Source organism: Calidris pugnax, unplaced genomic scaffold (assembly GCF_001431845.1).
Source record: "Calidris pugnax isolate Ruff unplaced genomic scaffold, ASM143184v1 scaffold103, whole genome shotgun sequence".
NCBI lineage: Eukaryota > Metazoa > Chordata > Aves > Charadriiformes > Scolopacidae > Calidris > Calidris pugnax.
The window spans coordinates 8,092,894-8,195,971 of record NW_015090990.1 but is presented as its reverse complement, the minus strand read 5'-3'; the positions used below and the strand labels follow the sequence as shown (position 1 = coordinate 8,195,971).

At 38.7% G+C, this 103,078-nt stretch overlaps 2 protein-coding genes and 2 long non-coding RNA genes across 5 annotated transcripts in view; 3 read left to right on the top strand and 1 right to left on the bottom strand.

The window, feature by feature from the left end:
• Nucleotides 1–9,229: 9,229 nt before the first annotated feature.
• On the top strand, nt 9,230–70,007 carry TLK1 (tousled like kinase 1). Its single transcript, XM_014954342.1, has 21 exons — nt 9,230–9,245; nt 25,806–25,924; nt 29,902–29,973; nt 35,667–35,742; nt 38,188–38,234; nt 38,600–38,686; nt 39,782–39,871; nt 40,715–40,807; nt 41,702–41,812; nt 43,541–43,677; nt 44,978–45,166; nt 52,131–52,197; nt 55,790–55,887; nt 59,209–59,290; nt 59,577–59,668; nt 59,755–59,844; nt 60,818–60,987; nt 62,139–62,274; nt 64,746–64,857; nt 65,156–65,263; nt 68,250–70,007. The coding sequence occupies exons 2-21, from the start codon at nt 25,811–25,813 to the stop codon at nt 68,424–68,426; spliced, it is 2,148 nt and encodes a 715-aa protein (XP_014809828.1). The 5' UTR covers nt 9,230–9,245; nt 25,806–25,810; the 3' UTR covers nt 68,427–70,007.
• A 2,529-nt stretch (nt 70,008–72,536) lies between these two features.
• LOC106895171 lies at nt 72,537–83,357 on the top strand. Its single transcript, XR_001413376.1, has 3 exons — nt 72,537–72,744; nt 76,162–76,257; nt 83,020–83,357. It is a non-coding gene; the product is annotated as an uncharacterized LOC106895171 (long non-coding RNA).
• A 582-nt stretch (nt 83,358–83,939) lies between these two features.
• LOC106895170 lies at nt 83,940–88,829 on the top strand. The gene is made up of 5 exons (XR_001413375.1): nt 83,940–84,739; nt 85,890–85,939; nt 86,771–86,846; nt 87,642–87,744; nt 88,472–88,829. It is a non-coding gene; the product is annotated as an uncharacterized LOC106895170 (long non-coding RNA).
• An 817-nt stretch (nt 88,830–89,646) lies between these two features.
• GORASP2 (golgi reassembly stacking protein 2) overlaps nt 89,647–103,078 on the bottom strand; it is a 16,903-nt gene continuing 3,471 nt past the window's right edge. The window contains exons 2-10 of one of the 2 annotated variants that reach the window (XM_014954344.1): nt 96,765–96,845; nt 95,618–95,714; nt 95,288–95,374; nt 94,695–94,825; nt 93,952–94,084; nt 93,702–93,825; nt 93,250–93,336; nt 91,682–91,777; nt 89,647–90,700 (exon numbers count right to left, since the gene is read on the bottom strand). In XM_014954344.1, the coding sequence (XP_014809830.1) occupies nt 90,381–90,700; nt 91,682–91,777; nt 93,250–93,336; nt 93,702–93,825; nt 93,952–94,084; nt 94,695–94,825; nt 95,288–95,374; nt 95,618–95,714; nt 96,765–96,845 (1,156 nt within the window). In that variant the 3' untranslated portion in view covers nt 89,647–90,380. Of the gene's footprint in view, nt 90,701–91,681; nt 91,778–93,249; nt 93,337–93,701; nt 93,826–93,951; nt 94,085–94,694; nt 94,826–95,287; nt 95,375–95,617; nt 95,715–95,785; nt 95,990–96,764; nt 96,846–103,078 lie in introns of those variants that run through there. The other variant, XM_014954343.1, reaches the window with a different exon arrangement.

Sequence of the window (103,078 nt, the reverse complement as noted above, 5' to 3'; positions counted from 1 at the left end):
CCTCCTCGTTGTTCCTCCCCCCCCCTCCTCCTCTCCCGCTGCTGCCCGCCGGGCCGCGGGGGGGGATCGGCCGCGCTCCCTCCGATGCCGGGCCGGCCGCTCGCTTCGCCTCCCGCGGCGGCTCTCCTCGGGCGGCCGCTGGCCGCCTCCTTCCCCCGAAAGCGGTTCCCTTTCCGCCAGCGGCAAAGTAAAAGTGCCGCGCCGGAGGATGCGGCCGTTGTCGCTGGATGGAGGGAGTCGGGCACTTTTGGCATCATGGAGGTGGGGAGGGGAGAGGGGCCCGCGGCGGAGGGCTCGGCCCCGGCCCCGGCCCCGGGGGGAAGGCGCCCGCGGGGGCGGCCGGTTTTCCGGGCCAGAAGTGACAGGGCGCCTCACGGCCACCGCGGAATGACTGCAACTTTCTCCTGTCCTCCATCACGCCTCGGATGATAATATTTTCCTCCTCCCTCCCCTGCTCCTCCCCTCTTGTGTTACACCGACAGCGACAGCAGGGTGTTGTGGGTGTTTGCAGGGAATATCTGTATGAAGGTTATGAGCAAACAAGTCCCTTCGCTGTTCCCTTTCGGGTATTGTCTGCTTTTCCTCCCTGCGTTGAAGTGTGTTGCCACAAGATGTAGCAGTTATACAGCCAGTGGATGGCTCGGCGCTTCTAGCCAAAATAACTACTTGCTGAACGCCGGTTAGTGGTGGAGGAGAACTTTTATACGCGGAGACTTGCATTCCGAGCAGTTGTATAATTTTACTTGATTTGCCCCAGTTTAATGAATGCCGTGTAGCGTTTCTTGTAGCGTCTGCAAAAAAAAAAACGTCATCGCCCAAGCAGGAAACTTGCTAACTTAAAATAGACATTACAGTGAAAATGGGGAGTCTTTGTTTTTCAAGTCTTCCTGTAGCTGCTTGCTTGATTGCATCTTTCTTTTTTTTTTTCTGTTTTTTTTGTTTGTTTGTTTTTTTAATGTGTGGTGGTGGTGTTGGTAAGTGACGTGAGGACTTGGTAACAGGGATTCGACATCCTGAAAACATATAACGCAGTCCGTGCTTCTCCATTTTCCATGCCGGTAGTTGTCAGACTTGTATCACTCTGTGTCACTTTTGCACACGCTCCTGCAGGTAGATTGACATGAAATGCTCTAGAAAATATCTGGGAAGGAATTATGGTATGTGGTAAAGATGCTGAGTAAAGTGGCAGGCATTTTGTGCTCGTCTTCTCTGGGAAACTGAAGCTCTTAGAAAAACAACCACCAGCAGCCGAAATCTATAGTTTAAGTTTATGAAGAGTAGGTTTATTCAGTATTGCAACACTTATTGTGTATATGCACGCATATAATATTAACGTAGAGTGTGTATTTGAGGTATTTTTGGATGTAGCCAGCATACAAGTCTGAAACGATTATTGCAGCACAACTTATACATCTATCTGTTTTAAAGAAAAATTCTGTTCCTTGAGTACCTCTATTTAGGCAAGGAAAAACATTTTTGTGAAATGGATTTTTAACGCAACGATGATGATGCTTTTTCTTGCGTGTTTTGGTTTTTTTTCTTGGAACTCACGCAGTTGGATTCTTCTGGGTATTGTAATTTACATCCTCTAATACAGATTCAGGGGTTACAGAGTAATCAAAAAGCTGGCATGTACTTGGTACTATAATGTACTGTATTTGTACGGTGTTCCTGGGTCATGGTAATTGTGCGTCCTCACTAGGTAGTTCTGTTTGAAAATCAGCAGAGGCTGCCAGCCATGCTCGGCTTTATATTTTGCGTTCACACTTGTGGGATGTTATCAGTGCGGCATCCTTTATGTACCTACGTCTTTACAGCAGAGTATCTGGCCTGAAAGCAATAGGCCCTGAGATATCAACATGTCAGTATGTTTATAGAGATTGGCTTATGACTCCAGTCCCTTTGGTTGGCTTCTATGACAGCTCTGCCCATGTTGCCTTCGGATGCGCAGGCCTTTACCGAGTGCACCACGTGTGCTGTGGTTTATCTGACCTTACCTGTGATTCACTGCGAAAGCTTGGCGTGAGCCCACATCTCTTATATTGGCTTTTAAAGGTTCTGATTTAATAAGAACAGAAACCCCCAGCACCCTTAGTTAGGAAGTCCTAAAAATATTTTCTGAAGCTCTAATACAGAAAAGCAAAAAAATAAAGCTCTCACATATATAACTATTGTACAAAGTTATTTTTTTAAAAAACAATGCAATGCCTTCTTAGTATCAGAACAGGACTACTTGGGAAATACAGGTGAAACTGAAGAAAATAATTAGTCTTTTTCGAAATGCACTTCAACATTTCAGCAATATTTTTTATTGGGTGTTAAGTTCTCCTGTATCTTGACTTTCAGGGGCATCATGGCTTACCTGTATGTATTTGAATTCATGTTTTATGGCTTTACAATGAAAGAACTGTGGTAGGCTTGAATGCAAGGGTATCTGTACACTTTTATTGTACCACTAATGTTTCTTGTTTGCATTTCACTGTAGCTTGTAAATGTCTGTAGTTCTGTCAATTGTTTTATGTGCCAATAACTTATGTGTGGGTTATGTGGTCACTTATACAAGAGCCCTGCAGTAGATGCTATCAGGAATTTTAAGAGGACTGTTATGGAGTATTATTTTACATACAGCATGTGATTGTGTAGCTAAGTCTCGTGCCACAGTTCACACAATTGCAATTGCTCATCTTCATATTTGAAGTTCCCTGACTTTTGACTGCTTGATGCATGTAACTTAGAAGACCAAAGCACGTAGATGGAAGGTGCTGTTTTGTAAATGGGGGATGTTCAGGCTGTTGCAGATGAGGCAGAGGGACAGAAGAGGTTTTGGGAGACACATACGAGTGTCGTGGAAGAGTTTCTCTTCTGAGGTTAGGGACAGTGCCACAGTGTCTGGTAGTCAAGCGTGATGCTTTGCAAGTTATTTTTTGTGTGTGCTGTTGGTTTTGAACACTTCACTAAAAGCAGAACAGAATGCCAAAGACAACTTTGAATTATCACGGCAAGAATGGGAATTTCAGTTTTCAAATTTGAGCCCAAAATTACATGTGATGACAAAATGGTAAATAAACTCATGACATGTATTTGACACTCTTTGAAGAACTAGTATAGGTGTAGCAAACTTTGTTGGTGACTTTTTTTTAAAAAAAAAAATTGAAAAATGTATATTGTTTGTATTTATTGTTATCTAAAATGGGATGGTAGCTGTTTGAGCATAAAGGTACAGTTTATTTCCTCCTTAAGTTTCCAGTCTAGAAAATATTTCTAGATGCCGGGTTGTGTCATGTATACTACAGACAGTATATGAGTCCATGAACGTGGAAATTACCTGATATTATTAAAACTTTCAGGGTTGTTTTTTTTTCTGTTGTTTGCTTATAGTATAAAAACTCAGCTGCTTTGTTTGCTTAACCAGTAAGTTCTCAGGAAGTTTGTTGTTTTTTATCATTCAACTGTAGATTGAGATTTTAATGGATTTGGCCAGTTTGCGTGGGAGCAGAGAAGAATGCTAACACTTTGTGTTTAAAGATGATGGTATATTTTTACTTAGGGTGAGCACAGCAGTCATAAAAGATTATTTAGACTGGCTGTAGCATGAGCAGGTGTTGTATAAGATTCTAGCTTGTGATATTATTGCTGGTTTTGTTGCAGATGTGTGTCTCGTCATGAGCTGATGCTTATGCCACATTCCTACAAGATTTTATAGTATACCCAAATGAGATTTTGGAAAAGATGACCTTTTATTTTTTTTTAATGTGGGCCCTTGTTTGAATCTGGTTTTCTAAAAGGTAAGTGCTGCAGAGAATAGAGCAAATTAGTACATGGGTGATTGTTTTGTTTTAATTCTGTTTGATTTGCCTGGAATGGAATTTCCTGTTAACCGAGTCCATTTTAAATGGGGAGAGGATCAATATCTTTAGGGACAGGCTGTATTTACTTATTATTATCTCCATTCAAATAGGAGGCTTGTCATTTCTCTCATTGTTTTTTTCATTATACTTTTTTTTTTCTTGTTTGCCTTTTCTTTCAGAAAGTTAAGTTCTTCAGCAAGCTGAAGTAAACTTGCTCATTGGTAATAATTCTGATCTGCAATTAGTCTTAACTAAATCTTTGGATTTTCTTAGAGCCTGGTAATCCTAAATGATTGAAAGATACTGTTGGAACTCCTGGAAAAAACTAGTTGTATATATGTGCATCCCAGTCAAAGTTAGGTCTATAGCATTTTGCTACCTGAAGAATGGAGGTTACAGAAATATGACAGGCTTAAATTTGCCTTTATGCTTTCCATATTCTTGATATAAGGTTGTGTTTTGAGGTAGTGCTTGCTCCCAATACAGATTACTCCCATACAAAATTTCTTGCCCCCATGCTGAGTTTTTTTACACAAGAAAATTTTGGAGTTGAATTTAGTAAATTGTGTTTATGCAGTACAGTATTTCCTAAACTGTACCTCCCCAAAAACTTAAAAGCACACAAGGGGAGGAAGAAAAAATTTGTCTTTATGAAGTTTGTGAACTTTCTGTTTGGCTTGGTGTGTTTCAGTTGTAGAAGAGGAAAAGGGAATTTGTTTTGCCAGACTGGGCTGAGTGGAGGTGAAGGTGGGCAAAGGAAGAAGAGTTGTCAAGGTGTCGGTTGGAATCGCCGGTGCTTCAGTTGAGATCGCTGGAGAGCGGTTAAACAGATGCTGGCCACCACACTGTAACCCATTTCTTGGGTGGACTTGCAAGAGGAAAACTTCTAATGGTTGCTGAAGATAACAAGGGATGAGTACTACGCTTTATGTTTAGTACTTAAGGATCGAGTTCAGTAGCAGTAGAGAAGGTTTTGTGAGCGTCAGAGCATCAGAAGGTATTTTGGGTCCTGCATTTCCCTTCATCTTGACCCTGTCCTTATTGAGATGGCCTGTTTGGGATAGAAACTAAGGGTCTGCTTCCTCCCCAGGCACGTTCTCTTCGGAGGTCTTACTCCTTTCTTTCATTCCTGAGCAGAGTGCTGGGATATGCCAGCAAAAGAACCCTGGCAACCAGCCTTTCTCTGTGGAGGATCCGGTAGGTGGCAGGAACACGAATGCTTGTAAGCTTTAATCGACCTCAGTCAAACTTAGTCCCAGAAGAGTGGATGAGAAGGGCTCAAGTGAGGTTGGACATGCTGAAGATTGACCGGGGAAGGCTGGGGCTGTGTGAGCCTTTGGGGGTGGGTCCGTGGAGGAGGGATTGACTGAAATCAGAGTGATTATATTACTAATTTTAATCATGACTTAAATCAGCAAGCAGGAAATCCTGATTAAATAATTGTTTTTAATTTTATTTTGCATTTGTGCTTAATTATTTTTCCTAAAGAAAAGTTGATTCTAATTGGTCTAATTTGATCATGCCTCGTGCTAGGCAGGAGAGTATGCATCTATATGCATTTATTTAAGTAGTTATGCAGTTTAGATTCTTAAGGTTTAAGAAACATAATTCCCCATGCTTTAGACAATTTTTAGCTAACTTTATTAGTGAAATAAAACAAATCCTAATTGTACTAGATACATAAGTAGAAACAAATATATCCAGATGTGTTTTATGGTTAAACCCGATTAAGTAGAATTGTCTGTAGTTTGTGAAGTGAGTTATTTCTGGTCACCGCACCTTGCAAGATTCGGAGTTAATAGATCAAATCCAGTGGCCGTTCCTTCTTGTTCATCATTTGGAGAAGAAAGCCAGGCTTTCCTGCTTTCCCAGTTGTCCGTTGCTTTTTAGCAGTTCTGAGCGATCCAACTGTTGAAGTGGTTGGACAAACAAAAATGGGAGAGGCGGTTGCTGGTGAAAGGGGTTGAATGCCTCAGAGCTCCCATTCGGGCAGCTCGACGGTGCCTTCCAGCCATGTGAGGCTTTGGCTGCCAGCAGAGCATTAAAGTTTATATGGTTTGAATGTATTTTTCCCTTGTGCGAATTTAATAGATCATAAACTTTAAACCTCACCATAGATTCTTATCACTCCAAGTTTTGCTCAAACGTTTAACACTGGAGTGTATTTTTAAAATACACAAATAAGAAAAATTATCCACCCTGTGCTTTAAAGGCCTTTATAGCTCTAGCTGGAGAGGCTCTGAGGCCAACAAGTGTATTCCAAGGATTTAGAGGGGAAGCTAAGGGTGGTTGGATGATTACACAACTGTGATGGGGATCTGGTCATTTTGAAGTGGGAAGCTTAAAGGAGTTTTTATGTGAAACCAAACCTCCCAGAGAAGGTTGGTATTCCCTGGGAGTGACTCCGTGTGCTGAGAGATGGCAGCAGGAGCATTAAGCAATGTATCTTGCCTCATCTTATCTGCACAGTTTTAAGTGGGTGGAAACTTAAAGAAAGCACCATGGCCTTTATAACATCCTTAAGAACAAAGCACTCTGCACTTCAGATTTTAAGAGATGAGGATGGTGGTAAGAAACTCCAGAGTGCCTTTTATAGGAAATGAAGCCTGATGGTAATTACTTGGAGATATCTTGGCAAGTAGTGGATTCCATTTCTTTGGGCTTCTAATATAGTTATACCTATAAGAGAAAAGGAAGAAAAATATACTTTTTTTTTGAGGAAAATGAGGAAATCTCAATGCTTTTAGAAAAATCCATTGTGTGATATCACATACACCCAACCTTTTAGATACTTAATTTTATGACTGTACCTTGAGCTCAAAGCATATAGATGCTTTAAGCACTGTATCCTGCAGCTGCAGCTTCTGGTGGATTGCAAATCTTTATTATTTTTTTTTTGTAAGTGATAGCAAATTATATGCATAAGGACATCAAATAGGAAAGTAATGTTAAATATACAAATAAATATGTAAGTTGTTATTTGTAGCTCCTTTAAGCCTGAAAGAATGTAATTTACGTTGCTGGTCTTCACTTGGTGGGTCTCTAATGGCCTTGGGATCATGCAACTTTTAACAGCGGAGGTGTTTCCAATTTCTCTTCACCACCACTGAGCTCTTGGAGCTCTTGATTCTATGGAGACGACTCAGATGATACTACAAGTAGGATTTCTAATACTACTTTCTTTCATTCCTGTGCCTTAAGCTAATCAGGCCTTTACACTGCGTAGCTGTTATTTGTTAAGTATTGTTTTTTCTAGCTAATGCTGCATTCTCATAGGTTCCAGAGTTTTGTCCTAAATTTTGCAGCTGTACTGCAGCCAATGCTTTTTATTTTTTTTTTGGTGCCCTAATAACCTCTTTCTGGCTCTTTTGGTCCCTGGGGAGATTGAGGTCTTTGCTACTCCTTAGCTTATTCCTAGTAAAAGTGATGAGAGAAGTAGTGTCCTTTAATAAGTTGGTATTTTCATTATAAAGCAATTGAAAATAAAATCCACACATTATTATTAGTATTCTATCTAACAGCAGTAGAAACATGTATTTTTAAATTAATATATATAGAATTATAATTAAAAATATGTTTATATGTTTAGACAGGACAAATATATTTTTGGTGACACTGATGACTTACAGCAAACTTTATATTTTTATAAGTGATATCAATGTGAAGACCTACCTTATTTGCACGTACAAGATCGTTATGAAACCATTTCTCTTAATAAATATGCTTGTGCGGTGAAAAAAAGAGTAACTTTGAAATAGCTTTGGTTTTTTATCTTTTACAAAGATCACGTTAGTTTATGTAGGGAAGCATCTTGCAGGTATTATGCTGGAGACCTTAATTTTTGGGCAAATTCTTTTAGTCTTGATGGATAATGATCTGTTTATAACAGATCACTTAACATTTCTGTTAAAAGTTGTATTAAAAGATGTATCAGAAGTTTTGAAACTTTTCAAAGGAAAAGTCCTTTGTTATTGCTAAAGTACATCCAGGAAATTGTTCTGCTTCCCTTTCCCAGCTCTTTCCCCCTCCAGGTGTGTTCCCTTCACCAGCCAGGTGAGAACTTACACTGTGGTGAGCAGAGTGGTGGTGCTCTAGGTGGTGTGATTATCTTCATAAAGTACTACTTGTGGTAGTGTCAATTGTAGATTATTAAGAGTAGGTTTATTGGTATTAGTCACTAGGTTTTTTGGTTGGTTTTCATTTCTTTTGCAAGTCAGTTAGTCCTTGAACTGACTGTTACTTGTGGTTGCTCTATCTTTGGTACATGTTTTAGAAACTTTTCGATTATTAATAGTGCATTTTATTTTCAGTAGCTTTATTGGCAGTACTGAACTATGGTAAAAGTCTATCCTGCAAGTTTTCTACAAAGTTTAACTTTGAATAAAGTGGAGTAATTCTTGTTATAGTACCTTTGTACTTTAGGATTATGAAGGGCCATTAGGAGGAGTGGGATTTTCATATTTTAAAGTTACTATAGGATACAAATAGAATTAATTCCTAAAGATGCAGGTTTAGAATTTTTAAATGAGATACAAAAAGCACTTTTTGCTGTGCATGTTATTGCTTCAGTATGTGATTGCTTTTTGTGAAGTTCATTGCCTATTTAATTTACCTCTACTTATATAATCAGACTGCATATTACCTCTTTCTAATTAAATTGTATTATTAAATGATTGTGATACTAATAATGCCTAAGAGGGGTGACACCAGTATTCAAACTATGGAAGACAAATATCATGGTCTTTGCTTCCTTGTTAGATGGTAATTTGTATTCTGCATCCATAGATTATTATTTTTTTCCGGTCCCTTGCATGATACATGTTGTCATGTCCAAAACATCCAAGTGGTTAGTATTAAGGAAGAGGCTATTTTACATATCGTGCATGTGCACACTTTTTATATATACACAAAATGTGTGCTTGAAGTCTTGATGAGCTGTCTGTTTAGTCATTAGGAATACTAATGTTGTCGTTAGGACCCCCCTTCCCCCATAGCAGTCTCATAAACAAGCTAAGCTTACACAAAAACTTCCGCTGCTTTTTAGTAAAAGTGTTCTAAATTCCTGTTGTCCCTTATTACATACTTCTAAAAGACTTGTTTCATTTTTTCAGGTATGTAATTTTGTTAAACCTGCTGATGAGTATTGCAGATGATATAAAATTTGAATGCTTGTTTTGCCCTATCTTGTGTTTTGAGTTCTAGCTTTTTATATTGCCATTCACTTTGAAACAAAAGATTAGAGACACATAGAGTTCACAAAAAAAGAGAGTCTGGTTGTGTATTAGATTATGTATTAATAATATATTTCTTGTCTTTTTCTCCCTATTTGTTATACTTTCCACATATATCATAATTTGGGAATGAAATGTTGAAGTTATGACAACAAAATAATTTCCAGTAAGTGAACTTAATAGTGATTTATTTATTCCCCCCCCCCCTCCATGTCGTGTGATTGAAAGTTGACCTGATTTGTTCTCCTGGCTAAATCGCAGCGTGCTGTTCTCTCCGAGCCTTTCACTTGTTTTTCTCTTCTAGAGAAGTGCAAACAACGGGCACCAGTCTCTGCCAGCGTCTGACACCACCTTCCTGCTGTTTTCCTTAAATCTCTCTCTTTACTTCAAGTTTGTTCATACACAAAAAAGAGAGGGAGAGAGAACCTGCTATTTTTACCTTTTTTTGTTGTTCTTGCGGCTTTGAAATCCCATCTTTCTAAAGGGAACGAGCGATGAGGCAGCAGTACCAGTGACTGTCAGGAGCTGCAGAATGTGGCTGTGCATTCCACCGTCCCTATGACTCTCCAGGTGGGATGAGTGCTCCCTTCTAGACCAGGTCCCTTGGCCTGCTGCCTTCCACCGCCGGTTTCCCTTCCTGATCAGTGCTGGCCCACAAAGGTGACCTGCAGTCCTCTCCTGCTCCTCTGCTTCCCCAGGGCTTCTCTAAACTGCCATTTTCCTCCTCAAATTGCAGTCTCCCTGCTTGGCTTTCATTTGTGCATGGTCTCAATTTTGCTGGAGGGGAGGGTAAGTCTTTGATTATGGGAGGGGGTCGATGTGGTAGAAGCAGGAACCTTCTGGACGTTCAAGTGTCAGCTGCCCGCGCTCAGCTGGAGGTGCGCTGTGTGACACAGTTGTGCAGGGGTGTAGCTGAGAGTCTCTTGTGTCCCACTGCATGTCACTGGGCAGGAGCTCTCCCACTGTAAAGCCAGCAATAATGGTGAGGGCACCATACACTTAGGAGTTCACAGCCACAGGTGCCAGCATCTAGAGATTCTGGAGAGGAATGTTGCTTTAGCTTGAGTGTCAAAATTCTGCTTGACCACCCATTGCCAACTTGAGGAAAGGTGAAATCCAGTTTTAAAATTGTTGTGGATAAAGGCCCAGATGAGGAATTTTTGGGAAATAGCAGATTTTGTTAGTACTTTTTCAGTCTTTAATAATGGAAATTTGTCATGTTTTTGTAGGTCAAAGTCAAGACAGGTCATTACAGTTGTGTCTTGTTACATCCATTGAGTCACTGAATATGTTTGTGTTTTGTGTTCAGAAGTTTCTCTGTGTGTAGACTCATTATCGGGCCTGTGTATTGACCTGCAGCTGCGGCCTCTGTGGGGCACTGGTGGCCTTCAGCTTGGGAACGGCTGTTGGCAAAACTTTCACTTTCCTGATGTGTTTTTATTCAGTTGCTTTTACTAGTTCTGATATTTCAGTTGTCTTTTTGTGGCTGAGATAGATATCCCACTAAAGCAGCAGGCCTGGATCCTGGGGCAGGGAGTGTTGTGTGTGCGTGTCTACAGACTCATCAGGGTTTTAACCTTGTCTGCCTGTACAGGCACTGGTCTCATTTGGACTGTCTGCCTTTTCTAACTGGTGGAAGTAAGCCTGACTTGGTTCTGGGTTCTCTAGGTCACTTCTGACACTGTTTCCCACAGCATTCTCCTGGAGAAACTGGCTGTTTGTAGCTTGGATGGGCGTACGCTTTGCTGGGTAAAAAACTGGTTGGCTGACCGGGCCCAGAGAGCGGTGGTGAATGGAGTTAAGCCAGTCGGTGGCTGGTGATGAGCGGCACATCCCAGGGCCCAGTATTGAGACCAGTTCTGTTTAATGTTTTTATCAACTATCTGGATGAGGGGATCTGGACGGTGCACCCTCACTAAGTTTGCAGATGACACCAAGTAGGGAGGGTGTGTTGATCTGCTTGAAAGTAGGAAGGCTCTACAGAGGGATCTGGACAGGCTGGATCGATGGGCCAAGGCCAGGGTATGAGGTTCAACAAGGCCAAGTGCCGGGTCCTGCGCTTGGGTCACAACAACCCCATGCAGTGCTACAGGTTTGGGGAATAGTGGCCAGAAAGCTGCCCAGTGGAAAAGGCCCTGGGGGGTATTGGTTGACAGCCAGCTGGGTATGAGCCAGCAGTGTGCCCAGATGGCCAAGAAGGCCAGTAGTATCCTGGCTTGTACCAGGAATACTGTGGCCATCGAGACTAGGGAAGTGATTGTTCCCCTGTACTTGGCACTGGTGAGGCTGCACCTCAAATCCTGTGTTCAGTTTTGGGCCCCTTACTACAAGAAAAGACACTGAGGTGCTGGAGTGTGTCCAGAGGAGGTCAGTGAAGTTGGTGAAGGGTCTAGAGCACAAGTCTTATGAGGAGCCGCTGAGGGAACTGGGGTTGTTTAGTCTGGAGAAAAAGAGGCTGCTCTCTCCAACTAGCTGAAAGGAGGTTGTAGAGAGGCAGGGGTCGGTCTCTTCTTCCAAGTAACAAGCATTAGGACAAGAGGAAATGACCTCAAGTTGCACCAGAGGAGGTTTAGGAAGGATACTAGGAAAAATTTCTTCAAAGAAAGGGTTGTCAAGCTTTGAAACAGGCTGCACAGGGAAGTGTTTGAGTCAACATGCCTAGAGGTATTTAAAATAGGGGTAGATGTGGTGCTTAGGGACGTGGTTTACCAGTGCTTTTGGCAGTGTGAGGTTAATGGTTGGACTCAATGATCTTAAAGGTCTCTTCCAACCTTGACGATTCTGTGATTCTATGTCCATTATAGATTTGTTTATAGATTTATTCAGTTTTTAAAAAATCTCCTGTGTGGTTAGCTTGGTGTTCCCATTACCCCCAAACTCAGAGGTATGGAAGCAGTCATGTTAAATGTATCCTGAGTGAAACACATCCCAATATGTCTGCCGTTCATAAGATGTGCTGTTCTGACTCTGTCAAGTTGGCTGTACAGGGTCTGCTCCAGGAGGCCAGCTTCAGCCATCCAAGGGATATCATGGTCCTACCATGCCTTTGGTGTGAGTTTTTTTTAAGGAGAAGTGCTGCTTTATCTCCTGTCAGTTGGGGAAAGAGAATTTGGATCACACTTTTTTTTGTTTAAATTATGGCTGTAGTGGTCCACAGAAGCCAGTGTAGCATCCTTATCCTTTAATTCAGAAGAAATGTGGTTCATTTTGTAGGGCAGCAAGTACTACGCTTCTCAGTGTTCAGGTGCTTCTATGTGGTGGGTGATGTTAATTGCACGTAAGTGTTTTTACTGGTGTCTTGAAATATGTTTTGAATATATACCTGAAAATGTATTTATTTTTTTACTTATTTGCAGTACCAAAGATTTATAACTCTGCCGTTTCCTAATTTCTCAATGCCCTTGGGGCTTTAACTGTATTTATGTTACAAAATTTTATTCACGTGATCACAGACTTTGTTCCATGAAGTCTGTTCTTCACTCGGCCTGCAAGATGGGCAGTTCTCAGGAAAGGACTGTGTTAAAAGGAATGATAATCCCTTCTTTCTTTCTTCTAAAACTTGAATGAAAGTGATAGTGTAGCAAAAAAGAAAGCTGGTTTAAAATTAGGCAATGAGCGCTGGATAGGAGAAACGGCTGTAATGCAGATTTCTTTAATGATAATGCTGAGCAACACTAAACCCAAATTTTTGACAGATGGTTACATAGGATGTTTCTTTGTGAACTGGGTGGGTGTTGAATTTTAAAAATGTTCAGTACGCAAAGTTGCAACTGAATTTAATGTATACTGTTGGCATCAACAGGCTTCGTAGCAGTGCTGTAAGAAGGGATGAGTACGAAGTTTAAAATATTATTTTCCCCTTGGCCTTAAACTTGATCTTTCACTGATTCATGTGTGATTTCATACAAGTCTCATGTAGAATGGGAACAATGCTTCAGGGTCCTAAGAAAATGTAGGTGTAGTCATTAATATGTCAGCTTTGTGTGCATGTAATTTATCTATTCAAGAGTTGTCTTCCGAGAGGCTCCTCCCTACAAGGGACTGTAAGGAAATGAGTTTCTTCCCCTATTCAGTGAAGCTTGGATTGTCTTGTCAGTTCAGAGGCTGCTGGTTGAGTTGTAAATCTAAAACAAACCAACCAAACAAAACAGACAAAAAAAAAAAAAAGCAAACCCACAAAAACCTAACAAACAGTGTCTAGTTGCCTGATTCTTTGAGCACCACCTACCCTCTAGCCAGGGCGCCTACAAGAGGAAGTGGGGAGCCATCTCGCAGGTAGCATGGCCCTGCTCAGCATGGAGGCAGGGTCCCAGTTGCATGAGCAGCTTGCTGGTGTGGTGCTTTATCACATAAGCTTGTGATTCTGCAGTCTAAAACTCTTAATGCAAATTTCTTTTTTTCAATTTTTAGTATTTTCTATGCTGTGTGTGCCATACAAGTGTTTTGAAAGGAGGAAACTGATAGTGTCATTTGAGGTTAATACCTTTTTTCCTTAAAATGGCGTAGTTCAAAAGCCAAAATAGTTCATGAGTCTTGTGGTTGCAGTTAGAGGTGAACTTACTGTCCCAGTTTAATATTAGGTGTAATAAGCTATTCTTTGATGTTAAACTGTGGCCTCATATAAATGTATGGGGGTTGAAGTTTTAATCGATCCAAATATATTAATCTATATTTCACTCATAACATTGTGAAAGACTTAGGATTTTTTTTGTCTGATTTCTTATTTGTAGCATGTTCCTCACCATGTAATGGTGAAAACAATATAGGTTGAGAGTTATGTGTGCTGGTCAGCAGTTTATGTTCTGTGTGCTCTGGGGAGCAGAGCACTTGCCTTGAGGGTCAGTGGGCTGTCTGTGCTGGGGGGATTTTGAAGATCATGAGGGCAGAAATGGCAGTAGGGGCTACAGAGGTAAGGAGATTAGGAAGTGCAGGGAATTAACAACTGAAACACACTCCTATTGACACAAATACAGCTTTTAAGTACCAAATGACTGGTATTATAACTCAGAAAAATAAGATAACCTTATTCTATGAAATTGTTGGGGGGTTTTGGACTGCATTTCTACCCTATAGGTAACTTCCAGATGAATTTACTTGGGGAAAAAAGGTGCACAATTTACATTTGTTCCTTCATGGTTTACTTTTTCTAAGAGATGGTGAGAACCAAAAACCCTGTGGGAAGGGACATTGCTCGCTCTCTTCCTGCTCCGTAGGTGACCTCTGCTTTTAACTTCCTTTTCACTCCTTCCTTAGATAGCAGAAACTACTGTTTATTTTTGACATGTACAAAAGGCCTGTGCCATTTTAAATTCTTGCAGAACAGCCATTTCGTGGACTCGAGCATTTTAGAGCTCCCGGTTTGTTTCCTTATAACTGAATGCAGCAAATGAAATTTACTGTACTTTCTGGTGTTACTCTAGGTAGATGTTTCTTCTTCAGAACTGCTCCAGGCTTTTAGTGCTTTTCAGCAGAGAGAGATGGAAAGCAGTGAGGTTTTGTTCAGAGCGTGATGCGCTTTTTGAGAGTATCACAAAACTGGTGTTGTGACCTGTTAGTCTGCATCACCAACAAGTGACCCATGAACTTGCAGTGGGCTTCTCCCTGCTCATTGCTGCTTTCCCAGAGGGGATGGGGAGCATCTGGTTTTGCAGCAAATGAAGTCAAAATGGGCAAATTCTGCTTCTCTTTTACTGTTTGGTTACCTTTTACAGAGCTGTCTGGAAGCAACAGTAATTGCTGCAGATTCCTCTGCATAGAGCTGAAAAGGGAGCTGGTAGAGATAGGCAGGCGGCGCATCTCCAGCACGTGTGCAGCTCAGGCTGTATTAGTTTTTATCTCTCTTGACGTAATGTTGTGTTCAAGGCAGATGTTTGCTACCTTGGAAGACAGTCTTTTAGTGTTCCTGCCACAGATGTCTTGCGTAACTGTGGCCAAGACATTAGGTGCTATCTGTAAAACAAATAGGCTTTTCTTACCTTATAGGGGGATCGTAAGCATAAACTTCTTCTCTGTATATTGTATATTTATTTATCGATTATAGTAGTAGTACAGTGCAATACAGCAACACTGATACTACATTAACAAGGACTTCTTTACTTTTGATTGACCGAGGATTTCCTGTAGACTAAAGCAACCCAAAGGGGTGCCATCGTATTTTCTTCTATCTTTCTTCTAACTCGGTAGCATGTGATCATAAAGCAGTGTATTTAGTGTAGTTTTTCCTTAATCAGAATGTTGTTCTTAACTCTGAAGAACGAAAAGTTACTGCTTTTGACCTTACAACTGTGTGATGAAGTGATTGCTTAATGCGTTATGGGAGATTTTAGAGAGGCACAGACTACAGTGGTCAGAATTGACAAGAAACATCAGAAGGATGTATTAGCTGACTACCCAACTGCTGCCAAAACTGACAGTTGTCTTGAACAAAACTTTATTAAAAGCACTTTAAATGAGTACTTTGTATCTCTGATTGTTCAATCACTGCAGTAGATGTTCAAATCAGATGCTGTCAGAGTTTTACTGAAGATGCGTTTGTTTTTCAGTATCTATACATTTGTTCTAAATGGACTAAGTGTTTAGAGCAGTACTTTAGATAGTGAGAGTCAACCAGTCGATAAACCTATTCTCTGGTATCACTGTCTTTAGCTGTGAAGAGTGCAAAACGGTCAGTGAAGACTATGTCAACAAACCTGTTTGTTTCTTTGAAACACCCTGGCTCTGCCAGTTCACTATTAAATGGTACAAGTTGGTGGGGTTGAAAAGCCACCAAAATATTTCTGCCAAATCAGAACCTGCTCTTTGATCACTCTTGGCAGTTCAGAATAATAGAACAAGTGCAAGTGAATAATCCTTGGGTTTTTTTTTTTTAAAAAGCAGGAAAATATGACACTTGGGATTACATAGCGACAAGTTTCAAAAGAATGGATATCATTCTTTGTAACAAATGTGTTCAGGATATCACCCATCTAGAATGTTGACTCTTGGGCTCATTCTGCCTATGGTATTGTAGCCAACAACTCAGGACATTTTTTAGCATTTTTTTTACTATTTAAGCTCTAGTTGTACGAGTTCAGAATAAGTCTTTTTAGGCAGGACATTTCCAGAAGGGGTATTATTCACTGATACTATTTTTGTGTGGAGTGTTTTTTGTAGTGGCTTTTCTGTTTGATTGATATAGGAGTGCTCTCATGATGGGGAAAGATCTTGCAGTTTGGGATTTCAACATAGGAAGTACACTCTGATCTTACCTAACTCAACATTGTTTTTGAGAGCCTAGAAGGAGATTGACTACTGGACAGGGAGAGGGCTTTTTGATGTGGGAAGTTCTTCTTCCAGGTGGACTGTTCTGTGGTTGGGCACAGCAGATGTTCCTGTTACTATGCCCATGAACTGATATATTGAATTAAGTTTTTGTGTACTTAAGGTGTGTGGAGGAGAGAAGAAAATACAGTGATACTAATCTTTAATATGTGACCTCATTACTGCTTTTGAGGGGTGGCAATTCCAAGATAAACAGCTTTCAGGATACTGGTAATATACTGCATATCCTTTCAGTTGTCCTTTTCCCCTTCGTTCATCACACTAAACATTATTCAACAGACTCAGGAAGGACCTTGTCGTGGTTCTGTTGCTCATAGCAGTATTTGCTATGCTAACGCTTCCTGTACGTAGTGCACATGGAGTTATGTTAGAAGTTTGGGAAATGGATAGGTAGATGCCATGTTGAATGTTCTATGCTATACCTTTTCTTCTCTTCATTAATTATTCTACACTTGCCAACTCCTATCACTAATATGGAAAACAACACTGCAAAAATGCCATAATAATTTCTGGGGCAAGATGGGAAAACTTTGATCTGTGAAGAATTTCTTCAGGAGGAGCTAGCATAAAGAAAAGTCTGGCTAAAAACTGACCTGTTACAATAATTCACATGCCAAATAAAACTAAATGTTGACTTGTTTTCTGAATAATGAACAGGATTGGAATGAGACACAGCATGCTGTTGTTTCAGTGAATATTGCAAAAAAAAAAAGCTTCAGTAGCTTTCAGACCCACCAGCACCATTAATTGTTAGATAGACTTCAGTCTTGAAGGCTGTCATACACGTTTGTTACGGTTTTTCAGGTTCGGGATATAATTTTTAAAGATGCTCAGTCAGTTGCTTTTTTTTCTTTCAAGTCTTTCTATTACCTGCATTGGTGCTTATCTTTCTTAGGTACTGTGTTGTACCTCAAACAGGTTGTGTTTATACCTGTGCAATAGGTTTGTTGCCTGCGGTGTTGAAGGAAAGTGCAATTACTTATATGCAGTATGTAGGGAAAATGCTGTCACTCAGAAATGAGAGCTCCGTTGCTTCAGGAGGCCCATGCATTGTTCTAGAGCCTGTGGGGCTTTCAGGCAATTCAGTTGTACTTCCAAGGGGTAAGACTGGTAGAGGGACTCCTCAGAAACGAGGCATTACCGTCTTGTCTTGGACATAGTTGCACGCCTGGTTGAGTCCCAATTACAATAGAATAGACCCTTGGGGAGCTATTGTCCTCTCTGTTGCATGAATCACTCCCTGAGCTCTGAATGAGCCATTCTGAGTTGCCATCTTTGTGGCATATACCCACATGCATGAGTATATGTTGGTTTGTGGCCAAATAAAGGCATTGGTAGGCAACTTGTAAATTCATTTCTGCCTCTGCTGCCTGCAGCCATCTGAGACACATAATGGGCAAGGGATCCTTAGAACAGGGTGCCTAGCTGAAAGGCAGGGAGAATTAAACATTCTTAAATTGTTACCCACAGATGTCTCCTGGCTGATCTGGAGTTGGACCAAGTCATTTATTTGTAAGTCTTTCTTCAAGGTGTTAGCAGAGGTTCCCTCAGGAACATGTTTCTCTGTAATTCACTTTTCCTTCCCAAGTTGTTGGCCAGACAATTGAAATCCGAAAACTGGCAGCATAGACATGAAGCCTAAAGATCATTACATTTTTTTTAGTGTTAAAGAATTGATTTCTGTTGTGGAATGATTTGCAGAAAACTACTTATCTATCCAGCAACCAATATTTTCTTTGTTTTAGGTCAGATTTCTAGACTGTGAACTGTTGGGAAGAGTGAAATAAACAACCTTCAAACAGCATTTTTAAAAAGTGAGCTTTGGTCATTAGAAAGAAAACTTCGAAAAAGACTTTCAAAAAGAAATAGGCTGCATCTCAGGGAGAGGAGGGATACGGGGAATGCTGTTTTTCAGCACCAGAAGAGTTAATATTGAATGGTAGAGTCCAGGTAACCCAACAATCCAACCAACATGCTCTTCCTCATCAACTCTTCAGTTCATAGGAAATCAGTCAGAAGTTGTGTTCAGGAGTTTATTCTTCTCAATCAAAAAAACCTTTTTTTCTCTACTTTGTATTTTAACAAGTTTGCGTCTAACAATCGTACAACCGTAATGAGTAGACACAAATTTTATAAAAGCACTTTGGAAGTGGATTTTCAAATCATATTTATCAAAAAATGCTGTCTTCTGATGTTTATAGGGAAGATATTTTTTTTTGGTTAAATTTACCATAGTTGTGCTTTTTTAGGCCAAAATTTGCCAGTTACATTGTTTCCCTCCCAAAGGTTTTATTTAAAGCCTGTTCTGTTTGCCTGCTAATTATCCAGCTTTTTCCCTTCTTTCTTTCACCCCCCAGCCTCCCATAGACAGTGGTCGCCTTTCACTTGCCTGTATCCATCCCTTTGCCCTTTCTTTCAGGTACAGTCTTCTCATTTTAAAAGGATCAGTTTATTGAATAAAAGTTCTCTTTAGATTATTAAGAAAAGCATTTTAATTTCACCTCGGCACCTTAGCAGTGATAGGGGGTGTGTTTGTTAGGAGACTAAAGTGCCTAAATAGAGAAGGTAACTTCAGTGAGAAATACTACTTCTACACTTCTTTTTCTATGTTGCATGTTTCAGTGTTACCAGCTCCAGGATTGAGAAGTGTTGCATCTTCACTCTGTGTTTAAAAATACTCTTGATCAGTTACATGGATTTGGTTCTTTACTGACCCCGGGCTTAGATATGTGTCTCGGTCATCTGGAATTTCTTATCATTTAAGATCTTTTCAAACAGGTACTTTCACTTGAACACCAGGATGTATTTTTCCCTTTTTATAGTCCACCTACTGCTGCTGTTTGACTTCAGCTACAGTGAAGATTTTAAACTCTAATGTAGTACCCTGTACTTTTTCATGTCATCTGTTATTTGGAGGTTATAGCAGCTATGGAGTCCTCTGTAAAAGAAGTTGGTCCTCTTGACTGGAAAGCCAGTGATGGTAAACATTTCTATATTTCTAGGTTAAACTCTGTCATGAATAATCTGTAGCTGTTTGTTGTTACTCTGTTAAATATTTTGGAAGAGCTGGAGCCTTGGGGTCTTGGTAAACTGTGTCCTCTAGGCTTTGGCTATGTAGCTATTGTTAGGAGGTAAATAAATAATAAATTCTGGGAGTTTGTTTGTTTGTTTTATTTTACGTCTCAGAGATTGCATCTTGCTGTCTGCCCTACTGACTGTTGAGTGGGTTGAGTGGGACCTTCTTGACTTGTGAGGCTGCAGCACTGAGTGACTGTGGCCTCGGGACTGTGATTCACGTGGGATGGTGATGCACTTCAGAGACTTCTGAAGGGCGGGCTGTATTTTTGCTGTTATCTTGGAATTGAACTCTTCTCAAATTACTGCTGCTTGGCTTTATGCTATCATACTAGCATCTCAACTTGTTTTCTTAGCACATTAGTAGTTTTCGAGGCTGTTTCCAGTTCTGTTTTCTGTGATTCCCCAAAACATGCTGTGGAAGAAAGACTATTCAAGACATGATTTAGCAATACAGGTCAACTTTGTGGTTTTTTTTTTTTTATTCATTTCTCAATCTCACAGCCAAACGTTCTATTTTAAATGGAACAGGTGTCTTTTTTTTTTTTCCTTCAATTTAAAAATCAAGACATTTGCATTCACTCCATACATTTTGATGTCTTACTGTATTTTGATTTGCCATGCTTTTTTACTTGATTAAACTTATATTTTAGAGGTCTGTATGTTCCTTTCACTGAACACTTGTTCAGGGTTGCTTTATTCCCCATTGGCTTTATAAGGTACTGAAACATATATAAAGTATAAGCTGCAATAAATAGAAAGTTTTACTATTAATAGGAAGAGACCTTGACCAATGTGATGATGACTTGCTAGCGTTTACCGAACTACAAAATAGTTTGTTACCAAATAGTTTGTGTTCTTGGAGGCAGAATTGTTAGCTTCATTACCTTATTTTTCTGGAGAATGAAAAAGTTCTTTCTGGTTGGTTCTGCAATAAGGAAAGTCCAGAGTTTCAGAGAGAGAAGAGAGACGAATGATGTTGAGTGCACAGTTTGGTTTGGTTTGGTGTTTCTGTTTGGTTTTGGTTCTTTTCCAAATGAGACAAGAGAGCGGCTCACTTAAAAAGAAATACACATGGATGCAGAGACGAGATGCATCTTCATGTTGGTGAAAGAAGAAAAGTAGTTCTGTGAGCTTTTTTTTAGGATACTGCTTAAGGATTTTAAAATCTGGATTTTTAGTAATTTTATGTAGTCTGTTTTGCATTTGATATTTTAAAGCTTTTGTTTTATCCGCTGGTACATATGTATTCTAGAATGACAAAAGCTGTCATACTCAATTGTTAGGAAATTAAATTATTAGAGCGTCAACATAATGGGATAAATGCATATTTAGGATATTTCAGATTGAAATAAACAGTTACTTAAGGGCTTTAGGGATTACACTGTAATGCTGTTGAACAGTGGTTTCTATACTTGGAATGGATACCATGCTTAAAGTCGTGTTTGTAGCTTTAAAGATTGTTTGATACCTTTAAAGGAATTCTGATATTTTTTGTTTGTTTTTTTTTTTTTTTTTAAAAAAAAAAAAAGGGCAGGGAGGGAAGCTGCTTTCCAGGTTCTTGTTTTGGGGTTTATTTTTCAGTTGTTTGGGTTTTTTTGGAGGTCTTTTTTTTTTTTTTTTTCTTTAAAAAAAAAAAAAGGGCAGGGAGGGAAGCTGCTTTCCAGGTTGCTTTTCTTGCCATTTGAGGTGTGTACGTTGTACCTCCTCCCCTTTCTTTTCCCACATCTCGACCTTTTAGCTGATTATTATTTAGATTTACTGATCTAAAGGATGCTACTGTCAGTGAAGAGACTACATGATGGTAATATTATCAATGTTAATGTGAAGTGTTCCTAAAAATATATTGGACATAGTTTTCATATCATGTGTGTCTACTGAGTGCCTACTAGGTGCACATCAGGAAATTGTATTTACATTTGGGCTATTGTTCAACTGTCGTCTTCTCTTCAATAGATAGGTCTCTGTGTTGAAGTATTTTGCTTTGACATTAAAAGCTATATGCATATAAGTCTGTTAAAGAAACCAGACCAAACCAGTATGCCTTTCACTTAAGTGAAAGGTGGTTTGTGCTGGCCTTGAACTCAGGAGAAGGGGGCCTCAATCTAATCTGGAGGGTTGTTCTAAGAAGAATATGGCTTCTGCATAATGAACTTTATCTTCATTGTAGAAAGCTGACAATGTGTGAAGCTGTTGATCTTTCTTCATCTTGAAGCTGTAATTGATTGCCAGATAACAAGAGTCCATTCAGAGTAATAACAGAGTCGAAGATAAAGATTGAGTCTTGGAGCTTGATTCCATATTTAGTGGAAAAGAGAAAAACATGTCTGATCTGTCAAGCCTTTGTGTTTGGGTCTGCAACGCTGATCTGTAATCTAGCAGTGTTTGAGACCAAGATTGCAGTACGTGTGTGTCCCAAAAGATCCAGTTTCAGAAGGTGAAGACTTGCAGTTGCAATTCTCTGCTGAACTTTTTATCCTAAAATTCCAGTTTTACTGAGATATGAGCAAGTTATTTCATTAAATAACTGGATCTTTTGCTAGTATGTGTTATTTGGAGGTGTGGGGCCTTGAGATACAGATGTAGTTGTACTTTATTACTTTCTGGTCACCAGTTCTGAAAAATTTAAACTATGATGGAGGATCCTCTGATTCCTTACAGCTCTTCTGCTAAGGTAGAATACGGTATATTTTATTATACTGAATGCCATGAAAAATCTTATAAAATGTTTCTCTGAATTTATAACTTTGACTTTAGACATAACCCATTGCTTAGCAAATTCTCAGAGGAGTTCTGACTTCTTTTCTAAAGAGTTCTTGCAAAAAGTGTCCTTTTCAGGACAAGAAATCTCTGTATTTTATATTAGCTTTTAGAGGAAAGGCCGTATTTGATTTTGATCATGATTTTGAAAGGTGAATTAATACGGAAGATACTACCACTCCCCAAAAATCCAAGAGCTAGATAGTGTTGGTAACTTTTTAAAAGAATTACTAGAAGCAGCATTCCAAAACCTGTAGCAGTTAGAGGAAATAAGGAGAAGTGGTTTTTTTAGGGCTCTTCTGTAAGTTTTGGGTAATTTTCCAGTTCTTCTCTTTGGAAGACAGTAGAATGGCAGTGGGTGGTAGCAATGCCAGTCTTGTATTTAGTGTCATTGTAAATATGTTGTATGTACATATGTAATGTGATTGAATGTCCTTTGAGTTAGTAAATTGGCTTTCAAGGGTAGGAATGAAGTTGGTTCATTCTTGAGTATATTTTCAAGTCTTGAGTGTATTTTCAAATCTGTAAGTTATGTCAGTCTTGTTGACAGCAAGGTGTTCTGTGAGCCAGAGAATTTATAAAGTCTGGTGTTTAAAACAAATTACATTTTTTGTCCCTCACACGAAGTGCCTTAAAGCTTACGGTACCTTTAAAAGTAGGTAACTTGTGCTGGGAATTGATGGATTCTGCAGAATTGCATGTTCTTGAAAAAACAGCTGCGTGTCTGGGAGTGAATGGTGTATTTTAAATTACAGCATGAATGAGGAAGGCAGTTTAATAGATCTTCCTAGGATTTGCGCTGTATTGAAAGAAGGTTTGAATCCAGCTTTTCTGTCTTGTCCTTCAGATCACAAAGATGATAGAGTTTGTGTTGCTTCTTGGTTCTGGATTTTTAACAACAATAAAAAAAACCAAAAAACCCCAAACATAACGACAAAAAAACACTCCAGCAGAAATAATGAAGAGAATGGAGTGCATTCATTAGTGTCTGTAGGCTCTAAAATCTGAGCAGAAACAAAAATGAAGGATTGTATTTCATCTGTGCTGTGGACTACTCGTCTACCTGCTAAATTACTGTCCTGATTGATAAGGTAACCTGGGGTGCTGATCTGTTCAGTGCATTAGTATCCCCATACAGTATGTGAGACCTGCAGTAACAATTTTACTCAGCAGCACTTCAAATGACCCTTAGCTATCCATAGTGATTATTGCTTTCCCATATTTCATAAAATAAACAATATCGAGCATGGTAGTCTCTGTTTCTGTAATATGCATGGTTTGTAATTGCCAGAGATATGTCAGTAATTTTAAGTAAGCTCTGAACTTTTGTGGGCAGTGACTATCAAGTAGGTTAGTAAATCAAAATATTTCTAGTCCTGCTTCATTGAATGGGGTACTGTGGTAAACTAAAATTGGTTATTTCAGAGTTACATACAGTCAAACACGTTTACTATTTTGAAGCAAAATGATAGTCATTTAAGCTTGCCTGACAAACGTGGTGTGATTAGTTTCTTTTGCTTTTTTCCCATTAAGATATACATTACATATGTGCTGGGAAAGGTATGCTGTACACATCTGCTTTTTTTTTTTTTAAAAAAAAACACCTTCTTGCACAATGTGTAAATGTAAGAAATATTTTTTGTGCATATGAGAAATGTGCAATTTGGTTTTGAAACTCTTGGAAGCAGTACACAAACACAATTTAGGAAGCAAGAGTTTAGAGGATTCCTGATTGTTCTGCACTGCGCATACATGTAGTAAAACAGTCTTTACCCTGGAGAGCTTAGAATCTAAAATATGTAGAAATGAGAGGAATTTTTACTAGGCAAGTTTAGAAGCAACGTTACAGTGGCTGATAATAAGTCAGCTGCAGTTTCAAACTGGGTAGTTCCTCTGCATTGCTGGAAAAAAAAGACCTCCAGCTCTGTATGTGGCTGTGTTTGGGTAAACTCCCCCACCTCCAGAAACAAAATGCGCTATACCTCAACCTGCCACTTGTGGTTTGATTTTTCAAAAGAAGGCTTTGCCAACAACACGTTTCCCGAATGTTTCTTTCCTGGATGTTTTTCTCTTGGTGTGGTTTTCTTTCATCAGAGGAGCTCTGGGTACCAAGCTCTGTGGTAAAGGAGCACTGACACCACACTGGCTGTCATCTGCCTTCCTGCGGGAACAAGGACAACTTGAAATAGCCAAACAGCAGAGGCAGTGCTTTCCCTACCAGGAAGGTTAGGGTTAGCTGTGTGGCCATGGCCAGGAGTTGCCAAAGTGTGTGGTACAGAAAGGTCTGTCTAGTTCTTGAATGTTAAAGATTTGTGAAATACCCGAGAGTCATATAAAAAAGTGTCTCGTGTCTTACTAATGATGAGGAAGACTACGCTAATGCCTCAGTTGTCAGGATGCTTATCTGATGGGTAGAAGTTCATAAGAGCAATTAAACTTTGCAAACTAGTTTTCATGCAAAGGGAATTCCAGAAGCTTTATTTCATAGCACTACTTGAATATACATGGTTATTACTTGCAGAACTTTCTGAACTGCCATGTTGTCCTGTGGGACTGAAAAGCACAAACTTGTTAAGTTGTGTCTTAGTTGAAAAAAATGAGGCTATATCACTTTATATGGTACTTGGGGGGTATGCTATTAAAATAGTTTATGAAGACATTGGCAATAAATAGCTTATTTAAAATAAAGCAAGTGAAATATTTCCAATCGAGGATAAACTGAATGTTGAAGTAGTTGAAAAGATAAAAGCAACACAGTTTGTGTAAATATGGAAGACTGTTTGTCTCAATCGTCTTTCAGACTCATTAAACAGCCGTAAGTGATTTAAATACAAATTAGAAAGCTGCACATCATGTTGCAGCCTACTTGTGTAGGCTGAGCTCATCAGAAACTCCTTTTGTTGTTCCTCCGTTTCCTTCCACCTTGCTTTCCCTGCCGGTGCCAGCAGCGCGGCTTTACCCCACTGAGCAGGGCTCTCTTGGAGGCACCACCTCTGCACAGGTCTCTGTTACTCTTGGCTCCTTTTGTATTGCTGACCCTGCTCTGTGCTCCTCTGTCCTTCAAACCTCCATATAACCCTACCTTTCCTTCCATGGGTTGGGAGACTGTGGCCTACCTTCTCATTTTCCTTTTTTTCTTTTGATTCTTACTTACTTGTCTTGGACATTGGTATGTTGATAGCTTAAACAATGTAAATAATAGGGAAAACGAGGGGCTTGCAGAATTAGGAGGTTTTATGCTGGAAAGTACTTTGCTCCTGCCGTCTAGTTTTTAATCTATAAATTATTGCCTGGTTGGTGTATTGCATGCTGCAGACTCCATGCGTCTTACACACCTCTAACAGGTTTTAGCTTTCACCAAAATTGACAAGGCTATTCTGATACATAGATCTTTCCCAAAAATTTCTGGAATTCATTGAGTACATTTGTTATTGAATAACAGCTGGTGAATCATTGTCAAGTTGAGGGTATAAATCCTTTCTTTGCATTGGCCGGTGATATGTTTGGCTTGTTTGTAAAATATTCCACTGCAAATATAAGGGAATATAATTAATTTATTTATCTCTTTTAGGAGCAATGGATGAGCTTCATAGCCTGGACCCAAGAAGACAAGAATTGTTAGAGGCAAGATTTACAGGAGTAGTAAGCGGCAGCACTGGGAGTACTGGAAGTTGCAGTGTTGGAGCTAAAGTAAGTTCTAAGAGCAGTCATCCAGATCTGCCATCTTTGAAATTCTAATTTAACTCGCGTTGTCTCTCTTGTATATTGCACGTGTGATTTAATTGGAAAAGTACTGGGCTGGAAGAGGCTCAGGAAAATCCTTGTTAGTCTGTTATTTTGCTTTGAGATAGGATTGTTTATCCTATCCTATGACATGGACATTGAATTGTTCTTAATAACACCAAAGAATGGGCTTATACAGGCTCTTTTGTGGTTTTGCTCTAGTGCACATGTGATCAGAGATGGAAGTTTTCCCCAGTATTTAAGTGGAGTTGTCCCTTCTGCAGATGGCCAGCTACTTACAGTTTGGCTTGAATCAGACACAGGGAGTCTGGTGTGACCTCTGTTTTTAAGATTAAACTTGTTTGAAGACTAATATATCTAGGTTAACAAAGCCAAATTCTTTCAACTTTTCCAGACCTACCGATTTTACCTGCTTTTGTTGTAGACTCTCTGCAGTCTGTCTGTTAGTATATAAACCACGATGCAACACTTGAGGAAAAACCTTATGAACACTGAGTAGTGGGGCTTGATTACCTTCCATATGTCATATATTACTCTTCAGTTGATAACATCTGCAAAATAAATTTGCCTTTATTACTAATTCCGTTCAAGTTACTAGCTTCAGCTTCCAAGACAGATTTCTGCAATACTGTTGCCTAGCCAGAGGTACTTCATTTTGTATTTGTGCATTTGAATGTTCTTCACCAAGTGTAGTACTTAATAAACTGATGCGGAAAAGATATAATACCAATTTTTTTAGGCACTTTATCCCCATGACCAAAGTACTTTTGAATTCCGTTTCCAAAGTTGCTACACAAACTTGGTTAGTATTTTTTGCTTCCTATCCTACATTTTAATTACCAGTCTAGATTAAAGAACAAAATACTATCTGATAGCAGACGTTGATGAAATTTCAGGAGACATGTGATGTAGTGATGACTATTAACAAACTATAAAGAATTTAAATGAGTGCATAGTGATCACGCATCATATCTGCTTAATTTGTTTTTGAGAGTAACATAAAGGTAACTATCACAAAGCTGTAAAAAGGTAATATATCACTTCTTAACCAAGAAGTGAGTTAGATGGTTAGGGGAAGGAATCAGGTTGGATTGACATAATGTGGTTGATGCACTGTTCTTTTCTCTTTTTATTTAATTGCCTTCTAATTATGTCTGCAAAAATGTATACTTGCCGTATCTTACAATTAAAATTAGTTAGAGACAAGCCCGGTGATTGTGGCCCACCTTTGTTTCTTTCTTCCTTTGGTTCTCTAGTACTACTTACTCCCCTAATTTATTAGCTTATTATAATTGCAGAGGTAATTGCTTATAATTCACATTACTCTCTGTCCTTTTTCATTACTAGATCTGTACCTTGTTGTAGCTTCATTTTAGCTTCAACTTTTAGTGTATTTATAAATCCTTCAATTAGTTTTTGATACAGCTGTGTTGGTCCCTTGCCTTATTGCCAATCTTTACTCCTCAGAATCTGTCTACTGCTTTCTGTGTCTTTAAAAGTAATTACCAAGTTTCTTGGGGTTCTTTTCCTTTAAACTTTGATCCCCTGTGAGTCGCCCCTGTGAGTTACCATTTCCATAAATATGTTCAAGTCTTTTTTGTCATCTGTTGTTCAGCCAATTTCACTTTTAGCCAAATTACATACTACTTTCAGGTTCTCAGTTTGTTCATCCAAATTAACCAGAAAAAAAAAAAAGACATTTAAAAGAGCTAATTTCCTTTTTCACTCTATCATGTAAAACGTAAATTTTTTGTCCCTGACGCATTCCAAGATCTGTTTGAACAGATAATTGTGTCTCATCCACTTTGTTTCCAAATGGATAGCTGGATAAAGTTGTTTTGTTTTTTTTTTTAAATACTACTAAATGCTCTGATAATTCTTTGCAGAAGATATGACCACTGCTGTCTTCTGATTGATGCAGATCTACACTTAAGACACTGTTCTTTTTACCTTTGACCAGAAATATTCCACAAATTATCTTCAGTATACAGTGCAATATCTCTTCTTTTTCCTGCTTACTTTTTATTTAGGTGAGGGAGGTAGAGGAGGAATATCAATATCCTGTATTTATCCCACCATCTTTAAGGTGGCAATTATATCAGTTTTGTTTGTATTTCTTTTATTTCTGACCATTCAGCATATCCAAACAGATAACATGAAGTGTAGTAACTCATCTGGGCTCTGCTTGTAATATGCTTTTTTTTTTTTTTTTAATAGTCTTTAGCCTTGGTGGAGGATGTTAAGAGAGGCTTATCTGATTTTTATTAAAAAACCTGATAAAACCTTTTTGATCCGATGTGCAGACGTAACTGGGGAACTGTGATGTATAAGTATGATCTCCATTGGTCTGCTTTCACTTTGAAGGCAAACATGAAAAAACTTCCTCTCCAAATCCACACACACCAAATTCTCATTTTCCTGACCTAGCAAGACAATACAGGGGCTGCAGCTGCACTTGCTAGTTATTTTTGGAAACATTCTAGGTCATTATTCTTCTAGTAATTAAATTGAGATGAACTCGTGCTTGTAATATGTTTTTTTTTTTTTTTTTAATAGTCTTTAGCCTTGGTGGAGGATGTTAAGAGAGGCTTATCTGATTTTTATTAAAAAACCTGATAAAACCTTTTTGATCCGATGTGCAGACGTAACTGGGGAACTGTGATGTATAAGTATGATCTCCATTGGTCTGCTTTCACTTTGAAGGCAAACATGAAAAAACTTCCTCTCCAAATCCACACACACCAAATTCTCATTTTCCTGACCTAGCAAGACAATACAGGGGCTGCAGCTGCACTTGCTAGTTATTTTTGGAAACATTCTAGGTCATTATTCTTCTAGTAATTAAATTGAGATGAACTCTTATTTATTTGGCCTACTATTTTGAAAGCCTACCCTTACGTACTGTTTTGCTAAAGAGTTTTTGGAATTGTTGGGGGAGAAAAAAGACCATCGTCTTCAAGCTTTTTCAGTAAGCAAGGATGGAAATATGAATGGAGGTTACTGAGATTATTCTCTTAGCTGAGTCTGATGACCAGACACTGAGACATTGCAAGGAAGAACTACATACTGACATTTCTATAGTAGAGACTGGGGGAGAAGACACATGGAAATTTTGTGGTTTTAGTAAACATTTCTCCAGAAATTTTAATTCAGAGATGATCTAGTTGTTCAGAAGATGTCACAGATCAGTATTGTCCCGCCAACTGATGCAGTGCTGGAATTCAGTGCTTTGAAGCAAGCTGAGTGTTTGCCTTGGAACTAGTTGTTGTTCCAAGGCATTGTTGTCCTACCCTTGTTGCCATTCTGTGTTCAAAAGATCTCTGAATAAATCAGCCTTAGAAAATTTCTAAATAAATATTGTAATTTGAGACTATTTCAGTTTTCATCTTTTTTTTTTTCCTCATTGGAGGAAAATTTCCTTTGGGGAAAATGGTTTATTTTAGGAATATAGAATAATATTATCAATAGGTTGTAATTTTCTGTCACTGAATGTGTTTAAAAAAATAGTCTCTGCAATAGCCTAGTGTCTTTCTTGGGGACAATTAAACCCTCTTTTTCTGTGAAAAATGAAAATTTTTAGTAGTCTCCAGCACTTTCAGTAACATTGGCTCTTTAAGCCCATTCTTTAGAATCAATTGGTAGGGTTTTTCATTGGATGTTGTGCTCTTCCCTAACACGACTCAAACATTTTTGAATGTTCTGGCGTTTTACTTGGCTTAAAAGCAATCAAAATACAGAATTTACTGTGCCCTGTCAAAACATCCACCTGTCACAAGTGGTCACAAGTGCTCTATAGTTAATGAATTTTTCCCTGCAAGCACGAAATTTTGTTACTGTTGCTTGTTATAACTGTGAGCGATAATAGTGGATTAGCTGTTTTCTAAATCTGTATATAATGTTTGTTATTTTATTTGTCTTGGTAGGCCTCAACAAATAACGAAAGTTCAAATCACAGTTTTGGAAGCTTGGGATCTTTAAGCGATAAAGAATCAGAGGTAAGTGTATTAGGCAGATTCATTATTACTGCAAAATTTTAACACTAACAACTGATAATTTTATATTCCACTTTGCCTTATTTTATATAGAAGCTTTTGAATTTCAATCCAAAATGCACAGCTAGGTAGGAAAAAGCACGCATTACTAAAAGATACCATCTCTTGGAGGAGGAGACATGACTTCATAAAAGTTCCTTTGGATTTTTGGTCATAAAACTAGCTGCCTCTGCTACAACTTTTGGAGCTGAAAATGCTTAAACAGTTTGCTGTCTTTTGCTTAATAAATTATAAGGTTTTTATCAGCACAGATAAACTTTGACTAGTCATTGGCTACATCTTTGAAAATACTCTAAAAACTAGTTTGCTTTGTTTTCTCTAAATGCACAGATTTATTCCGAGGTTAAGACAGTAGCTGTCATCTGCATTTGTAAAAGCTGCAGTTGTCACTGTGTGTTGTCTTACCTAGTACCACTTCATAATCCAAAAAAGGGCTCATACTCTTATTAGGTTTTAATGTGCAGAGTGCAGACTTCCTTAGAGTAGAGTATTTTCCTCTCGGTGACCAGCATTGATATAGCTGCACTAATGCAGCTCTTACAATTTCCCTATTTTGGGGTCAATGGGTCCCTCTGACAGTTCTGCCTGTGTACATCACAGATTGCATTGATAGGATTATACCCATTGTAAGCAAGAGTGTATTTCTAGGCCAGGCGAGACCCATGTCATGCCAAAGGGAGAGTTGTTTGCAATGTGCTTTTGATGTTATTTTCACATGTTAAAGCTTTATTTTGGGGCCTAATTGTTTGTTCAGTCAGTCACTGTGAGACACTGTCTGATGTTTGCTTTTATACTGGGCTGACCAGCAAGTGAATTTAGTTGATTGCCGAGACCTTATAGTTGATCGACCTTATAGTTGATTCCCAAGACCAAGACCTTATAAATAAATGTGCTCTATGTGTGATTTCATGTTTTCCTCTTTGAAAAAGGCTCTGCTATGTTGTATATGTTTTTCCCTTGCCTTTCCCTACTGGATTTTCTTTTCAATTGTATGTAGACTATTTTCTTTACCAGAAGAGACTGCCTGTTGTTTTTCTTGATGACTTCTAGAAATACTTTGAGCAGTGTTGCAGTGATGCAGTCCTGATGTAGGTTGGGAGTGGAAATGTCCTGCAATAGGCTGAAGGTTACGATGCATTATTGCAATTCCTTGGCAGAAAAACACGTCTGTGAATAGTTGAGTGATCTCAGAACACTGACTTTACGTGAAATAACTTTTTAGTATAGAAAAATGTTATTTTATAGTGGTATACATGAGATACAGAGGCAAGGTTTTTCCAAGGCATGTAAGTTTGAAAGTTCAACCCATATCTTCAGTCTCTGTGCAGTGTTTTTGCTTCAAGCTGTGCCTCTGGGTAGGGATAATTTATTATTTTTTTTAAGAAGTGTTCTAAAACTTGGATACTGAAATAGAAATAGACTTCTTTTTTCTTAAAAGTCCCTGCACAGATCTCCAGTGCACAGTGCTCCAGGTTTCTTCTGTGTTTTCTGAAAGATGAGTCTTAATGACATTGAATAATGAAATACGATTTTTTTTGACCCATTTTCGGAAGTTGTCAGTTGTATTCACTTAAATTAAAATACAATTGTAATACCAAATATGTTAGTAAGTTTTTAGAGTTCTCTTCTTAAAATAACATCTGGTTGCTTATATGCTGTAATCCTATAAAAAGTACACTTTAGTTCTAAATATTGCAAACAGCTTGTGAGATTTTTTGTTTTGTTTTGTTTTTTTTTAATGGTGTGACAAGGTTTCATAATAATAGGGAAATCCTCTTGTAAATGGTAGTGTAGAAATACAAAGACTTACTCATATGGAAAGCAGTGCCATCATTTGGTGTTGAGAGAGAACTGTTGTATTACAATAGATTTGGGGAAGAAAAAAAAGTAGAAATGCAAATCTCAGAATCATTTAAATTAATTTCTAGCAAGAACGTCGGTTTCTGATCCTGTTGTGATGGTACATTCATGTCATCATTATGTGCTTTCGTCACTAAGTGGTACATTAAAAGGCAGTCTTTCACACTTAGCTTTCAAAACAAAGCAGACTTCTCACACACCTTTTTGGTTTTCTGGTGTGATTATGTTTTTTTTTCTTTTTTACTTTTGCACATGGGATTGCAGAAAATAGACCGATTAGAACTACAGTCTTTTCTATTTCTTTCTATCTGTTGGATGTATGAAGAGGGGCAACTTCTCTGAATAATTGTTTTATTTGATATACTTCACAAAGGTAAACTTTGATCTTCCAAATAACTTGAAACCAGGCTTTATTCTGGATTCAGTTCAGTACTGTGAGTGATAAACAATAGCTGGATGTTTGATCTTAATATCCAGATCTGTATTCCAGTTTCCTTTTAAGTGTATACATTATTTTTATTTTATTAAATGCTTTATTGCTGTGGTACATAGGTCTTAATTTGAGTGTGTATTAGCTACTTGTAGTTAAGATAAATCCTAATTTGGCTACCTCAGGTTGTGAACAAGTGCTTCTAGCAGCCTTCCAATATTTTGGCTTTCCTTAACCATTCCTCATTAAAGAGCATTACTCATCCTTGTTTTGGTTACAAATATTATTTTATTTATAACTAATATTATTCTATTCTTTGTAGATAGTGACTTATTTAAAAGAAGGCAGCTTTGTGGCTTGACTTGTCCAGTTTGATTAGTTATTTAAATGTTTTGCTCTGCTTGCCTGTAGCTGTTTAGTTGCTGTGGTTCCCAATAATACAGAACCCTCATTAGTTACTTCTGAAATTACATTTATAAAGGTTTGATCTAACTGGAACTTATAAATGTGTTGCAGAGGAGAACAGCACTGATGTATTTGTTTGCTGTAGTTGTAAAGCATTTGGAGGAGGGTAGGATTTAGAAGAAAATTATAGAAAACTATCAACTCATTCATTATGCACATGAAAAATAGTAACTAAAAAATCATAACTATTAAACATACTGGAGATTTAAGTGTTGAGAGACAAAAAAATAAAACTTCCATGTCATTACACATGATTTTAATTTTTTTCTTCTGCTCCAAAATAAGTCCCTGATTTATGTTGTTACCAATTTTACAATAATGGTAGAAAATACTTAACTGTACATAAAATATATAAAAATACTTATCTGAGTATATTTTTAAAGGAGATTAACTAGTTGAGAATTGTACTTTGAAATGTTTACTTCTTAAAAAAGGATGTGAAAAGCCAAAATTTAAAACTATAAATGTGAAGAGTAGACTCAGTAGAGGCACATTAAAATTGAGGGGTGAACTGGGATCAAGAAAATTATATTTGAGGCTCTGCTAATATAAAGTGAATAATTTTAACGTAGCTTTACAGTCTAACTTTGGATAAACTTCAAAACTATTTTGTCTTTCTTATGAAATAGTAGGATTTTAATCTAAATCTTGGCTATATGTAAATCCTTCTGAAGTGATTGAAAGCAGCTTCAATCTTTGTTTATCAGGAGGATACTCCTCAGCCCTATTAACCTTCGCTTTCTTGTAATTCGTATGATTCCATTCATTAGAAAGGATTTTGGAGAACATTTTCTAGTGATTGATGTACGCTGTACATTACCATGTGAATTTTGTACTTAGAAAAGGTGAACATGACCTTGTTGGGTAACCTCATTAATAACCTCATTAGTGTGCTAATACTTCTTAGTCTGTAAGGTTAAATTAAACACTGAAAGAAATTAGAAGAGCTTAAGAAAATAGACATTTATGAATTATTTGAATTTCAGTTTTAAAACTATAAACCTCTTTAAATGTCTGGTTTTTAAATATAAGACATCAGTCACTGCAGCTGGAAACTAATTTTGGTGAGGGAAATCTTAAATGTTTAGTCATTAATTAGCTTTTAAACAACTTTTTTTTTTTGCTTGTTATGGTAGGTAAAACTGTCTCTTAGAATGATAACTACAAAATTGAAAGCTAGAAGATAAGAATAACGTGAAAATGTTTGGTTAAATAGTTTCAATTTAGTTTTGTGGAAAGATAGCTTGATGTTACCTGTTTACTTGGCAGTAAATGCAAATTATTAAAGTAATTTTTCTAAGCTATGTTTTCTGCTTTTAGAATCATACAGTCTTAATATAACTTCATTTCCAGGAGTCTGTATTGTACAGTTTGCTAATATACAATAGCACTGTAAAAGATTAAGATTTTGGTTGGAAGAGTTTATTTAAAATAAAATGTATGTAATGTGAATTTCATTTGTGGCCTGATAATGCAACAGTTAAAACTGTAAAGCTTCCAAAGGTATTTTTATGAGCTATCCACAGAACTAAAGCTTATACATGGTATAGATAAGTAAGACCTTTCTTGTCCTGGCTCTTCTTTTATAGACTGATAATTTTCTACAGATCACAGGTAACTTAACTGGTTCTTTGCCAAAATAAGTATTTTAGGATCTTTGTAGTTAATTTATATTTGAAGATATCCATGTGAAGATTTCAGAACTGCAGCAAATTTGAAATGCTTCTAGCTATGGGTTGAAATTTGAATTTTGGTATCATTTGCTGTGTTGAGATATAATACTTGGAGCACAAAGTGACACACAGTGAAATGATAAAATGATTGGATCTTAAAAAAAAAAAGCAGCATCTTATGACTGATCTCAAATTTAGTCTGAGATATTAGGGACCATTGATTTCTTGATTGTGAAACAGAGTTCATGATGTACTGGTTTCTGTGCTTTCTCCAGTTACTGGTGTGAGGCTGCTTGGAGGCTGAATACACACACAGCTGCAGTATCTTTTCCTTGAACCAAAGCAGCTTGTAGAATTTAACTTACACTGGGGACACTAACTGGTTTGAATCCTCAGATCAAGGGAGAGCAAATATAATTTAGAGATGCTTCTGATCACAGCTCGCTCTTGTTATCTATGATGTATATGCTGATTGTAGTTTCTAGGCAACTATATATAATATTTCTGGAATAAATTTTTAACAATCTGTATTTTTTCACTTATCGTTGATGTTTTTCTTTGAGTTTCTTGAGATGCAGATACAACGGGGAGGGGATGACGACACTTTCCAAGTCTATAGATATTCAGATTTGGAGCAATTGCTCTTTTTTTTTTTTTTTTTTTTTAAAATCCTAAGCAAGTTCTAGAAATCTACAGTTTATGTTAGTTTGGAGGTGACTTCTGCACTTCTGAAAATGCGTAACATTACTGGCTTTCTGTTGAAGCACTAGAACCTTTGTGTTTATACTGTGGCAATGTGTAGAAAACAAAATCAAGAATCAGCTTATTTCACACAGTATTAAGGCTTAAAACACCCACAACCGTAATATGACGATCTTGGTAAAAATTAGCCATAAGTGAAACCAAATTGGGTGTTCATAAACCCCAGAATGGATGAAAAGGTATAACTGCTTAACAGTTAATATGTAGAATTGCCTTTTGGGAAATTATTTAAGAACTATTGCTCGCTTTCTTAAATATCTCTTCTAGCTTGTATTTATCTGATTGACCAAGGATCATATTACCTACTTTACAGTCTAAAATTACATTTCTGCTGAATTGTGAAATCATGTTTTATGAATGAGGATTTAAGTTTATTTCACAATAATATAGCAATAATATAAATAAATAGAGCTGCTGTTGGATCATGTTCTTATTGTTGTTTGTAGACTCCAGAGAAGAAACAGTCAGAACCTTCCAGAGGAAGAAAAAGAAAAGCAGACACTCAGAGTGAAAGCAGCCAAGGTAAACTAAAATGTAGATAGTTATTGCATGTATTTAATCAAATTCTAATGTACAAAGTTTTTACTGTTAGCCTTAAGATGTCTGTGTTTTTGCTTGTATAAGACAGGCATTGGGTTTTTTACTACTGAAAGGGATGGGCAAGTAAAACCTGAACTGGCCTGATAATTGCCCATAAGAACTGTGTACTTATGTAACTTGCAGCTGTGGTACAGCTCTGTATACTTTAAGAGTTGTAGCATCTTTTCTCATCCAAAATACCTATGTGATTTGTATTTCTTTTCAGTAGGTAAGGGGGAGAAGGGATTATAGATTATAATACCTCATTGGTTGTTTTTCAGGTATATCTAAAAATTAAATTTTATTTTTCCTTTTCTATGGATTATTGCACAGTGTAGTTGTCTAGAGGGACGGGGAAATTTGGATGAGACTGATTTCTAGCTTGATATTTACAAAGCATTGTTTTTGTTGTTCTTCTCTTTAATGTGACTTTTGGAGGAGGAAAGGTAGAAATTTAACCTCAAGACAAACATTGATCAAAAAGGGAGAGGAAATAATTTTGATAACATCTGCATTAGCTTTTTTTTTTTGTTGTTTCTAACTGAGCTAGGAAATGTCACTTCAGATACGTATCAATGGGCTCCATATCTGGAAGTGTTCATGATGCAACATGCTATTAGTAGACAAATTATGTGGTTTGACTAAAATTAATTTCTTTATAAGTGTTGCTTCATAGAGACTTGCTTTTTTCAAAGAACTTGAATGAAATTTCCTATTTCCATTGTTCTAGTAGCCTATCCTTCCTGCTACCAATGAGAGTTGAAATTAGAGATGATACAAATTTTAGGAACTTTTTGGCATAGACAACATGATTATAATGTCTTATTATTTTATTGTCAGCAGCAGTGAAACTGAATAGTCTGCACTGCAGTATTCTCAAGGAACTGGCCTAGGAAACTGCGGTATATTGGAGTGATACAGTACAGTTGAAGTACAGCAAATACTGCTATTGTATTGAAAAAAGGGACAAAAGGTCCATGTCCTGTATATTGCATACCTAGGATTTTGGCTGTGTAATATGCAAAATAATCCATAAGCCTAGAAGAAAATTATTGGTTAGAACATGGAGGTAGTTGAAAAGTGGGATAAAATCAGTGTAAATCTATTCATAATTGACTGTGCCAAAATAATGTGATATATTTCTTCAGTGCAGAGTTCTCTAGTGTGACACAGAATAGATTTTTAGATACTGAAAAGGAATGTAGTCTGTCTCGTTTATCTGGATGAAAGCAAGTTTTAATTTGATAAAGTGATATTTGAGAATTAAGCATGAAGATAGAAATCGCTAGCAGAATTGTAGGGTAGGTAAAGAACTGGCTAGAGGGCAGTAGCAGTGATACGAACACTAACTGGGTAGCTACTGGAGGAATTAGCTGTGTGCTGTTCTAGGTCTTCGAATTATTTTATCTAAAGATTTCTGTTAAGTCTTGGCATAAAAAGGGCTGCCAGATGTTTCTGTTTCTTCACGGTATTTCTTTGTGACGCAAAGTTATACAGCATTGCCAATACAGAGGCGTATTGGACTAGAAAGAATTCTTCAGGGCTGGAGTAACAGAAAAACTTGAAAATTTTTTGCTAAAAAGTCCAAAATTACACTTTTGGACATATGGATAACTGTCTCTTAATTTATTGCAAATATTTCTTCCTATAAAGAAAAAAGCTTTGAACAATGGTCTATTTTCAAGATGTCTTCTAACAGGTAGTCTGACCTGTATAGGAGACAAGTACAGTCTCAGATTAATCAGTCATCTTAAGGCTGAATAGAAGAAAGCATTTATACCATTGGGTAAGGTGTTGGTGTTATGTCTAGAATGCTACATATGCGTTAGATCCTCATGTTGAAGAAAGATTACTTTACATTTGTGCTTCTGAAGTCTCAAAACTGATTAAGATAAGAAATTCTGCTCTCTCATTCTGCTCTATTTATCTACCTAGTTAACCCTGTGGGTTAGCTGCTTTGTAATCAGGTGTGGAGAATTAAAGTGCTTGTTATCCTCCATGCCTGTGCTGTTATTGACACCTGAGGAAATCCTTGGTCTGAACATTTGGGCACAATACTCACCTGGAACATATCATGTTAATAGACTTGGTTAATTTTGATACTTTGGAAGTGGGTGAAATTTGAGATAGTGCTAAAGGTTTGATCTGTAGGATGAGAGATCAGTTTCCTGTTATCTAGAAAAGGTCTAGGTTGCTGCTAAATCTACACTGATCTGGTTTAGGAATTGAAGTGTGACTTAATTTCTGATTTCTCAGCCCATATTAGCACATCAAAACAAATAAACAAGTGGTAAGACTTTGCTGCAAATACTCTGTAAGTAAAAATATAAGACATATCTTATAAGTTAGTTATTTAATAAATTCTAATGTTTAATGTATTTGTTTCAGGAAAGAATATTGGGGGACGTGGTCACAAGATTAGTGACTATTTTGAGGTAAGGTTTTTGTATGCTTGTAAAATTTACTTTAGCTTTAAAATGCTATTTTTAGCTGATTTTGGATGTTACAAAATTTTTGCTTTTAATGGACAGGCCTCTTGAGAGGATACTCTTTTGTTCTTTACATAAGTCTATGAGTATTAAATCTTGAAGTAGAGATAAAGTGATCTCTTGGTGTAGCCCAACCTAAAATATAAAAAAACATTTTCTCTCATGCTTTTATTTAAATGGCCAAAGGCTACACTAATGCAAGTAATGCAGTCTCATTTAGAAATTCTGTGTACACGCGAACTGTACCATTCAGAAGATGTATAATGTATTTTGATAAGATTGACTAATAGGAGGCCATATCTTCTCTACAGTACCAAGGTGGAAACGGCTCTAGTCCAGTGCGAGGTGTACCTCCTGCAATCCGATCTCCTCAGAATTCACATTCCGCTCCTTCTTCTGTAAGTGTGTGAACTTCATAACTGCTTTCATAGTCTAAAAGTAGAATAATTGAAAATAAAATATATGTAAGACAAGAGTTTTCAAAGGAGGGAATTGTGTGGAGGAATTCATTCTTTCAACAACAACAACAACAAAAAAGGACCGAGTTAATTAGTAAAACTAAAATTTTTTGTTAACAGTGGGACTTTTTTCCTAAAACAACTTTTAAATAGTAATTATGTAAATGTTGAATAAAATTTAAAATGTTCTAATGACATCTGTTCACAAGCCTCACACAAAAAAGGGGAGGATTTTTTTTTACTTATGAGGAAACTGAACCCCTAACTTGGGCCTCTAAAAGCTCAGGTTTTGATAAATCAGAAGTTTTTAAATAATTGACACCTAATTTGCTTGTATCCTTTCAAAATTCTCTTCATTGATCATGCTAATTATTTTTTTTTCCTTCTCATATGCAAAATTTCAGTGTTAGACATACCCACGTGTGATTCTAAATCGTCAAACAGATTCTGAGAGTTACAGAAAGGATTTGTTTTCTCTGCTGGTAGACCTCAGCTTTTGTTCCACATACTTTCAACTTCAGGCATACTCTTATTCTTGCTAACAGTATGGAGTGTAACACAGATTGTGGAATTTGGCTTGAAAATGGTCTAATTCACACCAAATAGCGGGTTTTGGGAAGTTTCAGTAACGGAATTTGCACTAGCTTTCCCTTCCTGGTTCTTCCATTGGAAATAACCACTCCAAAAATAACTCACTTTATTTTTGAGTTGTGAAAGCTTAGAATCAGAAAAATAAGTCTGTGTGAGACTTGACATCACCTTATGTCAGCCTTGTATTGTCTTAAATATTTCAGTCTGTTTCTCTAAAGTGACAATCTTAGTTTTCTCAGAGAATATATTACATCCTTTCTAAACTGCGATACATAACAGCATAGTGATAGCTCTCAATGCAGTGCTCCACGTAGTCTTTTCTGTAATAAAGATACCTTATTTCTCTATTCTCTATGATTTTCCTGCCAAGAGTTGTAGACAAGGCTATGTTCATAATTGAGTGTTACAGTTGTATTTAAAATCCTGTGTTTTCATGCATTCCAGGTTCGACAGAATAGTCCTTCTCCTACTTCATTAGCTTTCGGGGACCACCCTATCACGCAACCAAAGCAGTTATCTTTTAAAATTACTCAGGTAACTATTTTTGAGTAGAGCTATCTTGTATCATTTCAGTCGGTAGGAAAAACTGATAGATATGTTTATTTGTCTTTCAACTTCTTTTAAACTCTTAAAGGCTTCCAAAGCTTTGCTTTTTACAGTTCAGCACAGCATTTTCCTTTTAAGTTCAGCAGCTCATAATTTAAATCTCTCTGATTAGTTTTGTGTGCTCTACTTGCCCTGCTTCCAACATGGCCCTTCAGAAGTAGTTAGATGACCACGTCGTTGGTAGGCTTTTGCTCAAGATTTTAGCTGTTGTGAGATCTTAGAAGTAGAGGCTGCTCTTTCAGGCAGTATTTGAAGTGACAGCTGCTGTTGTCATATTGCATTTAAAATCTGACATTGAAGAAGAAAAATGAAATGGTAATCAAAATGATCAAGATATAGTTCTGTCATGACTTTTAAAAGCCGAAAGCAGCTGTTTTATCCTGTCTGGCGTTTCTGACGTGATCTGTTCTGTGTTTCACAAGTTAGTCAGAACAAGGTTACTTCACCTGTTGACCAAATACAGAGAATTTAAAGTAATTAGCTGACATTGGCATTCTTGCCCTATTTTCTGTGCTTTTTTTGTTGAACAATAGTGTTTCAATTAGTGATGAAGCCTTTTAACACTGTTAGTGGTTTGTACTAACTGTTCAGTCATCCTTATGAAGGGAAAAGCAGTTTTGAAGAAGAACCTGCCATGTCACTTTCAAAACACAGGAAAATAAGATGTGCCGGTTTTGTTGAATCATTCAAAGTAGTTTATTTCTTTATGTGACGTGAGAAAAATAATGCTGCAATTGTTAAAGGATAAATATTTCAAAATGTTCTTTTTAGACTGATCTCACAATGCTGAAATTAGCTGCACTAGAAAGTAATAAAAATCAAGACTTGGAAAAGAAAGAAGGTCGTATAGATGACTTACTCAGGGTAAGTGTGAGACATGGGGTAAAGATATTTATTCAGAACAACAGGAAGTGAATCTGAGGCAAATATTTTAAATGTTTGCATAATCCTTGTTTTTAAAAATTACCCTAGAGTTACCAAAATTAAAGGGTGAAACAGGTTTTTAATTTTGTGATATTTTTTTTTTCTGAAAATCCAAGAAGTCTATAAAATTAAATGCGTAACCGTTCTTTTTTCTGCTTCTGTGCTATGACTTTTTAATGATTAAATAAGTTTGTAGACTTTCTGAAGGTACAAAGAAAGCTGATGCTCTTTTGCAGGCAGTTGATTAATTCTTTAGGTTCATAATACAATTGTGAATAGCATTTATCAGTTGGCAGTTTCAGAATGGTGGTGATTGTGACAGAAATTACTATGGACAATAAATAATTTTAATAAGAATATTGCTTTTTTAAAAAAAGTAAGGAGCTAAATGTAATTCTAATGTAGGGAACTTGGTAAACTTTCTACTCAGATAATTGAAATTTCTGGGATTGTGAATATTTTGTTTCTTTTTAAATTAAAACATTCGGATGTCACATGACTTGAGCAATAAATTATAAAGGATCTGGAGCTAAAATTAAACTTTCAGTTTAACACTGGAGGACTGGAAAAGTGGTCTGTACAATGTTTTTATATATATTTTTTATATGCTCTATGCTCTGTAATACAGAATGCAGCTCAGTGTAAAGAAAATAAAAAAAGAAGCAAGATATTCTTCACAGATAGATCTGTGAAATGTATTTTTTTTTTATATGTATGTTTATGTATGTTCTTTACTTCAGTCATGTGACGTTAAGATACCTTTTCTTTTCTTGATAGCTGATTATAAAAATAGTGTTTTGATATATCTTTTTGTATTTTGTATATATTTGTTAGGCTAACTGTGATCTTAGAAGACAAATAGATGAACAACAAAAGCTACTTGAAAAATATAAAGAAAGATTAAACAAATGTATTTCAATGAGCAAGAAGCTTCTAATTGAAAAGGTAAGTTGACTGCTCTTAAAATGTTTGTGATAAAAACTTTGAGGGTGCTGTAGAACTCCTTCATTTTCACTTTTTCACATCAGTCTCCGAGACTAAAACTTTGTAGGCATGGTCTCTGTCTGGCATGAAGTGTTTTTATAAGCCTGAATAGGCAAAATAAATTGTTGAGTCTTTTTCCACTTGTGGAAAATGTGCCTTTTGATTTAAGGGACATTTTCCCATCATAAGTAATTCAGATATAGAAAAGCATAACAGGTAAGAACTTAGGATGTGGCTAATTTTCTGGACAAACATTAAGAATAAGATTACAGTAGTTGAAAAAATTTCTGAACAGAACCTGTTGTGGAGACGAGATGGATAAAATCTATTAATGATACACTTAAGTGGCCAAGATAATTTTTGATGTAAAATGTTAAAATGCTACATTAGCTCAGAATTAACAGAAATAAGGAAATGAAGGTGACCTTTTACCTGCATACTGCTATGAAATAAATATTTATTTCAAATTTAATGCCAATTATATTTAAATTAGCAGCAATTTCATAAAAGACAAAGATACATTGTTTCTCTACCTCGTCTTTAAAATAGCCTTATTTAAGAAACAAACAAACAAAAATTGAATAGAAAAATCAGCTTATTACAAATTGGGAAACAAAAATATTTAAGATAAACCGCCAAGTCTGTCGCCTAACACTAGCCGCTAGATGCTGCTGTCAGATACAAGGGCATAAACTGATCCATTAGAGGATTAGGGAGAGTTTCCTCTCTAGCATGCCATAAATAAATTATTGCAGTCCTTTTTAAGTTCCGGCATGACGGGAATGCAGGGAAAAGATGCATCAGATCTGTTCAGCATGGTGCAAGGTGGGCACCTTCACACCAAGAATATCACATAGGCCATTTTTCATGAAAGGCCATGCAGGCCTCCTCTTTGATATGGTCTGTTTGCCCAAAGATCCTTAATTCTGTCAACTTTTCACATTTTTTTTTGTGTTTGTGATTTTTGGGCCATAGTCTTTTCTTAAGAAGCAAGCATTTGTAGCAATTTAAGAGGTCTCTGTCCATCAGTGGTGTTCACAGTGCTCTTTCTTCTTGTGCTGAAGCAGACTAGGCAGACTCAATCATTTATCACATCCCAAAGATGCCTGTGGTAGTTGTGACTGGTTCTGAGCAGGGCACCTTCTTCTGTTACTGCAAGTGGGTGTCTGATTGCAGTTAAGTCAACGCGCAGTGCATTCCCACATAGGGATTTGTGAGCTCAGTCAGTTTAGTATGTGTAGTAACATAGGCGCTCTGTCAAGTGAGTTTCCAGGCTAAGTATCTTAGGTGCATTAGATATCTTCTGATATCTAATCAGGCTCATATAGCATAATAGGCATGTACAGACATAATCAATTATATAACTGTATGATGCTCATACTCCTAACAGTTTTGCTGTATTTACAAATAAAGTGTTTCATTAATTATGAAGAACAGTGAACTTTATAGGAAAACTGAGTCAAACTCAATTTTTTTTTGATGCACCAATTATCATTAGTACCAATTCTGAAAAGTGCAGATGTTTGAGGTCTGCAAATATTAAAATAAATGGAGTAAAGTAATAAAAGAGATTTTCATCTGCTTTCCTTTTATCCCTCTGTTAGAAAGTTGATGGAGGAAAAAGAACTTTTGCTGACTTTTTGAACATTATAGTATTACTGAATATGAATTTTTTTTTTGTTTTCTTAGAGCACACAGGAAAAGCTGGCGAGCAGAGAGAAGAGCATGCAAGACAGATTACGCCTGGGGCATTTTACAACAGTTCGTCATGGTGCTTCATTTACTGAACAGTGGACAGATGGCTTTGCATTTCAAAACCTTGTGAAGTTAGTAAATGCTGTGTTCTTGAAATTCTCACTAATTGTTAGTTCCCTCTAGTGGATTTTTTTATTACTAAGGTTCTAGGATTTGAGCAGCTTTTCAGACTTATTTTGCTTTGCCTTTTGAAGACTGAGAATACAGTACAGAACTCCCTTAATCCACTGAGAGAATACTAAGGCTGGGTGTCTTTGAAAGACAGTCTGGTTTCACTTGATTTTAACTATCTGCAGACAAGCATGAATGTACTAAATGAGTGGCACATAACTATTCGGCTCATCTGGTAGAAAGAGCTATAAAATTAATCATTTTTCACTCAGGTAACCATGTATCACTAGGGATCATTGGGGCAGATGAGGACTGTAAAGTCCTCATGGGTGAGAATAAATGAAACCCACATAAAGGTCACATAGGTGCTGCCTGCACATTGGTCACTGCAGCAGCTTTTTCAGCATCCGTCTCTTCGGTGCCATGAAGGAGGAATGACAAATCCGGCAGCCTCAGATAGGGCCTAGTGCAAGTGGGTGGGGGAGAGCAGCCACCTGGAAAAGAGTTGCTGCAACAGGTAATTCAGCAGAAATGGGGACAAGGAAAAGGTTTCTGGGAGACCATCAGAGATGGTAAAGTAATTATGCAATGCCTTAAAAGATGTTCTTTGGTAACAAGTCTGACTCAGTCTGTTGGAGATTATATATATATACGCACATATAAACTGACTCAGTCTGTTGGAGATTATATATATACACGCACATATAAATAAAGTAATTTCACCAAGATTTTAGTTTTTGAGGGGCAATATGTAGTCTTAGCATTATGTGATTGCTGCTGGCATTGCTTTTTAAGATAATCTTAAAAACAATCTGTCGGTGTGTTTTGCATAAAACCTGTAATTGTTTGCCATACAACCAAACTAATGATTTATTTGGATCAGATCAAACTTGGTATTTGGCCTGTAAGAGTGAAGTAGTCTCTATTGACTTCGTTATATTGATGGTATAAAAGAAGGTATCCCAGCTCAGATACTACTTTTTTTTTCTTCTTCATGTGTAACACTTTCAAAAACAAAACACCCCTCCCCCCACCAAAACTAAACAAAACCACATGTCTCAAAAATATATTGTGCCAAAACTTTGCCAAAGTTTTCCCACCTCATGAAGCAAATTGGTGTTCTTTTTCCTAGGAAACATTTTCACATGTATAGTAAGTTGTTTTTTTTTAATTTCATAATGTTTTACCAGTTAAAAAGATAGTTCTTTTAAAAATGCAAAATGATGAAACTTTAATAAAGCTTTTTTTTGGGGTTTACAGGCAGCAAGAATGGGTGAATCAACAAAGGGAAGACATTGAAAGGCAAAGAAAGCTCCTGGCCAAGCGAAAGCCTCCAACTACAAATAATTCTCAGGCACCATCTGCCAATTCTGAACCCAAGCAGAGGAAAAATAAAGCTGTGAATGGGGCAGAAAACGATCCCTTTGTTAGACCCAATTTACCACAGCTGTAAGTTTAACATTTCAATCAGTCTTTTACATAAATTCTCAGATATTGTCTGTGTGAGTTCTATTCAAACAACAGCATAAAAAGCCACTCAGTATATTCAGCAGCTATATTCTCACTGAGGACTTGCTGATGTTAGGAAAATTTGCACCACTGCCTATGAAGATGTCGTACAGTTGCCCAATTTATTTTTGGTAGAGTCACCAGAGAAAGGCCCATTCTGTGTTCGTGCATTGTTCCTTCTGTTTTCCTCATCTAGAGGAGTCCTAGTTCTGGTTTCCTGCTCTTGCAATGTCACACCTACTGAACTTTTCTTGATCCACATTGCTTTAGGAGCCTCTCCTTTACTTAGAGATGATTTCATTTTTTCATATAACAGTCTTTAGCTGACAAGAAAAGCTTTTTTTCAGACTTGAGTATTTGAAGACATTTCTAAAAACAAATGAAAAAAAAAATTTCCCTTCTGAATGGTAGATTCTGAGAGCAACTGTCAGAAGTTACTGATCCTGTTTCACATATTGACAATGTTGAATTTTTTTGTCATTTAAACATAAAAATTGAGAGCTATCAAAGACTTCTCCATTTTCGAAGTGCCATTTTTTCCCTGCGGACAGAAATGGTATAATTCAAGGCACAGACAGATGTGTTCTTGACATTTAAGTTGAGTATTTTAAGAAGTTGCTGCTTGGAGATACTAGTTACTGCTCGCGATGCTAAGAGGCAGCAGCTGATAGTGTGTCTGCTCCTAGTCGGCTTAAATAAAAAGTAAATAACTAGGGTTAAAAAGACTGTTAGATTAATCTGTGTTACATTGCAGAAGGCGGCAACATGTGTTGAACATGGTCACCTGTCACCTCTCACTTGTGATGGTAGTAATTTATACCTCTAGGGGTGGCGGTTAAATAAATAGCTCTGGTTAGATCTGTAAAATATGTATGTTTGGACCATCACTTTGAAGACAGCTGCATATGTTTTGCATAATGCATCATTCTTAAAGCTCACATTGTGAAATTTTTTGGCTGTGACAAAAATATCATGAAAATATAGTAGTAAGGCTGGCAATGTAAGCAAATCCTGATTAGTGGTACTTGTGTGTGTTGGTAGAGAGCTGAGGAGTCATCGCTCAAATTGGTTCTTTAGTAGTACTTAGTGCCTACTTTTCTTCTTCTTAGAACATAATTAATACTTCTGAATAGTACGGTAAAGATTACCATCATGTTAAAAATACCTTTTTGTTTGTATGTAATAGCTCTTGTTATTTAGTAACATTTAAGTAATGGAAAAGACCTGAAAAATTACATAATTTTTAATTTGGGCATTTCTTCATACATGATAAATTTCTATAATCTTATTGCTGCTTTAGGAGGTGATAAAATACACATTTTGGGGAAAATACGGAATACATATTCTAATCATTAAGTAGGACAAGAGGAATTCCTGATAATAGACTTCTGAATATTTTCTGGTGTTACGCAGTTCTAGATAATTTCCAAATGACTAAAAACTGTTCAGATTTTCATTTCACTTGGCTTAACGAGTTACATGTTAAATGGCACATGAAAATGATTGCTGGTTATGGAATTGCCAAGAGAACAATCAGGATTGCCCTTTTATATGTTACGCTAGCATAAATTTAAGCTGTTATTGAATCTAAAGTGTGTTGCCTTTAAGTATCCTAATTTGATCATTTTATCATCTAGATATGAGATTGCTTGCCCATATGATAAATTTTGGTTCAGACCTTTGAGAAGTTCTGTAATGTGTCCTGAGGTCACAGAATCATTAACCCACATCATGCTCTTAGGCCTTTACTTGAAAGGGTTTTTTAAATGTTTGTATTTAGGATTTGTTATAATTTTATGTAGCAGTACTATGTGTTGCACTCCTCTCTGTTTCTCAGTACAGAATTAAATATGTTTTGTGTATCTTGGTAAAACAATTATTAATTGCACATTTCCATTTTAGACTAAACGTGTCATCTGCTATATGTGATTTCCTTCTATTACATTGTGCTTATCACTGTTCCTGTGTTACTTCGAAAGTAATGATCTTAATTAGTATAGCCAAATGGAAGCTGTTCTGTTTATATGAGGCATGGGGAAATGAAGAGCTGCCTGAGATTTAATGAACTAAACCAGTAGTAAATGATCATAACATATTTGCAAGTGATTAGGCAGATCTTTTTTTAAACAAACAAACAACTTACTAGCAGTTGTTAGCAACAAGTTTCTCTGCCACTGTGATGTTTGCTTTAGAAAATATCTCCAGCTGCAGGTATTGACAAGACAAAGTGGTCCATGGTTTTTTAGCAAGCAGTATTATCGAAGCCCTTTCTCAAAACATGTGTTAACTTTTTGCAGACGGATTGAAGGTGTTGCCCGAGGCATTGTTTTAGCTTAGTTGAATATACTATGGTCTCTGATATTAATTCAGTGCAAAAATTTTTCTTTTAAAGTTATTAGTATAAAAGTGGCCATCTGCCAGTGTCCTGTGAGTTAATGGTGGGTTTGGTGTTTAAATAACAGGCAACAGATGAGTCTAAACACTGTGCTGGTTTTCCATCATTCTTTCCCTTTTTGTGGCCCAAACCAAAACTACAAAGTCATTTCAATTTTGAGAGATCTCTTTCCTACTAAGCAAAGTAATTTTATTAGTCTTACATGCAAGGAATAAATTGAAATTATTTAAAGAAAAAACATTCATTTGAAGATGTTGTCTTCCTAGCCCTGGAGAAATCTATTTGAAAACTATTCCAAATTCTCTGGAGACTTGAGTGACTATAATGCTAGTCTCCACTTTGAGACAATTACTTCTAGGAGCAGTGTTTTACTTAATTGAGATGGTGTAGTCCTCCTGTGCAGCTTCAGCCCTGTCAGTTGTACTAACTTCCCAGTCACCTCTTCCTCTGCTTCCCAGTTTGTCCATGGGAGTCTGCATCCATCCTTGTCCCTGCATGTGATTTGGAATAGGAGGGCAGAGGGAGCTGGCAGATTTTATTACTGTAGCTGAACAAATGCATCATTTAGAGAGAGCATTCTGTTCTGTATGGAACAAATAAAAATATTTTCAGAAACTTTTTCATGCTGAAGTGCCAACAATGTGTCTGGGCTTTACAGGACAAGTAAAGACAGATCCTTTCCTGAGGCAGTCTCTTTCTAAGGCAAACATGGAAACAATGGGTGAAAAGACCTCATGGAAGGCTTTGACTTGGTCAGTGTCTGCCGGTCCTTGTAGAAATTCGAGGAACTAGAGTGAGAATAGGCTTAGACCAATAAAGGAGTGCTCTTTGTAGCCAAAAACTTGTACTGGATGTGTGTAGGACTCTTTGGGGCATGGCTGCATTCTGCTGTGCCTATATATTAAGGATGATTTTTCAACTGGGAAAAAGTGTGGGCAGATACAGTTGTAAATGTGCCAGGCTTGATTGGCATGACAACCAAGGAGCACATGGCCATTTTGTTTTTCTGTCTTGTCTGTACCCACTAGTAAGAGTGTTTTGATCGTAGAAGAAGGTGTTGCCTGAACCTGTGAGGGAGAAGCGCAAAGAAGATTGGCTATGTCTACCCATGCATGCTTTGTCAAGGCCTTTGAAATTTGGCTGTGAAAACATTGTAAAGTGACTGGAAGGCCTATTTTTTTCTAATGAAGAAAAATGTTTAAATTAGTGGTAATCAAACCTTTCAGGCCAAGTAAGCTGTCCGCTTTCTTCCAGTGTCACCTTCATGTCACAGGAAAATTACAATACATGCATACAATACATCCAGTGCTCTTTTTGGGAATTTCAGGAATTCATTGCACATTTATGATAGTTCATTTGGCTGTGGACAGTTACAATACAGCATTTATTGCACAGTAATTTTGAGTGAAAAAAGATCACAGTCAGGACCAGACTGTTATCAGATTAGTTCATGCAACCTACTCCCAGCTGCCCTTCTTCCCCAAGAAGGGGGAAACTCCTCATATTAGCCTCAAGCCTGACTATCCAACTTAAGTTCATTTAGTGGATGGCAGCAGCCTGTTTCTGGCTGATGTCCCTCCCCTGTACTTCTGAACCTTTCTTCCTCCACATCTCATGGGACCTGCATGTTTCAGGGGATGGAGGAGCAACCCCTTCTGTGGGAAATGATGGTGTCTCTTAGGTGATTTGTGTTTTCAGAAGGTTCTTCCAGAGTGCTGCAGCCTTGCAAAAGACGCTGGGCAGGAGGATGCAGGTGGGAAGCAGTCTCTAGGCTGGATGTGTTCAGCCTGTGCAGCAGGGTGGTGGCCTATAACCAGAAAACAGACAGCATACACACTGTCATTGTTTTACTGCTCTTTGTTGTATGCTATTTTAATATGAATATGAAGTGCAGTTTATTTATAGATAAAAAGTAATAAACTCCTACTTCTAAAAAAAAAAGCTAAATGTTTCTCAATACGGTGGAGTGCAGCTTTGTTTTTCATAAGTAAATAAAACAAAATCCAGACTCTGTGCAGTTCAATGTTTTGTATACCTTCCTCCAAAATGTGGTGGTCAGTAATGACAGTTTCAAATTGCTGTGATCATGCTGTGCCTCTAATAGAGTTAGATTTGTAAGGAAATAGAAAAATGGAAAACAGCAATTCATTGGGATATAGCATGGAAATATGGAAAGAGTGACTTCAAGTCTTAATGTTTTCAATATGACCTCTAATTTGTGCTCTGTGCTCAGTAGGACTATTTAAGAACTGTTTGGAAGGCAGTACTTGCTAGAGCTGTCTAGGCACTTTGTCATAACTCTGCATAGATAGCTGAGGTTTTATAAAAAGGACCAGATTTCCTATATTATGCCAGTTTGTCGGTGGATCTATGGTTTTAGGGCTTTTGGTGTTCAATAAAAATTCTGAAAGTTCATGTCATAAGCTTTGTATTTTCGGGGTGTTTTACTTGTGGTTCAGCTTTGCTAAGCCACCTAAATACTCTTCTTTCTGAGACAAACTTCACTGTCTGTGTTTCTGGAAATGTACAAATCTGTAATTTATACTGCAGACAAGAATCTGGAAAGAATAGTGTTCAACCTCGTACACACTGGCATTGATCCTTTGTCTTTTTTAATTGAGAACTTAATCCATTTTAGAGTAGTTTGCTGTTTGAGTAGAAGTATTGAAAAAATGTTAGGGATGCTGCTGTGAGTTCTCTAGTGTGGCCTTGATGCTCTCTTTGATAGGCCTAGCAGATGCATTAGAGCATTGTTTTCTTAGGTTTCTCGCTGTTTGAACTGTACAGAGAATGCATTGCCAGCTTTCCTAGCTATTGAGACGCCCCATTTCACACTTGCTTTAATGTCTCTTTTAAGATGTAGCTTAAATTGTCTAAACCCAGAGGAGGTTCTGCCAGGAAAATAATATAAACGTTCGGTCCCAAAATTTGGCATTAAGGGACCTTTTGCCTTTCTTGGAGAGGCAAATTTCCTCAGTCAATTGCCTTCAGATTGTTCTGTTGACTGGAATACAAGGCTGCTTTTTATTCCAGTAGGGGAAAAAAGGATGCAGGGTAACTTTGTATGATGTTTCTTAAAAGAAAGGATCTCTTCCTTCTCAAATTCTGACAGGGTGTGGTCATGGGTGCTTTTGCCACCTGATCTGAGTGTTTTCTATACATTATAGACCAGAAGGTTGATGACATAACTACCATCTTGTAAAGCTGTTTACAGGTTCTTGGAAATTCTGTCCTGAAAAGATGCATTGCTTTATTAACAACTTTTGAGACCCAATAAATACAGGGCTTAGAATTCTGAGAACTGTGGTAGGCTTCATCTAAATTTAAAAGGGAAGAAAAGTCTTACAGTTTATTAAATTTCTGCAGATTTTACAGAAGTGGGCATTTCTGTAAGAGAAATCTGTTCTGGTGTCCCGCATCACCGGGGAAACTACTGGTGATTCTCAAGGCACTAGTTCCTTAGACTTGCAATATGAACTGCATGTATAGCCTTCTAAACACGTTGTGTAACTTACCTTTCCAGAATAGTTTATCACTGAACCCACTAAAATATGGACTTTGTGATGGACTTGCATGATGCGTTGCATCATGCAAGAAATAGTAGATCTAGGCAAAACAATAAAATGTTTAATTTAAATTTGTTTGTAGGGATTTGTGTGAATCCTTTTAAGGAGGCCATACCTTTTCTCCTTCCCCATGCCCTGATCCCCTTCATCTTAGATGTGTGGTTTCTTTTCTGGAAGTCTCTTTGGTTTCTTTTCTTTCGTGGTTTGTCTTCTGTGTCTTTTTTGTTAATTTGTCAGATGGATACGGCACACACTCAGTTTGTGAGTTTCTTAATTGCTAAACTGTGTGAATGGCCTAGATCCTCTGGATCATAACTGACTTTGTGTCCTAGCAAGTGTACAGAAAGTGAGGGACTGCTGAATTAATTGTAGCCAGGAATCTTTTCTCAAAGAAAGATGAAAAGAGAACAAGCAAAAGGGTTGCATGCCAATTCAAAACTGAATTTGTGGTCTCATGCAAAATGTAGTGTTAATGAACTTGGAATATATGGTTTTACACTATGTTCTTTAAATCACAGCTTAAAATCCAGTGTTATCAGTCTTGTCTAGTTGGTTTCTGGATCTTCATCCTTTGGTTCATTAAGTGTTAGAATTGAGAACCAAGCAGTTGGAGTAGCATCAGCTAAAATACTGGAATGGTGATATGATTCAGGGTGCACCCAGATAATGTAACAGGCTATCTGAGAGAACAGAAATGGTCCAGAGGGAGAGGCAGTTAATATTCCAGAATACCAGACACAGAAACATTCTGTAAGTATGTTTTGACCCTGAAATTACAAACCAAGATATGCAGAGGGTTCAAAAATGCAGTCCTAGTATTGTTGTAGTAAATAATTAACATAAGATACTGTATTTACTGTAGTATTTAAGTAAGAATGCTATTGTTTTGTTTACCATCATATGAAAGCTATAATTACATGCTTGTTTTGTTTTGTTTTTTCAGTTTGACTCTAGCAGAGTATCACGAACAGGAGGAAATTTTCAAACTTCGATTAGGACATCTCAAAAAGGTATGCGTATGGTCTGTTACTATAAAATTTTCTTTCATCACGCCCAAAACTATAAAAACTAGTACTATCAAAATAAGGAGACGGGTTTCTGATTGGAAAACATAATACTAAAACTGGTGTACAATTTTATGCCTAATAGTGGCTTTCCTCCTTTGTTGTGTTTTTATTTTCATTTGTTTGTTTTTGTTCAACTTACCGTAAGCACTGTGAGTACAGAGCAGTAGTAGTAAGTCCATCCAGTGTAACACTGTACTGATTTCCCTGAATCCCTGTAACAGTGATGGTGCCACCAATACCGCTCTTGTTTCAGAGCTCAGGAAGTGGAGTCAGCCAAGTTTGATAAATGGGCTTTTTACATGAGTTTTTGACCTCTAAAAAGGTCCAATTTACAAAGCATTGCATTTCTGAACGAGCATGATGTTTTGATCATCTATAGTATCCACTTCGGTTGTTACCGGTTAGCATACTACCTATTGCAAGAGAGAACATAATTTTCCTACTTTTATGGAAAATCTTTTCTCTGCATCTTAAATTATTTTTGCAGTCAGATATTTTGCTCCAGTTTTTCACTTTTGGAAAAAAAGCAAGTAGGACTTTTTTCTTGAAGCCCATCATTCTAATAAATCTGTGTAATAATTGTAATATTAACAAACTATTGTGTAGTCAAGCAAACCTTTAGGGGAATAACCTGTGAAAAGGAATGAGAGTAGAAGCAGGCAGAAACACCTCAACAAGTGTGAAAGGAAAGTACCTTTATCTGCTGAGCAGTAGTTCTTGCATTCAGTCAAAATAGGTCATAGTGGTTTTCCCCTTGAAATGTTGCAAGAGTCTGTTTCAGGCTTGTTCTCTTCAAATGTACAAGTCACCTGTTAAAAATTCTGCTATAACAAACTGAACTGGGCCTCTTGAACAGTGGTGCTGTTGGTAAAGAATATGACAAGAAAGTACTTGAATCTGTGGCAGAGAATCTGCATATAAACTTGTTGGCACTAGTGAAGTAGACTGCCCACATCGTTCATGGTTGATAGTGCTTTAGGAGCAGCACTAGGTTCACATGAAATTCTGTAGATTTTTTCCCATGCTTTAACTTTTTTGAAGTCTAATGGAAATTTCAAGTGACATGTGAAGGAAGCTGTTACAAAGTTGTTCAATACCCCAATTTTGTTTTCACCTTAAGCATCAATGCTGGGGTACCCTGTATAAGAAGGAACTTCCTTAACTAAATGCCAGTGGGGAAACAAAGTTATTTCTTAGCAAATCACATTTGAATATATCTAAAACCAATAATATAAAAACATACTTGCATTTGAATTCTTACATGCAGTACTTTGTTTTAACTAAGAAAACCAATTTTGTTATCTTTATACATGGCTATATGTCTTTCCTAGTGCTGCTTTGCTGGTTACGTTTTTTTTCTTCTGCATATGCTGTTTTGCTGTCTGCTCCTCTTCCTTTTCACTCTCCAGATGCTTTCCTGGTGCTTGTATTTTTGGTGCCCTGTACATGCTGCCACCACCGGTTTTCTTTTCCTTCTGCTCCCCAGGAAATTCTTTTCCAGCTAGCAGCTTTGGTCCTGGAGAGAGGCTCTTGTTTTCTCACTTCCTTTTATATAGCAGTGACCTGAGGCAGCTAAGCTGGTTCTTTCTTGCTTAAAGGTATTCACAGCCTGAGTGTCCTAAATAACAGCTGGAAACAATGCAACCAGCCAGTTCTCTTTGGACTAACATTGGCCTATGAACCACATTTTGAGAACCACTGAATTGCATAATATATGAACAAAAAAGCCCAAAAGAGGCATAACTGATGGATTTTTTTTTGTCAGCCTTTGGGAAGAACATAGACAATTGTGTGTGTATAAGTGTGTGGCCTTTTGCAGGGGGGGAAAGGGCTAGAATTCTTTATAAAGAACTATTGGGTTATGAGGAGCTGTATATAATTTCAGGGTATTTAACAGAAAACTACAAGGATGATTTTAAATATTAAAAAAAAGAGTTTAGCATTGTATAAATGGGGGGGGGGAAAACCAACCTTGACACTATATGTTAGGAAAAACAAATGGTCCACTCAGATTAGCATTACTTAGTCCAGCTTTTAAATTATTAGGAATTTGATTTTTGTTTTCTGAATGGAGATTCATCTAGCATCTTGTTTTGAGATGAGAGGTTTTTTCCCTCATTTATGGGGAGGGATTCAGGTTATCCACTGAAATCATCTGGTCTGGACTCCTCGACTCATTGGAAATGTGGTCATTGAATGTGTGTTTTAGATTATATAAATATAGTTGTTTCGGGATGTGGTTTTATGATATACAGTGTTTGGAAATACCAGCTTTACAGCATTTTCTCTCCCTTCTGCTGACTTCTGACTCCGTCCCCTTGTGCCATGACTTGTTGCCCTCTTGCTTTTACCAGCACCACCAGCTTGTACAGTCACAGTGTAAATTGGATTGGAGAACTGATCTAGCTTCTTTCAAAAGCCAAACATGCATCTTTTTATGAGGCTTGGGAGTTTTTTTGTTTGTTTTGTTTTCTAAAAAAGAAAAGACTGATTAGTTTTCCAGTTTCCACAGTTCACCATGTGGCTGTACAAGAGGCTGTGCCAAAATACCAAGAGATGATGTGGGGCACTGCTTCCACTGGGACTGCTACTAAGAAAATATATATCAGATGCCAGGCTGCCTTTTTCCTTTTCAGATAGAGTAATTCTGTAATTATGAACTTTCTGGTATGGACCAATTTTGTCTCCCCTTTATTCAAACTTTCAAGTTCTAGAGGCTGCTAACTCTGAAATCAACATAATCCTTTCTGTAGTGTCTTTCAATGGACATACGTTTTTCACTTCAAGTATAGATGCATAGTCATCGTGAATTCTTCACTTTCTTAGAGAATGAATAAACTACTATTTCAGTGTTCTCTAATACGTAGCATAAAGATGAGATGATTTCAAGTCCTGAAATTGGTTACGGAATGTACTCATACCTGACATGCTTCTTTTGAAATTGCACTCAAAATCTCAGGCAATAAACATTCTACATTTGTAATTTTAATAAGATATGAATGGAAGAATCATTTTAAATTAGCTTGGTTTTGGTGTCTTGTATCAACACTTTAAGAACATTTCTGCTGTAATGACTTATTCTTTTATTCTTTTTTTTATTTGCACTTCAGCCTCAAAATATTTTAAGCATCTTTTTCTTAATTTATCGTTTTCTACAAAATCTATAACTGCACATATCTCAGTTTTTTCTTCTTTGTACATCAATTTCAGACCGCTTCCCAGATAATTTCTCTCCTTGGCTGAGGTACAAAACCCAGCTGCCTCTTATTTCAAATAGCATCCCTACAGTGCAGAACAAAACTGTGAACATCCCATTACCTGTGGGTTCATGGACAGAAAAGTTCCTTGAAACAGGCTTTTGCCTTATCTTTCTGAATTTTTCCGGCTTTAAGAGAAAAGCAGTGCTTTCTTCCAGTTCAGCGGGGTTTTGTAATGTAATGTTCCTCCATCACCACTGGTATTGATGCAGGGGTAAAAATATCCTTTTCAAATGGGGAGTAAATGAGCTTTTATATTTCATTCTTTTCATTTGCAGGAGGAAGCCGAAATACAAGCAGAACTTGAACGTTTGGAAAGAGTTAGGAATCTTCACATAAGAGAACTGAAAAGAATAAATAATGAAGATAATTCACAGTAAGAGACTTACTGTCTTAATTTTGCATGTCTGTTTTTACAATAATGCTCTAAAATCACATTTTACCTACAGAAGAGAGGCTGGTTCATAAGTTTTTCTTTGGTTTTGTATATATTTTAAACACCAACTTATTTAAACTTAAAATAGAATTACTTATAATTTGGTAAACTTATTAATGGCTTTATTGAATATGCAAGAAATAACATATATACACAGTTTATAGTCCAGGAGAGCAAAAAATTGCTAAACTGTATTACTAGGCTAAAGAAAAGTGTTGTAAGGGAACCTAATGCAATTCACTTAGCTGACAGTGCAAGAAAACGGGAGGAAGGTTTGATGCAACAGCAGCAATTTTGTGATGCAGTTAAAATTGGTTTTGGTTTTATTGCACTGTAATTTCATTCCTACCAGGTACAGGTACCTAATAGAAAAAAGATGAATGCAAAGTCTTTCATGTTATGGTAAATGTTACTTTGTACTTGAGCCTGCATGGCAATATATCATAATGTTAAATTGTCATTTATTATTGGCTTTTGCTACATAGATTTCAAAGTAATAATTACATAACTAAAAAAATTAGTCTGTTTTCCATGATGGCAAATACAAACATAAACATTACAGTTTCACCAGCACTTCAGGCTGGCACTGTTGCTTGAAAGGAAGTGGTCCTGTTTATCCCTGACTTCTTCATTATGCCCTTGCCCTGTTTTCTTTCACATGCTTGCAATGGCATTTCTTTACTCAACAGATGCTGGAAATTGATCCAAGTTAAAACCAGCTGCTGTGGTTTGTTTTTCTGCATTAATTTTACCCCTGGATCAATTTCCTGATCTAGTTCTTTTTTCAAATTTCAAAAATGCTTCTGCTGCCATGAGGAGAGAGGGCAGTGCATGGGTGGAACAAGCAGCCAAGAGGAAGGAGATGATGGGACTGGGCTTCTTTCTGCGCTAGTGAAATGTTTATGAAACAGTAGCCTTAAGACTTCAGGATTTTATTTTATTTTTTACTTTTTAGACACAATAAAATACGCTAAGACTTTTAAACATTAAAGCAACAAGATGTGAAACCGTACTTAACTGCTTTAATGGTCCCTGTACCGACGCTACAGGAATACAGCAATTTTTTGTTAACATGTGGCTTTAGTGCTAATTGATAGCTAAATTGGTGTTGTGTTTTGGATATGAAAAATAAAGGGTGTTGATGCTTAGAATTTGATGGCAGAATATTTTTGTAAAAAATAAATGTCCTACAACAAATGAAGAGGCAGTTCTTGGCAGGTTAAACGATAAACTTTTCTAATTTTCAGTGTTTGCATTAGAAAAGGTGGGGGGTTGTTGAGATTTTTTGCCTTTTTTTTTTTTTTTTTTTTTTTTTTTTTTTTTTTTTTCCAAGGATCCCTCAACAAGGAGGAGTAAGTGCTAGAAAAAAATCACAGGCTTTGACTATGTAAATACTGTGTATGTGGGGCAAAGAAGTCGAAATTAGAGTCCCACCTGAAACCAGACTTACAAGACGTGGAAAAGCAGAATACTGCAGCTTAACTGCTCATTTTCTGCAGCCAGTGTTGACATATTGTGTAGTACAAAATGAAAAGTTTAAACTGTGTGTTCATGTTTTTTGTGGGAGCTTAGACTTGGGTACTTACCAAGTGGCCAAGCTGCAGCTGACACTAATAATGTAGAAGACAAAAGCAATGGAGAAGTAATTTAGGTCTATAGCTGCTGCTGTCTTTCCTAACATGCCTTGGCAACTTGGCCATTTGATAAGAGAGAGGGTTCTGAAGCGAAGCAGCTCAAATCCTCAACTCAAATCCTGTTGGTATTCATCAGCATCCAGCTGTGGTGTAAAGTTGAGCCTGCTTCCTTGTTCTAGAAACGTTTCCCTCCACCCAGGCATGGCCTCCCCAAACATCCCAAATATAAAGTAGGCAACAAACTCTCCTGTTTGGGGTTCTAGCCTTGAAGAACAAGAAACATTGCCTGGTTTAGACACTTGTATATCTGCCTGTGTTCTTTAAAGCCACACCTGGGATAACAGGACAAGTTGAGAGTGCAGGTTAGGGCTTCTCTGTCGCATTTAGAGCCCACGTGATGCTAGGGCTACCAGCAAGGTGCGGGTTCTGAGCCACACAGACTAGCAAAAACAGCAGTAGAGAAGGAAGAGTGGTAATGTTCACAAGACTGGCCCTACTAGAGGCATACACGTAATAGAAGGACTAAGAAAATATAGATCTAAATTTGTTGAGTGTGATTTTAAAGAATTGGGCTACTGGTCACATGACATGAATTGCATAATGATGCTACCTCTAAATTTGTTATTTCTTCTACACCGAGTTCATTGCTTACTGTTTATGATTTTTTTAAAAAACTTCTTTAGCACTGAAATATGTATTTCCTCTTCCTTACTATCTCAATAGTGAGGAAGAGGAAAGTTTTATGTTTAAAAGGGGCACAGTAAGCAACACTATGCATGTTCCCTCAAATGCTTCACTGTCTATGACCATACCTCCAGAACTCTGGGGAACATGGAAGGATGGGATGACCTGTTGTCAGACTAGCTCTAAACTCTTCCTTAAAGATTTCTATGGAGTAAAATTGGCAGCTGGCCCTAGATTCATGAGTATTTGTCTCATCACTGCACTAGAAATGTGATGAGTATTCACTTCCTTTCCCCCTGGTTGGATGGAAGGATGTATTTTGTGTCCAGCATGTTTCAGGAGAGAGTATTGTCCTTTTCTCTGTCCTGCAGCATCATTTTGTGTTTGGAAGGAGTGTTTTTTTGCTATTGCTTAGGGTGTGAGCAGATGTTTAGTCCTTTGGCGTGTTTTCTCCATATTGCTCCTTGTTATTTGTTAACTTTTTAGTGTTATGTAAAATCCATTTTGTTAAAAAGAGGCAGCTATGTACGACAAGTTTGGTCATGTTTCGTGTGAAATTGGAAGAATTTCTTCCTCATCTGTTCCAGAAAGCTGAAGTTTGAGACTTCTTTAAAATTTGGCACAGCAAAGAGAGAGAGCCCTTGTGTCGCATGTTTAAATTTAAGGATGCTTTTCTTATCCTCAAAAAAAAATAGAGAAAAATAACAGAAAGTTTGCCAGAATTGACTGGCTTGATGATGGCAGTTGTACACTAGTCAAAAGGTACTGAAATTGGCCATGTTGTATAGTTGTGCCATAAGGTGACACATGGTATAATATTGTTCAGCATATTATATATTACTAATAAAAAGAAAGCTCCATTTGAGAAGTAATACTAAGAGGTTTACATTTTAGACTCTATTTTCATACCTTTAATAGAATTAATTTTATTTTTTCTTTCGAGATTTAAAGATCATCCCACGTTGAATGAACGGTATTTGTTACTCCATTTACTTGGCCGAGGTGGCTTCAGTGAAGTATACAAGGTAGAGTGTATTGAGTCTGCTAAATCTAATGTTTGAGCCATGTACATTTGTATGCCTAATTTTGGGGGGAGGGAATGGATCTAAATAAGTAGAAGGATTGTAATGTGGTATCATCTTTAAACACCAGTTGAGCAAACTTTGATTAACCTGTGGAGGGAGGTAGCATTACAAGAGACTTGTCAATAGACTTATGAATTGCATGCCAAGTTTTTTCCTCTCTTTATTGGGTGTTATTTTTATCATCTTTGATTATAACTTTCCCATATTTGTGGGTTCCTTTTTTTAGGCTTTTGATCTTTATGAACAAAGATATGCTGCTGTGAAGATTCACCAGCTTAACAAAAGCTGGAGGGATGAAAAGAAAGAAAACTACCACAAGTAAATATTAATGACTTACGCTTCATATGTTAAATTGAATAGCATTTTATTGATTGTAGAAGGTTAATGTATCCATCTTCTTCTAGACACGCCTGCAGAGAGTATAGAATACACAAAGAACTGGATCACCCCCGGATAGTTAAACTATATGACTACTTCTCCCTGGATACAGATACGTAAGTACATAACATGATAGATTTTCTACAACTTGGCAAGGATTTTAGTGCTGTTTATTAGAAAAACAGAAATTAAGAGTATTTTAACAAAAATAATATGCTCTCGCATTCAGCAGAGTGTTTAGGGTTTTCTTAGAATACACAAAGAACTGGATCACCCCCGGATAGTTAAACTATATGACTACTTCTCCCTGGATACAGATACGTAAGTACATAACATGATAGATTTTCTACAACTTGGCAAGGATTTTAGTGCTGTTTATTAGAAAAACAGAAATTAAGAGTATTTTAACAAAAATAATATGCTCTCGCATTCAGCAGAGCGTTTAGGGTTTTCTTAAGCAGACTTTAAAAAAAAAAAAAAAAAAGTAAAGCGCACTAGTTGCAGAATTCTGTCTCAGCTAAATATTGCCTTCTCTAAAGTGATGAAACCAGTGTTTTGCAACACCTGACTAGGAAGCCCTGCAGGATGCCTCAAGGGTGAAAGGGACATGCAGAGCTGTTAACGTTTTTTGGGCAGAGCAAGGGCTGCTGCAGGGCAGCTGTGAAAGGCTGCTGTAGCTTAGACGAGTTTCCAAGACTAAATGACATCAGGAGCGTTATTAGCCTAAGTCTAGCCCATGGTCACTGGGCTGCACCTCTTTGCATGAGATTGTGTCACATCTTAAGGGATAGAAAAAATATTTTTCTATTGAGAAACGTGCCTACATAAATAAGGGGGGGAGGGTTTAACTTAACATCTCATCAGTATGAATGCATTTTCTCATTTGGTGAGTATGAGTGTTCTGATAGATGTCAGTTTTCATAAGCTTATAGTTATGCCACATGTTTCATTAACAGTTTCATTCATATAGTTTAATATTCAGGCAGCTGTTCTTAAACTTGCCAATATCAAACTAGGTCGACGTATCTCTGTTTCTGATTGTGCAGCTTGATACATTACTTAATTTTGTCTCTCTAAATTCTATCCTAGGTTTTGCACGGTGTTAGAATACTGTGAAGGCAATGACTTGGATTTCTATCTCAAGCAACATAAATTGATGTCAGAGAAGGAAGCTAGGTCCATTGTAATGCAAATTGTAAATGCACTACGGTATCTCAATGAGATCAAGCCCCCTATTATACACTATGATCTTAAACCAGGTAAATAAGGGATGTTACCATTGAAAAAATCTTCTTTTTTTAATCCTTTATTTTGTTTGTAATTCATGCCTGAAAGTACCAGAATTCTCTCGGTATGTCAGTCTTATTGTAAACAACTGAAAAAGCTGTATATTTTTCTTTCTAGTTTTATTGCCAAAATCATCTCTCTTCTCTTTGGAAAAATGCCTGTCATAACTTTTTGACTTTGTATTATTTTGATTTGAATTTGTAGAAAAAAAATGTATAGTACATAGGATACGTATATTGTTAATTAGCAATGAAAACAGGTAAGACCATTAGTTGGCTCAGTCCAATCTGATCATTGTGGAATGCTGGTGTGTAAATAATTTTTCCCTTACGTATTTTTTATCCTGTAAAGGTTTGAAATAAGTAATCGATCACTTTTAGCATCCCAGCGTAAGCACGTCAAAAGAGGACGTTACATAGGGGTTTTTTAAAGTGAATAATAAGCCTTGTCATAAACAGTGACAGTATTCTCTCTTGATTCCTTTGTTTTACTACCTTGCATGAATGATGCTTGTATTGTTCATGTACTTTAATCTGCTACACTTCCAAGCGGGGGGGTTTGTCACTCTTAGTGCCAGCCTCTTTGCTTGCTGTTGTGTAACAAATTGTTCATATAGATTTCTCTCATATTATGGATTTGTACAGAATGTATTCTTAGTCTCATTAGTTTTTGTTCTCAGAGGAACTTAATCAAATAACTTTTACATCAAAAAATTATCGTGCAACTTTAACACATGCAGTAAGATTCATAGTATTGCAGCAATTTCTTGGCACAATTTTGTGGCATGTGCAAGCCCTGAAATCACTAGTGTAGGATTTGTTCTGGGCAGAAAAATGGGAAACTTCATTGTAACTGGTATAATGCGATGTTTTGGTGTTTCCTCATTGTCCAGCCAGCTCCCAGCTAAGGGAGCTATTTCAGGTGATGATGATAACCTAGAGATTTCCTGAGACTGCACTGAAATGTGTCATAGATAATCTAGACTTGACGATATAAAGATGATGTAAAGTTGTCGCTTACCCCTCATGAAGTTAGGTGTTCCTGAAAATTGAACCTGGTTTTGAAAATAAAGCGTTCTGTTAGCTTTTTTTGAGATAATTTTTTTTTTTTTTTCCCTGGGTAGGTAATATCCTTCTTGTAGATGGAACAGCATGTGGAGAAATAAAGATTACTGATTTTGGCCTGTCCAAAATAATGGATGACGATAGCTACGGTGTGGATGGAATGGATTTAACTTCACAGGGAGCGGGAACTTACTGGTAATGCCTGGTTTGATTTTGCACTTTAGACTCTGGGTCATTGTTCAGGTTTCATAAATGCTCTCATATAAAACAAATTTGGCGTGAGCTAGGATTAAAAATATTAACATGGCTGGCAAACAAAGATTTTTGTGTGGTACTGTGAATATTCCCAAATGTTAGAATGGTAATGTAACCAGTAAGAAGAGAGAGCATCAGTGTGTGGTGTTTATCTTTATATATATATAAAACATGGAGATGATCACTATGATTTAGAAATGTGGTTTCCCTGAAGAAGCAGGTGTTTAATCTTTGGCTGCAGGTGGTTGAAGATGTTTGACAGAGCTATGATGATTAAGTGTGGGTGCTTAGTCCTTGGAAATCTTAGAGCAGGGATTACCAGCAGGTAATGTCCTTAGGACAAAAGAGTATTTACTCTTCCATCCTAAAGGTTAATGACAGCTCAGCAGCTGTGATTTGTTTTCTGTGTGCACTTGCATGCTTGTTCAAAAAACTGAAGTTTTAGAGCTACAGAACAGGAATGACAAAAAGGATTTCATTGCTTACAGAAACCCTGTTTCTAGAATTTGCTCTCTAAAAATACAGCTTCTTCATGACACAGTAGCTCTTTCAGCCTGGGTGCACGGTAGCTGCGTCAGGGTGGGTGGAACAGAAAGCCTAAATTGGCCGGGTTATTACTTGTGAATTCATTTGCTCTTTCCCTTCTCACTCTGCCTGTAGCAAGATCAGAGTCAGGAGCTGAAACCTTAACTCTAAACAGAGGAGTCAGTGTCATTTCCGTTTGCTCTGCACCTTCTCCCATATTTGGAAGTTGTGCATAATAAAGTTTTTGCCTTTTCCTTCAGATTTTTTAGAAAAGAAGACACACATACTCTTGCCCAAATGCCAATGCACACATGCTGTGAAAAGATGATTATTCAAGTTGAAGCATTTTAGAAGTGTTACCCTTTTAAATGCTTTAGCTATTTAAACACCAATTTAAACATTTTACTGTAGGAATGTATGTCAAAAAATTTTGGCCTTTGGGTTTCATCTAAAAAGCCACAGGCACTAGTGGTATTGTGAACTCAGAGACGAGAAAAGGTCTGCGACTATTATAGGCTCATGATGAATCTCTGTGTTTCTAATTGTGTTTCTCTGACCCCGAAATCTTCATTAAGGAGTAAAATACTTGGGAGTTTGAGGTAGAGGATGAGGATGAGTCTGTTTAGAGCAGATCACAAAAACCATTGGCAGTGGTGTCCTGGAAGGGATTTCCTCAGTCTCTGGGTCCAGTTACCTGCCTTTCCAGCCAGTTAGGTCACACAATCTCTTTTGTAAACTTACAGGCGTTTCTATTAAATTTAGTTAGTGTTTTGTCCCCAGTAATCTGATTTGAAGCGTGTTCTCTGATCATTAGAAACCTAATCTTCTAATTTACAGACCGTGTTTATTTGTGGCCAGTTTATACTTGCTTGTTCCTGTGCCAACACTGTCCTCCCTGAAGTAGGTTCTTACCCTTCCTTGTACTTGCTCCTTAGTCTTTTTATAGCTTTCAAGTTTTTTCCCCTGTATTGTATGCTCTCCGTTCTTCAGATCATTTCATTAATTTTCTTTTCATTTGCATCATTTTAAGCTCGTTTTTCTTGACTGTTGTAATCAGAACTGCACATGTGTATTCCAGAAGAGATTTTGTGATATTGTATGAGATTCATATTTGTGTTGCATTCTTATCTCATTTTTGTGCTTATTTCCATTTCCACAAAAATTTCTTTAAAATTTGTTTTAAAACCTTACATGCTGTTGATGAAAGAATGTCTGGTCTGCTCTAATAGTTTTTATGCCTTTATAAATTTTAGATATTACAGTCAGTAATACTTAACTGCCCCCATATTTATATGTTTGGGAGGTTTTGCTGATTTTTTTAAAGGAGGTTCCATTTCACCAGTTCTTTTGTAATTCAGGAATGGCACAGGAACTTCTTCCAACTTTCAGCTCTTTGGCGTACGGCTTCCTGCAGATTGTAGGAATGGAAATAGCAATCACCTTTGTCTGTCATATACCTCTCTGCTTAATGTCATCATTCTTACTAAAAACTTTATAAAAAAGGTCTTTAAGCCATATCTACGTTATCTTTGATTCCTAACCTGGCCTTGCTGTGAAATGTTCTATATGGCTTTCATCTTTTCTTGCTCTGACAGATGGAGAAGGTTCATATTTAACCTAGGATCCCAGTTTAAAAAAAAAAAGTGATAATTGGTCACTTAGGTAAATAATGTTAGTATTTGTGCTTGTGTGAAACAGACTGACTCACTATACAAAAAACTAATGTGAGTTTTGATGGGTGTGTGAGACACTGGAATGCAGACCATCAGGCAGCTGTACAGTTGTCAAAAGAGGAGCGATGTGTACGTGAATGTTTGTGTTTGTACGAGTTCTGGTGATGTCACGCATCTGCGTGCAGACACTGAAATGTGTGCTTTGCTTTCCAGGTACCTGCCTCCAGAGTGTTTTGTAGTTGGCAAAGAGCCACCAAAGATTTCTAATAAGGTTGACGTATGGTCAGTTGGAGTAATCTTTTTCCAATGCCTTTATGGTAGAAAGGTAAGGAAAATTTTGCTTGAAAATCTTCAGAGTTGTGGTGTAAATGCCTGTTTCTAGTAGCCTATGAATTATAGTCATAAAGACGTGAATCTACATGGAAAATTATTTGTGTTACATTTTGGTGGTGTGTATTGATATTGCAAGAAATGTAGAAAATCTTGACTGAAACTTTCTTATTTACTGAACGGTTAGCAGTTTGTATTAACACTGCAACAACTTACTATAGCATGAATATTTATGAAATCAAAGTAGATGAATAACTCTCTTGAAGAAAATCATATGCTTTTTTTTTTTTCAGCCATTTGGCCACAATCAATCACAACAAGATATCTTACAAGAAAATACAATATTAAAAGCCACAGAAGTTCAGTTCCCCGTCAAACCTGTTGTAAGCAATGAAGCCAAGGTAAGTTTTTGCATGATCTCTAAGTATCAGTTAAAACATTCGTCATAAAGGATTCAGCTGTAAAATTTCTGTTAACCTAAGAGTACTGTGGGACGTAGTAACTAAACACGCAGGAAAACATAATGGAGACTAGTATTTTTATGTTTTCATTGAAGCAAACTTCTGCAACTTCTTAAAATCACGTCCTTCAAAGTGACACTATATATATACATATATATATAGCAGAAATTTGCAAGTGGCTTTAAAGTAGGCCACCTCAAAAATTGTCTGCTTTGCTTTTTCCCAGAGGACCCCATGTGTCTCACTGTGTCTGTCTCACTAGAGGTTCTTGTGAAACGCTTCTGCTGACAGCAACAAGCTCTTACTGAAAATAGTGAATGTTTTTCTCTGCAGCCTTATTGGCTTGAAGAACTGTTTGACTACCAAATATCTGGCAGATATGCCTGCTAACACTCTTCCTCTTGAAAGGTCATAGTATGTGTGTATTAACTCAAAGCTAAGTTTGAAACGTAAATTCTTAAGATTAAGAATCTATAAGATGCGTTGATGCTGATTCAGGAAATAAGTGCCAAAATAGTTAATCTGCCACAAAGGTGTGGATGGCAGTCTCCCATATTTGAAAATCTTATTTTGCAACATCTGTAGTGACAAACTCATCTCCACAGACTCGCCATTCAGGAACACATTATGGTCATTTCCCAAATGACTGCTGCTGTGAGCATCCGTAATGACGCAAATCCAATTCCATGAATGTGGAAGAAAATATTATATGTGTGTTACTTGTTTGTAAAACTGTCCCAGTTTTTGAAAGATATATTCATGGCTAGATACAGTAGGGATGTGCTTAGTGAAAGAAATGCCACTTTGAATGCCTGCTCAAGTTTCAACAACTAGTTAAACATATTTAGATTTGGCACATAGGCTGCAAAAAAATTAAGAACGTTAAGATTTAGCTTCTAAAGATTAAAAGGAAAGAAGACCTATTTCTAGAGGCTGTAGCTTCCCAAGCAATTAAGTTTTTTCGGTACATAAGCCTGCTGTTTCAGCTTGTGGTATATTTCAGTTGGTTATGTTTTCTACAAGTAGTGGTAGTGAGTGAGTTGCAGTTAAGTTTACGAAAATTTGGTTGAAGAATTTTTGGGTTTTTGTTTGGTTGAGTGTTTTGTTTGCCTTTTTTGTGTTTTCATTGCCATTTGGAAAAATTGTGTCCTTGAATGCAGTTGACAAATACGTATCACATAACTGATAACATTACATGGTAATAGCTTATATCCCTGTCTTTTAACTTTGCGTTTCTTTGTCATTAGTAGTTTTTATATAGAGGATGTCAGGAAAGCATGGAGAATTGGCAACTTATTTTACATTCTCTGTGTATTCCATGTTCTGTTTGTTTGTTTGAAAGACTAAAATAAGCTTTCAGTGTTCTCTGCTCTTATTACCATTGTCACGATAGCTGTAAGAGAGAAAAAATTATTCTCCGGTGGAAATGCTATAAAACAATTTCAGACTTAACTTGTAAATTCAGACCATTTATATGACTGTGTAGAATCCAAATTGTCTTACAGATTTATAGGCCTGGCAGTTGAAAAAAAACATCTTGTAAACTGAAGTTCTGATTTGGAAAACATGGAGATGAAATAAATATGGAACCTGAAATGACATTGTTAGTTAGTTTTCAGACTGTAACTCTCCTTTGATCCTCCTCACTTTTTCCTATTTTGTGCAATGTTCTCCTTTGCATCTCAGTAATGTGTCTGCAGTGGCACAGAAGCATGAAGTATTTGACAGGCATTTTAGAGAAAAACTGTTACTCCAAGGATCTTGCAAACAACTCTTAACAATTCATTTGTTATGAAGAATTTTATTAAATACATAATGTCTAAGAACATATGGATACATATATATATTAACAGATGTGTGTGATCTTTATTTTGTACCTTGTTCATGCTGGATATGTAAATGATAGAAGTAAATTCTAGCAGGATTCTTTGGAACTTGTATCACAGATTTTTGTCCTTTAATCTCCAGTTTTTAATTGGAGCAAAGAACAAACAGCTGAACAGATTTATCAAAGAAAAGATATGTAATTCTTTTAAATTAACTTCTAAATTAAGTAATGATGTGCTAATCAGTTCTGTAGCAGTAATAAGGATTTTCTATCATTAAATGCTGAAGCCCAAGCTCTCAGGAGACCAAATGTTCTGCGTATGCTAGACATAAGACTTGACAGAAACTCTCAGCACAGAGTGATTGGCATTCAGCGTATGGGCCTACACACAGGGTAACACAGTGTCTCAACAACAGACCTGAAGCTAGGTACAGAATTTTTTCAATTTATTAGTATTTTTAAGCAGATGGGATTGAGTTTTTTTCTAGGGAAGGAGTTCCAGCCAGGCAGTGGTTTCTTAAATAGTCTGTTAGTTATTGAATGCCTATTGAACGTGGCAACTACTGTTGTCAAATTTCACATCTTGCTCTGTTCCATCATTGGCACATGTGGTAACACCAGCTTTCAAAGGTCAACCAAAGCGTTGGAATCCTGTCCCTGCATCTTCCATCTACTCTTCATCTACTGTGCAGCTGAACGGTTTTAGAAGCTCCTTCTAGGGCTCCTTTCTACTTTCTCAATCCTCTGACATTTGCCTTCTGGTTTTTACTAAACTGTTCAGGGGTAGCACATGCAGAATTCTAATTGTGTGTGATGCTAACGTTTTACTTGTACATATAGTTCCTAAATGTGGAAATACATATTTGAAGTGTGATTATTTGAAGCCAATTAATTTGCTGATTTATTTTTTTTCTGCTGTGGCATTACATTTTATCCTTGGACTCGGTAGTAAAGTGTTACACTCTCATTTGAGTTGAATTACATAAGAACAAGGATTTGTTCAGAAGCTGGTTTATCCAGGAGGACACACACACTCACTTCTGAGCAGACGTAATTATGTGGAGAATGGTATTGTAACTTTTCATGTTGCTTTTCTAGGCCTTTATCAGACGCTGTTTAGCATACCGAAAAGAGGATAGATTTGATGTCCACCAGCTGGCTAATGACCCTTATCTTCTCCCTCATATGAGGAGATCAAATTCTTCAGGAAATTTGCATATGACTGGGCTGGCAGCGTCCCCGACACCACCTACTTCAAGCATTATTTCATACTGAAATTTCTGCACCCGAGGAATGGCATGATACCTTTGTGTAGTTTCCAGATGCAGACTTGAGCTTGAAAGCATTTGAGTGTTTTTACACAGGACGAGTTTGATAACTGTGTTTTCAGACTGACGTCCTCCTACATAGTGTCATTTGTATGATTGGGATGGATTATGGACTGTGAATAAATGTACCCTTCTGAGAAATACCTTTAAATGTTGAAGGATGACACTGCCTGTTACACACTAACAGGTATACTGTGTTTAAGACTAAAGATAAGGTTTTTAGTTTTTTCTGGGGAACATTGTAAATAATCTTTTTAATACTTAAAATACATTTGGTTGATACTGGAAAGTTCTAACATGAAGGGTAGTTTTTCATTATTTAAATAAGAAAGGGTAGTGAGCAAATTTGAAAACACAGGAAAAATTCCGTGCCTGGTTATAAACTAAATAAACTGCCATCTTTCCAAGACGTTGATCTTTTGAAACCAAAGTAAGGAGTGTGAGACGGTCAAAGATGTGTTCTGTATCAGATTCCTCAGATAAAAATGTAGTATTTTATTTGGCAACTCAGGCTTGTACTTCCGAAAATGTGGTGGTGTTTCACTGAATTTAGATTCGAAGGGTGATATGGAATTCCTGGTACTTATTTCTCAAACAGATTGCTAATTTTTTTAATCCGCTCAATTTTCTAAAAATACTGTACTTGCTGTGGTATTGAAACTTGTGATACTTTCCAGGCTTCTCATAAAAGCAAGCAACAGTATGAAACCAAATGCAGACAGGTCATGTATAATGTTCTATGCAGGAATAATGATAAATTCCCTTCTAGCTCTATTGTAAATTGTTGTACAGATGTCACATTTTCAGTTAAATTTCAGCAACTTATTCCTGTACAAATGTTTAAAGTATGGCTTTTTCTAATTGGATATTGTATTTTTTTTAAGTCTCCCTCAAGGCGCTTTTAATTGCTGCTAAATGACGTTGCTTTTACTTTTGCGAAAGAATCAAATGACCTCCTTAAGGTGCAAGTCAACTGTACGTTATAGAGAGATTAAGAGTAGGTAATTCATTAACAATCAAGGCATGTAAAGCAGGTCTGTGTTGGCAATATGCAGTACAGTTCTTTCAGTCAGTTTATTGCGTTCTCAACCTGCAGAGCGCATTGATACTACATGTACAAGTGGCTCACGGTTATGCTCCATTTTGGGAAGTTCCTATCAACAAGGAAATGTTTCTTGTGGCTTGTACAGATATTTTAAAATGTGAAACATTTTCTAATTGCCTTGTATGGTAGAAACTTATTTTTCAGAACAGTGTATCTCTCCCCCATTCAATATTCTTTTTACTATCCCATTCTTGATGCTGAATACCTATATGTAATTTTGTCCATGTTGCAGAAGAAGGAGGCTGTATTACCACAGGTTTTCATTTAGTATTGTACAGTTAAACTGTTGCTCTTGTTTCCGATGTTGCAAGCCATTTTGTTTTCATTGTATATAAAGATACATTAACTGTCTCTTTAAGATGCTGCTGAAATTGTAGAGAATGTAGCCAAAACAGTAATAAACAATGACAGTTGAAATTTCAAGGTTTTCGTTGCATGTTTTTGCATTTCAAGGAAGGACAAACCAGATAAACATATCACTGAGCTTAGTAATTTACAACAAACTCTCTTTAACTAAAATTAAAAGGGCAATAGTAGAATAATCAATTTAAGTAACATTGGAGGTGAAAGGGGAAGATTCTGTGAAACTTAAAACATCTGTTGTAATGAAGTAACCAAAACATCATTTCACTGAATAGACCTCAGAGGAACAGCTTTAAGTAGAATGTCTTTCTAGATTTCTAGAATGTCTAGATTCTAGACTCTAGAATTTCTAGATTTCTAGATTCTTTCTAGAATTCTTTAACCATGGGATAAAATTAACTCCTAGAATAAAATTAGACTCTAATAGTGACTCTTTCTGCTCTATATTGCACCAGAGTGCTGGGACTGCATCCTTTTCACTCCACAGTGTGAGACCAAGTGCAGGGTTCAAGGAGAATGTGCCGTAGCTGTAGGCTCACGTTAGATTTCATTCCTCCTTATTCTGCCTGTGTCAATATCAGAAGTTAAATCAAAGGATGTTTTGCCTAAGGAAAATACATAGCATTGTGTTAACTATATTTTTATTTATCTGGAATGTGTCATGGTTACCTCTAGTAAAGGGAAGTTTGGCAATATATTAAAGAACTATTCACGTAACTGGAAATTTTACAGCTCCCTAAAATAAGGGGGTTCATGCATTGCACTAGTTACTTACAGACTTGTTTTTCCTGGTGATATCATCTGGGAATAGGCTGTTGTGGCTGAATACGTGGCACTTTAGCTTCTCAAGTACGCGTTTCTGAAATGTAAACACTGGCTTAAACAAAGCTCCATATAGAAATATGTGAAAGAAAAGGAGAGTCACCTCATCTTTTGAATCAAAGTTGCAAGGTTTTTACCTTCCATACACACAGTTTACACAGAATACCTTCAAACACAATTGTGTGTGTGTTAGCACCTTACAGTACTGTTAATAAAAGTTTTGTATCCCCACATGGAGTCATTCTGTGGTCACAGGAAGACATCTGAGTCCATGTGTGTGGTGCCTGGTATTCAGCAAGTTGCACTTGGGATAGAAGTACCCTTGAGGCTGAGCCAAGGAGCCCGAATTACTGCTGCTGGTGGAAGAATGCTGAGCTGCTCCTGGGTAATGCATGCATCGGTTCTTCAATCTGCATTTCATGCACATTTTACTAATTTGATCATGCGTCATCCATCGCTAGACTTCCTAAGCTCTCTTTTGATTTAGCAGCAGATAGACAAAAGGAATGAAGTTACATTTCGTCAGGCAGTTTTTAATGAACTGTGGAAACAAAAGGCTTGCTTTACTTAAAATTCATAAATACTTTAAAATTTCTGCATTTACCGGAAGATGCTAAAATACTACTTTGCTGTATAATTAAAACCACCTACGCATGAAACAGAGGTGAGTGTATGAAAAGTTCTGCAGTTTTAACTATAATTGTAGCCCCGCAGGTCATTGCAGCCAGTTAACAATGGTTGGCTTGTTTCTGAAAAACAGCCATGTTTTGGCACTGTTCTATTGTATTTATGGTTGCACTGAAGTTGTTCAGATTTCGGCATGGAACGTTATTCGCCCTTAACTTGGTCAATGCTAGTTGGTAGATGCCCTTTTCATGGGGGCTAGTTAATATTTCAATTTTCTAAGAAGTGCTTTTAGCACTGGCAGGAGGAGTGGGAGGGCAGTGCCTCGCTGGCCGGCTGCCCGAGCGCTATTGATGGCACACACCATGGCTGTGAGCAAACCGCTGCATAATGAGAGGCGTTCAAAAGCCCACAGAGCCACCAGCCCTCTCGGTATGCGAGTCACGGGTGGGTGAGGTGCTGAGGGGTGCAGGGACCCCACGCAAAGGCGCATTTTAAAATAAGCAAGCCCTGGAAAAGAAAACGTGCCCTGGGATTTGAAGTGTCCCAGGTGCTCTTGCTGACATCTTCCCGAAACCACAGGCCACCACCAGCCCGGCCAGGCCTGTCTTCCCCATCCCACAGCTCTCCCTGCCAGTCACCTCCAGTTTGGGGAGGGGAGGTGGGTCCCCAGGGGTGCTGCTGCTCCATTTTGCTCTGGGATTTGGTTCTGCTGGGGCTGGAGGTTCCCCTGTCATGGTGCTGGGGGGGGCCCGGCTGGGCAGGTGGCCACAGCCACCCCCTCCTCACCCGCCACCATGTTTTCTACAGGGGGCTGGAAGGGAGAGGGATACTGCTGGGGGGAAGGGCCAGAGGGGTCTCTGGGACAGTCACTTCTCTTCAAAGAGCCCCTGGGACTTGCTGGTCGTCTCCAGAAGTGGGAGATTGTGTTGGGAAGGGGGACTGGGGAGCCTGGCCCAGTTGGGGTCTCTGGGCAGGGATGGCCTCAAAATTTGGGGGTAGAGTGGTAAGAGGGTCTCCCGATTTCAATGTTTTAAACACATCAGTCTCATAATTGCTTTTGTATGTTTTAAAAAATTTTTTTCTACTAATCAGCTGCTGTCAGAGGGAGGACCCTGGTTCTGCAGGTGAGGGGTGCCTGGCAGCATGGACTGACAGCGTTTCACCGTCTCTCACTGGGTGCCCACCAGCCTGCCACCTCTCTGGGGCCAGGGCACTGGCATTCCCAGAGTCCCAGCGTGATCCTGCTGTGGGATTTGGGGTGCAAATACCTCTCCTGAGGCCTGGAGCATACCCAGCTCCAGCCACCACGGGCTGCAGAGATGAGGACTGCACTGCGCTTGTGGAAAAGGTAAGAATGCAAACTTTTTCCGAGAGATAACGAATGATCCAGCCATTTTATGTCTCTGTGACCACAGATTAATTAAAGGAATCTAGTAAGATAAACAGAGCTCCAAGCTGGGGGGCCTTGCATTGCATACCTACCACCTAAGGCCAATGTGTTTCCAGGTGCCTTTACCACAAGCAAAACAGGTTTTACTTGACCCTCAGTGCTTACCAGGCAAGGGTCCCTGAAAAACTCCCTGGTCTCTCCAATACCCATGTTTGGCTCAAGTTTACTTACATTCCTAAAAATTTATGCACATTATTCTTAAAGGTGGAGGCTGTGTTACTTACCCAAGGAACCTACTCTGGTTTTTCCTAGCATCCTGTCCTCCTTGCTGCTTATTTAGCCTATTATTTCCAGTTCTATGGAAAGGCTCCACATGTAGGACATGAGCCTTTCTTTCTGTGCAGCTCCATGTATTTCATTTTGAACTTTGTGCGTTCTTCTTGAGTACCTGCTGGAGTTAAGTTTATTGTCCTCTGAACAAGTGAGATTCTTGCGTTATTTGAGATATGCAACTCCTAACAATGCTAGGGAAACTCTTGCTGTTGAAGAATTTTTTTTTTCTATTGTTCTCTAAGTAATTGAGTCACCTTGTAATCTTTTCATTGTGTGGTATCTTCTGTGCATCGTTAAAATATGCACAGGGACTTTCTGTTTAAAAAGTGATGGAGATCAAACCCACATTTGCTGTATCCTCAGAGGATGTGCTACCACCAGGTCAGCTAACAAAGTAAGCTGTTTTCTTGCTCTTCTGTGGAACCTATGTCATGGCACTCAGCAGAAGACAACTCTGCAGCCCAGTGGTACGAGTGTTTCCCAGGAAGAGAATGCCATGGCCTGAGCCCAGTACTGTTTCTGTAGTTTGGCAGTTGCGTTTTCAGTGTAAAAAACAAAAGCAGTCCCTGAACATCACCCTTGTGTTTGCTGTTACTCTTGGGAATGCTGTTTACACATACACAAGGTTCGAATCGGTTTTGCAGGTGGCGATTTTAGTTGTGTAATTCCTGCCTTCACTGAGACTGGAAGGATGGTCCTTGGCAGAGTCCTTGTCTTCAGTAAGGTCTGGGAATGTCTATGGCTCAGAGAGGAATAAGCATGAGCCAAATGCGTAGATGTGTCCGTCAGTACCTTGCTGTATCAATAGCCTAGTTTATTTTTAATGTTGCAATTCTGAAATATTTATAGTCCAGGGCAGAAGGAAAGGAGTCTTTACACATTCTCAAACGAGCTTCTGCTGAATATTATTCTCTAATAGACAACTATGATAGTTTAAAAAATCAATTGTATGTGACTTCATGAAAGGCAGTATGTTATGTTAAATACATTGGCTGTATGTACAAACATGGGGTTAGACCTTTTTTTATGATTCTAGCCAAAGGGATAAAAGTGCCACACACATCTACAAGTTCATGCCTTGTATATAATATATGTAAAGATGATATTTCAGATTGTAGTACTTCTAGCTAAGATCTGGCAGTATGTGTCTCCTATTGCCCAAATGCCTTTTAACCTAAATTTATATATTGTTTGCATACCTTTCACTGCAATGGAGTAACTAGAACTGGGACTTGTAGAGAAAGAGGCCCTGTGATGCTTAAAAATGCAATTGAGCTTGTGGATTTAAAAATAAATAAATAAATAAAGCCAGGACATGAAAAACAGAAACTTGAGAAAAGCTTGTTGTAGAAGACAGTTCATGTGGGGTTTTCTTTTCATATGAGTAGATCTTCTTTTCCTTCATGTGAAGTGCTTTCAGATGGCATAGTCCTTTGACATTCTCTGATAATTTCTGTGCATTATTGCAGTTTTTCTCCCCATACCCCAAGTCCTCTCATCACGCTCCAGATGTCCAGAGCCATGCTTTGGCTTTCCTCCCTGCAGGTACAGCACAGTAATTAGCGGATGGTGCAAGCCACCTAGTGCTTCAGCAAGCAATACAAATCTGGTGTGCAGCTGGGTGTTGTGGTGTGCTAGGCAGCCAAAAGGTGGTGACAAAGGGTGACAATGTCTCCACTTGCTCAGTGGTGCTGAGGCAGTGGCACCGCTTCTACATGCACCTCAGCACGCAGGGAAGTGGTCCTCAGGGCGGGGAGGTAGGCAGTGAAGCAGAAGCAGAGCAAACACATCTGCAGCTTTTCTTCAGGTCCACATTCCAAAATCTCAGTTGCTTTATCACACAGTAGTTACAGTGATTTTTTTATTTTTTTTTTTCTATACAAGTGAAGACCAGGGTATCTTTTTCTGTGCACTGCAACCTTTCCCCAGCCTTCCTGAACCACATCAGCCTTCACTGTCCACTGATATTATGCGAATCATAGAATCATTGAATACCAGGTTGGAAGAGACCCCAAAGATCATCTGGCAAAAGCACAGTCTAGACAAAATGGCCCAGCCCCGTGTCCAGCTGCATCTTAACAGTGTCCAACGATGGGGGTTCCACCACTTCCCTGGGAGATTATTCCAATGGCTGATTGATCTTATTGTGAGCGATTTTCCTCTCGTTTCCAGTCAGAATCACCCCAGGAGTAACGTGCAGCCATTACCCATCTTTTCCATGTGACTCCTTGTAAAAAAGGCGGCTCCACCTTCTTTGTAGCCACCCTTTAAATACTGTAACATGGTAATAAGCTCTCCCCTAAGCCTTCTTTTCTCAAAGCTGAACAAACCAAATTCTCTCAGCCTTTCTCAGGCTTCCCAGGCCTTCGATCATCTTTGTGTCCCTTGTCTGGACCCCCTCCAGCCTGTCTACGTTTTTTTTGGATAGCAGGACCAAAACTGAACACAGGATTCCAGGTGTTGCAAGTCCTGAGTAGAGTGGGATAATGACTTCTTTGTCTCTGCTGGTGATGCCTTTGTTGGTGCAACCCACCATGTTGTTGGCTTTCTTTGCCGCTGCAGCACGGTGTTGACTCATATTGACTTTAGCAGGCCTGTAAGGAAAGCTGGAAAAGGGAACTGACTCCCTGTTAGCATTGGTGGGAGCGTTGCAGGACAGAGCGCTGAGAGCTGCGCTGCTTTGTGTATGCATGAGCAGATCCAGGAAATCTTTGCTTGCCTTCATGGCAGAACAGCAGTTTCCACTAAAAAAAATGAGATTAGCAAGAACTTACAGGATTCAAAGAAGCAAAACATGTTCCCTCATGCTCCTGGAATTCTGTCTCATCTGCCCTTGAGCTGAGCGTTACAGAGGAATGGGATCTGCCAAATGGTCACATACATGGAGCTGACTTAGCGAGAAGGTGCAGCTTCTTTCCTAAGTTTGTCCCTCTAAACAGTCACATGAAGAGTTATTACACAGCTTTGTACATTTGCATAATGGAAAACTTTCTTCGTTACAAAAATAATCACCCTAACTAGTGTACAAATGGTTCTTTTCAGGCTTGCAGCTGTGGCTCAGTGGCAGCTGGCAGAGCTCTCGTCGCCGATTCAAGCACTGGAATACCTTCCCTGCCTGCCCTTCTGTTGCAAATCCAGGTAAGAACACATTAGTTGGCAAAATACACATGAGCACTTGCCCATAGTGAATTTGGAGCACTTCAGTCCATTGATTAAATGTCAATTCACATACATTTATATGATACCACTAAATCCTCGTGTAGCTTGTAGGGTTACATAAGGATCTATCAGATACTGAGCCCTGATCTCATAAATTGTCTTCTTAGAGCTGTCAGATGTCAAGACAGTTTTATTACTGAGCCCAAACACATTCCAATCTAACAAATCAGCATATCATAAAGGTTATTGTCCTATCACCCAATTAACAAAAGCCGTACAGATAAAATAGAATAATTACTCCTCTCTCATCCTTTATTATGTCAGAATTCCTGTGTTTTCATTAACCTCATCCTTTCTCACTCATAGTAATAGCTTAATATATTGATAAAATGAAAACCTTAGTGTATAGGTAGCATATTAAACAAAACATGGACTTAATGGTGAAAACTGTAAAGATTGAGTTTTTTTTAATCCTTATCTCAGAGACCACTGAGAGGAATTCAGCTGAATTACATTGAGATACCTTTTCTATTTTGGGGCATGCTTTGATGTGCTCTGTTAACATCAGGCAGCAATGTGAAGGGCTCTTTTTTTTTTCATTCAGTGAGTCAGGTCATGGTTTTCTCCTTTTGGGTTTTGCAAATCATTACCTAGGTTGCAAAGGATTTTGCTAGTTTTGTGCTAAGGAGCAACACAGACAGGGCACAGAGATCATGGAGAAAAGCCAATATGAGCCATTCCTATTTGAAATAGGGGAAAACCAAGCAGGAGTTAGCTAGGCAAGGCTCCAGACAGATGGTGTGACTGAAATGACACTTCAGCTGTGCTCACTTAGATAACTTGCTGTATGTCTCAGACTCAGCCACCACGCACTGGGTGGATATAAGGTGAATTGCTATAATAGCTAGTGGCAAACTTTTACATTGTATCTCAAATTCAGATATACAGAAAGCAAGCCCAGGGCCCAAGGGGAAAAGTAGTGGTGCCTGAACCATCACAACTTTATAAGGCAGCACTTTGCTGCTCATAAATCAGTCTCAGCCCAAAATCAGGAAGGTACATCAAAATTTGGCCTACCACTGGCGAGCTGAATCAGACATACTTCCTAGCAGCCCAGGGCAGAAGGAAGCACAGGGTTTCCCAGCGCCCACAAGATGGCAAAGCAAGGTGCTGTATTCATACTGCTAAACATCTATTTTACCTGTCTGCACCTCACACCGGCGTGACACAGAGCTTGAGCATGGCAATATCAGAGCAGCAGATGCTGTGACTGCTGATCTCTCCAGGATATTGGACCAGGGCTTCTCTGTCTCCTGCAGGCAGAGGATTTAAATACTAATGACACTAATTTTCCTAGAAATTGGCATGGGGTATTAGTAGTTGCGAGCATTCAGCTGTACTTGGCTAGCTATCAATTCAACAAATACTAGGAGAAAATTGTTTCTCTTGTAGCTTAAGTAAAGCAGGGAGGAATAGCTTGTAACAAAGGATGGAAGAACATTTAATGGTTTGTACAATCCATCTGACTTGGAGCAGAAGTCTTGAAATAAGAATCAAAGCTTCTGGAGTGAAGCATGACTTCTGTTTGGAGTTCATGGCACTATTGAATTGTAGAGTTTGGGAAAAGAATCTGTAAAAGATCTTAACTGTAACAGTTCTGAATTTTTTCTCCTCAATTTTTGTGTTAAGCCCTCGCCTGTTATTAAGAAACTTCGGACTTTTAGATTCTCAAATACTATAATAGGGAATCTATGCAATGCATTGATTTATACCTAATAGTTTGAAGCAAAATTCACAGAATAGATTTATAATTGAAAATGGAAATATTGTAATTCAGCTCTTCTTCTCTCTGGACTTTATTCTTATTACTGTCATTCTTGTCATTTGAAATGACACAGTCACAACTCAGAGGCTTTTGAAGTATCATTTTCAAGTCACACATTTCCTTATGATGGTCACTGGTTATGATTTCTAACATGTTATTCATAGGACATTGTGCTGATAAAGGTGAATGAATGACAGAAGGTAGTGCTAAACTAATTGCTAATATGGTGAAAGAAACAGTGATAGCTACTACAATATATAATCTGCAAGAGAATTATTGACTTAAAAATATAATGGAGTAGTTACTAATCCTAATAGTATGGCTGTTGTGCTTTAGAGAAATTAAATATTCTTTTACTTTCAAAGATTTTGTTGCATTTTTGACCCAAGACAAATATTTAATGTGAAAACTACCTGACTGCTTCACATAAGTTGATTGCATTAGGGCGTGGTTGTATATTAGAAGTTTCTATCATCTTAATATCTAAAAAGTTGTTTTGTGCGTTGGGAAGGAAAAGTGCTATTTTACAGCTACCAGACTAAAATAACAAAAGGTGTGAGAGCTATGATGCTCTTCATCTTTGTCCAGGATTTGATAATGCTTTACATTCCGAGCTGGAGTTGTGGTTTTTGCCGGCAGTGTAAGCTAACCCAGGGCTCACCTTGAGCCCCTCACCCCCACGGCCTCCCTTGCCCCCAGACCAACGACCACGCAGCTGTGTGCTAAGTCTCACCAGCTGGGTGAAAACACAGTGCTCTTCTTGGCTGGTTTACTTTGCAGCCAGGACTGAGCAGCCACATGAGCGCAGGCACCAGTGCTGGGAAGTGGGTGTGAGCGCTGGTGGGCATGAGGAACAGGGGGAGAGACACTTGTGGAAATGGTAGCATCTTAGCTTGGTGCAGGACAGGGCTCCACTTTCAGCTCAGGCTGTCCCTGCCTCTGTCTAGATCCCCCGGAGGAAGAGGGGCTTCCCCAGAGGCAGGCTTACCCTCACAGCGGGGCTTTGGTGCTTTGGCTTTCCCTCAGGAGGAGCACCTCTCTTAATGGGGGCAGTCAGCTGGCTATCCTACCAGTATTCCGAAGTTTTCATTGTGTGGACATCTTGCCAGAGATTTTCTCCTTCCCTCCAGAGTTGTACAAATAACTTCCTTCTCCAGACATGATCCAACAGTGTGCTGTATCCATCTAAAACGACAGGGGGAAATTCAGACACAATGCAATAAAGCAACTGGAATTTGTTTGTCATAAACCCCAAGGGCATGTTCTCATTACAGCAACGAGTTGTATCCAGCAGTTATGTTCTTTCAAGTTTGCATTGCACCCCTCTAAACTGCCAGAGATTAGAGTCTGCTTTCAGTGTTGTCCGTGGGTCTCTGCTCAGTTTGACAGGGAGGAAACTTTTCAGGCAGGGCTTGGAACAAAGAGCATTCCTCCACACGACAGCTATTAATCCTGCCCTTGCGGGTGGCACACTAGCTTCATTCACCGACCAAAATCAGTCATGTTAAGAAGAGGGCAAGGGGCTGAGATTATCTCTCACCTGACAGACAGCAAACAGCAGAGATGTTCTGCAGTAGCAGGCAAAGCCACCAGTGGGAAATGTAGGAAACATCCCCCTGCAAGTCAACACCACTTCCTGTGGGGCCCTCAGGTAGCTGGTTAGTTTAGTGTTTCTTTTGTGCCGTCGCACAAATACTTGACCAAGCCAATGCTTTTTTAGCATATGAGAGAGACCTAGCCCACAGCCCATGCTGGTCTCTGCTGTCTGCTGAGGGATTACACAGAACCAAAGTTTCCAAGAAACAACGATCACAGCAACCACCACAGTGGTCTGGGTGCTACCACGTTAATGTACTCAGCACCATTTCTGCATAATTTTCTCTAGAGAGAGGATACCTACCATCTTACTTTAAGTGTTCCCTGACTAAACTAAAGTAGGGAGAACCTGGTGTTTTAATTATCCCATATCCCATGGGCGTGAAAGAGATTATTCCCCTAGGTCCTGCATGAACTCAAGCATCTGAAACTCATATCTAATATTGCATCTATGTTCACTATCCTTTGGACACCCAAAGCCGATGCTACACTGAGCATCAGATGCCTTTGCGCACTATGACTAAGCAATTACATCTGTTCTTGGCAGATAAGTACTAATCCAGGATGCAAATGTAAAATGTTTTCATAAGTGCAATAAACTTGTAGTTTTGAGGGCAGTAAAATTCCCAGTTAATCAATAGATTTATATGTGGTTAGATTAATTAACAGTATTTCTGAGTTAAACAAAACCACTGATAAAGGATTAGCAAAGCCTGGTGATAGACTAGGCAGCATGTTTGCACTCACTGCTTTTAGAAATGCTGATAATATTTTGGAAATCTTGGTCGTCTTAGATAGGGCTTCTTAACACTGTGAATTTCTAACTAGACTTGGAAAGGGAAAAGGGAGTTTCCTTCTCTCCTCCCCACTGAATTTCCCCATTCCTTCCTTGCATCATTGGCTGGTGCAAAACTGCGTGTTTAAGCCCCACCTATCATCTCAAATTGGACACATTCCCTCACTGGTGCTTCGGACAGGTATATTTTACGTGTTCTAAGAGTAGTTTTCCTCTTGGTGAGCAGAGAACTGGCTCTGTGGGCATTTTCTCCAGGCAGTGAGGGAGTGGGTCTCCTCTCTTTCTTGAGAGGAGAACCCCTTGAGAGAAGACCCAGATTTAGGAGGGCTTTCTAGAATCCTGCTGAAAACTAATAGTAACTCGACTGAGTCAAGTAATTAGAAATACTTGTTACCAGGTTTGTAATGACAAACTGGTAAAGATAATCCCAAAGAAGGATGGATTGGGTCAAGTGCTTGACTGAGACTGGGGAGATAGGACCCAAATTTTTGCAAACTTTGATGTTTTGCATTTAAAGAGATAGATAAATAGATTGACAGGCAGACAAATACATACATACATTAATACATACACACATGCATATTGAAAACATACTGCCTATGCCTTATTAAGAGTATAGGACTCTGTAGCAAGGACTCTCTCTCTGTGTTCACACAGACCCACCACAGGAAGCTGAAAAGTCAGATGAGGCTTCTGGACTCTCACAGCAATGCAAATATCAAGCATAAGCCATTGCTTAACCAACATTTTTCACTTCTAAGGGTTGAAGTGTCAGCATCTTCTTTATTTATGATTCAAGCTGACAGGTCCTTAAAATTATTGATCTTATAGGACAGTGAAATATTAGATATGGAGAGGATTACAACAGTGGAAGCAAACACTTGCCCTTGTGAATTCTTATGAACTATATTTAGAATTTAAATCCAAGCATAATTAAACAGTGCTAATGAGACAGAGGGACTTATCTTCATTTGGTGTATAATTGGTATCACTGATTTCCTCATTCATTTTTTCCTAGTTTTAAAGCCGCCTTGTTCCAGTAAGATTTGATGGTAAAAGTTACCCTGCAGAGAGAAAGTATCTGGCCTGGAGCTTAAATTCAGCTGGAAGCCTTTTAAGGGATGCAGCTTTCTTGACAGCATCAATAACTGACAGCAAAGACACCTGTGAATGTGTGGCCAACAGTCAAGAAAGGCACTCTTTTTGCAGTGTACCCTTGAAAAGATGCCATTTCACAGTATTACAAAGACCATAACGGGGAAGAAAAGTTCACCCTTTACTTCCAGTGAGGGAAACAAAACACTGTACAGGTTTAATAGTTGAAGGTATATAATCGACCACTATCAACTGAGGTTTGAGTTCCTTCTCAAAATACATTCCAACTCATTCAGGAATGTGAAGCTTGCACAGGAACTCTTGGCGACTGCGGCAGGTCAGGGTGGAAGATGGTCATGCTCTGCCCAGCCTTAGTAGCTCTGAGCTTATAACCAGAGCAGCAGCTTCTGTTACAGCTCTGCTCCAATAGCCAATTTTATCGCTGAGCAAAGGACAACAGCTACCTGCAGCAGCAGAGGCTGCACATTTTGTTTGGACCTAGGCAAAGCCAGTAGAGAAGTGAGTGCAACAGGCAAAGTCGAGTTTGGCAAAGTCGAGTTTACCAAAGTCCCATTTTGCTTTTCAGTTGTGTCTTTGGTAGGACTCAAGCTCCTTTTTATTATGTACTACTGCCTCAAACGGACACAAAATTTTGGAGGGTTTAGTCCACATCTGTTGCTGCAAACTGCAGCAAAATCAGCTGTTTCCTAAGAGGTGGCACAATAATGACTATGACTCTGTACATTTCAGCGCTGCCGTGCGTGCCAGGGCGCTTGTGCTTACCAGCTGACAAGGGTGCTCAGAAGCATCATTCACTTAAGACTTTGCTGAGCTTCACATCCTAGTGGGAGTGCTTGCAGCCAGCTGGAATCTGTTCTCATTGATGGCCTGTGGGATAAAGATTCTCCAAACCCTCCTCCCTCCAAAGTGACCACCGCTAACTAAATGCCCATCCACCCACTGAGCTAAACCAGTTCAAAGAGGAGCACTACAGCGTCTGCGAGCTAGCTCTGCTGGATATGAAGAGGGTAGAGCAGGATGAATCCCACAAAACAGCAACTGTTTCTCATCTTGCTCCAGTAATTCAGCACAGGCTTATTCTTTGGGTTGCTGAACCCAATACTTTGTTTTGTCCTTTTCTCGAAGGGGATTTGAATTATGCAGATTAATCTGAGACACAGGCATTATTACAAGCATTTCATCTAAAGTTCTCTTTGCTCAGTTTCACTGCCCTCTCTGACCATATCACTCTCAGTAAATACCCCTCCCTTTTTTTGAGGCTGCCTCTTTTGATCACTTATGGCTCTGTTGCTGTTCTAGGAGGTGAGACTTGCAGCTGTCCTTCCTCTTCATCACTGCCTAGCTGAGCTATTCAGTCAGTCCACTGGCTACTCATTCATAATCAATAATACTTTTTTTAACTTTCCAGGGGAATAGATCATTTTAGAAGTTGTTCTGCACCCCCAAAAATATCTTCATCTGCTGACGGATTTCACAGAATGGTATATCTGCTCACGGTGCTTTTTCACATTAACAAGTGCAAGTGTTCAAGCACTTAATACTGCCTTGTGGTTGAACAGCAATAGGAAATACCATTGATAACCAAGAGCATTGAGAGCAGCAGCAAATATAGCTGATCTATCTGTGGGCAGTCCAGAGCCACAACCGCTTGTCCAGCTGTGAAAACATGTCCTTTTTCAAAACCAAGATTTCTTTCTACCTGAGTTGTGAAACAGAGGTCCTGACTGGTTACGGCTGTGAAAAATCCCCAGGCTCTCAAAGGTAAGGCTGAAGTCTTATCAAATTTGAAAAGTCTATCACTGTCTTCTGCCGCCTTAAACAAAATTTTAAATTATATTCCTTTTTAACCATCTTAGCTTAACTACTGGGGAGTCCCACTGTCAGGATTAAACAGATGTTTTATTTCCTGCCAAAGGTGGGTGAAATAATCACCAGCTCTGGCTCATTGGCTGCCATGTGGTCTGGAAAGGCGCCATATGCCCTGTGCTCAGAGACTGCTGCAGGCTGAGGGCATTATTTATTATTTGCCTAATAAATTTAAATAGTGTCTTTCTTTCAGAAAGCATATTTGTAGCCTTTATAAGGAGATACGTACAGGACTCATCAAACACCCTCCTCTAGTGAAGTGCATCTGTTCAAGTTCAGCCCCGTGTGCGGTAACAACAGCTTTCTATTACTCTTAATCCTTTTGAAGAGCTCTCCTTGAAGAGAGCGGGGTGCTTGGGGTGTCAGCAGGCAACAGGAGTGAGCGCGAGCAAGATTCTTGTTGCAAACCTGCCTCTTGGAAACTGCTGCCTTCACGGTGACGGGATGTGGTGTCTCGGGTGTCGGGCACAGGGCAATGTCTGTGGGCGCTCTCCCCCACCAGCTGACTTGTGATCCTCCCTCAGACCAGCCCCTGTCTTCCACCGAAGCCGCAGAGCTCTCAGGTGGAGTAGGCTACAGCTGAAGGACGGTGACCAAGGTGTGCAGAGAATATCAGGCCATGGATGTGGGTGCTGACTTCCGCTCCTTTCTTGGGAGGTCCAAGAAGAAGTAATTAAAAAATCATCAGCACTTCCCGTGGGAGGATGGCAAATGAGGAGTTCCAGGCAAGAGCTGACAGTAGGACCCCTCTGCTCTATGGAATAGCCAAGCAGAGTGCCAAAAGTAGTGATTAGTAAGGAGAAAGCCATCTGGCTTCTGTCCTTTAACAGCTCTCTTTCAGCATCTCTCTTCCTACACACCACAAGAAATCTCCCCCTGTTTTTAGCAACACTTTCTAGCCTTTCTGAATGATACTACAAGGCCCCAGACAGAAATGATGTGGAGAGTAAGGTGGAGAGAGAAAAAGGGGAGAGAGATGATATAGTGCACAAGAATCTGAGATGCCTTCAGGCCTTATCCTGAAATATTACCTCTGTGGCACGGGATATGGCAGCAGCCACTGAGGCAGTAAGTCCTTTAGAGATAGGGGTAGTAATATGCTTGTTGAGAGAGTGGTGATTGTTGGAGGCAGGTGTTTGCAGACTGACAGACAGGCATTGCAAGGACAGGATCCCAGGCTGAAACAAGTCCTTCTGCAAGTTGGTGAGAGACTCTGGAGCAGACTGTGCCGCTACTGAACTCCAGCAACGTGAATCTGCCAGGTAAGGATGCACAAGCACACCGCTGTATGAATGACAGATGGCAGTTTCCAAGGAGCGTTTGAAAAATACTTGGTTCAATTCCTCAAAGTTATCAATATTTCACCCCAAATTCCTCAAAATCTTCCTACGCTTTTATGATGTGTACTTTTAGGCTAAAAATATTCAGCAGCACAGTGAAATCCAGAAGAATGTTATTTTTGTTGCTTTTTTTGTAGTTAGCAATGAAAACGGTCAAGAAGTGGGTTAGGAACAGTAAGTTTCTTTTCATTATTGAATGGTTACTGCCCATAGAGCAAATGTAGGGTTTTTTTTAGTTGTGGGGTTGGTTGGGTTTTTTTTTTCTTCTCTCTAAATAGGTGTTACTGGTAAGATGGGTAAGAAATCTGCTTCAAATAAAATGTAACCTTGAAATACAAGGTAATTGTTTTACAAATTCAGCCATTTCCAGTGCCCAGCATGTTATTTGGCAATACACAGACTTCCAGTGGGTTTCTATTTTCTTAGCAGTTGCAGTCGCTCTTGAAAAGGATTTTACCCAAGTACTGTTTATATGTGCAAAACCAACTCCTATTGTCAGATTTCTGAGCTTAGTAAAGTAGTGTCACTGCCTGAGAACACGCTTGTTCTGTTCTCTGTTTCACATGAACACAAACTTACATGAGGGCACAAACAGTACTATGAAACAGGTTCTCATATGTTTTCTTATAGTTTTAGCTTTTAGCATCATAGTTGATAAAAATTCACTGATGCCTCATAACTGTTAAACCAACCTGCTGTTTATAAAAAAATTCAACTTTTGTTTCCAAGTTCTAATGTTTCTTAAATAAGTTGTACTATTTCTCTAAGCTAGCTTCAGTTCCCAGATTCCTTCTTCAAATTGTTTAAGCACTGCCTGATGGTATCTACAAATCCAAGCACATGGTACGTCCACAGCTCCAAGCCCATATAATAGGTACCTAAAAATGCCAGGATAGGAGGTTTGAAATCTTCAGTTTGTTTTTAAAGAAGACTGTTTTGAAGACTCAAAAAACCCAGGATTTTAGGGAAAATCAGCTTGAAGGCTAAGGGCGAGATGGTAGTGAGGTGGTAACAAGATGGTGACTGCTGTCAGCTACTGAACTGTATGCTTGCTCTCTCTGTCTCTCCACAGAGAGAGAAGAACTGGAAGCAAAGAACTGGAAGCTCTTTCTCTTATACCAGGTGAGAATGTAGTGATGTTAGCTGAGGTTTTCTTATTTGTGACTATTGTTCATCAAGAACACCGTAATAAAAACATTTGTTCATGAAAGCAGAGGATGTTGGCTGATAAACTGTGAGGGCTGGGAAGTGATGTCTTCAGGGACCAGGACCCAGGCAGTGCTCTAATGTCCTTTCTGCACATCTGACAGCCCAGATGAGTCAACCCTCAGTGACACCCCCCCATTACATCCAGCGGCCCTTCTCAAAGCTAAAGCTCGTAGCTCTGCATGCTTTTGCTAATATTACCATCTTCCATTGCAGCATTTTCTTACATAACCAGTAAGCCTATGTCCACTATAGTCTTTGAAGCTTGCATTCATCCCTCACAGTTCTTTTTTTTAGCTTTTGTTGGGGTTTCATACCTCACCTAAGCTACAAGGGCCATGAACAAAGTACATGTATATGCAACCACTTGCTGGCAGAGTAAACAGCTCTCAGACAAGAGGACTGTTATTAAAATGGATTGTTTTGTTGGCAGAAGTGGCTTTCACTGTTGCCATGGGTTGCCCAAGGTGAGCCTGACCTCTGTGGTCTCTGAAGCTCGCTCTTGTGGGTGAGCTGAGCAATGCTGGAAGTTTTAAGACAGATTAACGGTGAGCCTGACACAGGAAACTGTTCAGAGAAAATAAAAATACTACATTGCACAACTAAGGGTGAAACATATCTTTAGATCCTATATGATAAAAGTTCTGTGGCTGAGAATGTGATTATTTCATGAGGCCATAGTCAGCTTGTCAGTGCAGAGTAATAATATTTGCAGCCTCCTCTTATAACAAAATTCTGCCTTTCCAGGTGCAAGGAAGAGCAGCAGAGTCAGGTGCGTGGCCGACGGACAGAGATGGGACCACACTTCCCTGCTGTGAGTGAGGTAACACAACCATGTCCCCCAGCCAGAGCAGGTCTCCACATGGCCTTTGAAGTTCATGCAGTTTTGCATGCCAAGTGTGTCATAGCACAGAACTGGCAATTTAGTACTAACTTGCAACTGAAATAATGCGCAAAGGCTGTTCCTAAGAAACAACAGTCATCCACCCAAGTGAAATTCTGATTTGCTAGCTGCACCCTGGCAACATAATGTATTCACAAGGCCTAAGGATAAATGTTATTTGAGGCTTCTGGAAAAGGATGTATTTGCTCCTTGCTCAGCTCACTACCTCTCTAACCACCATCTGCAAATCTCTTAGTTAATCTGTAAAATGGCAGGTTACTATGCCTTAACTCTTTTGCTGGGGCTGCAGGGGCAGAACTGTTGGAGATTCACCTGAGCTAAATTAAGTTTTCTATTTGATTGAGATGGTGTGTTGTGTGGTTTTGGTTTTTTTGAGATAGGTTCTTGCACCTTAAGTATGTTGCTTTAAAACTGTGCTATGGTAGATGTTGGCTCCCCATTATACCACAGCTTAAAAAAAAAGTTTCTACCACAGATGTTAGGGGAAAATCAGTTTGAAGATTTTTTTTTTTGCTTTCTGAGGTAAAGTTACTACTAGAAGGCGCAGCACAGTCCAAGACACTGTGTGCTGGGCTGCTCAAATGTGTATTACACCATTAGCACTATCTTGAAGGATGTACAGAGCAGGACTACAAAGCATGAGTTAGTCATGAACCATGCACACTCACCAGTGAAGAAACACTTCTGCGGTCTGATTCTTGCCTTCCATTGCAGGATCCAAATCTAAAATGAGACAGATTCTGGGTGTCTAATTCCAAGTGATGAATCAAAGAATCTGAGCTTGCTGCCAGCGGGGCCTACACGGCAGGGAGTGATGGTGAGTACACTCATTTGACTAGTATAGACAAAGCCTGCATATAATTGAGGAAGATGGGGTGCCACAATCAAACATCACTGATCCTTATCCTGCCCCCTTCAACTTAATTCTGTAATCAGCACTTACATCACTGAGAGGTTGGAAATACTGCCCAGGCCTCTCCTTCGGTGTTACGGTATCTCAAGCAAGTCCCTGCCTGTAGGGATCTGCTTTCTTCAAAACAACCTTTCACCCTGCCCGCCCTTAGCCTGCCTGAAGTCAGCAAACTGCCAGCAAAAGTATTGAATTCAGAAATAGCTGAAGCTCAGCCCGTTTCTGCCTTCAAACCAGCCTGGTTTACACTTACCTGCGGTTCCTCGCCGTGCTGCCGCCCAGCACGCGGCCGGCGGCCATTTCCCCTCAGGTGCTGCTGAGGGGCGCGGGGGCGGCGCCAACGGCCACCCGGCACGCGGGGCTGCTCCTACAAACTGCCACAAGAAACCGCCGCGCGCCATCTGCTGGCCCGGCCATGCTACTGCCCGGCCACGGCCGCTGCAGAGCCAGCTCCGGCAGGGTTTAACGGCAACGGCGACAGGGCCTCAGAAACAACCCCTTAAAAACTGCCTTACTCCCACTGCTCGCGTACCTATCAAAGAGTTGGAGCCATAAAATCAGCAACAACGGACCTTAAAATAGCTAAAAGTAGTGCATGCCCTCAGACTAATCGCCTTGCTTTGTCTGCTCCTAGAGACAACCGCACAACGCCAAGGACAGCTTGCAGCTTGTTGGTGGAAGGCACAGAAACCTGACAGCTGACTTCAGGTGTTAACTCCTAAGGACACTGTGCCCTACTGTAAGCACATAAAAAACTCCCCAAGGATTCTAGTTCAATGCATTTGATTACAATCCACAATTGCTCTAAATCTAGCATGTGACAAAACTTCTATTTCTACTGTTCTTGGATTAAATAAGGAAAATAATGAGAAGGACTCCAGCTGTGGAAGCATGTAAGGAAGTTACAGGAAAGACTGTTAGGCCTGGGAGGTTTTATGAAGCTCAATACTAACAGATTTTTCTCTGTATAGAGCAAAGACAAGAGGGAACATCTTTCTTATGCCAAGGTTTAATTCTGAGGTACGTGACACTGAATTTACAAAGGTAAATAAAAGAAACTACATTCTGAGAAACAGTGAGCCCCATCCTTAACAAGGCAGAGGGCTTTCACAAGCAGCTGAGAAAAGAAACTGCTCACAGTGTGAAAAAAAAAAGTATTTGGGGTCAGTCTTTGACACAGGCTTTTGACACAGCAGGTAATGCGGAAACGTGCAGTAGCAGGGCAGAATAAAAACCAAATTCTTAAGTGATAAAGATGAAAGAGAACAACAGGTATTAGATAAGGGTTCCATTTGATCTAATTCTTTGAGATCAGCAGTTAAATGCAACTACTATTCCAAACAGTGAGCAGGCTGACTGCATTGCCAAAAGGGATTATGTAGCTGCTGATGATACAGCTGAAGCAAATGTTTTAAGTGAAATCCAGTAGTATAAGAAGGACTGGAGTAGTACAGAGTTTTCCACAACTGTACCTGACACCTGGAGCGAAGGCTGTCACCTGGAGCACAGCACACACACCAGTTTAGCAGTGTCTAGTCTACAGTTCATCTACAATTTTCATCCTGAACACCAATTTAAAAAGCCAAGTATGAATCATATGCAGGCAGATTTTATGACTCATTGCTGCAACGGATCTAACCGCTAGTGCTGATCCTGCCTGCCATTAAGAAGTCTGGCATTCCCTCTTGGATCCATTCCTCTGGAAGGGAGCCGTTTCGCAGATCTGTGATAGAGAGAGATGAGCTAAAAACAGTTAAATGAGAGTTTAAGCATTAAACAAATAAATGTGCTGTTTTGTCACACAAAGGATAAAATTCCAGGAATTTATTGCTGTATGTATGCTTAATCCATTAATTTGTCTTACAGTAGTCATGAAGTGCCAAATTGTGTGCTACATTTAACATTTCCTGTATTCCCTTCCAAATGCCATTTTACAGTGGGCGTATGAAACAACGCAGCAGCAGTCACAAAACTGATGGCTTGAGCGTCTCTCAAGAGCTTAAAAATAAGGATTTGTGTACAAGCTGAATAACAAGATGTCAGTTAACAGGTCACTCAGCAACTTTAATAGAAATATCATTAGGTGGAAGTTTTGCAGTGTTAAAATTTACAACTCAGACTAAACATTCTCATCCCCACTGTAGTAACAAGATACTTGCAAAGAACAAGAACTATGGTACGTAAATGTCACACGCAAGAACCGCTTCATTTCTATCAGAAGCAAAAATTGCTAATTATAAGCAAGGGCAGGCCTAGCAGGCTAAGGCTGTCAGCCTATATTAAAAACATATACCTCCGAGTTTGGCAGTGGAGTTCTATTTACCACCTTGACTTTTTTTTTTTGGTTACATACAAGTACTCTTCCTCCCCTCCCACCACACACACTTTATAAACCCCCTTTTATTTTTATTATACCTCCATATTATTTACAGGACTCCTAAAGATTAAGTACAAACTAGTATGAAATTAATGATAGCTTGCTCTTCAAATATGTATCCCATGGCTAAATAAATACCAAGCCAATCCAACAGAATGATCTGGAGTTATGATTCAGAAGCTTGTGTATCTGTGACTCCAGATGTCTTCTCATTAACTGTAGAGGATTCACTTGATCTGTCAACAATAGTTGCCTTTGAAGTTGGGGTAGCACTATCCAAGGTGAGCGTGGAGGTCTGTTCTACATTTACAGTAGTGCCAGGGTCACCGGAAAAGCTTCCGGCTTGAGTAATGGAGGGAAGCAAATCTGTAGGCACTGTAGATGCCTCTGTGACCAAAGGAAGCAGAGGAACACATTTGGGTGGCATTGACAGAGGTGGTATTCCCATTAGATTCAGAGGTGGCAAGGAGGGAAGGGATGGCAAACCTAAAGAAAAAAAAAAAAAAAAAAGAAGAAAAAAAGCCAGGCAGTGAGCTGCTGTACAACACAGACTCATCTGCAGACATTCCCTGTTGGCTTAATTTTTTTGCCTTCTCTAATCTCCTATTTACTCTTGGAAAGCAGGAAGCTTTTTGAACTTAGTGCGGGCATGATATACATGCAGCATTGACTCAGTGGGCTAGTTTCAAGCCTGATACTTTTCAGATTTCAGAATTGAAGAATCAGAATAAACTCAAGTTTGCTTCTACCTCTCCAGAGAACTGGGTATTTAATGCATTAATACTGATTATTAGATTCTTCTGGCATTCACTGAAACTGCCAAAACCAAGAAGTTAACAAGAACCTTGCCCAGAGAAGCTGTGGATGCCCCATCCCTGGAAGTGTTCAAGGCCAGGCTGGATGGGGCTTTGAGCGACCTGGTCTACTGGGAGGTGTCCCTGCCCATGGCAGTGAGGGTTGGAACTCGATGATCTTTAAGGTCCCTTCCAACCCAAACTGTTCTATAAACCTTATTCCATGTAAACTTCCAGTTAATGTTTGCTTGGTCCATTTGCATCTTCAGCACTTTTGTTTTATTCAAAACCATAAATTTAGTATTAGTTCATACTTTTCACATTTAATCAGAGTGCTTCTGTCTCCTCATCCAGCATACAAGGAAACACCTCATATTTTCTTCTACCCATAAAACTATATACTTTCATTCTTGGCACAATCTCTTTTGAGATCATGAATCAGATAATATAAACCTGATGAAAAAAATTAAACAACTAAGTACAGACACAGGCTTAGAATTAGTTTATCTAAAGACATACTCCTTGACTACCTAATCTGGGCATTACTGTCAACTTCCACCTCAGGCAAACATTCAATTTGTCAGCTCCACCAGATGGCTCTAAATGAGAACGTCAAGGATCGCCAAGGAAAGAGCAGTTTCAACTGAGTGTTTCAGTTTGCAGAAGCACGTACCGGGCTGTATGATTTCTGGAACGATGTGTGGTGCGGGTAAATTAAGTTTGGACAGATCAGTCAGGTTGGGAAGCCCTGCTGGTAACGGCATCAGACCTAAGAGAAGAGTAGAAAAGTTACAGGTGAAAACTTAATTATTTTTTTTTCTAATTGTTTCTGAGATCTTATAGATAAAGTTATGTTATATTGCTTTACATCTTGATTATAACTTTTACATATAGAAATGCAATCACCTGAGTTTCAGCTTTTAAGTTGCACAGTGAGAACAGATACCTATTGCAGGAAGTCCAGACTAGCAAAAACATAATCCCAACCTTTCAGATTCTCCTAAGAAAGCAAAATCTTATTTTAAGGAATTAGTAGGTTTGCATTATGAGTTCAGCTTTTAACAAAGGTAATTACTTCACCACGGCACTGTACCAGAAGCCCTCCGTTCCTAATTTGCATGGCAGGGATAATAACAAGTACATAGTACAGTACACAGTATTTCTGATCTCTAGTACCGATTATTATTAAGTCTTTTCTACTCAGTTCATAACTAGAGTTAAATGCAAAAATGTACAGAAAAGGCAAGATAAAGTAACTTTCAAAGCCAGGAAGGACTGAAAATGGAAGAGAAACATATGAACACAACACACTCTCTTCCGTCATTGTGTTTGCTGTGGAACATCCTTCCACTGCCAGTTTCCTGCCTTAGAAGAGCCACATTTCTGGGACAAGGGCTCTATTCCTACTTTGTGTTTAGCTCACAGAAAGTTAACTCTGAAGTAAGTACTGTTGATATTATGGTAATAAGGATGGAGAGGAGAAAAGTCTTAAAGCAGGGCCACTGTACACAGATCCTCATCTCACCCACTGTGAATAATCTGGGAATACTAGAAATTGAAACATTCATTACTATCAGGAAATAACACACACTGCTTTGTAAACAGACTATTACTTTTGTTATACCAGTTTAAATTACTAAATAATTCAGAAACAGTAACTGCAACATACAGTAACTCTCTATTTATACTAGGAAGAATGATCAAGCTGAGTATTAAAAAAGGAGTTTCCTAAAATGGATGTTTTATGGGTGAAAGGAATGCAGAAATAGGCAAGACGTACTCTCACATCTTTCTTCTCTCATGATGTCCACGTGCAAAGAACAAACTGTAAACTATGAAGCTATTTGCAAAACTATTTTGCAACATACAACTTATGAAGTATCAATATATCATATAGATGAAAGTAACAATATATCAACTCAAGAAATGTTGCAAAAAGCAAAGCTAGTACCTTCCTGAGAAATCCTGAATGCTGCATCTATTGTGCATTTACTAAAAGGTAAATTATCATAAACTTTGCTGCCAGCTCAGTCCTCTGTACTACAGACATGCTGTGCATGTGCTCTACAAAAACCCTACAACCCATTGTAGGACCTGTATAGACATCTTTAACTGGAAAAATGTAAGTTGTATGAAGTAATACCCTCTCGCCCTCAAAAAGCAGAGGAAAAGACAGTTCTCTTCCCTTGCTCCCTCAAGATTTTTGTTTCGGAAATGTTCTAAGAAATTTTAGCTACTCACCTGGTAATGTAGTTGCTGGGTTAACTGGTGGCACAGAGGTAAGGGACTGACTGACTTGTGGTGGTAATAATGGAACTGTTGGAACACCTGGTGAAGCACACAGGAAAACAACATTAATTTCAAGCACACAACACTTCAGTTCCCTTCCTCAAGGAGTACAAATACATAATTGCTTGCAGGAGAATTACTATTTGCCTTAGCCATAAAATGTTGAAAAAGAAAAACAGTATTCCAAATAATAGACATCCTATTTCTGATAGAAGTTGTTTGCAACTATTTTGCAAGCATGTAGGGCACAACTGCAGTACCCTAGACCTTGTTGTTGAGAAAAGTTTGGGGAACGGAAAATTTTATTCTCTCTTCTGCCTTCAATTAAATTGATAGAAATATCTGTGAATGCAAGAACATCAGAAACCACATACATGTCAGGAGTTCGTTACCTCCATACTAACCTGTACTGAGAACGTTACTGACAGTAGTTGAGGGTGAATTAATAGAAAGTCCTGAAAGACTCTGTTCAAGGCCTGCTGACACAGGGGGTAATGGGGCTGAGGGGTTAACTGATGACAGCTGAACCTTATAGAACGGAAAAAAAGGAAGTTATATCATTAGGGATTGTTTCCACAAAAAACAATAGAAGCAGAAAAGCAATATAGCGTCATAATCCATTTTTACCAAGCCAAAGAAGTGACTACAACTTACCTCTGTGAAGCCATCTTTGAGGGGACTGAGAGATGCACTAGGCAACTGTCCCGGGAGAGAAATTTTCTTTCCCTCTTCAAACGGGCGTGTAGGTATCCTATGCAAATATCCATAACCAATGCCACATCCTAGGCTTTTAAAATATGAACATTTAAAAGTCAGTGAAGGGACTTTACATCTATGGCATCCATAGGAAGAAATGCATGAATGACTCAAGATGCCAACAAGTTTCAAGGTAAATTCTGTACAACTTTGCCCTCCCCCAAAATGTTGCCTCATTTTCTACGAAAAAATGATCAGTACAAGACAACTGAAATTAAATTCTATAGCTTTTAGTAATAAACATTTAGCACAAAATAAATTCCATTGTTATTTAAACTAAGCAGCCATATCAGGTATACAGCTTGGAATTCAACTCACAGTTGCTATTTGCAGTCCTCTGTTCTGGTGACTGCGCAGTACTTTAAGACTATAGTGCAGCCTAATGACTATTTGAAGCCAAATGCAGAAAGCAACTGCTGCACTTTGTGCATTTTTGCAGTAGCTAATTTGCTGGGTAAATACATACCTCCCCATTAGTAACTAAATCTGAATTTTAAATAAATATATAATTTATTACAACAGAAACGCTTTCGATATAACAATACTCTTTTCCTGTCCTCATAGAAAACCTAAGCAAGCAGCTTTTAGGCCCACGCTGTAAGAAAGTTGTGCCATTCCCTTGTAACATATTGCCTCCTTACCTGCCTTCTCCACCCCAGGCAGAATTTGGAGTAATCACCACTTCCCGACAATTATCTGTGTCGGTGTTGTACACATAAAGTTTTAACGGCTTCGCTTCATGCGTTTCAATAAGGGAAAACAAATCTTCAGACTGTAAAAGGATTAAAAAATATTTATTTTTAATTTTTTTTTTACTTATTTTATCCTTTGACATTGGCATGATCATCTTCCTAGCCCTAACAGAACCTGGTAACTGCTACATGCTGCAGTTGTCGCAGTGCTGCTGTTTCATCACAACACCAGCTTTGGTATGTGCTTTGCTACTGCGACTCAGAAGACACACGGCACAACCTAGATTTCAAATCTGCTATTTTAAATATCAAAGTACAAAAAAATAGTTTTTATCTGCCTTCACAAAGATATTTAAGAGCAGTTTTATTTCCAGAATTGCATTTAAGCACAAAGAAGAGGCACCACACCAGAGCTCTTTTCTCTTTGCGTTAACTTACTTTCATCAGCACTGAACAGAGACAAAACTGGGGATGTTTCAAACTGCCCTGGTACAATTCTTTAGTTTAAAAAAAAAAAAAAAATCTTATTTTTATATACTTACCTCATTCATGACGGTATCTGCTCCAATGATATAGTCACTATGAGGTCGAAGTCCAGCCAATGCAGCAGGAGAATTTGGTTCCACTTCCTAGTTGTAAGATGGAAAGTTACAAAACACCACGTAACCATCAGGGTGTAGCACAACAGTTAGACATGCACTTAGCACAAGTTTTGAGTCAGACAAACTGGTGAAGTCTTTGACACAACTAGTAAATAGTCACTGAACTAGTGAAACAGTGACTAGATTAGTCTCTTTTTGATACTGTTACAAGGTGCTCCAAGTATTATACAAAAACACCGATTTAAATACAAGATTTGATAATATACTCACAGAGAGTTTTAGTTCAAAAGTCTCTCCAAACACGAAAATCAATGAAGAGAAAATAGACCAATTTGATCTCACAGCTTGCGTACCCCCTTGCAAGTTACTTTTGAGTAAAAAGATAAAAAAATAACAGTAAGCAACAGGAAAAAAACATACTGGGACATCTGTACATACCAAAACATGCCAAACATTCTCATTGGCCCCATCAAAGCTGCAGAAACGAATGCTGACACCCAGCAGGCCCTGTCCACCCCACAGGTTGCTGGGGGTCACTGATGTTTCTCTCAGTTCCAGTGTTTTGCTACTGTACACTAGCATTTTTACAGGCTTTTCAACATTTGCTTTCAACAGGTCCTTGAGTGTGTCATTGTCTTTATTCTGCAAATGTTCAAACAAGAGTTTAGTTTAGCATTTAACACAACAAGCATCCAGTTCTGTAGCAACACTCTTCCATTTCAAAGGTGCAATAAACACTGTGGTTATCAAAATATGTATCTACAGCTATTTTATAACCAGCTCCCAGTCCCTTCACAATTCTATAATACAACTCTGGTGAAAACCTGGCATTTCACAGTTACAAGTTATGCTTTCCAAACACAAAAGCACTTTAATTTAACCTGTGACACGATGCGCCCCCCAGCTTTTCAGAGCCTTTCTTGAATCCAGCCATACTGGTAGAAGAGCTCACCCACAGCGGCTCTTTTCCACTGCTATGGTTTGTTGTCTCACTACACCTCTGCCTGAAAACTTTCTCCCATGATTCCTGCCCAGCTCACAGCTTTGACCACAGCTCTTTCCCTCAGCCTGTTTTGACTGAAATGAGTTTGCAAGTTCTCACACAAGCAATTTTACAGACAGAGCTAGGGGGGCACTAACAGAAGCTGCTAGTGGTGGATCAGTAGGCAGCAATATCTTCTGCTGGCACGGGTGTCTGCAGAGAGCCTGTCTGACTGTCTGTATCCTTATTCTCCAGCTAAATTTTTGATAGAATTATAAGAGAAATTAATTTCTGATGCAGTCAGGCTTTCTCATGTTAAACTAAGGAGAAATATTTTATGTATATTTAAATATAACAAATGCAAAATGCCACTATAAAAATAGGATTCTCAACACAGTGTTTTTATTCAGAGTTATAAAATAGCAACATACTTACCAATCTGGAACCGTTAATGGACACAATAAAATCAAAAAATGGCTCCAATCCAGCTCTATGCCCCGGTGAGTTTTCTTGTACCTAACAAAGTTAAACAAGAATTTAGCACAAGCGTACACCAATGCTGATTCATAGATTAGAATTATATTTCTACTTGTGCAAACTGTAGTTCTAGAAGCTACTTATGTTTGTGTATGATTTTAAATATTCAAATATAATCTTTTGGACTAAAAAAATCCACCTTTAAAAAAAAAAAAAGGGGAGAGAAACATTTTAAAAGAATCCATAATTTATAAATTATTGAGGAATGACACAACAGTAGCTGCTCCCTGGGACGTGCACTGCTTTACAGCTGCAGTAGATAAACTGTAGATATTTATTTCAGCAGAGGAAATTATGGTCAAAGGACAAGCTAAATCAATTCTGAAAAAGTTGGGTAAAAAGCAGTATCTTTCCACAGAAGTACCAATAGCAGATCTTGCTTTTTATCTTAGCTCACCAGAGGAAAAGGAGAGTCACACCTGTGTAAGCACAGGTTGACTAAACATCACCTGCTGACATCCTCTTGTCATTAACATACCAACAAGGTGCAAGAAAAGGGACATGAGCAATTTTGCTGCCACAGCAGCTCAAATAACTCAACCACTCCACTAGGACACGGCCTAAGTATTGGATACTCATTGCTCCCAGAAGCTACAAGTATGCTTTTAATTCCAAAGGGAGTAACTGGGAGACATTTTGAGTGTCTTGTTTTTTCACTATTTACATGCATTGCTGACAGACAAAAGTAACTCCAATATGGCTATCAGATTTTTCCTACAGCCTTTGTAGCAAAGAATATCTTTATTTGTAAGCTGACTCATTTTACCCACTGGCTTCTTCTTTTATGTGCTACACTCATCTTCCAAAAAGATCTAAAAAGTGTTACCCTTTACAGTGTGGTTTCTTAAATTACATGCTATTCCATCTGACTGGTATGAATCTGTTAGTTTGTTCAATACTGGTCTGATTCTGCAGGAATTGAGTTTTCCTAATATGACTCATCTAGAACAAAATATTCTAACATGGGGAAAAAAAAAAAAAAAAAAAAGCTTGATTAATACTGAAACTGTCCTCTTAGAGTCTATTTATCTCTGCCCAATATATCCACAAAATCAGAGCTTGGAAAAAAACTCGAGGTTACTTGTGGGTAGCTTTCTGTAATAGATCCCAGAAGCACAGAACATTAGTGCCACATAACCTAAACATTTATTAAAGAAAAAATAATCTGGAATCAGTAGTTCCAGAGTCACATCACATACACTGATTGCTGTCCAAGATTTGTAAAGCAGAAAAAAAAAAGCTATGAAACCAACATTATCCCAAAGTAATAAAAATAGGATTAAAATTATAAATAATAAAAAATAATAACAATAGTAGTAACATCCCCAAACCCCATATTTATCATTTCTAACTAGAACTTGAAGTGCGTCAACAGAAGCGTCTCTTCAAGATGCCCACATGCTCCTTGGAAATCATCTCCTGCAAACAGGGGTCCAGATATTGTCCCCAGGTGCCATGCAGTTTTTATGTTGCACCACCTTACTTTTGGGCCACTACCTGTGCAATTCAGCACCATCACACAGAACCAAAGGCACAACCCAGTGCTCTGCTCAAAGCTCTGTGGCCATGGTTCTCTTCCAGGAACCACAGCAACAAAGGATAACCAGGGATCTTGGAAAATACAAGGGCACAAAAACCTTCTTGCTTATGATGGAAATAAAGATTCCATGTACAAGTACATAAACTCTAGGCCTCCTGAGCAATCTGGCTTTGTGCAGCTTTGCTCTATGCCCCAAATAGGTATCCAGTAATTTGCCTTTGTAATCGAGTAAGGACTGAGAAATAATCAAGTAACACCATACACAACAGATGCCACTGCAGGCAAGATACCAGCCACGGCAGCTTGGGAAGCCTAATTCTCTCAAAGCCAGCTGTTACTTCAGACACATAAGTTACAGACGCCTGTGGGTAAATGCCATGACTTTCTAACAGTAGAGAAAAAAAGTGGAACAGACCACCCAGAGAAGCTGTGGAGAGCTTTTTAAGAGCAAGCGAAGAACAACTCTATCAAGAACACGGAATGTCAGAAGGCAGAAAAGGGCTGTATGACTCTTTCAGCCTCATACAGTGCTGCAGGACTTCAGTTTCTCACCAAGATGACAGCTCTCAGGCAGCAGGGCTGCTGAGCACATAGATTACACACTAGTTATTTCACTGCCAATTCACTGTCAGAAATTAAACAGGGAAAAGGTTTCAAGGTAAAGACACTAATCTTAATCTGCATTACTAAACCCACTTATTTGTTGGTATGTATACATAAAGTTTCTTTTTGTTGAACACCTTTCCCAACAGTATCACTCTTTACCTCCGCAGTATATATCATACATTACACATTATAATAAGGCTGCTCAGCAATACAATGGTCACAAATTTAAGCCCCGAGCAAGCAGTGCTACAGTAAATGGAACTAGGCACAGAAACCCTCATTTTCAGAGGCAGATGAAGGCTCTCGCCACTTCTGAAAGTCAGAAAACTTATACTAGTGTCCAATTAAATTTTCAGAAGCTTAGTTTCAAGCACTAAATAAACAACTGTCGATGTGCAGAAGCTCTAAAGCTTCTTTTATCCCCCTCCATATAAGAAATGTTTCCTAATATTTACTTTATTACCAGCAAAACGCTGAAAGGAGTTTTTTTGTAGTTCTTCCACCCACTTGGTAATTGGTAATAAAATTTCATTATGTATCATATGCAAGCAATTCCTATTAGGTCTGACAGAACCCATTTTATTTCTTTCAGCTATTTTAACACATAACTGTATTGGAGGTATAACTGTATTGAATTTCTTTATTAAACACCCAATTTTCAAGAGAAAAAGCTTTATAAGCTTTTTGTAAGAAAATAGATTCCTGATACATAGCATAAAATTTTATTTTAGCACAGAGAATTTAACTCAGGCTTTTAATATGTGAGCCTGCCTTAAAAAATAAGTAATCTCTTTATGGCAATACGTTTGTATCTCTACTACAACAAAGCCAAGCACTCAAGTGAAAGTTAGAAATCTAAACTTTGGGCACTGCTGTTCAACATCTTTCAGGAAGAACAGCACAACAGAGAAGCACACAAATCTCTTGCAGGTAAAAATTCTTACATCATCTATGACTTGACAAGAAATTGTCAAGTCATTACAGAAGCCTGAGCAAACTATAGCAGTTTCACATTGCTGAACAAGAAAGTTATCCAAAATTTTCCTTCATTCTGTTTTGAAGGGCAGAAACAAATGCATAGTAAGCAATGTATAGAGTGAGACAGTTGCTCTAATCAGCCACGTAATTTCTGATAGAGGAAACTTATGGAGGAAAAAAACCATGGAGAAAGTTCCTAGAGGTAAATAGCACTGCCTGCTACTAGCTGGGGAGGTACTAGTTAAAAGAAAGAGCTATGAGCACATTTCATGAATCAGCAAATGGAATTCTAACAGCAAAAGCACATATGATGAATATAAATGTATTCCAAATAATTGTCTCAAACAAATGACTGATTATTATGTCTACCTATGAAGAGACTAGGGCAACAAAAGTTTGTAACTTTCTTAGCTGGGGAGGTACTAGTTAAAAGAAAGAGCTATGAGCACATTTCATGAATCAGCAAATGGAATTCTAACAGCAAAAGCACATATGATGAATATAAATGTATTCCAAATAATTGTCTCAAACAAATGACTGATTATTATGTCTACCTATGAAGAGACTAGGGCAACAAAAGTTTGTAACTTTCTCTCCCTCTTATAAAAAAAAAAAAAAAAAAAGCTACATTTCAGTATCTGGAAACCTCAACGGTGCAACCCACAGGAACTTTTCCTGTCAAGTAGGCATGTGATGAAATCACTTCCCTTTCACAGCACTTCAGTCCTGGAGCATTCCTATTTCTTGTTACAAGTGCACTGATCATAAAGCTTACAATGAAAGTGACACTGCACCAACTATTAGCGGGAGCTGCCACAAAGATTTAAGCAATCTACAAAAATTATGTCAGAAATTAGTGATGGTATTGTTCACTTTTTGTATATATTTCTGCTCCTGTTAAGCGAGCAGAGCAAGAGACTTGCTACCAGTTTTGTAAGGAAGCAGTGTGTACAGTCTAAAAGTTTCACTGTAAGAAACAGCCTCAGTTTGCTCATCCCTCTGGCAACTTGTACTTGGCTCCTAGAGTCATTCTGAACAATGCTAACTCATTTGTTTCATGGCCTTTTAACATGTATTTTTTGTTTATCTGCCCTACCAAAACAAATTCTTCCAATAATTGAAAAGGTTTTCTGACACTTCTCTAGTTTTCCAACAATGAAAGAAATCTTAATTACTACTAGATACTATTCACAGAACTTTGGTGCTGTCAAAGAAATCTGACCTTATCTGAATTAGATATATAACACTGAAAGACTATTGCTGTTTTCCTTTTACCATTCTCATTCATCTGATTAAAACACTCAACTTATAAAGCCTACTTGAAAATAAATTAGAAGAAATAGCAGTATTGCTCAGTCCCAAGTTCTACCAAAGGCTGGTCCACGCAGACAGTGAAATTGTGTCGAGATCCTCAAAGAGTGTAAGCTGAGCACATCTGTCTTTAACAAACTTACTACAGAACACTGACCGCAAAGGTAAACTTGGATAAACTGTAGAGGAAAATTCTAGTCACTTGTATGCCACATGCGTTTGAATATAAATGTTCCAAATTATAACTGAAACTTCAAAACTTTTCTGTACTCTGAATTTACACTCCCAACTACATCTAAGCACAGGCCTAACTCCTGTTAACTGGATCATGCCTGATCCAGTTTAAGATGCCTGTCCACAGCAAAAAAAAATATAATTTGCTCATTGCTGTGGCATCTGAAGACATCAGCACAAAGATAAGGCAGTGAAAAATAGCGACATCAGCCTGTTTAAGACAACAGGCAGGTCCTTTCCTGCATTTAATGTAAATATGGCTGTGGGCTCAGAAATCAACTTCTTTAATGACCACCTACCACTTACATTTACAAAGACTGGCAATCAAGCACTGTCACTGCAAGTCATAACAAAAACATTGCATTAGAACCAAAAGGTGCCTAAATGAAAACAAAAGGGGACACATTCAAGCAAGAATACAAGAAAAACCAAGTATATTATACTCCATAAAAGAGATACATCTCAATTTACTAATGTGCTTTAATCAAACAGCATGAAGTGACGAACCTGGCATAACAAGGACCACCATGACTTCAGCCTACATATATATTTTAACAGATGAATGCTTGGATTTGATAAGAACATCAATGTTTGCTTCTCAAAAGCATTATGCAGCATTTTTTAACACTTGAAAAATTACGTCTGTTCTTTTTTCACCGTGGTATTCTACATGTAGTCATAGCTCACTGGTAGCAAGCTAGACAAAGTAAGGAAGTACTAATTCACGCGAGTTGAGGTCTTGTGCTCTTTCACAGGGCTAGCTCTAGACAGAGCTGCTCCGAGAAGGTCCTATGCCAACAAAAAACCAGCCCAGCACAGTGCCTACAGCAGGGTACCAGCAACACTGGAGCTACAGTGGCAAGAGCCCCACGGCACAGGCTGTCAGCAGCCCCAGCAAAGTGACTGTTTCGCCCCGTGCATCAGACTCAAGGACACAGCCCAGGTACCCTCCACTCTTTGGATGTGACATGCACATTCCAAGCAGCTGCTCACAAGGCCTTCCCCGCAGCCTACCAAACTGGGCTGCTGCACACACCAAACCACAATTCTGTAGCCACGGTGCGAACAAAAACTATGTAACTATGAAAAACAACAATACTGCCTTCACTGTGAGCACAGCTCTGGGAGGGGCCACGCCTGTCATTTAAATACCTCGATCTAACACCCCTGGAGCCGCCGCGGAGGGGGAAAGCGGCCAGGGATGAGAGGAGGATGCAGCCGCCCCGGTGCAGCCCCAGCGGGGCAGGCGGTACCCAGGGCGGGCACCCACAGGGTCGCCGTTCTCCCCCCGCCGCTGGGCCGAGCGCAGGCCACGGAGCGCCGGCAGCTGCGGAGAATGCGCCGGTGCCCTCAGAGGCTGCCCGAACAGCAGCAGCCGCCTCCACGCACCCTCCCGCGGCCTGTGCGCTGCCTGGAGCGCAGACGCCGCGGCCTGGACGGCGCCGCCCGGGCGGCCCGGCTCTCTCCCGCCGGGGATCGGCGGCTGGGAGCCCGGCCGGGTACCGGCGCAGGCCGCGGGCAGCTCCGCGCGGCTGAGGCGAAG

Bases quoted from the DNA above. Each gene is read 5' to 3' on its own strand.
- TLK1 (XM_014954342.1), top strand. From the start codon at position 25,811: ATGGATGAGCTTCATAGCCTGGACCCAAGAAGACAAGAATTGTTAGAG. The intron at 55,888-59,208 runs GTAAGAGACTTA...TTTTCTTTCGAG, and splicing joins AATAATGAAGATAATTCACA to ATTTAAAGATCATCCCACGT. The intron at 60,988-62,138 runs GTAAATAAGGGA...TTCCCTGGGTAG, and splicing joins ACACTATGATCTTAAACCAG to GTAATATCCTTCTTGTAGAT.